Source organism: Pollicipes pollicipes, unplaced genomic scaffold (genome assembly GCF_011947565.3).
Source record: "Pollicipes pollicipes isolate AB1234 unplaced genomic scaffold, Ppol_2.1 Scaffold_7261;HRSCAF=8764_pilon_pilon_pilon, whole genome shotgun sequence".
NCBI classification, from domain to species: Eukaryota; Metazoa; Arthropoda; class Thecostraca; order Pollicipedomorpha; family Pollicipedidae; genus Pollicipes; species Pollicipes pollicipes.
In genome coordinates, this window is record NW_023597054.1 from 6,675,640 (window position 1) to 6,819,818 (window position 144,179).

The window sequence follows — 144,179 nt, forward strand, 5'->3', positions numbered from 1 at the left end:
GTATTTATTGGAAGGGTCGAGGGAGAAAGGGGCAATTCACAATTTGACCAAGCCACAGCAGATTTTAAACCGACTGGAATTGACTAGCCTTTGACAGCAATGGGGCGATCTGAACTGACAGCGCAGCAAACTCCACAGAACCTTTCGCTCGCCCACTCGCCAGGGATGACCTTCAAGTGATTGAGGAATTGATGAAGCCTTGTCATAATTGATGGTGCCATCCACCCGGGTGCAGCCGGCATTTCTTGAACGAACACGCCGTCATTGACACGGATTTCTGTCTTTCAGAAAGCATGAAAGTGGCGGTCGTCCGGCTTTTGATGGTGATTGCAATGCGCCTTCTCCTCCCTGGTGAGTGCAATTCTGCTTAGCGCTGTCGAGCCTTTCTCTGGGGTGACCAGAGACGCAACTTTAGAAACCGCCACATCGGACCCTGCAAGAACCCGCCGGCCTGACTGTAGGCCACACTTGGCGGGCTTTTGCTGACTAAAAATCTCAACAAAAACAAAAGTGGTATGATTTCCTGAGCAGCAGTCAGTAGGGTGATGCAAATAAATACAGCGACATATCGTGTCTTTATTGTTAGGGGCGAGGTGCACTTGAATTCTCTGGTTTCACACACAAACGATAGTTCAGCATCACTATGCATGCTTATTGAGCTCACAAGGAAGCCGTGTGACGTACATTGTCCTAGCGTCGCTCACTGGTCAACACAGCTGTAGATGAAATGCACCACAAGGGTTGAAATCTGGATCTGTTCTGGCAGAGGCGGCTGATAGTCGGGTGCTCTGTCTGAGATGTGGGCCCCCAACTGGCCTACGCTTTAACTTTGCACCAATCGTCGCAAATTGGCTCCCAGTTTGAGATAGAACGTAATGAGCATGATAATGTCGTCCCTGATACGCACACGGACAATGAAGGCGGCTTCTCATGTTTTGTTTGGCTGGCATAGGCCTACGAACGTGCAACCACCACCTCCAGTCACGGCAAATATATGCGAGGCGCCGCTTGAGAAAAGCACAACCTGGTTTGAGTGTGGTTAATTACGAAAATGGAACCTTGTGCTGCACGCTCTTACATTTATAATTGAAAACCTGTTTTGAAAATGCGCATGGCCATGGCGTGCCGGCTTCCAGACTCACCGTCATAATCTGCACAACGCTGTGCCAGCGGTCACTAAAATTATAGTTCTATCGCAGAAAATATTTGCCCCAGTTTGCGAAACAAATATGGGTTGTTTTGACTTAAGATCAAAGTCTTATTTGGATTTCTTAATTCCACGGTCAGATGGTAACTGCCACCGGTAAAACGGCCCACTGAACCATAAATTACCCTGTGCATGGCCTCCCTTTCGATCTCCGCGCTTACGGTTCGGTTGTTTTCCCCAGTTCCGAAAGCCGAACACCATTTTACCGACACAATTGGCCGATTGAACCTGCTAGCAAATCCGTGCACGCGCGTTGTCCGTAATCCACCATGAGTGCGGAAGGCAATAGTTTTAAAGCGCTTGTACCACGTCTGTGTTGTGTTTTGCAGGTGGTCATGATTTAACAATTCGACATTTCAATATATACACTGCGTGCTAAATCCCTATTTGGTCGCGGCGGGCCGGGCTGCCGGATGACATTTTGGAAACAACTGCGACTCCAGTGGTGACCCCCCGTCGGGGAATCAGTTGTGCCGCGGAGATGACAAGGCGTCATGTGCCGTGCACGCCGTGGTGTGTTGTGATGTGCCATAAGGTTTGTGTCTTTGCAGGGATGTCAATTTTTGTAAATTATGGGGGGCCGAACCAACGGCCCGGCAGCCTTTCTCACATTCTCTCAGCGACACAGCCCACTTTGAGATAATGGAATAGAAATGTTTTGATGCTTGCGTGGTTTATAAACATTCTTTAATATAAGCAGCATAACAGTCATTCAGGGGAGATCCAGCGAGCGGGCACTGCACGCACGTGCCTCTTCTGATCGATCAGTGAAAGGGCCAATCTTGAGACCATCCTTGGGCGCCGAAGGCGCTCTTCTGTGGTGATCATGGGAGGCGGCACACACTTTGGTTGTAGGAAATTTTACTGTAATTTGGTTGGGGGTTAACGTGAAGGGCTAAGGTCATCCCCGTACTCCAGAGCTTTTCACTTTAACCTCACAAACCATGGTCTGTCTAATGGCTCTAGGTGTGTGAGGGTTATTGTATCATGTATCCGCTCAGCTGTTACGATTGTATTTTGCGGCGAGAGCATCCACGACATTTCGTTGCGAGGAGAGGGAGAATTTTAGTGTTAGTAGGTGCACAGCTATATGCGAGAAACATGCGTCTCTATGGGGAGGAAAACATCCAACTACAATAACGAATCTAGCTACCAATTTTAGGGGCCAAGCCATCCGGCCAAATCATATACCCTTCTCCAGTTTCCTTTTTGTCTTTGACTTGTTCAGTGCCCACCCATCCCTCCGCGAAGTGTTCTGCTTAGTTAAACTTAAGATTTTCTGTGATATGCGAGTGGAACGCTAAGAACATGGATTCAATTTGGCGTCGTGCCACATGTGTCCACTTAGCTTGCTCCCATGGCATCAAGAGTTACATTGACCAATACTTGTGTAGGATTTGGACTAAAGCAAGCTGCTTCCATTGGATACCTAAAAACGCGCTATAAAAAAATGAAGATGAGTTTACTGTAATTGTGAAGTAGAAAATGCGTGTGCTGTTAGTAGGACTTCCACAACGCCTTATCACTAACACGAGCTCGGGTCAGGGATTGATTGGCCACTGCCCCTTCCGAATGTTTCCCAAAATAAGTCATGACCGGTACGGCGTAGCCATTGTAGCATTGGGAGGTGCACATTGGTATGCGACAATCGTACGTTTCTTTGGAGAGGTAAACATCCGTTACATCAATGACAAAGTGTTTTGGCGCCGTTACACCACGTCAAATTTTACGTGTAGACAACTATCCATTATTTATTGAAGTTGTTTTTATTACTCACTTATTGAATACATTTCATTGTATTACTGCACGTAGACAATCGAATAAAATTGTCTTTATGTGCGGAAAGTTACATGTACACAGTCACGGCGCGGACCTATGACAGGTGGAAGTTAGGCCATGACTAGCAACAAAGACAATTTCTGTGGAACCGTTCAAGCTGATGCGGTAACGGAAGATTGAAGGGAGCATCCCACCTTTCGATTTTCACTCATTTTTACATCTACGTGGCACGATTTAATTAACAATGCAAGTTTTCTCGAAACCCTTTTGAATAGCTCAGAATTCGATCTGAAACAGTCGACCATACGGGAGAAATGTCATTTCATCCATGCTCACCACTGCGAAAGAAATAAAATTAATTTGAATTCCTTTTTCCAGCGGGTGTATTCTGTTGTGCTTGCAGCACGGTAGTGTGTCAACACGTTTGTGTAATAAATGCTACAAAAGCTTCAAACATTTCGTGTAAACAAAAAGATGTGCGAGCTATTACCTATATACCTATTATTCCGTGAATTCAACGAAGCGTTATGCATACGGGCTTTTGCTTACTTCCCTATGGCGCTCACCACAGGGGCTTTTTTCGAAGCACACTGGGTTTGAAAATGGGAGCATCACATGATCCACATGACGCACTGGTTCAAACCTCGACCAACACGCTTCCCGGCCCTTGATCGCTCGGCCAATCACAAACGATCTTTTATTCACAACCATTAGAGATGCGCACGGTGGCTGTTACGACGGTCGTCGTGACTACAGAGAAGAAGCGTGATGTCGTTACAAAGCTTTGACAGCGCAATTACGACTAGAAAATAATTAAGTTGATATTTGCACTATGTCTTGACGCTGTTTCAGCAACCACTACCCAGCGTTATTATTAGACATAAGTATTCCTGGGGTTTTACTGTAGCATGTTCTTTGTTTAATTGTGCCCCTTGGCGGGACGCTCCCTTCCCTTTAAACGAAGTCGTAGATATCTGAGATACTTTGTTGGACAGTTGGTCAACTGAGGTTAAGGTTGCGACTAACGCCGTTGAACTTGGGTCAGAATGACGGCCGGACCGAGGTCAAAACCAACCTGCCCTTTCACCGACAAAATGTGCTGCAAGTAGTAGTTTTTGATGCCCCTTTCAGATTTCTTGATCACAGGGACGTCACAGACATCTTATCTGGGCTTCTTGCAGGTCAGCAGAGGTCATTGGCCTGAAATGACCCATATCAACTTTTTACGGACCGCAGTGCACAGCCGTTCCAAGTGGTGTGACCTGAAAAAGAACGCCAGTCAAATTTACGTAGAACAGGAGCCTAGGGCAGGACGGTTCCATGAGAAGATGTGGTGATGCTTCAGATGCCGATCTGGAGTTTAAATCTGTTTGCTCCAACGGTCAGCGGGTATTTTGACGGACGAAGCCTATCCAAAAGTTAACATATGCAAGTTCAAACATAGGCCTTCCTTCCTTGTGAGTTAAGCGTTTCTGGTTCTCTTGCTTCGTTGATCTCAGGGGTCATATTGACCCCTCCCCCTCCGGGCGCGCCGCAATCAGCCGGCCATCCGTGCGCGTGTTAACTTGTGTGTCCGAAGCGTGCGTAAATGTCCGTGAAATAGATGCATGCCATATTTTGTCAGACATCTCAATTTCATATTGGCTACATATATATATATATATATATATATATATATATATATGTATATATATATAAATCTATATATATATATATGTATATATATATCTCTCTCTCTCTCTCTCACTCTCAGCATTACAAAGAAGCAGGCCAAACTAAAAAGGAGCTTTAACTGAAATGCGTTAATTGCGCATTACTGAATGATAGCATTTTCTGTTGCACACGGCGTTGCACTTCTGCTTTGCTGTCTGAAAGCTTTATTTAAACCCTAATCTGTGAATCTCCTGGAATGGTAAAGGAACGCAGCTTGACATTTTAAAATACAATGACCACAAGATTCCAGATGAAACTCAAACTGTCCTGTATTCTCACCGCAAAACGTGTGGGGCAAGTGTAAAGCGGAGGAGTAAATATTTGTTTAAAGTTCAGGAACGTTATTATCAATGGTTGCATGCATATATCCGGGTTAAGCTGTTCTTGGGTGATTTATAGGTTGCAGGTGATACCTTTTGGAAAAGCTAGTGATGTGGCAGTTAGCAGGCGTTGCCTGTCTACAAACCTGCTGGTTGCAACGCGCAAAATGCTCGCAAAAAAACATTGCCGCGAAGACTCATCAAGCGTTGTTGCCGAAGTCAAACCCTGGTTGAGCTGAGCTCAACTGAAGTTATGCTGACTGACTGAGACTAGACTGGCTGACTGACAGATTATTATGAAGTTATGCATGGCACGGTAAAGGCTCTTTCCGTGGCATTCCGATAAGGGCCCGAGACAGAATTGGCCTGTTAAACCTTTATTATCACCGTGGGATGGTGGGTCGAAGTGATAGCAGTATATCATTTTCAGCACGGAATCCGATTCAAAATCTGTCCAAACAAAAGCTGTGTTTTCTGTTATATGTGTTGTATATCCCATTTAATAGCTGAGCCTATATTCTGAAGTTACGATGCCGCACCAAAACTAGCTTTCTGTTGCCCGATTTTGTTTTCTCATGAGATTATACCACAAAGAAAGTCAGGTTTCAAGTAAACCGACGCTACGTTTGTAGCGTTCCATGGGTAGCAGACACAATGAATCAGTAGCGTTAGTATCACGTTTATACTGCGGAAGTAAGTGTCTGAAGATGTGTTTGGTGGTAATATGTCGTATTTCAAATGGTTTAAACCGCCATTATCCAAAGTTGCCAATCATTTGAGAAAATAATTTTGAGGTTGAGGTGATCATGTTGCTCTGCTGCATCCTCCGTGTCAACACCACTGCGCAGAAATATCGAAGAAAGTAGTCGGTGTGTGACTGTCATTTTTTGCATACGATTTTTGAAAATTTTAACCAAAAACATCGAGGGAGCCAAGCAAATCTTGGATGGGCCAATTCAACATGGGAGCAGGGATGGCCATCACAAAACAGTGCAAAGCGACACCAGCGTGTATTTATATGCTTCTGCCAAGGTGCTTCCCACTTCAGTGAATACATTTCACTCCATATGGCAGCATGCATCCAACTGTGTGGGCATAGCTTCTTGTGCAACACAGACACTGTCTGAGCACATAGATTCTTCTCTGTGCACAGACATGAATAACGTATATTACATAGCCGCGAATACCCATGCGTTTATAATTACACTACATATGTATAACCATTGTATTATGTGTGTATCATTCCCAGGCATATTATACACCTGCTCCGCCACCATCTCTCAAAAATATTGATAAAATAAAACGCTGTTTACTACGAACATGGCAAGTTGCAAAAACCGCGCGATATATGGCTGACCGTTGGAGAAATTATTTCCATAGCTCATCCTTTCATTTAACTTTAATGTGCAGTCTGTTATGATCGTGCGACAATCAGCAAACATTGAGGCTACACTCTGCGTGAAGCGTTGATTGCCACTGCCATACAGTATTGATGGTCCGGGTATCTGGTGTCGCCGTCACCGCCCCTGAAATAAAATGTTGTATTAGCTTAGGGTAACTGTGAAATACCGTGAAAGAAAGTTCACAAAGCCTTCTTGCTTTTAATGTAGTAGCATACATACTCAACACAGAAATGCGGTTCAGCTATCGAATTTTTCGAATCAAGGTGCGGGTTTTCCAGGAGTTTTTCGTCACTGCTCCTAGCTCTCATTCATTGGGTGCGTCATTGGCGCTACTTCTAGAGGCATGCTCTTCGTGCGCTCGACGAGAATGGAATGGTTGGGACGGCATGATCAAGTGGATGTGTGGGTGCGTGACTGAGCATGGCCGTTCGGGGGGCTTAGAGAGAGGGAGAGAGGAGAGAGAGAGAGAGAGGAGAGAGAGAGAGAGAGAGAGAGGAGAGAGAGAGAGAGAGAGAGAGAGAGAGAGAGAGAGAGAGAGAGAGAGAGAGAGGAGAGAGAGAGAGAGAGAGAGAGAGAGAGAGAGAGAGAGAGAGAGAGAGAGAGAGAGAGAGAGAGAGAGAAGATAGGAGAGAGAGAGAGAGAGAGAGAGAGAGAGAGAGAGAGAGAGAGAGAGATAGAGAGAGGAGAGAGGAGAGAGAGAGAGAGAGAGAGAGAGAGAGAGAGAGAGAGAGAGAGAGAGAGAGAGAGAGAGAGAGAGAGAAGAGAAAGAAGAGAGAGAGAGAGAGAGAGAGAAGGAGGATAGAGAGAGAGATGACGGCCACTTGGTACCCCTGGCCTTGTGCCCGAGACCCGCGTTTCTCATGATGACTAACGGCGAGGCCATGGTATCGCATGATGTGGGCCTTCTTTCAGTCTATAGTCAGCTTGTCAGTCAGCCCTGGGAGAGGTCGCAGACAGTGGGACCAAAGGACGGTATCTTCCCACCTGAGCCAGGGACGGCGGGAAGGGAAACAGTACAGCAAGGAGATTGCGTCCACAAAACCCCTACCCAACCTTCTGAAAATTTCACTTTGTCGCTATGGTCTTTCCCTGGGCGCTGACAGGAAATAAATGACCAAAAAGCATGTTCCCCAGCTTGGTGTGGGCTTTCGTCGCCCATGATCTAGACATACATAAATGATTGCCACCGTGTCTGTGTGCTGCAACCAAATACCCTACTCCTTCAAATATCCCACTAAAAGAAGTCTAGACGCTTAGGTCAGGAGATGGGTAGCGCCCACGCATGCTGGGTTCGGCAGTAGATAATGCGATTTCCCAAGTGGGCCTGTGACCCCTGTCTAGTTCCTGTCGCGGTGTGTGTAGTCGCACTGTCCTGCCCAAACCACTGCTCTTTTCTCCTGATAGCTTGTCTTTCGCAAAGGTCCTTCCACATCCGCTCCAGAACGCTACAAAGCGGCCGATGTTCATATTGGCCGTCATTCCGCTCTCTCAAACCGGTACGATACAGCTCTCCATGACTGCCCATCGTCATCCGTGATGTACACTTCCTTCTGGCAGCGGCCATCAAAATCTTCTGCTGGTGACGACGATCCTAAAAACACTGTGCTTGTTCTGCTGACATGCCATAGCAGTGGAAATGCGCCTCAACTGAAAACCAGGTGTTCTCAATGAAGTTAATGTGGCCCGTCATGGTCTTCGCGAACAAGTTACATATCTGCATCCGCTTGCGGCTGCCTCTGGCAGTTATCATGTGCTTGACTTGCATGCAACAGGGGTATTGCCTTAGGTCCAAACGCGCGATCATCCGTACTGAGTTGCAACATAGATCAAAAGCTTATTGGTGTCGGTGGATGAAATAGTTCGGACTCTTCTCCAATGCAGCATCAACGCTATGCGTGTTGTCTGCATTCAGAACTGTCCTGGGACGCCCGGAGTCTCTTATGCTCAGATTGCACACATGACCCCTTCTTGGCGCTTTGTGTCAGTCTTAAAATGTCAGTCCGAGATCATGGGCGACACTTGAACTCGTGCTGAAGCCGTCTTGGGACAGTCACCACTAATTTTGGTGGAATGTATATTTCGCCCAGCCGTCACGTTGCTTAATGGAGAGCTGCACGATACCTAGCGATCAAAATCGTCTCAAACCGTGGCAGCAAAAAATATTTGCGATAGGCAGCTTATCCACGCCAAAAAATGACATGCTCACTCGTTTTGAAAGATCGTTACCGGAAAAAAACTTTTTCACGTGATACAAGTGAGAAACCTACATTTTGTTGTTCGTTGGGGCTTTCGGGCGCGTCGACTGAAATAATCATTTTGCGTCCATAACGATGCTTTTACTTAATTAGTATGGTGTGAAAATGACTTGAAAATTAATATCTTTTAAGAACGAGAAGAGTTGTTTGGCATCAAGAAACGAGGAACCGTCCCCGAGCATACCGCTTATCATCAGGGGCAAAGCCTGCGGGCCAAAGTGACGTCGTCGTTCTCTGACGAGGCACGGACATGATACAGTCACATGGTGGACAGTGAGAACGGCACCACACCGCTGGCATATGGGTCTGTCGGCTCCATGCAACGGATGGCCATGGGTGGCATGCGTATGTCCAATACGCAGCCTGCATAAAGCCACTTCTTCCCACCGCATACTGCGAGAGCATGACGACCACATGCCCAACTCGGTTTTTATCGCCCTGAGCTTATTGCCGCCCATCTGATCCCAACAACGCTGCAATTTGATTCCCAGGAAGGTCTTTACTGCCGGGTAGAAATATTTGGCAGGGATAGGCAAAAACCAGGTATATGGTGCCACCGCTGCTCGCTTAACAGCGGCATCAGCCAACTCGTTACCGACGATACCGACGTGACTGAGGATCCAGCACAGGGCAGCTCTCTTTCCAACCCGATTCAACTGTGTCAGGCGTGATAAAATGTCCTGTATAAGGGGACATGACGGATAAAAAGACTTCAGTGCATAGAGACTGCTCAGTGAATCTCTAAAAATGGCGTGTGAAGATTCTTCACCAACTTCTATGAAACATCGCTCTGGTAATCGCCATTACTTTCGCTGTGAAAATTGACGAGTGGGCCGGTAACGAGAACGATCGAGTGACAGAATCGCTGGCGAAAGCACAGCCCCCGCCATCCGAGGTTTTGGATCCGTCTGTGTACGTCAGAGTGCATCCTTCATAACACACCAGAAGCTCAAGTGCCCTGGATCACATTAGGTGTGGTGTGACGCCTTTTTCCTAATTTCCGTAAGCGAGGTGTCAATGAAGGGTTGATCACTTGCCAAGGAGGAGAACCCAGGTGGCTTACTTGCTTTACACCTCGAAGAGAAATTCCGCCCTCGAGCAATAAGGCTGCCATTCGAAAACCAAAAGTTAAAGCGTGCTGCTGCGGCCCATGACTAAGGGAACTAACGGCAAACCGAGAAAACACTGCAGAATATGTCGGATTAAGTGGGAATGGCCGTAGCTTCAAGGCATAACGTATGCAGAGCATTTTCCTCCTCGTCGAAAGTGGTGGCTCGTGTGCCTTCGTTAAAAGGCTGACGGAAAGTGATGTGCGGAACGCCCCAGCAACAATTCGAATGACAATATGGTGGACGGTATCACGAGCACGCTTGCTGAATTCAGACGCGCATCATACACAAACCATGCATAATCCAGTTTGAAGCGGACGAGTGAACGATATAAAAGCAGAAGCGTGCTTCTATAGACGGCCGCCACGTCGAAGACAACGAGGTTTCAGGTGCACTATATTTGATGACCGCCCATCGCCAACACCGCGCCTCAACTCTTTGTGAACGCTGACGGGGAAGCAACGAAACCTCGGAAATGGACAGACTAGACCTAGAACTAAACAGAGCGGAAACAGACGGAACAGAGACTAAAATTAGCAATACAAAATGAATACGAAAGTAGCAAGGATTGACTAATACTAAATTAAACCCCAAAATAATCGTAAACTAAGTGACTCAACAAACGAGAAGCGAGCACCAAATCAAACTAGAAATGGAAACGGTACACCAACTACACTTCTGTCTGCCCCATATGATGCACGAGACACACACTTTAGTATGTTGATATATTTAAAGCAGCGATCGCGGAACATTTTAAGATGCGCATGATATGTAAGGCGGCGGTCAAAATTCATCCCAAGGTACCTAGCCACGACCTTATTTGGAATAGTGCGACCATATAGACGAATGCTCAGGTCATCACATCGCTGGTGACGACAAAAATGCGTCGCAACGGTCTTGTCGCTTGCAAAACGAAATCCGTTCATGACACCCCATCTTTCAACGCGTTCCACAGCCAGCTGGAGGTGTCGCTCCATCACTGGTGTCCTTGCAGCGCTGGTCCAAATAGTAAAATCGTCAACAAAAAGAGCACGTCCGAACGGCTGGGGGAGCACACCACAAATATAATTTATCATAACTGCGAACAGCGCTATACTTAACACGCCGCCCTGGGGCACCCCGTTTATTTGTTGGTACCTGTCGGAGAGGACGTTGCCGACCCGAACACGAAAATATTGTTTGGCTAAAAACCTTTGTAGAAAAATACCCATATGGCCACGTATACCATATTCAAAAAGCTTTTGAACAATGCCATGGTAACATGTGGTGTCATAGGCGGCTTCAATGTCAAAGAACACTGTCCCCATATGCGCTTTTTGTTGAAAAGCCTTACGAACCGTAGTGTCCAATGCTAAAAGGTGGTCCACCGTACTACAGTGTGTCCTAAACCCGCGCTGCAAGTTGTTAAAAATATCGTTGATCTCCAAAAACCAAGTGAGTCGAATGTTTACCATCCTTTCCATGAGCTTGGAGAGTGATGACGTCAGTGAAATGGGTCGGTAATGCAGAGGGTCCATCCCACTTTCCCGGTTTTAGAGTAGGCACCACAACAGGTTCCCGCCAGGCCGGAGGGAATTTACCACTTGACCGCACCCTGTTGAAGGCCGCCAATAGCACACGACGTGCACACTATGGCAGATTGTGGGGGCATCTCATTGTGGATGTCATCAGGACCTTCCGATACACTACGAAGCCTTGCGATTGCCGACTCCAACTCCACCAAAGTGAAGGGCTCACTGTACGCCTGTGGTTGCCTTGTGAAAATGCCCACCACGATTTTCTCGCATTGTGCTCTTTGCTGCAAGAACTGTGGGCTCGTGTTTGCACCTTCGCTGCGGTGGGAGAGTGCTCGGACGATCTCGTAAGCCACAACCAACGGATGAGTCACCACCTGGCCGTTAACATGTAGCACAGGTAGTGACACAGATGAAAACTGCCCAGAGATGCGTTCGATCCGAGCCCAAGCCTGCGAAGTTGGCATGAATCGGTTGAGCGTGCTTACATACGCACGCCAGGATTCACGTTTCGCTTCTTTTATCGTGCGACGGGCGAAAGCTCTCGCCTTCTTAAAAGCTTGCTAAATTCTCCAGGCTACTTCTGGCGTCAACAGCTCGGAACGCACGTTTGCGAGCGCAAATTGCGTCACGACACTTTTCTGTCCACCACGGCACAGGAGTGCGACAGGGAAATCAAGAAGTGCGCGGGATGTAATCGCTAGCGCAATCTAGAAGTCGGTGAGTAAAATCCTCAATAGAGGGTGCCGCCCTCTCACATCCCGTTTGACACAATATCTCCAGACGAGCCTCAAACTCACTCCAGTCAGCCTTTTATAAAATTCCAACGTCGTGGTCTTACACCCAACGTTCCCCTCATCTGGAATCGAAAACCACACTGGGAAGCGATCGCTGCCCATTGGATCATCTGCCACAGACCATTCGAGGCTCTCCACCAGCTTGGGACTGGAAGGACTCAAGTCAAGCGCGGAAGTCTGACCAGACGGAGGTGTAAAATGAGTAAGAGTCCCTGTGTTTAAAATACACAGTAACAAGTCATGGATAAAATGTTTGCAAATCCTTCCACGGGTGTTCGTGCTATCACAGCCCCGCGCAGTGTGATGAGCATTGAAGTCGCCTAAAAGAAGAAATGGTAAAGGCCACTCATACAGTAAACGTGTCATCTTTTCCAACGGGAAAGCGACGCCGGGTGAGAGACATAAGGAACGCACCGTGATGTAACGGTGATTAAAATGTAGGCGTGCGGCTTCAGCCTGTAGCGTAGACCGCAGGTTAAACCTCCTGGCTGACACGCTGTGGTGGACTGCAAGGAGGGCACCGCCGTGTGCGATACCGTCGGTTAACACATCGTCGCGAAACAGGGCGTATCCCTTCAGCGTGCAGTGGTGACTAGAAGCCTGCTTGGTACCTTGCAGCGCTACAGCTGCAGGACAGTGCTTGCTGACGACAGCCTGGAGGTCGAGAACATTCGCCCTTATTCCTCTACAGTTCCACTGTAAAAAGGCCTGTAAAGGGGGCGTGATAAAAAGGCGGTTGGGGGTCACATACTAAAACTGGACACGTCCTAAAAGAACTAGGCTGCACCAGTTGCAGGAGCAGACGTTTTAGACTGAGAGCCACGGCTCGATTCTGCAGGAACATGCCCCACTCTGGGACGAATCCTGGGTCTCCCTCCGTCAGATGGAGACGGGGAGCCGGTCGGGGCACGCTTCACGCCAGCATACCCAGTCCGGGGTGGCGGCGGGGGAGGGCCCATCGGCAGGCCTCTACAGGGTGTCTGGGGGTCAGCGGGGTCCTCCACTGGCCTCCTGGGCGATGGTGTACCACTGCGAGGGAAGGGCTTCTTGCTCGCACCAGACAATCGATTGGCAGCCTTAGCCCTCTCCAACTCGGCCAAGCGGGCCCGCTTGGCGTCGCGGGCGCGCCTGTCTGCCTCGTGTCGTTCCATCGTTTCCACTGCCCGTCCACACGCATTCGCCAGTGTCGCCGGAGGCGACGGGGGCGGCGGGGTTCCAGACGGCAAGGACGGCCGAGCCCTCGGAACACGGCCGCGCTTGACCACCGTCCATCCCTCCTCCTCCCCCGCTGGCGACCCCGACGACACCTGAGGGGCCGGCGGCACAGCGTTGGTCGAGCAGGACGCAGCTGAAGAACCCGGAGGATCTGACTGGGCGGGAGTCACCCGTCCCGCCGGCACCAGAGACACACCGAAGGATCACAGGAGCGCGATGAATTGGACCGCTGTCATGTGATTGATGCTGGTGGACTGTAGTACAGGGGTTTTGGATTGTTCGGCATACGATACTTTGCGGTGATATGCCTCATACTGTTCACGCGCCTCGCGGAAAGAGATGTTCTTTGAAGTTTTGAGTGACACAATTTCATTTTCCTTCATGAAGGCTGGACAACTTCGATCGAAAGTTGTGTGCGGTACCTGCTCCGTGCCACAGTTCACGCACCAGGGCTTCACATAAGTACACCGGTCTCCCGAATGCTCGTAAGATGCACACTTCCCGCAGACAGCTCCATTGTGGCAGTATGGTTTTGTGTGACCAAAGCGCTGGCAATGAAAACACCGCATCGGATTCGGAACGAAGACTTTGACTTTGACAATGGCGTAGCCGATGCGGATATCAGACGGTAGATCAGGCCGGTTAGATGTCAATATAATGGTGCTTGAGGGCTTTGGTCATCTGACCTCCTGATCGTGATCCTGCGCGCCGCGGTGACCTCAAAGATTCCCAACTCTTCGATGATTTCCTCCTCGCTGACGTCACGAAGGTCATAGCAGTTTATGATGCCTTTTGAGAAATTTTTGGCGTGATGCGGTGTGACTGTGACTGGCACGCTCACGTCTCGTTTTCCACCCTCGGTTCTCGCGGCGTAAACATATTCAGTGGCTGTCATCGCTCGAGTCACATCGGTGCCGTTTGCGAACTCCACCTCGGTCGCGCCATCCCTCAGCTTATCACAGCGGGAGACTTTTCCCAACCTGTCGCGTCCGTTTTGGCGCTGAAACGGTGAAAGCAATACTAGGTTCTTCACATCACTCTGGAAGACAAGAACGCCTGGGGCAGGTGGAACTGACTCCTCGCCGCGCCCTAAGTCCCCCTCTCGGGGGGGGGGGGGTGTTTTTGGAGTTTGTAGATGTCATGCAGTTTAATTGTTAATTTCGGCACCGCAGCTCCCCACCCATCTCGGAGCCCATCTGGGGGACGGCCCATTCACCCAGGTGGTGGTGGTGCCGTCAGGGCTACCCCGGTGCTATACGGGGCGAACGACGCCTCCCACACGGCCAGGTGTAAGCGGGGAGACCCCTCCCCGTCCTGACCGTGGATCAGCGCCTCCACCACTTGACCCCCTAAGCCGCTGCGCGCGGTCAGGCGCCCCAAGCGGAAACCCGCAAGGAGCACCCAACCGCAACGCGAGCGACAAGCCGCTAGACCCATGTGGGACCCCACGGTCCCCCCACGCCCCCGGATATCCTGGTCAAAGTGGTGTGTTGGGACGCGCCGTGACTGACCTGCACGACGCGCCTCTCAGCCACCAGGATCCGATCAACCTGGGGACGTGGGCAAGGGGGCACGGCGACCCCGATAAAATGAGGATGATACGTGGTTATAGGGCCGGATGCGGGAGTGCGGATAATGTGGAGGGAGCGTGCGGGACAAGGAGCAGGAGCTCACGTACCGGCAGGGTCGCTACACCCTGAGAGGAACATCTTGCGCTGTCCACCCGTTACCGGAGCTGGGACCCGAGGGTGCGCTGGTCCCCTACACCAACCGAAGCCGGTGACCCTGCGGGGAACCTACATTTTGCTTGTGAGGGATTCGCTACCGTTTTAACATCAGGTCTATGACTGACCACTGTCCCCAGTGCCTATATTGGCGGTAATACTTATGGTGAGACAATATTTTTGAAAGGTTTAGCAGGCTTTTCCTAAATTGAAATTAAATCAGAAATATTTTCTTACTTTCTAGACTTATAGGCTCAGGGGAACTTTACAAGTGTGCCAGGAATAGGAGTCATTGCGATGTGTGTTCAATGCTTTTGTGATACATCTTCTCAGCATGTCTTGACCATATATTGCTGTGATGGCCACCACCTGTAGCAATTGCGTATTTGCCGTACCCAGGAAAGGCATTGAGGTCGTGGTTTTTCAGCATTCTGAGTTCGTGATTATTATGCTGACAGTTATCAGCTTTTGTTGTACTAAGAATGCTGGTTAAGCGGCGTTACTAAGCAAACTATGGCTGGCGTTGCTGTCAATGCTCGACGTTTCAAGCTCATGCACAAAAGTGATACGAGTCCTTGACTCGTCAGCATCAACACACTTCAAACGTCGAGCAATGACAACGTAGCCATGCTTTCTCGTGAACGTCGTTAAACCAGTAGGCACATACCTCCAGCTGTATTGAAGGTAGATAACTGTGTGCATTATTGCTCCCCTGTCACCAACCGATGATTGATTTCGCCAGGTGATTTTCTCGCATTGAAAACACATGGTTGAATAACTTTAACTACCAAAGCGCATGCACGGAGTGATATCAGCGCTGTGGGCTAGCCCGCTAATCCAAAAGCACACGGACGCACAGACGTCGCAACATCGCCGGCGTCGTCTGAGGAGCCTGTCCGAAAACACACGGACGCCCAGACGTCGCGACATCGCCGGCGTCGTCTGAAGAGCCTGTTCGAAAACACACGGACGCACAGACGTCGCGCCATCGCCGGCGTCGTCTGAAGAGCCTGTCCGAAGCGGTCATCCGGCCGTCTGCAGGCAACGGCCTTGAAAGCTGATTATTGCTGCCATCGGGCGGCCATAAGCGTCAGAATAAAACGCTTCCTGTCACATTAATAATGGTAAACGTCCTAGTGCTAAAACATGGTCCCTTACAAAGCTGTAAGCGGATGCCACAGACAGCGAAGCGCAGAGATGGCGGTATTTCCTTTGCTTACAGACATAGCTGATCATTCCAGAAAAACGTATGTGTCTGGTTTTGAGGCAGCTGTTGGGTGTGACTCTAGCTATCACACATGCAACACGTCTGCGACAGTCACTTAAGCTCCATGATAAGCGGCCGGCTCCTCAAACGGCAGTTCATTTTCGACCAGCTGTTTGATCAACTGCCAGATCGCTTGCGTTCTCATTAGAATGACTAGTTTTTCGACAGGATCTATGCAGTGAAGTGGGAATTGCACGTGCGACGTGGCGAAAAAAGGGTTCTGATGTTTAGTAAATTATATTTGTTGCCAAACGGAAGACAAAATTAGACGCAAGAGCAAGTCTAGTTTCTGCTATTAGTACCTACGCATTCTGGCGCGATCGTTTTTCTTATATTTCACAATAGATACCTAAGATGAGCAGCAGCTCCGTTTGTCCTGTACTGACGGCTTCTCTTACACAAGTGAGAGTACAGTATTTTGGCAATGATAATCCGTCCTGCAATAAGTCTGGCCTCAGCGCGCCAATACCTGTTTGACGATCATTTTCAGGTAAGATACGCCCCAGCTCATTCCGGCGCACCCATGCACCGGAATGGACGGCTCGTCCTTGGCACCTTTGTGCCTGTTGGAAGCCACGCATGGAACCGGCTAGTGACGGATCGTTGATCGGTGTACCAGAGTCAGTCAACTCAGCCAAAGTCGAACACAGGTGTTGGTGAAACGGGTGTCCCATTGGCTCGTGGAAGCTATCTCCTCATCGGAGCGATGCTGATTGCATGGGGTCGGCTGGGTGATAATGCCATGTCATAGTGATGCTGGCAGTGTCTGGACTGATCGTGCCAGCCTGCCGCATATCACGCGAAACCAGATTTTGGATAGCTAAGTCATCATCCAGCCAAATAGCTAAGTAATCATCCGCTGTCAAGACAGGACTGATCGCTGACCAGGGCACCATTGGCGACTGCCATGGAGCGATGAGCCTCCGTAATAATTCCATCATTTCATTCTTTTGTGTGTTCTCGTTCTTTTTGGCAAGGAAGGGAACGCTTTGTAGCTATCGCCGACGCTTGACATGCAGGCTCGGGCATCATGCCTCGCTGCGGGTGTTCTATACCAGCTCGCAGCAGGAGACTGATCAATGGGTTATAGATGACCCGGAAGGGCCTCTGAAGAGCAGTCCCGGCACGAGCCTCCCGTACTCGCGGCTCACTCAGTTAGAGCGCCCTACAACGGACCACTCGGGCAGTACCCTATGTGAATTATCGTGCTTCTGGAGGGTTGGGCGGCGTATCATGACACTTCGGACGTCATGAAATCATCCGTCCAAAACTGTCCGTTCTGGTGGAATCGTTCACCTGCAGTGGTAGGATCAGGGTTTTTGCACAGGTGGTGAAAGAAGACCTGGTCCCGAGGGCAACGCTTTAAAGTCACGCGAACAAATTTCTTAAGGAAAAGAAGAGTATTTGACCGAGCCCTTGGCGCGGAAAGACGGCATGATTGTTATTGCGTGTCACGTGGGGCTACGGTGGACTTGAGAAAGATGTCACGTACTCCAACGTACGGCTTGGGCTATTTTACAAGAAGAGACCACACCTGACCAGGTAAGGAGGCTGTCTGGTGGGACTGGAGCGCAGTCTGCTCCTGGCGGGCCGGTCAGACGACGCCACGGGGGGGGGGGCTGCGCTGGGCGGGGGGGGGGGGGGGGGGGGGGGGGGATTGTGATGAAGTCGTTGGGGCGGGGTCGGCCATAGCGTGATAGAGTCCACTGATCCCGCTCGGACGGGCTGCGCGTTCATAAAACTGCCCAATCGCACTGGGTCTGGACAGAACGAATGGATCCGTTCAGTGGGCCCGCCCAGCACTTTGATAGAGCGTTTGCGGTAGACGGTGACTTTCAGCGTCGGAAGTAGCTGCAGGGTAATATCACCCGTTGGGGTGGACACAATGAATAATAATGGGCTTAGGTGTGAGCTCAGCACACCTGTTTGGTGTCTAATCAATAGCCACTGCTGCTGCCTTCCAGCGCCGAGCATTGTCTTAATGGCCTACGGAACTGCGCTTGCAAGTGTTAGCGCAGTTCATTAGCATATGTGATGGTGCTGAAAGAAGCCGTCCGTACTTCGTGCTGACGAAAACCGGTATCTTATTTGCGTTCATGGTGCATGGCAGTGGTGGTTTGTGTGTACCTTACAGTGTTGTTTTCATCTACGGTGATAAGGTTGAGTTAAGTGAGGTTATTGGTGTGTGAAGCTTAATGTTGAACATCAATTTTCCCCTGTTCCAAGTGCACTAGTGCATTTTGCTAAGAAACGCAAATAGCCTCTTGTTGCGGTCCTTAGAGCAATCATTTTTTTTTGCAAATTTAGCGACATCGGGGAAATACTACTTCGAATTGCTTTTTTGTCTATATCAGAACACCACCCACCAAATAAATTTAAGGGAATGTGTCACCTTTTAAAATGTTGAGGCATGCATCACGCATGACGAAACAAGCCCACTTATAACTATTGGTATGCTTTTAAATAGAAAAGACTACTCTAAGCGACACGGTTTCTCTGTCAAGTACTGTGGCTTCATCTACCCTGCCGGCAATCTCCGTACGCACCTCCGCTCGTTCCCACTGACCAGCCCCGGCTCCCCTCCGGCGCCGGCGTCCTCCGCAGGCCAGGTACGTACATCCATTAGCACCGGGACTCGCCAGAGGCCAGAGGATGCGCATCCTCAGGCACCGGGGCACGTCAGAGGCCAGAGGATGCGCATCCTCAGGCACCGGGGCACGTCAGAGGCCAGAGGATGCGCATCCTCAGGCACCGGGGCACGTCAGAGGCCAGAGGATGCGCATCCTCAGGCACCGGGGCACACGGGGCCCATGCGGGTATCTTCATATCAACGCACAAGTAAACATGCTCCTTGATACGTCATTATTTGATTTCGTCATAGTAGGTTGTACAGCATTGATTTAGAGCCAACTGACGGCCGTGATATCTGGAAATCGTGCTCACGAACACCAGAAACCAACGACTTGACCACCGCATTTTTCTTGACCTTGATTGTCGCATGAATTATGGGATGACAAAATTTCAATGACGTTATTATGAGGTCATGAATGCAAAGATGACCCTGAAATACTGTCCCCGAAATAGTCTTCTCATTTTCGCTGGCGTGTGGCTCAAAATTGGTAGTTTAGGCTTCAAATAGGGCAAGGCTGTAAACTGGAACGAAATGTGTTTAAGATAGCTGTTTCAGCTCAAAACGCCGTAGAAATGTAAAACGCACCTTTCAAAGGGAATGTTCCACATTTGTATGACGTTTTGAATTGAAAGAGCCATCTTGAGAACCTTTTGACGTAGTTCACAGTCATGCCATTTTTGAGACCCAAAACAATCAGGTTCCTGAGCTACACGTCCGCAAAAGTGCGAAAAGCATTATTTGGAGCCTATTTCAAAGTTGCCTTGGCATTAATGACGTCATAGAAACGTCATGCGATCGCGGCCATACTACAGGCCGTTTTCTGTTCATGGTCAAAACAGCTTGGCCGGTGGTACATTGGCGAAAGCGATGATGCGACACATATGACACAATGTGCGGAAGATGCTCGCCTGTTACCAAGGTTTCGCTGCTGAATGTGCGTCGCGAACGTAAGCGTGAGCGCTCTCCGGTTGTGCGGCACTCATCGCGAACCGGTTATTTTCCCCTTTTCTAGGCCACAGGTCAATGTTATAAAAAGGAACGAAATTGCCCCACAAAACATACGGCACCCCAAAAACCGGCACTCTCCTGAAAGTTATGAAAAAGAAGAGGCGACGGCAAATCTGTCTTTTTCCCTTTGCTTGCGTTTTTTTTTACTGACGCATCTGTCACCGGCAGCTCGGTTGGTGCCTTGTGTACCGCTGCACAGAACCTTGCACGGGTTCATGGGTTAGCAAGGCATTATGAAATTAGGGAAGCATGATAATTTTATATATATATATATATATATATATATTTCACTAAATATTTCGCACATATCGTACCACAACATTAAATCTTGAGCAAAAAATTGCGTTTTACCAGGGCAACCTCTTAGCCACTTTACCACGAACCCTCGTTGGACTTTGCTTTGAAGGGAGGTCATGGTGAGATGCGGTGTTATGACTGAAAACCTGTGCGGAAATTGCGAGAAAACCTGCAATTTAAGTCCGCCATGGTCCCAACAGTCACGCGAGCTTTGCAAGTGGGAGATCACACTTATTTGACCAAAGAGTGTGAAGCGGGGGCTTAAAATGTGTATGATCACTGGTGGTGTGTGCCAGTGGCGTGCACTGATCTTGATGTGATGGGGAATGTGCGGGAGAGGTTTGTAGTTCCGAGAGAGAGAGAGAGAGAGAGAGAGAGAGAGAGAGAGAGAGAGAGAGAGAGAGAGAGAGAGAGAGAGAGAGAGAGAGAGAGAGAGAGAGAGAGAGAGAGAGAGAGAGAGAGAGAGAGAGAGAGAGAGAGAGAGAGAGAGAGAGAGGAGAGAGAGAGAGAGAGAGAGAGAGAGAGAGAGAGAGAGAGAGAGAGAGAGAGAGAGAGAGAGAGAGAGAGAGAGAGAGAGAGAGAGAGAGAGAGAGAGAGAGAGAGAGAGAGAGAGAGAGAGAGAGAGAGAGAGAGAGAGAGAGAGAGAGAGAGAGAGAGAGAGAGAGAGAGAGAGAGAGAGAGAGAGAGAGAGAGAGAGAGAGAGAGAGAAGAGAGAGAGAGAGAGAGAGAGAGAGAGGAGAGAGAGAGAGAGGAGAGAGAGAGAGAGAGAGAGAGAGAGAGAGAGAGAGAGAGAGAGAGAGAGAGAGAGAGAGAGAGAGAGAGAGAGAGAGAGAGAGAGAGAGAGAGAGAGAGAGAGAGAGAGAGAGAGAGAGAGAGAGAGAGAGAGAGGAGAGAGAGAGAGAGAGAGAGAGAGAGAGAGAGAGAGAGAGAGAGGGCATTTTCTTGGTATTCGTTAAGTCTACTGACTCCCAATAAAGTGCGATATCGATACCTGCCTCCATCTTTATGTTTGTGTTTGAACGTGACCAAGGCATGCTGCCAAACTAAAAGAAACACTATCACTTAGGTTGCACGAGTGTACAAATGCAAGCTGGTACTTCATTATGATCTTGTCAGCATTTTGAACCTATTGAGATATTACAGCATATAATAATCGATTGCATGTCATTATGTCAGCAATTCATTTTGGCAGTAGGGGTTGGTGCGTGCAGCTCATTAATGGACATGCCCAGTATAGGCTCACATGATTTGGCTTCACAAAATTGTCTTTTCCCAAAGACCTCCGAAAACATAGAGCTGTATTATTGCTGATGCACATTGTACTGTCTACACAAATTTTTTCTGCAGGCGAGCATTGCTCGTGAGTCATCAATCTCATAGTCATCGCAATTTGCGGGAGATGCTGGGTGCTGAGAAAGGTGGAAACGTATTGCTGTTGGTGTCTTGGACAGCACTTAACACGCGCCCGGGTAGCTGGCTAGATACCCTTTACTCTGGTGGGGGGTCAATTTGACCCCCTGAGCTCTCGGGAACTAAGAAAGCTGGAAACACTAAACTTTTAGGGTGTCTTGGTCTATACGTGCACTCACTTAGGTCAAAGTTTTTATGTCATAAGTGATGACCTTCAGATCAAATAAGGCAAAACAAGGTCAAATTTCAGGATGGTCTCCAAAGTGCCCCAGAACCTAGGCAGCTGTTTCTAAGCAAAAGGTCATAAGCCCATTTGAGGTCAATGACCTTGTTTGACATTTTGAAGGCCATGGTGCCCAAAATCATATAAGACTGCTCTGACTTTTGCATTTGAATAAGCGGCAAAGATTGCGCTAGGCAGTATGTTCCTAAAACAAAATGTCGACCCAGGTCATGTTAGGTCAATGACCTGTTCTGACCTCTAAGAAGTCAATGTAAGATGTATAATTCGGATCCTTCTGTCAATAAATTCGAAATGAGCACCACAAACTATCCCATACAGCAAGCCTCAGAGCAATTAGTCAGGTTGATTTTGAACTTGGTCTGATCTTCATACGTGACCTAAGGTCAACGTAATTTACTCATTCAATATTTCTGGTGCCTAAAAAGCATCTCAGAGATGTATGGCTTCGTCAAACACTCCGTTGTTGTATCAGTTTGAACGATTCCCTAGAAGTTGCCTTCTCTGAAAACATGACCTAAGTTTGACCTGCCATAGGTCAGCGACCTTACAAGTTACATCTATTTTTTTATTTCAAACGATTTGCTGTTCAATGTTCTACAGGTATGCAAAATTTTGCGTGGCTGCGCCAGGCCGTTCGGAACCCATTTTGGAAAAACCTTTGGGGGGTGTCAATTTGACCCCCACCCGAGCACGTATCAACAATACTTTTATCACGAGCCTTGTGTATACTGGCGGCTTCATCACTTCCTTGCACTTTGCCCATCCAACCATAACTACAAGCACCTATCATGTCTCCAGCCTTGTGCAAGGTTAGCATGTTTGCAGTGTCATTCCACCACGTGTAAAATTTTCTTGTCATTTTTTAGTAAAGCGGCGTGATGGCTGCATCATGCTGCATGTCTGTGGAAGTGGAAGATGTCTTTGCATCTTTCTCATCTACGTTTTGTGGATTCCCAAAAGAGGCTGAGCAGGCGATGCCACTTATTGGTTGTCTGCTTTACTGAAAGTGATTTGTATATTGCATCATTTGTTTTTGGTCAGTCATATATCAGTCAGATGGAGAGTCCATACAACAGTGTACGCAACCCATCTTTTCATGATGGAATTTATTGTGAAAGCAGCATGGGCTGCAGCACAAAAACCATATCGTTTTACATTATGTCATGCCACAGTACAGCACTGAGGTAGTGCCACGATGAAGCTGCTGAGTCGTGCCACTAGGTAATGTGCCACATCGATTGACTGCTCTATGTCAGGCCTGTGAGACAGCAGCTTGTAATTCATGGATGGCTGGTAACAACTCATTTAACAATGTCAAACGACTATCAACTGCAAGAATGTCATTGCACCACAATAGTTATATGAGGGTCAACTATGAACTGCATACGTAATCTTAACAACAAAAAAAACATTCCTGGTAGCCCGACCTTACCATATTTACCATAGCAATACCAATGCTTTGGCAATCAGTTCATGGTAACGTTACAAATTCATTAATTTTCACATGACACAACATTTCAAGCTACAGACAGTGAAGGAAGTGACTACTGTGCACGTCATATGACACCATTGTCAGGACTCCATCACTGCAGGCAACAATGGGTCGACAATAAAGTATTGACAAAATCATCAACAGCATAGCAACAACAGCAGCAGCGCAGCATATCGTTCTTTGGTATTCATATCTGCCGTAAGAGCTGATGATCGCACCGTTTCGTATGTCGAATAGTCCACCAAAGCTTTTCTTACGGCCAGCACCGAGACAAAAAAAATTCACAAACAAACCACCCACTAATCCGCCACCCGACACAGCCCCCGCGACGAGAATGGCGGGTTGACGTCAGTTTTGATGTGTTGCGAGGTATTCTTAAGGTCTGGCTGCTAGATACTGCCAGGTATTGCTGTCGTCACAAAACCATTCCGTAACGCCATCAAACAATGACGTATTGGGGCGCATTCTTACAAACTTCGAAAGTTTGATACTTAACGTCGTTTTTAAACCTTGAAAGCTTACCAATATTCACAAGTAAGCTTTTCCCAATTTATTTGATGCCTATCGCAATATCTTTAAATGTGGAACATTTCCCTCAAAGCACACCGACTTCCAAAAAAATGTGATATGTTACTACCTGCCTCTACCTTTATATTTGTGTTTGAACGTGACGACGAAATGCTGACCAACTAAGAGAAACACTAGCACTTATGTTGCAGGGGTGTTCAAAGGCAATTTGGTACTACATTATGATCCTGCCAGTATTTTGAACCTCTTGAGGTGTTATATCACGTCATAAATCCATTGCATGCCATTTTATCAGCAATTCATTTTTGCAGTGGGGGGCTGGTATGCGCAGCTCATTAATGCACATGCTCACATGCTCATATGGCTCACGGCTCACATGCAACGGCCTTGAAAAATTATCAGTCCCTAACGATTTAAGAAATTATAACGCTGTCTTATTATTGATGCGCATTCTACCGTCACAACCAATTTTGTATGCAGGCAGGTATTGCTTGTGAGTCATCAATGTCCTAATCACTGCAACTTGTGTGAGATGCTGGGTGCTAAGAAAGGTGTATAAGTACTGCTGCTGGTGTCTTGGACAGCACTCAATAATACTTTTATCATGGGACCTGTGTGCCCTGGCAGCTTGCATGACTGTAGAAGTGGAAGATGTGTTTGCATCTTTCTCACCTACGTTTTGTGGGTTCCCAAAACAGGCTGAGCAAATGATGTCACTTATTGGCTGTCTGCTTTGCTGACGGTGATTTGTATATTGTACCATGTGCTTTTGGTCAGTCATATTTCAGTCAAATGGGAAGTCAATACGAGAGACCACACTTGACCCATCTTTTCATGATGAAATTTATTATGACAGCAGCATGGATTGCAGTACAGAAACCATGTCGTTGTTCATTATGTCATGCCACAGTACAGCACTGACGTAGTGCCACGATGAAGCTGTTGAGTCGTTTCATTACACAATGTACCACATTGGTTGACTACTCTATGTTAGGCCTATGAAACAGCAGATTATAATCATGACTGGTAACAAATGATTTAACAAAAGTAAAGGACTACCACAGTAAAAAGGACATTGCACCACAATGGCTATATCAGGGTTAACTACTAATTCCATATATAATCCTAAGCAGCAAAAACATTTTTGGTAGCCCAACCTTACCATTTGTACCATAGCAATAGCAATGTTTCGGCAATCAATTCATAGCAACGTTGTAAATTTATTCCTTTTCGCATGACACCTTATTGCCAGTTGCAAACAATAAAGAAAGCAGTTACTGTGTGCATCACATGATATCAACGTCAGGACTACAACACCACAGGCAACGATGGGTCGACAATAAAGTATTGGCAAAGCATCATGAACAGCATGGCAGCAGTCTGCAGTCTGCCACAAGAGCTGGCGACCGCTACTTTTCGCATGTAAAACATTCAACCAAAACTTTTATTACGGCCAGCACCAAGACAAAAAATTCACAAACATACCACCCACTAATCCTCCACCCGACACAGACCCCGCGACGAGAATGGCGAGTTGGCGTCAGCTTTCATGTGTTTCGTGGCTTTCTTTAGGTCTGGCTGTCATATGCTGCCAGGTATTGCTGTCGTCGCAAAACCATTCCATGACGCCATCAAACAATGACGTGATGGGGCTCATTCTAACAAACTTTGAAATTTTGCTACTTAGTGTCGTTTTTTAACCTTGAAAGCTTACCAATAGCCATAAGGAGGCTTTTCCCATCATAATTGATACCTACCTCAATATCTTCAGATGTGGAACACTCCCTTTAATATTGAGCTACACAACACCACTAGTGCCTAGTGATGTCAACAAGTACTGCTGTGCATGCGCGAATGAGCCGGCAGCTTAAATGACACCTCTCTTGACCGCACATAACTGCACAATGCACGTCCGTATCTGTTTCGGAACGATCGGTACATGTGTCTTTGTACTTTCGGTAGGATTCGATGCGTTGCAAGGCTGTTGCTATATCAACACATGGATTTATGCCCAGCTTTCGGGTCTGTGCTAAAGACACGTCGGTGGTTGGCGCCCATGGAAGAACTGGCAGGCAACGTGAATGCGTCACACCTCGGACACTTCAGCCACTCGCACGAAGGACATGAACATGCGTGCAGATAGACGCGACACTTGGTGTTCTCTCACAGTGGGAAGCGTTTAATATTTAGCGTGACAACACAGCACAAGGTGTGACGTGGTCCGGGAATGCCTCAGGTCTGCTAGTGCACCGCAACCTTAACAACATCCTTCGAGTTACTAGCGGTGGTTCACTAACTTCGACAAGCAAGCTAGCTGTCGAGACATACGAGAAGACCCAGCGACCGCTCTCAGCGCAGCGTAATGACAGAATGTACCGTGTTTAAGGTAACCTTTGATAGGCGTTGGGTCACCATCATATACAAAACATCCTTAATCCAGCTCAGACTGTATCCGCGAGCGATACAAGAATAAGACTTTCTGTCAGCCCAATGATATGTTTGCACAACACATTTCAGAATGTTAGGGGAATTTAGGGCACCCTCTCCCGACAGTTTTAACATGCTAACGATATGTCAGACGGCTACTGAGCTGAATCCCGAAAAAGGTGCACTCGGCACGAATGGTGTCAGTTGTCTACGTTGGCTTATTTGCATGTTGGGGTGATTCCAATGTTAACCAAATCGGACAGCTTCTGTCTTTGCCGTCTTTGTTGATGCTTCCGCGACAAAGAGGGATCAGCCGATGCATTAGCAGAATCGCAGTGTCAATGCCAGGCAACATGCCAATGCCATCGATCATTATGGTAAAAACCATGCTGGAAACACTTCCACGCCGTATTCCGTCCACCTTCAAAAACGAATCTCAGAGGTTATGGCCGACTCGTACGCGAAAAAATGCCCCGACAAACACTTTGTAATAAGTTCACAGATAGCGTCACGAATTGCACCATTAATACCCTGTTTAGAGAGCTTGACGGAAAGGCCGTGACACTAGGTTGAAACGGAACGCCCTGCACGTGGATGATTTCCCCTAGATGGCGCCGCTATACAAAAGTAGCGCGTATAGCAGTATTGAGTGTTAAAAGGTGGTCCACGGCACAGTGATTCTTTTTCGATTCGCGTTGAGCATTGTTCAGTATGCTCTTCACCTCCATGTGCCATGATATTCTGGACTCTACCATTTTTTATCCTCATTTACAGAACGTGAAGTCAAGAGAGGTGGATCTTTAATCTAGTGGATCTAAGCCCATCATGCCAGAAGAAGCACTACCGTGACTTTCCGCAAACCGCCGGACAATCATCTCTTTTGCATAAGACACCATACAACAGGGCCTACAAAACACGACGAGAGAGGTGTTTCAGCAGCTCGTTGTTGACGTCATCGGAGCCTTCTGTCATGCTCCGTAAAGTAGTTATGGCCTCTTCAAGCCCATTCATAGCGAGTGGCAAATCGTAACTGAACTCTTCTGGCGTGAAAAAAAAATGTAGAGGATGTGTCTCTGCGCGAGACCTGAAGCGTAAAAGCGGTATACTGTTGTTCCCCGCCGACAGCGTTTCGCTATTGGTCGAGCGATTGCATTGGTCGCATCTGTCGTTTGCGCGTCAACTTGTCCACGCATGCGCAACACTGGTGGCAGGGTGGAAAGAAAATGGCCTGACATCCGTGTAATATGTGACCACACCTGCAACGACGGGGTGAGCTGATTAATTTTACCGGCGCATTACTAGCCAGGACACACGTTTTGGTTTCTAGATGGTACGTCTTGCTTCCGGTCTCGCTTTGCGGAAGGCAGTCAGATTTGCCAATGTGTTTCTGCGCTCATACGTCGAGCGCGACCAGCCTTTAGACATTCCTCGGTCGACTATGGGACTGGGGCGCGATGAGGTGCCCCGTTGGTTTTAGGAATGAATCAATTAGGAACGTTTAAAAGTAGAAAAGTGGAGATATCTGCTGATACAGGTTCCTTAGGTTGGCCAGCTCGTAACACAGAGTCCAGCCGGGCATGAAACTTATACCAGTCGACTTTCCTAAGTTTCTGTCACTGAGGTCGCGGCCCAGCAACGGCTTGAGTCACTCGGGAAATGGCCATGGGGTCGTCGGCGACATGCCCAGTAAAACATGTCATAAGGTGTGAACTGGCAAGACTCAGGCCAACGGCTGGAGTACGGCTCGAGGTCATTGGATCATGCGTCCCAGTCCAAGTGTTTAAGAGGCAAAGTGATTTTTGGTGGATGCAAATTTACAGAGCAGTCCACGAGATTTCGCGTGGTCACAACCCCAAACGGTGTGGTGTTCGCTAAAACCGCCCAAAGTCGTATATAGTGGGAGTTCCATCAACAAGCTCCAGCGTTCTGACGCCGGGACACACGATTCCGGGTGGCAGACACCAAATGCAAACTTGGTAAGCCGATGATCCACAACCGGGAGAGTGGTGTCGAGTACCAGGCGATGGGCTCGCGCGTTGTGGTGAATAGTTAGAAGAACACCACTGTGCGCGACTGAGTTCGATGTCTCACCTTTACGGAGCACTGAGCAGTCTTGTACTGCGCAATGTGCATGCGACCATAATTTCGTCTTCGTCAGACAGATCATCGCCGAACAACGCTCGTTTACAAATTGGGGAACGTATGCATAAGTTCTCGCGCCCCCGCAGTTCTGTTGTTTAAAAATCTGCTGTTGGACTAAAACATGGGGAATAGCTTATGCTTCTAGTATTCCTCTACTAGAAGCGCTCCTAGAGGGGGTTGTTAAAAGAGGGAGCAAAGTGGTACTAAGCAAAGCTTGCCAGTAGGCGCACTCAGCGCTTTTGATGCGTTCATGCTACCCAATTGAGCAAGGTCGAATCATTTGCCTGGCCCTAGTGCTGCTGACGGTGAGATAGATCTGGGCGGGCCCCGCTTCTCAGGGCGCCCCGTTGTGCAGGAGGATGTCTGTGGAGAAGTAGTGACCCGGGATGGTAGCGGTGATGGTGGAGGACTCATCACTGGCGGGCGCGAGGCGTCTGGGCGAGGGGGGAGGGGGTTGGAGTCTCCATTTGCTCTAGACGGTGGGGCGACCTCCCCCGTGGGAGGAGACCAGGCGCCTGCACCCGACATCTCATTGACTGGTTTCGTCTTCTACTGCCCTAGAAAGCGCACGCGCTTGGGCTCGCGGGCGCGTCTCTCAACCTCATGGCGTTCCGGGATATCCAGTGCGCTTCTCTTAACCTCTCCCAGTGCTGCCGGTAGTGTAGTTCAGCGAAAACAGCTGTAAAGCAGGCGCTCACCGGCGAGGATCACGAGGTCCGGCCCCGGCGGACTGCGGCCTCTTCAATGGCTCCCGCCCATGCGGAGTGAGGCAGCGACGCAGCCGATGACCAGCTGGTCCGCGCCTCAAGAGAGACCGCCGCCTGCCAACGAGACGGGGGAGGACAATGTCGTCGATGCGTTGGCGGACGTCTGAGACGCCGGCATTACCGTCAGAACAAACGATGTTTAAGTTTAATGAGCGCCCTACGCTCATGCGGTTCAACAAAATTTGGGATGTGCCAGGAGTGTTGACCGCTGGGGCGCACGATTTTTCCGTTACTTACTTCATGTATATATATATATATATATATATATATATATATATCTATATACTCTAATATATATATATATTCTATATACTCTCTCTCTTCTCTCTCTCTCTCTCTCTCTCTCTCTCTCTCTCCTCTTCTCTTCTCTCTTCTCTCTCTCTCTCTCTCTCCTCTTCCTCTCTCTCTCTCTCTCTCTCTCCTCTTCTCTCTCTCTCTCTCTCTCATCTCTTCTCTCTCTCTCTCTCTTCTCTCTCTCTCTCTCTCTCTTCTCTCTCTCTCTCCTCTCTCTCTCCTCTCTCTCTCTCTCCTTTCCCTCTTCTCTCTCTCTCTCTCTTCTCTCTCTCTCTCTCTCTCTCTCTCTCTTCCTCTCTCTCTCTCTCTCCTCTCTCTCTCTCTCTCTTCTCTTCTTCTCTCTCTCTCTCTCTCTCTCTCTCTCTCTCTCTCTCTCTCTCTCTCTCTCTCTCTCTCTCTCTCTCTCTCTCTCTCTCTCTCTCTCTCTCTCTCTCTCTCTCTCTCTCTCTCTCTCTCTCCTCTCCTCTTCTCTCTCTCTCTCCTCTCTTCTCTCCTCTCTTCTTCTCTCTTGTTTCACGAAATGAGATGTTCTTCGCAATTTCCATGACCATGATTTGCTTCTCCATAGCGTATTCTGGGCATTCATAACCGAAACATTTAGATGTCTCGTTTTTGCCACAGTTGTTTTGCTAGAGGGCAACATGGACTATCCGCAGTGCACTGACCACCTGTGTACTCCTTTCGTTTCTAAACTAGGCGCACCCAAATTTGTGCAGACTTTTTCCCACCACATAATTTCACCCAGAGATGATTCACCCAGAAGTCACCCAAAGATGCATGACGTCGTCAATGGTACATGAATTCGACCTCCTTAAGGAGAATGTTCCACATTTGAAAATATTGAGGTAGGCGTCAGTTATGATGGGAAAAGCTTAAGTGTAACTATTGGTAAGCTTTCAAGATTCAAAAAAGACCCTAGGTAGCAAAATTTCAAAGTTTATAAAAATGCACCCCATTAGGTCATCGTTTGATGGCGTCAAAGAATGGTTTTGTGACGACATTTACACCTGGCAGCATCTGGCAGCCAGACCTAAAGAATACCTCAAAACGCACGAAGCTTGACACCAGTCGGCCATTCTCGTTGCGGGCGCTGTGTCGAGTGGGTGATTAATGGGTGGTCTGTGTGTGTATTTTTTGCCTTGTTGCTGCCATGCTGCTACTGATTATTTTGTAAATACTGTATTGTCAACCTATCCTTGCATGCAGCGCTCTAGTCCTGACATTGATGTTATGCAATGTACACGGTGATTTTTTCTTCATTATTTGTAACTGGAAATGCGGTGTCATGCAAAAATTAGTGAATTTGTAACATTGCTATGACTTGGTTGTCAGGGCCTGGTTATTGCCATGGTGAAGATGGCAAGGCTGGGCTACCAATAATTTTTTTCTTGCTTAGGATTATTTATGCAGTTACTAGTTAACCCTGATGTAACCATTGTGGTGCAATAATATTCGTGCTGTTGATAGCCCTTTCGCGTTGTTAAACCAGCTGCTACTAGTCATGCATGAATTATAAGCTGCCGTCCCATGGGATTGACACAGAGTAGTCAATCAGTGTCGTACATTGTGTAATGGCACGACTCAACAGCGTCATTGTGGAACTACCTCAGTGCTGTACTGTGGTGTGACATAATGAACAACGATATGATTTTTGTACCGCAATCCCTGCTGCTTTCATACTAAATTCCGTCATGAAAAGATGGGTCAAGCGTGCACTCATGTATAAACTTCACAACTGACCTATGACTGACCAAAAGCACAGGATGCAATATACAAATCACTATCAGCAAAACAGAAAACCAATAAACGACGCCACTTGCTCAGCCTGTTTTGGGAATCCACAAAACCTCAGTGACAAAGATGCACAGATGCCTTCCACTTCCACAGTCTTGCAACATGTTACAGCCATCAGGCTGCTTTAATAAAACAAATAGCAGGACAATTTTACGTGCGGTGAAATGATGTTGCTAAAATGCGGACCATGCACAAGGCTGGATACGTGAAAAGTGTATGCCGTATGGTTAGATGGGCGAGATGGCAGGAAGTGATAACGCTGGCAGTGCATTCTAGGCTCGTGGTAAAAATAGAATTAAATGCCATCAAAGACACCAACAGCAATACTTCTTACTCGGCACGCAGCACCTCACACAAGTTGCAATGACTAAAACATTTGAGGACTCACAAGCAATGCTTGCCTGCGTACAAAATTGGTGGAGGCAGTAATATGTGTATCAATAATAATACAGCGCTATATTTTCAGACTTCTTTAGGGACAGACAATTTTGCAAAGCCGTTTCATGTGAACTTTTGCAGACGGCCCCTACTGCCAAAATGAATTGCTGATATCATGACATGCAATGAATTAATTACATGCTGTAACACCGCAATAGGTTTAAAATGTTGGCAAGATCATAATGTAGTACCAAATTGTCTTTTTACTCACCTGCAACATAGGTGCTGGTGTTTCTTTTAGTTTGCCGGCACTACCTTCTTATATTTTCAAAAACAAAGATAAAGGTGGAGGCAAGTATCGATATATCACATTTATTGGGAGTCAGTAGGCTTAAAGAATGCCAACACAATGTTCTCTCTGAGGGGCACAAACCCCGTACGCACACTCACCACCACATCAAGATCAGTACAAGCCACCGGTACACACCACCAGAGATCACACCCATTCCAAACCCCTGGTTCACTCTCTTTTGTCAAATAGGTGTGATCTCACACTTGCACAGCCCGCGGGACTATCAAATTGCAGGTTTTCTCGCAATTCCGCGCAGGTTTCGGTTAGACCACCACAGTTCATCGTGGCCTCTTTTCAAGACAATGTCCCAAGGGGGGTTCATGGTAATGCGGCTCAAGAGGTTGTACTTGTAGAGCATAACCTTTTGTTCAAGATTTACATTTGTCGTAGAACATTTGTGAAATATTTAGTAGAATATATAGCTTAAGTTACTGAAATATTTTCCTAATTGTGTAATGCCTTGCCCACCCATAAACCCGTGCAAGGTTCTGTGCTCCAGTACACAAGGCGCCAATCGAGCTGTTTGTAAGAATTACGTTAGTAGAAGAAAAAACCGCCAGCGGGATAAAAAGACAGATTTGTCGTCGCGTCTTTCTATAACATTGGGGAAAGGGTCCTTTTTTTGGGTGTCATACTTTTTTGAAGACAGTGACGTTCTTTTTCATAACACTGACCTACGGCCTAAAAATAAGGAAAAATGACCCGTTGAGACGAGTGTCGAAAAACCCAAAGATGCTCACGTTTACGTTCGCAACACGCATTCAGCAACGAAATATAACTAACCGCAAATCACCCTCCGCGCATTGTATCATACGTGCCGCAGCATAGCTTTCGCGGATGTATCAGCGGTCATGCTGTTTTGACCATAAGCAGAAAACAGCCTGTAGAATGACCGCGGTCGCGGAACATTTCTATGGCGTCGTTAATACCAAAGTGATTTTGAAGTAGACTCCCAATAAACCTTTTCGCACTTTTGCGGGCGTGTAACTCAGGAACCAGAGCGTTTTGGGTCTTAAAAAGGAGATGACCGTGAACTGCATCAACAGGTCCTAAAGATGGCTATTTCAGTCCAAAACCCCATGCAAATGTTGAACATTCGATTTAATGGCCATATTATTTCAAGATCAAGAATAATAATCCCTTTAACTGTTTCGTGTCTGGTGTACGTCAGCCAGAATCGATACATGAACGGACACTGGCTTGGCTTGTTGTTTGTCGCTCCAACGTTCAGTGGGCTTTTAACCAGCTTAATGCGTTAAATGCAAGTTTCGAACACAAAGCGTGTTTTGTGATCCACAACACAGGTATTTGGACAGTTCTATTAGTTATGACGGGAAATGAGGCTCAAAAGAGAAGAACTTAAGGGGGGGGGGGGTTCACTATTAAGGATATTGAAACAAGCATCATATAAGAAAAATGGTTCCAATGGTTCCAATGGTTCACTGCCCTTTGACTAAACAACATATGTCTCTTCATATGTCTCCTCTTATCTTTTGCTAAATGAATCTGGTTCCCTCTATGTCTTGGCTTAATTTTCAGTGCTCCATGTAGATCTACCCTGTGTTCCCTTTCATAATCAAAGCAAATCAAATCAATCAAAAATACTGTTGCTGTTTTGAAGACGCCACCCTGCCGTGAATACTTTATTGACGTCACGCTTATAAAAGTCACGTCCGTCAGTTTGGGATTTTCGTATAATGTGTTATATGCGTGTTTTCCTGACGTCTGTAGGTGATGATGGGGGCTGAAGCCCACCATCTCTCCCAAATGAAAAGAAAATTACACTCCTGTGGCTGAAGCTGAGCATCGTTCCAACCCTGACCGTAAATGATTCGCTCGAGGCGACCGAAAGCGGCCATAAGAAGAGCGCTGGTCGTGACAGTAAATAGCAATCGCGAGAAGAAAACCGTGCAGATATTCAAACGATTCACTATTCATTGTCTTCAGCAAATGCTCAGCCTGATATGGATTGTTTCCTGCCGTTATTCGGCCGAACGTGCCAGGCTAATACTACCGTCTGGCCCGCTCCAACGTCACTCCACCCCCCACGCCGCTCATCTCCATCGCGATGGAGCGACGGCACGGGCGCCGTGGGAGTTGGCAGGCCGCCGGCCGTCAGGCAGCATCTCTCCGTAGCGGCGCGCCGTGCCGCGTCCGGCCCGGCCCTCCAGCCGTGCCGCGCCCCGTCTCTCCGCTGGTCGGAGACGCGCGGCGCGGCGGCAGCGGGGCCCGCGGCATCGGGCGCGGCCGCCCCGGTGGTGCGGCGCAGATCCCGGCTGTCAGGCAGCCTCGGCTCCGCGCCGCCCCTCGGGAAGCGCTGCTCCAATAGATGGCTACGCAGTTTCGACGTCGCCCTAAGACAGTGTGTCGGCTTTTGCGCGGGAGCCGGTAGCCGTCGCGTCTTTGCTTTGTGCAGCCGGCTATGGGCTTCGTTTGGCGCGTGCCATGAACTACGGTGCCCGCGGTCGCCGGGCTGAAGTCCTGCTCACGGTGCATTGAACGTCGTTCTCGGTCATACTGTTTTTGCTCTGGCGACGTTTCTCAAAAGCAAAAAGGCGATGATTGAGTTGCGCTGCCATGACCTTCATAAGTGATCCCAGCACATGTACACAACCAGCAATGATTATGTTCGAACTGGCGAGCTATCGTGCCGTGGTGCAGTGTGCTCGCAAAGCTACAAACCATGCCTCAAAAATGATATCATTGCACGGGGCGGAATTGCGGCAGCAGTGTCATGACCTGCAATGTGTCATGTGAAACAATCGACGACATTGCCGGCTCTCAGTGCATTGCCGGGCGGAACAAAGAGGAGTGTAGAGCTCGTTACCGCACGGCCCAAGCGAGAACGGCGCAAATGGGCGGGCGCTGCTCACCAGCCGGTGAGCTGGGGAGCAGTGCCCTGGCGCCGCAGGCAGTCTTTCGCCTTCGACGGAAAATCAGCTGGCTTAAGGCATGCCAACACTGGTGTTCTGAGTCAGCCCGCAGAGGAAATGCTCAGTGAAATGTATTGCCTATCCGGCTTCGAACTGAGACAGGCTATGTATCAGGATCAAGAGCAAAAGCCGTAACTTTGGTGATACGGTATTTTACCTGGTTTAACAGCCCAAGAATCAATCACGTTCTGGAATTTCATGAAAAACGCAGGATAGATATACCCTCGTCCCGCCTTAGGCCAAGACAGAGTAGTTGTCACCCAACCATGGTTATGCCTGTGTTGTTCTTAATAGAACTTTGCGGCTTTCTCGCCACTTGCCCATCTCCAGGTAAGCTTGGTGTCATGGGTAGAACATTCGACCTTGAACTTGGCGGTGCATGAGCATGTTTAAGTACGCATAATTGATGTTCGGATTTTGTCATAGGACAAATGCTTCCACTTTATTCACCAACGGATGTTTCAGCCAGTTATGATCTGAACCTGAAACTAAGATTGTGATCATGATCACCCAAGTGGTAATGGACGGCCCAGGTCGTTAGCACTCGCCTTCTCGCATTGGCCGCTCAGAGAACTGAAATCCTTGGTGGCAAATAAATTCACATCTCATTTTATTGCTTCATAACATTTAAATAACTTTGATAATGCACGTTTGCACCAGCCACAGTGGTGCACGTTGCTCTGTCTAAATTCCATGGTTCTGTCGCAAGACGTTCACGTCCCGAGTGACCGACCTCAGGTCAAGCTCACCGCCTGACCTCAGGTCGATCTCGCCGCCTGACCATCCCGACGTCAGGTCGCGTCCGCCGCCTGACGGTCCGTTCGTTTCAGGTGGAGCTCCGTGTCTGGGCGTGGCGGAGACGTGGACGGGCGTGCCCCAGCCGCGGATCAGCGAGGCCGACCTTCCCCCAGTCAACGTGGATGTGCAGGCCGGGGGCACCTGCCTTCCTGCCGTGCCCGGCCGCTGCCTCCGGACGGGACAGCCCGGTACGTGCCAGGGTGGGCCATCAAGAACAGGGTACCAGGGACAGCTCACCAGAGTTAGTTCATCAGGGACAGGCCGCGGGAAACCGGTCCCAGGAAATAGGTCACAGGGAACAGGTCGCCAGAAGGAGGCTACTATGAACAGGTTATCGGGACAAGTCACCAGGAACAGGTCATGAGCAACAAGCCGTCGGGGTCAGGTCACCGGGGGACAGGTCACGAGTAACAAGCCGTCGAGAACAGGTCACCGGAGGACAGGTCAATAGAGACCGATCATCAGAGAATGACCGCCGGAAGCAGGTCACCAAGGACAAGTCGCTATGGCTGTTAACCCACGAGTGCTAACATATTCACTTGGAGTCACGGTTTCATCGGGTAGCAAGTGGCGCTGCGGCGCCCTGAAAGCGTGCCGTCCACGTACATGGCGAGAACAAAGATAAACCAGTCAAGTCAGGTGTTCGGGGATTCCCACTCGCTCGGAGCGCGTCAAGATCAGAAGATGCAAGATCTGGGAGCACTTTCGAACCAGCTCGCCCCTTGGTACGCGACAGTGTTTTCAGGTATGTTAATGTGAACTGGAACATCAACGGCGGCGACCAGCGGTGACACACGATAGTCGGCTGTATGATCCATTCCAATGGCGCTACGTTAGCTTCCTGTCAGCCGGCGACATCGAAATAACTCCGCCGCGTCAGGGCACGGAAAATGAGCAAACGTTGGCTGTCTTTTCCTGATGTCGAAGCATCAACGGAGTGATTAAAGAAGCGGGCTTCCGGTGGTTCATTTGTGGTATGAAGTCATGCAATCAGCTCACCCTCCCCGCTTTCCATCCAGGCAAACGGCCACTCTTGGGGAGCGCACGCTGGTCGTGCGCCTGACTTACTGTGAAGCAAAATGCCTCCCTATCGCACAGCGCAGCTCCGTGACAAGTCATTGGGAATAACTTATGATGTGCCAAACCTCGCCATGATGCAAACACATCATGTCAACGTTGTGGAATTGTCTTTGAACCACGCTGAACAACAGCCATTTGCCGCCATGCCGTGTGATCCAGACCGGTCGAGGGGACACGGCATGAGGCTTCGCTCCCGACTGGTTGCCAGTGAGACAACTTTAGACGGCTACAATTGGTGAACACCACACACATGATCACATTTAAGCGCGCCAACGAAATTACATGTTAATTGGAATGTTACAGCAGTCTACACAAAATATGGACACGCTTATAACATGCATCCCGCACGTTTTGGGCAAAAATTGCAAAAGTTTCCAATGAAAACGTGTTGTAATTGAACGGTCAAAGCTCAAATTCTTTTGATTTTCTACGGGTAAAACCAATCTAAATTTTTAATTGGTTTTCCAACGCGGCGACCGACAATGCGGCCACTCCCGAGCTGCGTCTGTCATGAGCTCCGGAGATATTGTCAGAAGAAACGCTATTGATGTGGACGAAAGCAAACAACGCGCACGTCACAGGCGTTCTTTTTGCGCAGATCCCAAGCTTTTCATAGTTACGTTTCTCGCTGCAAGCCTTCGGGCAATATGGGGTTTAGCTGACCTCCCGCCACGACCAACAAGTCATTTAATTCCATGCAGCGATATTAGGTCGCCTACGGGCATCCTATGACCTACCATGATCTTGAATCTTGATGATATCGAACTCAGCCTGCGCGGGGGATAATGGCATGAGTACACGGAGAAGACCAAGTAACTTCCACTCGGGCGATTTTCAAAATTTAACGGACATGACTTTCACCTTCAATCGCCTTTGAAGTCACATGTGTCGCAAGTCGCTCATTTTGAAGGATGACTTTGTTTTCTAGACTGACGTCACCTTCAAGCTTTTCTCTCACGGTAACGGGACATCGATCGACGTTTCAATGGTAATGGGTATTTATTATTTGTATGTCATAACCGAATTCCATTCTCAGAATCGCTTGTCAAAACATTCTGCTACACGCAATGACGAAATCTTATGGTACAGCGCAACAAATGTTTGGTTTTTATGTGTCAAGAGTCAAGTTTTATGTTTAAGACCCAAGTATTTTCAAAGAGCCTGAGCGACACGCTAGATACATCCGACACAGCGGTCGCGCGTTTACATGGCAACAAAACCTGCCAGCTCCTTCACAGGGCATTTTCATGCAAGCCTTGCAATGCCAAGGAGTCACTGAGATTCGTCGCGCAGGGCCTAATTTTGTATGTTATACAATTTAGCCTTCTCTGTGCGGCTAAGCTGCATCTAACACCAACCACGTCGCTCCCATAATATTCCAAACTTTTGTATTCGTCTTGTGGGGAAAGGCATAAGCACAGCTATCTGTCGAATGTTTTCTTATCAAATTTAAAGCTCAGGTTGATAAACGTGAGCGAGATGGTGCGGTACCACAGTTCGTCCTCATCTTCAGCACGACTGCAGACGGTGGGACGAAAATTAACGGCGACAATAGGTAAAGTAGCCAAGCAATCCTCTGATTACAACCGGACGGCCGGAATCTGTAGCCGTGACAGTAGGAAAAACAGCCAACTAGACTGCGCTTCAGTACAGTCCAAGCTTACCCAGACACCCAGGACGCAGACACACGCCTGGTTGCCCAGATTTCTTCCCGGCAACCGTTTCCTGGTTCGTGATCCCGGACCCAGGAAAACAACAGGAACCTGTCTGGTATAGTTCTGGTCGAGGCATGCTGTTAGGGGCGGTAAAACCTGCTGACTTGATCGATAAGGTCGGCGAAGAAAATACATATATCACGCGAAGCTTGGTGCCAAATTTTTTTGGACAGCAAATTTTGGTGGCGGCCAAGACGAAAAATACAGCACACCATGCAAAACATAACGCGAGGTTTCTATACATATACATATTATGCCTCCTTGGTAATAAATTCCGTTACACAACAGCAAGCAGACGTTTCTATAAAAACTCTCTACGGTACTCCACGGTACCCTGGTATCTTTTCTAGGTTTCATTCCAACCCAACGGCAAGAATATCCTATGATTTTTAGTTGGTCGGCCGACTCGGTGGCAGGCCGGCGATAAATCAGCGCGTATCGAATGGTCCGGCCGGTCGGCCGATTGCTGTTTTTAACAGCCGACTCTCAGTGTCCTAAGCTAGGCAGTATGAAGAACTGAAAAAAAAATATGGATATGGGATTCATCTAACCCCAAAGGGCGTGTTTCAATCGTTGCGATGCGACTGACATGAAGTGGGCGGTGACTTTCAATGCAGTCCAAATTTGCAAGTTGCATTCGCATTGTAGTGTTATGAATACCTGCCTGGGGTTTAATTTCTGGCCTTTTTTAATTCGTTGGCTGTGCCGTAATATAGCAGCTTGTCCTCAGCGACGAGAGGTATCGACAGCTCAAGGTCATTCGCGGGATGATCCGATCAAGGTCGAAATTTACCTGTTATTATCCAAACTGCGTTTTTAAGACACCGAAAATACCTGTTAACTCACTGAAGAAGTCACAAGAGACCAGCCGTTTTCCCTGTTTTTCCCTAAGGCATGGATTTGATGTTGAAGTCCGATGGCACTCCTCATGAAGGAGAATAACAGGAGGTGATAATAGCTCTGCAAGACCAATTTATGCCATTTTTGTGCTTGTCCTGATTGAGAATGGTCACCAGTCACATATATTTTTTAATCAGGGATGTTCCTACTTTTTATTCAGTTCAGGCTTCAACTCTCCCCCCTAAGGTGTGAAGAAGTGTGCTAGTCTGGGCGGCATGCATATTTTTGGGTACATCGCATAATTTTCCGTGCTCCCTGACCTATCTTCAAAAAAACCTGCTTGAAATGCAATTATTTCACCAATGCTTTGATATTTATAAGCAATTACTCACAGTTCTACCTTATGTTAACATAAAGATTGGTTGTTGGAAATTATCTGGTACCCAACGATGTAGGCCATAACAAGGTGATGCAAGTGAGCAGTGGAGTGGTGTAGGAAATTTAGGCAATGAGGAGGGTGAGGGGCTACATTTTTCGTTGCCATCTTGCCATCGTTGTTAAAATAGCACGATGTTTTATGGTATTGTGGTCCAACTGCCCTATTAGGGCAATGCAAGGTTGGCATTTGATTGTCTCTGAGGACAGTGCTGGCTATTTCCTGATGATAGCACCTACACTGTAACAGGAAAGCCCTGGATTCATTCATTCTGCAGTGCTTATACATGTGCATATGTTCTTTGCATTTGTGAGCATAGCATTGCATGGATGCAAATATGGTATGTTTCATTACTGTTTTTCTAACATTGAATTGTAAAATTGCCTTGATAGAAGCATTAGCATAATCACTGTATACATTTAAGTACAGGCCGTCAAGGCAGACAGACTACGTTACATGCAGCCTGCATTGGCAGCAGAAATCAATATAGGTTATGTGCTGGTGGCATAATGACTTGAGTGCCAATTTTGTATGCATGATTAGGAGGAGATAGCAGCCCATGGATCATGGCCAATAAAAGAAGTCCAGAGAAAATGGTTTTGTGTTATGGTTGACTTTTTCCAATTTTTAAAAAATTTTCCGGCCAGAAATATTGGCTAAGGGTGGGGGGGGGGAGGGGATCAGCACTGAGGGACCCAGCCTAACATAGATATTGGGCAGTGCCAGATAAATTAATTTGAGCTGACACTCTTGCATGACAGACATCACGGATAACCTCAGATTTGCATGCTACTTGCATTCGAAGGGCAATTTTGGCTTGCTGATGGAATTTCTACAAACGTTTGGATGTTGGTAATGAAGTGTGTCATTCTTCTGAAGCAGCAGATGTTTCCATGAACTGAAATGCAGATTTGTTCACCAGCATATATGAACTGAATAAAAAAGATGAGAGCCAATAATTTTAACCCCTACCCTGATTCGCCAATTTTTGTGACGCACACTGGTGGAGGGGTAAGGGATTCCCTGACGTTTGCAAACTAAGAAAGGTAAGGCCTTTCAAAAAAAACAACCAAACAGTGAACTGTCTTAAGCGAGATCTCGTGATCGATAAGAAGTTTCCTGTCGTTAACTGACCCCACTAGACCGAGCCGAAGGTCAAATTTTCCTGAAAACCAAACATCAGCTTTGCATGCTCATATATACAAAAACGTGCCATGAAGTATGAGTCTAAGGACATGTAGTTTGATCTGTTTGGAGCCCATATTTGTGATGTAGAGTTTCGTTAGTGTAACAGTGTCAACCCTCCACGCGCGGCCCACAGAATCGTCTCTTGCTCTCCGCCGCACCCACCGTCCTTAAGTCGTCTCGCAATACCGTAAAAAGACATCGCTTTTCTGAAACCAGAATTGCTAAGGGCATTTTTTTGTGTCAACATGCCTACAATGGATGGCCCAGAGACTACCAAAGGTTGTAACAAGACTGCACAATATGCCCCTTTGGTATCCCCAGAATAACGTAGGGGGTCGCATCACCCCTTTCCACTCCTGTCAGGTAGGGGGAGGGGGTAACTTGTTCAGAAAGAGCTATCTGCCTGATAAAAAGTTATTGGCAAATTTGGATACAGTTGTTGGGGCACGGCGAAAGGCGCCCGCCAGTCAAAACATGTCGCGCCAGGCTTGGAGCATGCCTAAGGTGGATACTTTGATGACGGTTCAGATGGGGCTCAAGGCGCAAACAGAGGCCCCATATTTGACGTCATTTCCAGCCCCGCTTGGTACTGGTTCGGAATCTGCCATGCATTCTGTCACCCTGGCTATCAAGGTGATTCGCTGTTTTTTTTTTGCGGTCGAGGAAAGCAAATCCAACCGTAGATCGAGTTAAACGTGAGGCTTCGGCAAGTCGCCAGGGTGGAAGAAAACTATTGTTGTAATTGAGCTATATCAGTAGTCTAGGACAGGTGCGTCTGCTTTCCTAGCACCAGCACTTATCCTGACAGATGTTCAGGGTCAGTGTATGACTGAACGTTTCGGTTATGTGCAAGATATTGAAAATTGCAGTAATGAAAGAGACTTCCGACGATAACTGATGACGCTACTGGGTATGGATTTAATGGCCAGTTTGTCATCTGGTATCCCATCACTCTACTGACGACAATTTTTCCTCCAAAAATTTGATCAGCGACAAAAAGTACACTTTTATTATCCCTGCTAACAGCATCCAGGATCAAGTCTCATGTTGAGCCGAAAGATCCAGCAATAACGAGGATTCAGCCCCATATTAAGTCGGAAGATCCAGCAAGAGATCAAGATCAAGCCAGACAATAAGCCAGAATATCCAGCAAGAACAAAGATCCAGTCTGATACCAAGCCATGAGAACCAGCAAGAGTCAATCTCTAGTATGGAGTTATGCCAATGTAAACATAAAAAATCACATTTTTCTTCATAATCCCTTATTTTTGGGGTTCAGCAAGGCGTCACCGAAAGGCACAATCTTTTAAGATAGTTTGAGAGATTGTGCAGAAAAATATTGCTATACCTTTTCACTTTTGTGTCAGAGTTGTGGGGGTAGAGCAGATCCAGCAATACGAAAATCCGTCCCTGGTTTCCTTAAAGTTAATGCAAATGAACTGAAGCAATGAACATTAAACATTTCAAAAAGCTTTCTAACTTTCAACTATTTGATGTAATCCTGCCACAGTGAGATCTTACAAATGGGTGTTACACTTTGCGGAATAAAAAACATTGAGAATGAGGTTGTGTGAGTTTGGTCTTTTCATTTTCTACAGCATGCATTCGCTCGGTTGGGGTGGGGTCAATTTGACCCCCCTGAAATGTCAGGAACTAAAAAATCTAGAGACACCAAATTTACAGGGCGTATTGATCTGTACATGCATTCACGTAGGCAAAAGTTTCGTGTTCCTAGGTTATAACCTTCGGGTCAAAAAGGTCCAACAAGGTCAAGTTCCAGGTTGGTCCCCAAAGCGCCCGCAGAACCTAGATTACCGTTTCTAAGCAAAAGGTCACATGTTTATTCAAGGTCAGTGACCTTCTCTGACCTCTTGAAGGTCAAGGTGACCAAGATCATACTAGATTGATTTGGGTTTTGCATTTGACTAAGCGACAAAGATTACGCTAAGCAGTATGTTCCTTAGACAAAATGTTGACCTGGCTCATTTTAGGTCAATGACCTATTCGGACCTCTAAGAAGTCCATGGATGATGTATAATGCGGTTCCTGACATCAATAAATTCGAAATAAGCACCAGAACCTATCCCATACAGCAAGTCCTAGAGTAACAAAACAGGTTGGTTTTGACCTTGTTGTGGTCTTCATACCTGACCTTAGGTCAATTTAATATGCTCATTCATCTGCTATGTTGCCTAAGAGAGCATCTCAGAGATGTATCGCTTCGTCTAACACTTCGTTGTCGGATCAGATTGAAGGATTCCCTAGAAATTGCCCTCGCTGAAACCATGGCCTGACTTTGACCTGCCATAGGTCAGCGACCTTACAAGGTACATCTACATTTTGATGCCAAACGATCCGCTATCTACAGTTATGCAAAATTTGGCGCGGCTGCGCAGCGCCGTTCGGGAACCATTCTGGAAAAACCTTCGGGGGGATGGCAATATGACCCTCCACCCGAGCGCGTGTTAAACATCCACTTTTGACACTTTTTACATAACTTTTCCTCCAAGGCTCGTTGTGAAATGTTTGCAGGCATGAAAAATTCCTGTTTACCACAATTGCTTTCGATTCACCGAAATTATCGCTGCCTTGCCTCACATTACGTCTTCCAGCATGCTCCTGTCACCCGCTGTCATGGAAACTCCTTCCCATCCCAATGAGCCCTCGGGAGCCGCAAGCACAGGCGACTGCAAGTTTCCGTGACAGCATCTTAGCAACGGGATCAGAGAGCAAGTGCTATATCACACAGAATAAAGGCGGTATCTGACCCATCTTGAACGGATCTATTACGCCATTTTTTTTGCTAATATCCGTCCTGCTAAGTTAATATAAACTGAGTGGCACCGAACCGAACCAAACCATAGACTCCATTACATGACTTTGGTCGACTGGCATTTGTCTAAGCATCCTTTTGGAAACGACTAGTTTGGAGACAATTATGTTCATGGAAAACTGTAATTAAATCAATTTTTCAGGAAGCTTCAACTATCATGAGCTACAAGAAAATGAGCTTGTCATTGTTTTACATTTGCTCTGAGGCTGTGCAGGTTCTTAGGACATTGGATGGAGGACCAATTATCAGCTGCAGGACCTACATTAGCAAGAGCAACCTGGCTGCGTCAGTGTCTGATTTCTAACGTGTATTTCATCTACATATCTCATCTAATGTACGGTCGTGGGTTCTGACCCCATTTTGTCTCAGTATTAACAACAAGGGCACCATTTGATAGGGACTTGCAAGTTTGAAAAGCTAAAAGCACATGGATCCTGTGTCTCCCATACTGGTTGTCACTGCTGCTTCGGAGAGACCGAGACAAGGTATTGTTTTCACGGATAGAATAACCGTTAGAGCTGTAGTCACCTGGTGTGATAGTCAACGTTTTTGCCAGATAACCCGTCGACTGCTGCTATGGAGCTCTGAGACGGACTGAGAAGGTCTGCTAATGTCTGGCCTTAGCCACGTATGCGTCACAACCCGAATTCTCTTTTTGACTATGTTGGGATTCGAACCTGAACCATCTTGTTTGGGAGATCAGTGCTCTACCAATTGAGCCAAACCAGAGGGGAACCGCCCCACGTTAGAACCGCCCCACGTATTTAGCGTATTGACCGGTCGACAGGCGTGACATGAAACGATTTGTTACTGTCGTTATATTGCATGCAGTGCTAAAAGAAGGTGCTAGAATCCTTTTGAATATGCTAATATGAATATTGCATGGCTTTGACACTACATTCCATTATTCGGGAACATGTTAGGAAGTGCAAGGCTTAGAGCAAAATACCAGTGATTGCGCAAAAATGATGAAGACCGCCAACGCTTCCAGCATGTTGTTTCTAGGTGCTTGTAGAACCATGCTATCGATATATATATATATATATATATATATATATATATATATATATATATATATATATAGGGCTACAGGAATGTGATTGTGAAAAAACAGAGGGATCAGGAGGGGGGGGGGGGCGCAGAAAGAAAGCCAATGACGGAGCCTGCTCCCGAAACTCAATTAGAACAATTTTCTCCCAATATTTGACTTATTTTTTTCATTGTTGGAGGCAGGGGCAGTTTCCCGAAATTGGTTTGGGGACTGAACCCTAAAAATGATGATAAACGACAATTATGTGTACAGCTTATAAATAGCAATAGCAATAAGAAGCTACGTCCCCCGTTAGGCGGCACCATCCCCCAACTGAAAAGGACACTACGTCACGGTAGGGCTAGCTTTGGTAATCATGCCTATTCTGATAATTGTAAATGACTGGTCTCAACTATCATTCAGTGTCTGGTGGACTCCTTATGATTATCCATTTCAACAGCTCTTCTGGAGCAAAACCCAAACAGACGGTGGCGATTTTGAGACAAGCCTCTACCATTGACACCTGACAGTGATTATTCTGAGAGAAGCATGAACCATGGATGCCTGATAGCTTTTGCTTGATGGGAGTTCGTTTGCAAAGCTGCACGCAGGACATGCGGCTCCTCCTGTGCCGGGCATTCGACAGTCTGAGTGTTGGAAACAGTGAAGTCCCAGTGAGCGGCTCACCGTCGTTGGAATCAGGCACCGGCGCGGCACGCTTTGTTGACACACGCCCGGGTGAGAATGGGGATAAATGGAACCCCCAAAGGTTTTTTCGAAATGGTTTCCAAACGGCGTGGCGCAGCGGCGCTAAATTTTGATAGCTTTGGACAATGGCATGGCGGATTCTTTAGTATTAAAAATGTATATGTACTTTATAAGGTCGCTGACCTACGACCTGTCAAATTCAGGCCATACATTCTGCGAAGTCAATTTTTAGGAAATCGTTCAGTCTGATGCAACAACGGTGTGTTAGACGAGACCATACACATCTGAGACACTTTCTTAGGCAGCGAAACACTTTGATGGACAAACTGCATTTACCTAAGTTCAGTTTTGAAGGTCAGAACAAGGTCAAAGTCAATCTTTTTTAGTTCTCTAGAGCTTGCTGTATGGGGTGGTTTCTGGTGCTCATTTCGAATTTACTGATAACAGGAACCGCATAATATATCTTCCATTCCTCTTCCAAAGGTAAGAATTGGTCACTGACCTAAAGTGACCGGTTCAACACTTGGTTTACAGGAATACTGCGTAGCGTAATCTTTGTCGCTTACTTAAATGCCAAACTCAAAGCACTCTTGTGCGATTTTGGTCGCCATGACCTTTAAAAGGGCAAACAAGGTCACTGGCCTTTAGTAATCATGTGACCTTTTGCCTAGAACAGGTGTCTAGGTTCTGAGGGCTCTTTGGTGACCAACACAGAGATTCAGCCTGTTTGACCTTAACTGACCTGAAAACCACAGCCTAGGAACTCAAACGTTGATCTGAGTGAGTTCAGTTACAGGCCAACACACCCTGTAAATTTGGTGTTAAGCTCTGTTAGTTCCAGACAGCTCAGGGGGTCAAATTGACCCCCCCCCCCCCACACACACACACTTAAACCAATGGCATCCAAACAGCCACTCAGGGGCATGTTAAGATGCAGAACATTATAATGGTGCAATGAGGGCTAGCGCGACAAGTATTTCACCCCTTGCTCTATGTTATTACGAGTTCGTGGTACGTGATCAGTAGGCCCTAGGTCCTTTTACCTGGGACATGTGATGTGTTGTACTTGAACATATCCTAACAGGATAGCGGACGAATGCTTTGGGGGTTATGATGTGTACGCTGCCCAAATACCACTTAAAAAGACGCGATCTTGTTCTACGAGCGGCGCATAAATCATGCTTGTTGCGAAACACTTGACAAGGTCGTCAGGTGACGAAAGGTTCCAGCGCGGAAAATACGAAATTATCAATCAATTTTGCTTCGTTACGTGAGCATTTATTTGCTATCTGTGCATCTCTGTAATAGGGTATCCAGGGCCAGATTCCTGGTTGGTGGGTCTAGATTGGGGAGCGACTACTTCCAAAGCGCGGACTGTAAAGGCTCAGATTTTTAAAAAGAAATATGAAAAGCTATGAAACCTCATTCCACACCACCTAGTTATAGGCACAGGCCATGCACGTAGCTGTGCATGTAACAGCGCAACAGTTGCTAAATTAAGGTGCCGTAATCTGTGACACCAAAATGTGTGTGCAATCTGATCGCAAGACCGTGGAGAGTGACGCTTTGTGAATACACTTATCCCTGCAAATTTGACGGGCTCATCGGCTTGCAGCCCGCTGCTTCAGTTACCTGTGTACTAACACCTGTGTCCTGATCACCGGGACTTTCGGCATCGTCAACAAATGATACTTAAGTGTAAATGAAACTTCCGAACGGAAATGTGTCATACTCTTTGCTGCATTGCATTTCATTCATCTTGGTTTGTATGACTTATCGTATTTTGAGTAATGCCGCAATGATGCCTGATAATTTGGCTCCAGGTGAAAGTTGTGGCTATTTCAAACTTTGCCAGTGACAAATAAGATACCGTTTTCCCCCTTGTCCAGCGTGCTAGCAATAGAAGGCGGACAAACGTTGGCTGGTAGCACCGTCTGACGGCAGCCGCAGTGCGTAGCCGCGGGCGGGAGCTGCGATATGCCGTCAGCTGTGACCAGAGGGGCACGAGAGGAGGCCGAGGCACGGCCGACCGCCCGTTAGTGCATCGCCTCGGCTGCACGGATATCGGACAGAATGCTTTGCATCGTCGTAATGTTCGGTTCGGTAATCATGTCAGGCATTTTAGGCCAACCCAGTTTCCGCTGTTCTCACAATCCACGTTTTATGCAGCTAGAACACATTGTGTACCTGCCATACAACCTTCCTTATTTGTGGAGCACGTAAATCGACATCGAGGTAGACGCCGTGCATGTTTACTGGAGAAAACTGGCCCCTTTTCTTGACTAAGCATTTGCGAGTGTGCAAGGGCAATGAAAGCTCTCTAGGGCTGAGCTGGTCGTAGTGCACCTCGTCGACTGAATTTTCAGAATCCGGTCCAGTGCAGTCCGGCCAGTCCAGATCTAATCCACGCGCCAGTCCGCCTTTTTCCAGATTTGTCAATCCAATCCGGCCCGGCCCGCCCACCAGAAAAAAACATATCAAATCAATCCGCGCCAATCCGCCTTCATATTGAGAACTTTTGGAAACGTTAACTACAGCATTGGTTTATCTTAAGGTCTTAAAGTTACGAAATTTGTTGATTTCCATCGCAGAAAACCGTGCAATTAGTTGCCATACCAAGTGGCTGGTAACATACTCAGCACAGCATGTTGCCTGTAAAGAATGCAATTTTGCGTGAATATAGGAACAAACAAGGTTCATTGCACTGTTTATCATATCAGAAATATTTTGGTTCTAATTCACAAGCACCAGCACGCCGCGGGGACCAAAATCGATTCTGGTTTCAATGAGCTGAAACCATGAGCACATTATATAACATTTTCAAATCCCAGGCTACGTGTAACACATGCCGCTTGACAGCTTTAGCGGTATCCAATTCATAAGAGCAGGACGACGTTCATCTAGTATGCCTTCTTAACAACGAGAACGACCATCGCACAGCAAATAGGATACTTCGGGCGTGTATCTATACTCGGGATACACCAACCAATGAAACAGCCCCAACTGCAGCCATTGTCTCCTGGTACATTACTGGCTGCGTTGACGTCATAATTCACGCATGCGACTGTCCATTGCCGGCGGTATCTGCTCTCTATCCAGAGGAGGTATTGCGTCATTTTGAAATGCTTTTTACTAAAAGCCAGATGCTACCAAAGCTTCCTGCGTTGCTCATGCTGGAGAAATGCGAAAGCCATTTTTGTTTGTAATTGTGCATCGCAAAGCTGCCAGAAGTGACATTTGCGCAGTTAACAAAACTGTGTCCATGTATGTTGACAACAGTGGGTAACTTCGTGTTCGTAGTTTTGTTTTCAACGTTCTAAGAGGGCTACCAGGAATATTTTGTTAGACGATGCAGCGTATTAGTCAAACGTGTAACGTCTCTCGTGCGCTGTGGGTACATTAGAGACAAGTATGAAACTCTCCCATGTTTACAAAACGTGGTTCCAGAGTTAGGTACGTGTCGCCTATGACGTGGTTGGAGAGTTAGGCACGTGTCGCCTATAACGTATTTCGAGAGTTAGGCACGTGTCGCCTATAACCCGACATCCGCCGCAACTGCTGATGCGTTGACATCTTAGATGCATACTAGGTACGTGCCCAAGGCTCTGGTGACAGCACAAGTCATTCAAAATCTTACTAAATCTTCATTTAAGGCATGAATGGATATCCTTGGGTGGCATGTTCATCCACCTTAATTTCCCGACTATGTGTCAAGTGTGTTGGACTATCTAAATCAATGCAGGAGAATCACAGATATACAAGCGCATGAGGTGGTGTCCTATTTGCGCATAGCGTGTACAAGTAGGAGTGGAAAAAATAACTCAAAGTGATCATTTCGTACCCAGTGCCACAGCGCTTTGCTGCGTGAAAAGAGTGCCTAACTCACTTTTGGGCAGAAGTCACCTGCGGTCCCTGGCTGAAGGGGACTACATGTTCATTCTTTGACGCAGGTTAATTGGTGAGGTGAGTGGGTAGACAAATAATTGTGAGGATACAACAACCTTTGGTGAGCCAGGCACTCGGAAATGAATCTGTTGAAGCAGCATACTGAAGTCGAAGCTGGTGTTAAACTCATAACGTTGGCTGACTGACTAGGTAAAGAGGAACTTTAGCGTTACCATATAGCTTACTAACTTTCTCACACAGGAGCTAACATTTCAAAACTTTATGGTGTGCTTTCTACTAGCAACTTATGCACCTGCCCTGTTTTGAACTTTGAAATGCACTATCATCCGTTTGTGTTATATGGAGTTGCTGACATCAGAAGTAACGGAAGCCAAGATGTGACAAGAGAGGGTTCTAGATTTTGATGTATTTCAGCTACCTGGGAAGGAATGGAGCTCTAGTTTTCCTTAGCAGCATATCTGAGTGTCACTCACTCATATCAATCTGTCGGTGATATCTGTTTGCCAGAAAATTTGTTTATGAAAGATGTGGCGAAGTTATGCTGTATGTGGCTTGTTTTTGCATTGCTTGGAATTGAAAGCATGGGTTTTTTTATTGATATAGTGGTTGTTTTATGAGTTGATGTCTTTATTGAGCATTTAAAATACCATTTAGTGATGAATTCAAGCTCATGGTTTTTCCAATTCGCTCAATCCTTGTGAGCTGGCAAATCTGAAAATCCGTTCCGGTTGCAATCCATGTTTTAGTTGAAATGTTAATTCGGTGCAATTTGGGCCCCACATTGGTCCACAATCCGTGAATTAATTCAATCTGTGAGGTGGTCTAGCTGGCTCACAGCCTTCTTTGTTAATATTTTGCACTCAACATCCATAGCAATCATTTCAAATTCTCAGAAAGCGGAGGCTCACGCCCCCCCCCCCATCCCCCGCTGGACCACTAATCCCGCTGGCCCCGGTCACGTGGGGGACACTCGCTGCAGACACACGGTGTCCGGAGCGTAATCCGCGCAGTCGTTCGCCCCGGGCGCCGCGTGGGAGCCATCGGCCTTGGAAGCACTCCCCACGCGTCGTGTGCGCCAGCTCGGCTCCCATGACGGCTGCATTTCTCTCGCTCGCCGCGAGCCTCGTGTCTGTTTGCCTGGGTGCTTTATTGCTGCTGTACGAGCCGCGAGCTAGGTTGTATTCCACCGCTGTGCCTCGGGCCGCCTGTGGAATATGCAAGGGCGCTGTACTGGGCACACTCGGCGCTGCTGGACAAGCAGTCATGCGCTGGACGAGGCTTCCAAGACCGTGGCGATGGTGGCCTCCGCTGCAGTCTGTGGTGCCTGCACACTAATGGAGTTCGGTGTTGACGTGGTGGAGGGCGGTGATTGCTGGCGCATGTTGCCATGTTGAGGCCGCTGGGAAAGGTATAGAGTTACGCCCTACCGCAGGGTGAGCGTGGTAGCTATTACGAGCTTTAGAGACGGCATGATCTTTGACTGCAGGGGTCCAGAGAATCGCTGGGATTTAGTTTTTTTGGTCACAGACTTTTCGCCCTGAGATCGAAGTATCAAAATTGACGTGCTTAAAAGAAAGTGTACACATCAGGTCGCCAGGTCGCTGACATTGCATGGCTATTTTGACTAAATCTTGCCCACTTTACGGGCAAAGCGAATAGTGTAAATTGTGAGCACATGAATCAAAGACGCATCAAGTAAAAGCAACAAAGATTAATTCTGGACCCCGCCATCTCAGGGAGGAACAACAACCCTAAAGCTCAACAGGACTACAGCGAGAGGTCCACTACACTGGATACCGGTGCAATCCTGACACGAACAAACGCTGTCAGGAGGCTTAGCCCATCGGCAACGTTCCCGCCCTCCGCTGGGTCGACCCCTTTCCCTCCGCCGGGCCTACCCTCTCCCTTCGCTGGGCCGGTCCCCGCCCGCTGCCGGGTCGATCCCTTCCCTCCGGCGGGTCAGCTCCTTTCCTTCTGCCGGGCCGACCCCTTCCCTCCGGTGGGTCTGCTCCTTCCCTGAACTTTGGTCGGCCCCCGTCCGCTGCTGCGTCGACCCCTTTCCTCCGGCGGGTCGACCCTTTCCTTCTGCGGGGCCGACTCCTTTCCTCCGGCGGGTCGGCCCGCCTCCCATCCGCCGAGTCGTGTGCCGTGGTCGGGCCGGCGCCGGCAGTTCCATCAGCCGGAGCGGGCCGTTGCGGCGACAGAATGAGATCGGTGCCGGCGCGGCCGGCCGTTTGACTCGGCCGGCGTCGTCACCGACAGACGGTCGACGAGCCGCCACGCGCCCCTGCGTCGGACACCATGCTCAAGACGTGGATCGCCCGGACGCACCCGGACGCCATGGCGGGTGTTCTCGAGACGCCGCGGCCGTTTTCACGTTCGTTGTGGCCCTGAGACCATCTCACTGGTGCCACTGTTCTGTTAGTCCGTGCCGCTCTCAAGCAAGCGCGGAGGGCTCGTTGCCGGCAACGTTGCGCCCGCCTGTGCAGGAGCGCCAACCAATTGTATAGATGCATGCCCCCGGCATACCGATGGGTGCGGCTTGGCAATCGTGAGCGCCCTACGCGCATGCATAAGAACGCACGCAAAAACAAAACGAACGAAAAGCGTTAAAAAAGTCTGCGCTGAACGGAAGACTGAACCTTGACCTTTCCAACGTCTTGGCCTGGCTGTGCCTAGAGTAAAATGAACACAGTAAGACCACCATGTGCTGGGCAAGAACGCCACGTTGGATCTTCAGAGACTTCAGACCTCTATCCCGCATGATCAGAGCATTTGCGTTAGACTTCTGCCGACATATTCATCCTGACGCACATTTACTTAGAAAGCAGACGCTGATGTAATCATGACGCACAATGTGCCACACATGGTCAGCCAATGGCTGTCATGACAGGATGCGTGCCTACGATCCCTTAGATATCTCCGACGAGCAGCTGATATTCGGGGGTCGCTCGCAGAACGCCAGTCCGAACACTAATGAGCCCTGCTCTGTCGGCAGGTGTGGGTTCGTCGCAAGGATTACCACATCCTGACAGGTGGCAAGGTCAACTACATCACGGACAAGCGGTTCCAGGGCCTGTTCGATCCCGACACAGCCGACTGGACTCTCCAGATCAAATGTGTCACCACCAGCGACAACGGAACCTACGAGTGCCAGGTACTGACGCTAGAGAACCCACGAGTGCCAGGTGCAGACGCCAGAGAACCCACGAGTACCAGGTACGGACGCCACAGAGCCCACGAGTGCCAGGTACGGGCGTCACAGAACCCACGAGCGCCAGGTACGGACGCCACAGAGCCCACGAGTGCCAGGTACGGGCGTCACAGAACCCACGAGCGCCAGGTACGGACGCCAAAGAGCGTACTAGCACCAGGTGCGAACGCCAGGCACCTGCCGTTCCAAGTGTGCTGCATGAAAGCACGCCGAACTGAACCGCTGTGTAATCGTCCGTCCATGCTTGAACAGAGTTAGTAAGGTTGAAGCACCGATTGCCAAATCAGAGTAACTGTGTTCTTGCTGCTTGAAGGAATGCAGTTATTTTGGAAGGAACGTTTACATCGATGTCTATTGTGGCGCCCTGTTGGTGGGGCAAAAATACGTTTCGTTAACAAATCCATCACGTTCTATCCGACGTAGTGCAAATAGTTGGTGTGCGCTTTCTTTTAAGCATCCTTTTTACTCTAAATAAAGCATCAGTAGCCAACAGCCTGGGGTATACTTAATTAACAGTCGTAAAATGAGATGCTTTGCATCGCAGTCGGTAGCTTGCCCACGATCATAAATGTCCCTAGTTGTATGCTTGTGCGTACGTCGCGCGATGTGCGCTTCCGTCAGCCTCTGGTAAGTAATTCTCCGACCCGAGCGTTGCTTTAAATGACGTACCTTAGCAGTTCTGCCCCACGCCCTGGTGAAAGACCGCGTCTGCCAGTGCGGACCAGCTTCAGAGGGCGGGGCTCTCAAATCGCCGCGGGGCAGCCGAGGCGCCACGTGGTCCGCCTCTGGCCCGCCCGCCCGTCCATCATGCTGGAGCGTCGGGCGGGCAGCCCGGCAGCGCGCCGCCGCCCGAGCCGCCGCGCATCGATTTCCGCCGTTTTTCCGCCTCGGGCGGTTCGCTGCCTGTCGGTTATGTACGAGTCTGGGGACACACCGACGCCTGCCGGTTATGGACGGCCTTGAGGACGGACCACCGGCTGACAGTTTTGTGCGGATGACTGCCGACTGACAGTTATCTGTGTATGACCACCGACTGACAGTTGTATGCGGATGGACCGCCGACTGACAGTTTTTTGCGGATGGAATACTGGCTGACAGTTAAGTGTGGATGGAACAACGGCCGACAGTTTTGTGCGGATGGGACGCTGACTGACAGTTATCTGTGGATGACCACCGACTGACAGTTGTATGCGGATGGACCGTCGACTGACAGTTTTGTGCGGATGGAATATTGGCTGACAGTTAAGTGTGGATGGAACAACGGCCGACAGTTTTGTGCGGATGGGACGCTGACTGACAGTTATCTGTGGATGACCACCGACTGACAGTTGTATGCGGATGGACTGCGGACTGACTGTTTTATGCGGATGGACCGCCGACTGACAGTTTTGTGCGGATGGGACGCTGACTGACATACAGATGAACCAGCGGTTGGACTGACGGACTGACAATTATGCACAGACAGACCAAAGTGTAACGGTCATGTACGGATAGAACACCGACCGGACGGTTGTACACGGATGGACCACTGACCGGACGGTTGTACACGGATGGACCACCGACCGGACGGTTGTGCACAGTTGGAACACCGACCGGACGGTTGTGCACGGATGGATCACCGACTGGACATTTGTACACGATGGAACACCGACCGGACGGTTGTGCACGGATAGACCACCGACTGGACATTTGTACACGGATGGAACACCGACCAGATGGTTGTGCACGGATGGAAAACCGACCGGTGATCATCTACGGCGGATCGCAGCTTGGGCCTCCGAAGCGTCATCTGTGACCCTGCGAACAGATGGCTGGAGTCTGTCTAGCGGTCTCTGCATGGCTATTCAAACTCAAACACTATATTGCTGTGCTTTAATTGTTTTGTATTTGCTGTTCAGATGTTCTTTATGGCAACACTGTTGTTCTACTTTTTAAGAAGGCTTTGATGTTTGTGCTGATGGTTTTCTGTAAAGCATTTTCATCGAGCTCGGGAATAGGGGTATTTTGTTTTAACACAATAGCGTTCGTCAATGGCAGCGTTTATTTGCTTGCATTCGTAAGATAGGATGATCGGTTTTTAGAATTGAACGGAAGTGGAGATGGCAATTGGGATATGAGAAGCTTTCCATTACTTGTGCGGGTTTTTAACATGGCGATTCTCACCACGGGCATTTGGCACGTAAAATCTAAATCATGCAAAAAGCTTCATGAATTACATACTGCAGAAAATGTACTTTTTTGCCGTCATGAAGTCAGTATGAAGGCCGGGTGCCCGTGAGATTGTCGCGAGACATGCCCATGAGAACGCGGGCGGCCCCTAACTCATGTATTTCGTAGCACTGTGGACCGTTTGGGATTCCACAAGCGAGTATTTTCCGAACGCTAGCAACTGCCAAGGCCCGTGAGGATGTTTCTAGAGCTGAAAATTACCACCGAGCAACCAAATCCAGCTAAAAAAACAAACAGCGACAGCTGCTTCTCGAGGCGCCGCTGGAAAACGAGAGGCATCACAACGAATTCTGACGGCAAGGAAGTAAGTTCCGAAGGTGCAATATGGCACCCAGCCCACCCCAAAATAAGAAATAACCCAAAAACTGCAACAAAACAGACACAAGGACACACGTCAAATGGAAAGCATGTACCGTCAAGGATGAAGAGATCTACTCTACCTGCCACGAGAACCATAAGCAAGAAATCATTGGATAATGTGTTGGACCTGGCGGAGAGTGTCCAACTGAGTGCAAGTGAGGCCAGACAGCAAGTTGCCTGTGGTCTTCTGATGTGGCCCGCCACCTGTCTCAGAGGTGTAACGCATTCCTCTATGCCGAGCAAGGCCAATGTTGATGGCAACGCTTACCGAAGGACATTCATAACAGGCGCGCCCATTCTTTTTTGGATGAGAACTATCATAGCATGGGAATGCTATTCTGGTCAGACGTATCAAGCGCTCAGTTTCTAAGACAATGTATGAGTTGCTGAAAGACGTCAGAGTGCAGAATGTGCTGCCTGACATCGATTCCCCACCCCCTGATGTGCCACAGCTTCGTCCCATTAAGGACGTCAGCAATTTTTAATGATAAAATAAGCTTACTTTTAACTATTGGTGTATTTTAAGAAGGAACTTTTGCTTTTGCTGCATAAAAGACTGCGCTAGACAGCAAAACGTCTCTATTTAACATGTTCCTCAATGCGTCATTGTTGATTGAGTCATGGAACGTTTGTATGGCGTTGATGTGCAGCTAAATTAGCTGAGTGAAATTGCCGCCCTAACATGTAGTAGTTAAATCTACGTGAGGTGGCCATGACAGTCCTGCACGTGCGTGCGGAGCAAACCTTCGTTGCGTGTTCGTGTTTCGGCCCTTTCTCGTGGTGTTCTTTTTCAATCGTTGCATTCACTTGTATTCACATTCTCGGTTTAGGCGTTTTTCTTAATACACGGTCGGTTGGGATCACTTTACTCCCCTCCCTCCCCCGACGTTTTTTCAAGAATGATTTCCGAATGGCGTGGCGTAGCCGCGTTAAACTTGTACACTATTGGCAATTCAATAGCAGACGTTTTGGTATCATATCAGATGTGCCTTGTAAGGTTGCTGACCCATGGAAGGTCAAATTCAAGCCCCGCATTACTGCGTTGTGGGTAGCGATACTGTGACGTCATCATGGAACTAAGTCATATGGCACCACCGCTGCGGCGGGGTAAAAACGCTGTTCTTTGCGGGCTGGTTTAAGCATGAATATTTCCATAAACCAATTGTTTCGACCTAGCACATTTAATAAAGCATTTTGAGCTGAGAAATGACGTTGGGTTGTACCAGAGCTGCAAAATTATTGCTGAAATGCGCCTCTGGCCTGCCCCCGACAGACAGATCGGGTAACCCATTCACAAGTCATTTATCCCGAGGATCTAGCCGGAAGTGCTTAGAAACAGCCTGCGTAAGGAAGTACGACATACAAAAACAGCAACATAGGTTGCGGATGAGATACGGCGGGTCGGACGGGCTCGCAGCACCCTGGGACGCGCATTGAGAAGTTGGAATGCACATCCTGTAGGTTTAGGGGGATCGTTTTTAGGTTGGATGCGGCGTTGGCCTGCCTTCATAGTGTAGTGAGTAGTGACCCTGGGAGGCTTAGATACACCGCGTGCCATTTCAGTTTCAGTTCAAGATAGCAGATTTTCCTGCAAAAACGGCCGGTTTCTGGCAAGTTTTGCAACTTCTGCCAGTCAAAGAATCGCGGCCCATGTCTCAGCTCCGAAATAATCAGATAAAATATATTCTGGGGTGGTCGAGATATTATTGTTTGCGCGCCATTTTTAGCTAATCCATCCATTATAGGCCCGCAAGTTAACCAACACCTAGGGAGGTCATAGCGCAGCAACAGCAAAATTCTTGGCACCTGCTCTCCCGGCATTACCCTATTTTCACATTTCACTCCATATAGGAACTGCAATGCGAATATATTGACAATCTTCGCGCATTAACGAATTTACTGTAAACGTTACATGTGATATTTATTCATTTGCATATAAATCTCCTACAAAAACGCAATACATATGAATTTTCGCGCGCATTGGCCACGACAAATGTGGCGCGGGCGCTGGAACAAGAAAACGTGGTTCAGTAGGATTTATTTTTGAATTCAGATCCTAGTGTTGCGTTGTCTTAAAGAAGTTCGGGATGCAAAATTGCGAGATCAGTTAGCCTAACATTACAATGGAGATATAGAACAGAATTGGTATTCAGTTCATTGGCGAAATCTGCGTTTTTAATCATGTGATTAGTGCCTAACAACCTTTTCGTAGTATCAACCGAAAGTCATACCGCGGACTACCAAACTTAGGTCCCATGATGACATCACGTCTGTGTAGCCATTTACGCTAGTAGCCTTGGTGATCAACGTCAGGTCGAGGCCACCAGAAAATGTCATTTCTAGGGATAATTCATTCAGATGCGACAACAAAGTGTTGGATGAAGCCGTACACCTCTGAGATAGTTTTCTACTTTTAAATTCAATTTTTAAATAAAATTTGAATACTAGTATAATATTTCATAATACTGTATATAATGTTCAATTATAAATTTTGGATATAAGTATTTTAACACAATACGAAAATAATTCTTCATAATGCAATATAATTTCCATGTTTTTGTTGCTAATAAAAGTATTGCAATTTTCTAAATAAAACAATTGGAATGCATTTTATTGGCCTATGGTAAGGTATAAAGGCATAACAAGGTCAAAACTAACCTATTCTTTACTGGAAAACGTGCTTTGTAAGTTAGCTTCTGGTGCTCATTTTGAAGTTATTGCTAACACGGACCACACAAACCATGGTCCGTGGGCGTCATAAAGGTCAAAGCAGGTCAATGACTTAAAATGAGCCAGCTTAACATGTTGTTTTTAGGGACATGCCACCTACGTGGTATGAGAGTCTTATTCAGATAACAACATATAAATAATCTCGCAGGTTTCTCGCCACCTTCACCTTCTAATACAAAAAAGTCACCCTTTCAGGTCACCTAAAGTTACCTGAAAACTAATGAAGGTTTGCTTATAACAGCTATCCAGGTTTAGGGCGATTGCAGGAAGAGTTCTGGGTACGCTTTCGACACCAATCTGGAATGAAACCTTGATTGATCTTACTTTATCCCAAGACCATATCCTAAGAACATCATTGTTCACATGTGGGCCAATGTACCCTGTGAATTAGGTGTATATTTGCTTTCAGGTGGGTTTCAGATCGCACGGGGTCAACTTGCTCCCCTCCTTCCGAGCGAAGGGTATTCAACCGGCCAACCGGGCGCGTGTTAAGTTATTCGATTACACGTCTTATTTCGGTAATAACTAGCAGCCATGTCCAACTTCTTTTATAACGTAGCACAAAACGTGGTTCGAGATTGAACATCCGACCATCTTATTTTCTTGCTCACTTCATCCTGCATCCTCGCGAGGCCCGGCAGTCCAGGGTAGGGTGCGTGCGCCAGCGACCAGTTTGCCGAGAGGCCCCCTGTAGAGCCCGATCGGGCGCCAGACGCATACCTAGCAGAGGGGACCCTATGCGGGCTAAAGCCCGGCGGTTGGTCCCCCAAGAGCATATAGTCCTGCCCCACCGCAACCCATTCTCCGTCATCCCATATCCCTGAAATAATCATTACTGGTTGAAATGACTCTAATCCAAAAAACTAAATAACCAAATCGTGACTGAAATTTACATACCGTGCTCAACATTAATTGGGGGCCAATTGACGTCCATGATATCTAAAAATCGTGCTCATGAACGTCAGATCAGAACGGCTCAGCGGTTTGATTTGCCATGACACTGAACACCGCAAAGTCTATGGGATGACAGGATTTGAACGACGTTTCTATTGTGACGTGCATGCCTGGATGATCTTGAAATAACCTACACGAAATAGTCCGCGCATCTTCGCGGTAAAGGACGTGGTGAGAGCTCTGGGTGCGTCGAGAAAACGTCTACGGTCTCGCAGCAATGGCACCAAGGCTTGTAAGCTTTGGGTCTCCACCAGGTATGGCTTCCGTCATTAACATGTGTTGTGACGAACCCCACCGACGTAAAAACTGCAAGCACGCCGGCGTTAAGACTTAACTTTTTTGTTGTCTCCTGCGATGTAATTACGTTGAAAGTAACGAAAGCAGCGAGTGCTAGGGTACTCCAAGAACGGAGCTAATCGTAAGATAGGACTGCGTACACGAAATTTCAAGAGATGGAGCATGAAGGACGTCCATCTCGTAGATAATGACGGTAAGCACGATGGCTGCCTGCTTGAAAATGTGAATGGTAAGATCACACCCGGTCATCTAAGCACACATTCCGTCGCATAAATAATACGGTGTCATATGTGGCAGAAATTTTGCTTATCACGGCCCGTTGCCCAGGTGCCCTTCCCCCAGGTATAAAAAGACGTGGTATTTGTGTATGTCGCATCACGCCAGTCAAATTTTACTGGGGATGCTTTTGGCCCGGTATGCATCGCCACGGTATAGCCACGTGATGATGTCACGTGATTCGACGTGATGATGTCACATCACGTCGAAACATGGTGGAGCGCTACATCCACACGAACAGGATCGCCTTGAATGGTGTTCTCTGATGAACTTGGTGATGATGATGATGATGATGAATGGTGAACTCGCGACCAACTGCCGATTGCTTCTGTAACATAAGTATTTGATTCAATGGCCAATAAAATGGCGTAAGGTTGTGTGCTGTGGCATAGTGTTGTTACTCATAGCGTTGAACATTTCACATACACCTCTGTTTTACCAACATCGGATCGAAAAAGTAGATCTCACCCATTGGCCGTGTCACGATGACTTTGCTGATCTGGCATTGGCCAGGAACATTGTTAACGCATTGTTCGTGATGTCTGTTGTTTGTGGTTACCGACTTCCTAATTATTTACTCGGCACGAGTCATCACAGCCCTCCAGCTTGGCGGCCTGTGTTTCGTTCAGCCATAAGTGTAGTAACGTGTAGTGGGTGTTAGGATGAGCGAGCTGGAACTAATGGTTATTCAGATATCTTGTTACAGTGTCCGCACAAATTCAGAGGATTTGCGTTACTTCCATGCATTAGTTTGTCATTGCTTTTTTGCCTAACCTTGTTGACTTGCGGCTATGAGCAGAGTTTGAAATGAGTTTTGACAATATAAACAACGTCTGCTTGATAGCACCGTTTAGCCCCTATTAAACCTTCCTCCTCCTCCTATTATGCCTCCTATTATACGTTATACCTATTATACCTATTATACCTTCAATACATACCGACATTATATTGTCCTTGGCATAAGAGATCCGAACTCCTAATTTCCAAAAGCGAGAGGCTCGAGGGCTGTTCTGCGTGTACCAAATTAAAAAAGAGCATATGTCTTTCTCTGCTTCTATCCGCTTTTTTTCTGGGTAGATAGCACAGACGGATGCTCGGGTTGACGTGAAATTTGCATGTACGCTGTGTTTAACCTTCGTGAAGATCTACAATATAAAAGCGCATGCATCTCACTCCGGTGTCTGGATCAAAGTGAGTGAGATGAAGCTATATTTTATCAAATGTCAAACGTTGTTTAACCATGGCTTGGGCCAGGGCGTCGAGAGCATGATGCAAAGCTCAAGTAACGATGAATGCAGCGTCTCCCACACGTAGAGACTGCAAAGCGATACAAGCATTGGAAAATTAAACAAACTTATCGGGATTCATCGTGCATCACTGTGGTGCAAATTAAAACTGTGGGGCTGGAGGCAGTGATACGCGGACGCCGGCGGCGCGACACTTAGCGCAGCGAAGTAATCGTAGACCACAACAATATATATATATATATATATATATATATATATATATATATAAATATATATATATATATATATGTATATATATATATATATGTGTGTGTGTATGTGTTGTGTGTGTGCGTGTGTGTGGGTGTGGGTGTGGGTGTGTGCGTATGTGTGTGTGTATTTATACATTCCATGTCGTCGGTATGTGCAACACCGCCGCACGGGCAATGTGTCCGCGGGACTCATAAGCGTTACGGGAGCGAGACGCGAGTCAACGTTACGTCGTTGGTGGTAGCGCTTCCGGCGCCAATGGCGTCGGTAGTGTGGCGAAACAAACAGCAACCGCTTTTGCATGTTGGAGGTTTATATAAATATCTTCGGAATCTTCCCTGAAACTTGATATTGGCGACTACCAATAACGTTAACGGGAGGACACTTGATAGCAAAGCGAAGAAGAAAAGTCATTTGACCAAACCGAAGCCATTTCACAAATGGGATCGGCTACGCATGCTTCAAATTACATATGCGCTTTAAAGCTACGTTTTATGCATGCCCGTAACAATTTTGGTTACTGAGATAATTCAGTAGTTTATTGACAAAATATGTGTCTTATCTCCAGCTAAGTCAGCAAACTTACGATAAACTTTGGGCTGTGGAAACCGGAAACTCCTTCATGGGGGCAGCGCTAGTGCCGCGGGGGCTCGTAAAAACTCGGTTAGAGTCCTGAGGGAGCCTGATGTTATCGCTGGGGCCCTGACGGAAACCAGTGTCATCGCTAGGGCCTTGACGGAAACCAGTGTCATCGCTGGGTCTCTGAAGGAACCCAGTGTCAGCGCTGGGTCACACGAACGCACTGCTCGTACAGCACCAGTCATCCCACTCACTCCTGAAAATGGTGTCAAGCTCACCAGCAAACCACCTGGATCAGCATCAGGCTCAGCAAAGGAAGCATCTTCAGACAGTCTGGACGAGATAGACATCTTACATCGTCGGCAGAGCTGGGCACTGGTTCCATCGTGACAGCAGGTAACATGTAGGAAGCGACGTTGAGGTTTCAACACTCGCAACTCCCATAAGTTTTAACGAGCACTCTCAAGACGGGAGAACCAACCGATTGCGCCCGCGCCCGCCACCGTTGCGCGACGTTGGCAGCGGACTCCCGCAGATGACGCAGGTCTGTTCAGAGGCGCTCCGCGGGGTGTGGGTCTGCCGGCGACCCCAGACGTGGTGTCACCAGGCGGCCAATACCGCGCACCAGCTCGGCCGTCACATCGGGGTCACATCCGGCACCGGTACTGTCTACAGCGATAGGCAGCCGGACAAAGGCATGCGCCATTGACTTTGTATCCGACGACATCTGAAATTTGAGAGCGATTTGACGAATTACAATGAAAATCGTCTTGTCATGGGCTGCTGGTGAAAATCGCTTGATTTTGTGGTTGTAGATGATGCAAAGGAGATTCCGAAATTACAGTGCGCTGGTACGTTAAAGGGGCTGTTCCACATTTCTATTGGGTTGGTAACAGAGATAATCATTTTCAAGACCATTCTCTGAAGTTCATAGCAATTCCTTTTTAAGACTTAAAATTCTCTTGTATCTGAGCTTGTGTAGACTATTTCGCACCCCCCCCCCCCTCTTTTTGAGCTCGCACTTATATGCATGACGTCACAGAAACGTCGCAAGAATTCCGCCCCTCAATGGCCATATTGTGTTTAAGGTCGAGAAATGTATGACTATTAGCTTATGCGCTACTGTAGTACGACAGCACAAATTAAAGTTTCGTGGGTACTCGTGATGTTTCTGTTTCCTCGTTATGTTTCTCGTGACAATTGGCTTTCAGCCAGCTTAACGCATAAATGCAAGTTTTGAACATCAGCCACGTTGTGTTACACATAACGCATGAATCTTGGCCGTGCTGTCGGTTATGACGAAAATGAGGCTGGGAATCAAATAGATTAGGAAAGGCATCTTGTCCGAGAATGGGAATGAGCATAAACGGTATAAAACCATGGAAAACTATGCAAACATATCACGAGAAACAGCCACAACACGCGCACATAACATATTCAGATTACTGCACACGCATCAATCAACAGGTCACCTCTCTCTCCAGTTGAAGAACTTTGAGTACGCCAGCCCGTCAGTCACAGTGGTAATGCTGACATCGACAGTCTGACAGCGACCCTTACATCATCAAAACGTTCTGTGACGTAAGCAAACAATGACATATTGAGAACCATATTTGATAAATAGTTAAAGGGAATTTTTCGAGTTAACAGCATACCAATGACTACAAGCTGGCTTTTCTCGTCATGCGTGATGCTTACCTCAATATTTCCAAAGGTTCAACATTCCCCTAAATGCTTCCACCCCTAAAGAGCTGTGCTGCGGTCCTGGCTAACCACTTCTTAATCAGTTTTATTTACACGAGCGTCCAGCCCCGAAGAGCTGTGCTGCAGTCCCGGCTAATCACATCTTAATGATATATATTTGCTCGAGCGTCCCAGCCCTCAAGAGCTGTGCTGCGGTCCCGGCTAATCACATCTTAATCAGTTTTATTTACACGAGCGTCCCAGCCCTGAAGATCTGTGCTGCGGTCCCGGCTAATCACATCTTAATCAGTTTTATTTACACGAGTGTCCCAGCCCTGTGGATTTTTTAAATTAAATTTATTATAGTCAAACCCCAGGAATACTGACGTCTAGCAACGCCACTGGGAAGTGCCAGTGCAGCATCATCAAGACATAATAAGGATATGAATTTTAATCAGCTTGCAGTCCAAATTATGCTGTCAAGGCTTTGTAACAGCACTACGCTTCTTCCCTGCAGTTGCGACCGTCGTCGTCATGATGGCGACAGAATCTGCTGGAGGGCCGCTGTCATCTATTTCTGAATGACGTCAGCACAAACGAATGTTCGTAATTGGCATAGCCAGCGGCTAATGGCAGTTACCGAGAAGCGTATTGGTTGAAGTTTGAACCAGTGCGTCACTTAAAACCATGTGATACTCCGTTTCTTAAAACAAAGGTGCGCTTCGAATAGAGTCACCGTAGTTAACGCCTTAGAGGAGAAATCAAAGTCATAGTAAGCGTTTCGTGGAATTTGCGGGATAATGGCTTCATGTTCGCATATATTTCTGTCTAAATAGAATGTTTCAAGCTTTCGTAACATTCATTACCCAAACATTTTGACAACTTAGTGTGCTAGAAACATTACGGAGCACGCACGTTGGAAAAGCAAGGCAAATCCAGTGCATTACTTTCATAGTCGTGAGCGGGTTATCCAGAGATCTCCGCCGCCGGAGCAGCAACTACAAATAAGCCTGAGCTGTTCAGACCGATTCCGGGGAAACTGGAATTGCTGATAAAATCGTACGCATCTGATCTAACAATAAGTGAAAAGTACAAAAGTGGCCCACTCCCTTTGAAGTGAAGGCCCTCAATGCGGGCGCTGCCCGTTAAGCTAGTGTCGAAACCTTTGCTGTGCTGTGTTTCAGGTGTCGTCCGGCTCCGGCTACGTGTCCCGGTTTGTGCGTTTGCACGTCTTCCAGCCGGTGGCGACAATACCGAGCGGACCCGAGTATCACGTACAGCAGGGCTCCACCATACAGCTGGTCTGTGTGGTGGACAAGGTGAGTGCAGCACCACCATACAGCTCGTCTGCTTGGTGGACAAGGTGAGCGATGCACCACCATACAGCTGGTCTGCGTGGTGGACGGGGTGAGCGAAGCACCACCATACAGCTGGTGTGCGCGGCGGACAAGGTGAGCGAGGCACCACCATACAGCTGGTCTGCGTGGTGGACGGGTGAGTGAAGCACCACCATACAGCTGGCGTGCGTGGTGGACAAGGTGAGCAAGGCACCACTCTACAGCTGGTGTGCATGGCGTACAAGGTGAGCGAGGCACCACCATACCGCTGGTCTGTGTGGCGGACAGGGTGAGTGAAGCACCACCATACAGCTGGTATGCACGATGGACAAGGCGAGCGAGGCACCACCATACAGCTGATGTGCGTGGTGAGCAAGGTGAGTGAAGCACCACCATACAGCTGGTCTGAGTGGTGGACAGGATGAGTGAAGCACCACCATACCGCTGGTTTGAATGGTGGACAGCGTGAGTAAAGCACCACCATACAGCTGGTCTGCGTGGTGGATAGGGTGAGTGAGGCGCCACATACAGCTGGTCTGAGTGGTTGACAAGGTCGGTGAGGCACCACCATACAGCTGGTCTGTGTGGTAGACTGGACTAGTGGAGCAATGCCATACAACTGTTCTGCGTGGTGGACAAGGGGAGGAGACGCCACCATAGAGCTGGTCTGTTTGTCAAAGTCTGAGAGAAAGACACCGCAGTTGAACACCATATTCGATAGGCGGTTAGACAGTGTAACAGTGAAGCAATGCACCACCACCTGGCGTGAGTGGTGGAAAAGTTAATTGTGGGCTGTGTAGTGGGCTTGCTGAAGTACACGCGATCCATGAGGTAATCTTCGGTGCCATGTTCCGTCTTGATATAGTTATCACCCCTTAGCTTTACGCATTCGAGCCAAGTGCCGCGGAATGTTGTTGCCAGGAACGTTTTGGTACAGTGTGTTTGTTCCATATCTTTCTGACAATTGCGTTTCTCACAAGCGCTAGAATGTTTAAAGCCGTCAGAAGTGAGCGGTGTGTTGACGTCAGCCCGTATGTGGCAGGGCTCAGCTTAGGCTATTGACGTTTCGCTGGAACGTTCGATTTGCTTCCCTTTGGTTTTTAAATGACTGAGTTGTGGGAGTCAATTAAGATCGGCCTTGACTCTCTCTTGTTTATCTCGTGAATGTACTTAGAAACACGTGCCTTGTCAGGACAAGGCGACTTTTTAATTCTGCTTCGGAATACAGTATGCATGAGCTTGCGCTCTGCATATCTGATTTGCCGTACATGATGGAAAATCACGCTCCTCATGCAAACATCCTGCACATTTTATGCGTACTGTTGATGATCAGAAATTGCCGTTTCCATCTGACCTTCTAAGGCTGTCAAATGCTGGTGAAAATCATGTTATTGCAATGCATTCTTTCTTGCAGCGCGCTATGTTAAATGCAGCCGGGAGGCCACGTGACCATGTAGCGCACACTTTGCAGGATGACTCAGTCGCTATATGAGAGAATCTTATGATCTGCATATCCATGCAACTGAGATGTAGCCCATCGACAATGCACATGTTCCGTTACACCGTTTTGCCCCACGCTCCATTCCGTGCTCGATCTGGAATTGCTTGGGCGGACAACAGCACCATCACCGGCCCAATCTGGGCCGCATCGCTTCCTTCGACCGGGGCTGAGCGCATTAACGAGCCATTCCGCCGGCGCAGCTGCAAATCCGGCGCACCGCCGCAACAACAGCACCAGCCGTCGACCACCTCGTCCGACAGCCGCCGACTTGGCCGCCCACGCCTGAAGCCGATTAAGTTAGGTTAACGACTCGCTCCACCCGATCGCATTTTCATGCAGAGAGCTCCACAGGAGCGCGTCGGCCAGGCCGGTGCGGTCTGAGCAGGCCCGCACCGGCGGTCTGAGCAGGCCGGTGCGGGCCTGCTCAGAAGTTGTCTGGCCAAATCGACGCAACAATGATGAGCCAAGTGGAACGGGGGCGTCGCAGCGCGGGAACGGGGCGCGCCTGGGCGCCCGCAGGTGCCCTGCGCCCGCGCTCTGGACCGCTGTTCGGTATGGATCGCACGCGGACCAGGGGCGGGCAGATGACGGAGCACCGCGGCTCGCTTGATGTCGTGCCACTCTGCCGCTCTCATCACTCAGCCCGCGCGAACCGTGCCGGCAAGGTGGCGGCCGTCGCGCTGACGTCACACTCGCCGACGTCACCGCTCAGTGGCGTCATACGCCGCCCACCATGGTGATGTCACGATATAATGACCATACGCGGTGGATGTTTCGGATGGCGTGCAGCGCTCAGAGAGTTCAGACGGTCGCACTTTTAGACACTGGAACAGGTTTTAGCTAGTTTCGTACATGCAAGATCAAACGCCTTTTAGTGATTAGTCTAGGTTGATCGATAGTGCCCTCGATGTCTGTTGTCAAGCGTTGTAACAGTATCAGCGTTCTTAAAACTCGTGCGTGCTGTAGATTACGTTGTGCCGCTGGAATGGAATAAGGACGTGCGTTTCCGGCGGTACTTTCGGGCACATTCGACTGGAATGAACGATTGCAGAAAATGATGGCCGTCTTGAGTATGTTTCAGACAACTGTAATCGCCGTTCCATGGTATTCTTGGTTGTTTGACATCTATGTATGTGACAGCAAAGGAACACTGATGCGTACCGCGTCTCCATTTTTACACGTTGTGTCCATCCCCGCTAAGCTTCCTGATCCTGAAAGCGGTTTGTCTGGCCTGTATAATAAATCATGGCAATTTGTCCTCTAGACTGTTGGTGCAGATTCCACGTGAAGAAATCCTGGTCTCGTACAGGCACTCAGCAACGAGGGCTAATTAATCGAAAACACGGCCATGTTTGGCACGACCGACAACAATGAAGTGTTATTCTGCATGTAACTCGAAGAGCTATTACGAGTTACGCTGTCTCCTGGGACACGTTGGCATAACACGTGCCGCGTGTCACCTTCAACAGAATGTTTAGGAAAAACAAACAGCTTACAGGGCGCTAGAACTGAGATACGAGACAGCCCAGGGGGTGACGTCAGCTCGTGCTTTCCTCAAATGTTTCAAACCCACATATTGTGAATTGGACGCCCCAGGTGACTTTTCGGCGACAACTGGAGCCAGCTGTTGGCCATCCGTGGAACGGAACACAGACATGGATAGGGGCAACGTCTGAGACCGCCTCACATGGGGCTCTGTCTTGTGAAATGTCTTCCTTATCTAGCGGCTTCCTGGGAAAGCATTTCTTTTGTTATACTGGTACGAGGTTCCGCGCTTGATAATATGATCATAAGCAATCTCGATAGGCAGAATACCACCTGTTACAAGCACGCTTCCTTTCCAGAGCCCCACACCGCCTAACTTCGTGTTCTGGTACCACGGCGACGTAATGATTAACTACGACAAGCACCGAGGCGGCATCAGCGTGGATACCGAGTCCAAGGAGAAGACGTTCAGCAGGCTCACCATCACGGACGCCACGCTGGAGGACTCGGGCAACTACAGCTGCAAGCCCTCCAACACGGACCCCGCCTCCGTGCACGTGTACGTCTCACAAGGTGAGCACAGCTGACACCTATGCTCGCCTCTGCACACGTGTGCGTCTCACAAGATGAGCACAGCTAACGCCTATCCTCCCATTCATGCTCATATGTGCCTTACAAGGTGAGCCAGGTAACATCTATTCTCGCCTTCGTGCTCTATGTTTATCCGTATTTGCTTAAGGAGAGCAAATAAGGATACCACGCCGCGCACGTAAGCGTCTCACAAGGCGAGGATAGTATATTAGCAATACTTCCATGGAAGCATGTGTCTCCCAAGGTCAGCTCAGTTAACACCGGGAGCGGTTTTGCAGCGGTGTACGAACAAGCTGTTAAAAATGCTGCGGTTGCGCGGGAGCATGTGCTGTGGGGAGATGCAACAGGATAGGCGCCAAGTATTCATACGAAGTTTGTGACATGCACTGGCGGCTGTGGCTTTGCATTTAAAACGTCATTTGAACAAACAGCCTGATCCTTGCTATTCTTGGAGCTGGCAACAATTTTATCCTGCAACAGACCATCGGCAACAGCTCCGAACTCTCCGTCGTGACGACCACCGGACATAACACGCAAATATCGTTCCTGTTATACAATCACTACCGGAGAGTGCCTGGCGCCACCTCCGTTTCAGTCGGCACCGGTCGGATGGAAGGTCTGCTTTTCCCGTCCAGTCGGTAGCATATTTCCTGTCCAGCCAATGGTATGGTTCCGTCCTTGTCCAGCCAATCGAATGGTTCCGTCCTTGTCCAGCCAATCGAATGGTTCCGTCCTCGTCCAGCCAGTGGAATGTTCTCTTTCCTGTCCAGCCAGGGAATGGTCTCTTCCCGTCCAGCCAGGGAATGGTCTCTTTCCCATCCAGCCAGTGCGCCGAGCGGTCTCTTTCCTGTTCAGGCATTGGACTAGCCTGTCTCCCGTCCAGCGGGTGCAACTGATGTCCCCTAGTGTTGCCAGTACTGTGCTGTCTTCCCTGTACACCAAGCACGCAACAGTTGACAGGTGCCTGTGTTCCGAGAAAGGAAAGCCCCCAGCGCACGCTCTTCGCTGCCCAGGGCACTTCCAAGCGGGATCCCCGGGCGGCTGTGCTCGACGTCGTATTCAGTGGTGTTCTGTTCTGGCCCTACCAGACCCAACTCTCCAACTAATCTGCTTAGCCAAGTTTTCGCCGGCACTTTGTCCACCCTCATACATCGTCCGAGCCGTCCCGGCAAGTTGTCGCCAGTCTTGGACAGCCGGTCGGTGGTTTCCGAGCGAATTATCGCGGATGCTTTTACGGCTGTCGGGCGAGGGGCGCGGTCGACGGTGCAGTTGACTGTTGGCCGGCGGACAGCGCTGTGCGGGGCACCTCCCTCCGGCCGGCGGACAGCGCTGTGCGGGGCACCTCCCTCCGGCCGGCGGACAGCGTTGTGCGGGGCACCTCCCTCCGGCCGGCGGACAGCGTTGTGCGGGGCACCTCCCTCCGGCCGGCGGACAGCGTTGTGCGGGGCACCTCCCTCCGGCCGGCGGACAGCGTTGTGCGGGGCACCTCCCTCCGGCCGGCGGACAGCGTTGTGCGGGGCACCTCCCTCCGGCCGGCGGACAGCGTTGTGCGGGGCACCTCCCTCCGGAAGGATGGGCGCACGGCTGCGGACGTAGTTAGGTCTGTGCGGGGACAGGAGCGGGTTTTCATGTGCAGTTGGGTCGGTGCACTCCAGCTTTGAGAGGAAAGGGGACGAAGCCCGGATAGAAACACGTTTTTAGCGTAATTTGTGCGTAGGTTTAGCCTTTTCCGCCGCCCAAGCCTCCTCCCTACTAACTTTGCAAAACGTCGCCTCAGTGCAGAGGAAAAGTTCCGCTGTCGACGTAAGCATCGTTTTACACCACGGCGTCAAATATCGATATCATATGCCGTGTCCGTTGTATTGCGGTTTGGACCACCAGATGGCATCACCTACGGGCCCGCACCTGTGGTTCCCAGTAGTAGTGGGCGTGGAGAGTTCCTCGGGGAGTCAGGAATAGGCTGTCGGGTCCGCTGAACCTGAGCGGCGACGATTATGAGGCAGGCCCAGGTGCCGTGGCACCCCGGCTGACGCTCTGGGGTAGCAGACCATGGCTGGTGACTAACGCTGGTGCTTCTGAGCGCAACAGTCTATCGCACCGTTTCCTGCCTTTAGAGAACGGCTGGTGACTAACGCTGGTGCTTCTGAACGCAACAGTCTATCGCACCGTTTCCTGCCTTTAGAGAATGGCTGGTGACTAACGCTGGTGATTTTGAGCGCAACAGTCTATCGCACCGTTTCCTGTCTTTTCCCGGAAGCGAGGGCTGGGCTATACCGTAAGGGGAAACAGGGAGTGTTGATTTTTTATGAGACCACCTGGGCGACATCGTCGATAAATAACAACCCACCTGTGGCTACCAGGATGACTGCCCATAACCTAACAATTGGAGATTGTGTATCTTGAGAGCCACTGGGTGGTTCGACCTGCTGCTATCATCAGCATAGAAGGAAATGAAGAAGCCGCGTCACATTCAGTGCCACCGACTGATGAAGCTCCAGCATCACCACTAGTTCTCCGCAGCCGGAGAATGATGGTTGCACCGACCCAGTCAAGTATAGTCTCGGTGCCTGGGGTCGCTGAAAGCCTGTCCGGAAAACTTGGACCACGGCATGGTCGACGCTCACTGGTCTTTGCCCTTAACGTTTGTCTTCCACATTGATTTATTTGCAGCAGGGGACAAGATATCTGTATTCAATCACCCTTGCCCTTCATGTTAATTTATGTCCAACGAGGCATGAGATGGTCTTAAATATCACAAAGATCTTTCATTTTGGTGTATTTATCACAGGAGACAAGATGGCCGCCATCCAGAGGAAAACCAGCGGCGGTGCGAGCCTTCTCCGAAACGCCCGGTGCTGGCTGCTCTGTCTGGCAGCCTCAGTTATCCGCGCCTACCCCTTCTCCGTCACCAGGTGACACGCCTGAGGTCAGTCACGAACAAGTTGGTGTCATATTCGTCGTCAATCAGCCATAATTGGCGATGATTTTGATCAAAATGTCGATGAGTTAAGTAACTGAGTCTCGAGATAGCTAACAGTACGAAAAGCATTTTGCTCGTAGCAATGGTAAAAGACAAATTATAAGGAGCATTTTAGCCTACTGACTCAACAAATGTTTTATTTTGCTGGGTTTTCATTATCGTTACGAACGAAACGGCATTCATAGCCATGCTTGCATTATGTCGAGGCTGAGAGGATTTCATTTTTTAGAATTAGACCAATGTTATCACTCTTTCACCGTACAATGAGCAAAAAACGACGTAGAGTAGCATAGGACAGACAAAGAAAATGTCAAACGAACAATAGCAGCAGCAACGTAGCGCAACGTTACGTGGAAAAGTAAAGGCAAATTTGGAGAATAAAAATTGCGTCCGAAATGACATTTCAAATTCCATGCAACATATCTTTATAAAAAGTAAGATTGTCGGTTCAAGGACCGCCAGTCTGTTAAGGCAGCTTTACTTTAAACTTGGTGGCACAATATCCCCCACCGCTTATTAAGGAGTTGGCTTCCAATTAACAAGAGCCGAGAACAGCCGGAAGGATGCCTGACCCAGTGCCATCGCGGATCCAAGGAGGCCATAGAAGCCCCGGAGTTTGGGCAGTAAGATAGACTGCCACTCACAAGCGGGTGGCAAGACGCTAGTGTGGTCGTCTATGAGGTCGTGTATGAGCGTCACCCAGTATTATACAATGGTGGAGAAAACAAAGTGAACCAGATTGCGGTGAACCAGGTTCTGCTGTAGTCCGATTTCTAGCTGTATCAGAAGATCACGCCTTGTGTCAAGCTTGTTTTGCTTGCTTCCAGGGTGGCAGACCAAGAGCGGAGTGGACTGCGCCAGGACCGAGAACAGGTGCATCGTCAGCAGATCAGGACAGCTGGTGGCCCAGTATTACTGGCTGGGGATTGACAGTGGGCTCTACGTTGGTGTGCGGCACAACGACCGGTCTGGAGAACCAAATAGTGATCTTCCTGGCACTGACCCTGTTGGTGTGATTGACTCTGACCTGTCGGGAATGATCTCATTAGTCAAATGGCTCGTTCTCATCTGCGGGGTGATGGACATTTGAAGCAGTTTGTTCTGACCTCCCAAGCAGCGGTGCTGTAGCGTGGCACACCCCGAGTGCCCAAACAGTGGTCTCAGTTGAGTGGGTCACTGAGACCGCCTCAGCAGCGGACTCGTCGAGGGACTGCGGACGCCGTGGCTCAGTGACCGGCAGAGGCGTGATTGCGTTGGGGCCATCGACTGAGCCCGTGTCCGGCGCTCCTGGCTGGACAACATTGTGCCGGCTGTGCGGCAAAGGCATCTCGGCGTCTCCCAGCTGGGCTGGTCTGTTTCAGTGCCATTGCTGGCACTCGCTCTGATGTTCGATGTTGTCCAGATGTTGCTCGAATCTGGCGATGCTGGCGCCATGCCTCTCGGGGTTAAAGTGGCGTCGCTCGGTGGAACGGAGATTGGACACATGTGTGCGTCGTATGCCCACATTCGCGCCCATCGCACTTGGCTGGGACGCTGGCGTCCAGTGTAACCTGTTCTCAATGTTTATAGTGTGCAACCAAGGAATACTCTAATGATTTCGGTTGGGGTAGGGAGGAATCACCTTGGTTTTTATGGAAGTCCTGAGGTATGGGACATGCCGTGGTCTGGGTTCGCGTGCTGAACGTACCTGCATGTCCTGCTTGTTTTGTGGGCGATGCTCCAGTTCATGTTTCTGCACATGTCGTCACGGCTTCGCTATGGTGATCGGAAGGATCGCCAATCGACGGCGCCCCAGTCAGTGATGATGTGCGGCATTGGTCAAGCGTCGCTTCGAGTGAACTGGTGGACATCATAACTGCCTGCTCGAACGAGTATGTGTCTTGAAATGGAATACAAGAATGAATTCAAATGAATTTTGAGTAAACACACATAACGCATGACGATCAGTTGAATGTGCTATGTGCTGTGGATACTATAGGCTGCGAGTAATGTACTGAGGGGCATCTCAGAGGCGGTGGCACCCGTGCGCAGTCGCACTGTGCCTCGTTGGCGAGTCACCCACGCCACCTGTGGTCGGCTCACGGCGTGACCGCGCCCGGCGCTGTGCGAACAGGCACCAGCTCGGCTCCAGATATCAGTGTTGTATCCACGTTTTATCCACCGAGCTCGCCGTGGTGTTTGTCGTGGCCTCGTCCGTGCCTGAGCTTTGGGACGGAGAGATTGAGAGTTATATGAGAGGCGTCCGGAGCAGTTGTTCGAGGCTAACGACCTGACAGCTTTCGACGACACCGATCTGTTGTGCGCGTCGGGGTCGTTAGCTGCACCCGTATCGGACTCCCGCAGTGCCGGCGGCCTAGCGAGCGGCGTCTGGCGCTCATCTCCGCCCCTTTGGTCGCGATAGCCAGCAAGGCAGCAGCTCTCCGTGGCCGGTCAGACCTCTCCAGGGCTGGGGAGGCCCAGCTGGAGAGACCCCAGGTCCCTGTGACCCCCAGCGAGGGGCGGCCGACGATCAGGAGGTCTCTCCAGGGCTGGGGAGGCCCAGCTGGAGAGACCCCAGCTTCCTGTGACCCCCAGCGAGGGGCGGACAACGGTGAGGAGGTCTCTCCAGGACTCGGAAGGGCCAGCTGGAGAGACCCCAGCTCCCTGTGACCCCCAGCGAGGGGCGGACAACGGTGAGGAGGTCTCTCCAGGGCTCGGGAGGGCCAGCTGGAGAGACCCCAGGTCCTTGTGACCCCCAGCGAGGGGCGGGCGACGATGAGGAGGTCTTTCCAGGACTCGGAAGGGCCAGCCGCCTGAGCCCTCTGAGTGCCCCAGCAGGGGGCGACCGACGGTGGCCAGCAGCACCGAACTGTACACCCAAGGACCACGTGACGACCCGTGGTCCCACTACCTCCGACGAAATCATCGGCCTGAACAGTGACCATTCCGCACGCGCGTAAGCTTTTGGTGTGGTAAGATTGGCCACCCTTGTGCTGCATGTAAAGCAAGCAAATCGCTCCGGTGCCGGTCGAGTGCCGGCCGAGATGGCCGGCGGCCTCACTGCTGCGCAGCTGACGACGAGTGCACACAGAAGAGGCGTGGTCCTCGGGTGGGGCGACGGCCGGTGAGGCAGAGGAGGAAGTGGACGCGTGCTCGATGCTCCGACCAGTGGCGGCCCTCGAGGCAGCCATTAGTGGCGGGCGGGCAGTGGCTGTCAACGAGGGCGTGCGGCTGCACAGCCGGCCAGCGCTGATGCAGCTGGACGCCCCGGGTGGCGTTGTGGGTCTGCTGTGAGAGCGTTGTCCGACATCCGCGGCCAAGCGAACCCGCCAGCCATGATCGCATGTCCGCATCGTTTTAACACGCATACACAACGGATAAATGCTAACTGTGTTCGACCAAGCATCTACCCTGGCGCAATATCGACACCAGATGGCCCATCTGCACTTGATGAAATTCAAAGGTGTTGTGCCACGTTCTTGTGGCGGCGACTGACTATCAAGCTTGGTTGGCCGGTCACTTGAAGTATGGCAGTACGTCCACTGCTGGAGCCAATTCAGCAGACCATCAGTGCGGTGCTGCAGGACTTGGCCGGGCTGCGAGGCCACCGGGATGTCGTCGATGAGCTGCAGATGCCGGCGCGTCTGGGAACGTCAGCGGTTCCCCGTCCGCCGAGCCCGTCCGCATGCTGGGACTCATGGGCCGCAAGCCCGCAACGGCGTAGCAGGTATGCCAGCGGGGTCGAGTGCTCTGCACTGTACATCACTGCCAGTCAGCTGGACGGGAGATGGCACCGAAATCAGTTCACTTCACTTGCAGGGGTGACGCGAAGCTGACGGTGGTTAGCTGGGCAGAAGCTGGCTCTGAGATGAGCTGACCTGATTGGCAGGGGTGACGCGAAGCTGAAAGCTGTCTGGATGGGGGATGCATCGGCGCGCCGTCTTTCGGCCGCGTGCGTACATGTTCTGTCCTGTGGCGTGCCTGGCGCCGAACAGTGGTTCCTGCCTTGCTTGCGTGGCGGGACCGGTGCAGGGTCGATAGTGATTGTGTGGCGCTGTCAGGGGGTCAGTGGCTAACTGCGCTTATTATCATTACACCACAATTTTAAGAAATACACTCGATATGGTTATCCGTCATTCCCGGCCCAGACTGGGACCGTCATACCGGTCTCAGATTGAGTCTTCTGACCCAGACTGGTGCATCTCATGGGAAAGTGTGTTTTATCCTAATACTATACGCCATGTCTCTGCGCAATTTGTTTTGGTTTTTAATATTGGCTTTTTAACTGTTTCTACTTGTGCGCACATGCATTTCTGGTGACAACACAAACTATGTTCCTCAGAACGTTAATGATAAAGCACCTCATTATGATCACTCACGCAATTACCGCAATCATAACATTTCCTGTAGTCATTTTAATACAATAAGAGTGTGCTTCCATTGTCCGGTAAATATCTCACAAGGACAATATATACATATATATATATATATATATATATATATATATATATATATATATATATACACATATATATATATATATATGTATATATATATATATATATGTGTGTGTGTGTGTGTGTGTGTGTGTGTGTGTGTGTGTGTGTGTGTGTGTGTGTGTGTGTGTGTGTGTGTGTGTGTGTGTGTGTGTGTGTGTGTGTGTGTGTGTGTGTGTGTGTGTTTTGCATTGCACACGATCGGGTCAAACCACAACAAATGGGCTATTTTCAGCTCCCGCCAACTTGCATAGTCGTAGTGCAGGTCGTATGTGACTAAAAACACTAGGCCACCCTCCCTCCCACTGCAGCCACCTACAGCACAAGACACACGCCTGCTGAGAAGAAGTCAAGCTTGTCGAATTATGTTACGAATACAGTTAGTTCTGAACTGACGCTTTGAAGTGCTAGATAGGCCTCGAGTGAGGGGTTTCGTTTTGCTCCTCCTGCACTGCGCAATACATCAATTGTGTCTTCCCATCGTTGTTTTTCACACGAAGCAGGTTCAGATGGTGTGACTGCCTCGTGTCTCAGACCACGCGCTCACGATTGTGCATTAGCGCCGAGCGTACCACGACAGACTCTCCAGTGATCAGTACGCTGTGCAGCAGGCGGAGAACAAAGTAAGACATCAACTTTTGCGTGGGCAGCCAGCCTAATCGAGTATATTCGATACATAATCATATTTTCGTCGACCTGGGATGACCTAGGCAGCGAAGTTGAAAATCTGCAGCTTTGAGATTTTCGAACGACTTGCACTGTAATACATTTGGACACAATAATGTGCATGGAACAGAACCGGGGCATCGATGACCCACGGTTGGAGGAAGTGCGTGCTTAGCACTGGGAATGCCTATTAAAATGCCAATGCATTTGTTCATCACCTGTTCTATGTAACGGCTCAAGATGTGGGTCCACTATGATTCCGAGATTTTGCACAACTTCTGAACATTGCAATACCTAATCCATCAACACCATGAACGGATGCTCCCGGATTTGGTTGAGCTGTCGACGGTGTCACACAATAACATCTCGATTTTGGCGGTATTTACCACAATCACATCCTGCAAAGACCACGTGCACGTTGCGTCCAGACTGACTCTAGTAACTGCTACACCTCGGTTCATCTGATCCGAGGGCCTGTAATTGCCAACTGAGCATGTCCGTGAGGTTAGCGATTTATTCCGCGATTTATTCAGCGACGACTTGCGATTCCTCTGAAAAAGGTGTGGAGGTCAATCATGTCATGAAAACACCAAAAATGACCCTTATTTTGCAATATCATGTGACCTTCGAGGTCAAAAGCTGGGTTAAAAGACGGGGAATTCTATATCACTGAAAAATTGCTGGCCGATTTTCAACTTGTAAATGTTAGAATATTCACCACTGAAAGAGTCAGCATCCGTCCGCCTGTCCGTCGCAGCGTCCGTCAAAAAGTCCTGACCTTTCAAGATCACCCTTCAAGGTCAAACGTGGGCTCAAAGGACAAGGAACTCTATATCACTCAAAAATTACCGGCCGATTTAAAAACTATAACCATCAAAATACTCACAATCGCAAGACCTAGCGTCCGCAAAAAGTCTTAACATCTCAAGGTCACCCGTCCAGGTCAAACGCGGGCTCAAAGGACGGGGAACTCAATATCACCCAAAAATTACCGGCCGATTTTAAACTTGCAGATGCCAGAATATTCACCACAGAAAGAACTAGCGTTCGTCAGAAAGTCCTGACATTTCAAGGTCGCACTTAGATGTCGGACACGGGCTCAAAGGATGGGGAACTTGATATCACCCAAAAATTACCAGCCGATTTGAAAAGTATAAGCATCAAAATATTCACAAGCGCAAGAGATGGCGTTCATAAAAAATTCCTGACACCACAAGGTCACCCTTCGAGGCCAAACGCAACTTCAAAGGACGGGAACTCGATATCACCCAAAAATTACCGGCCGATTTTCAACTTGTAGATGCCAGAATATTCACCGCAGAAAGAGCTAGCGTCCATCAGAAAGTTCTGGCCTCTCAAGGTCACCCTTCAAGGTCAAATACGGGCTCAAGGGGCGGGGAACTCGATATCGCATCAAAAGTACAGGCCGATTTTCAGCTTGCGAATGCCAGAATATTTAACACAAGGAACTGACGTCAGTCAGAAAGTCCTGAACCTTCAACGTCATCCTTCAAGGTTAAACGCGGACACAAAGGACTGGGGACTCGATATAATCAAATAATTAGGGGCCGATTTAAAACAAAAAAACTTATTAGCACAACCTATTAACAAGCGCAAGAGGACATTTGGGTGATATGGAGTTCCCCGTCCTATCAGCCGCGTCTGACCTTGAATAATAACCTTGAGAGGTCAGGTTTTGTTGGCGGACGCTAGTTCTATCTGTGGTGAACATTCTGAAATTTGCAAGTTGAAATTTGGCCGGTAACTTTTGCATGATATAGAGTTCCCGTCCTTTTAGTCCGCGTTTGACCTTGACGGGTTACCTTAAGATGTCAGGACTTTCTGACGGATGCTAGTTCTCTCTGTGGTGAATGTTTTGACATTTGCAAGTTGAAAATCGGGTGGCAACTTTTGAGTGATATAGAGTTCTCCCTATTTTGAAACCGCGTTTGACCGTGAAGAATGACCTTGAGAGGTCAGGACTTCTTAATGGGCGCTAGTTCTTTCTGTGGAGAATACTGTGATGTTCGTAAGTTGACGGCAGCGGTCCAGCAGTCAGACCATTGTTGCAGAATGTGGTAGTGGTTCAGCTAACAGACGGGTTAGCCCATTGCTGCAGAGTTTGGCAGTGGTCCAACAGGTGCCGCGGTACATTGCTGATCCACAAAGATGGGGACTTGCTGGTCCAAGGGAAGGAGTTGTGTACATGATTTGATGCAGGGGTGACCGGGCCGTCCGCTGAGAGGGTGTTTTCTAGCGAGAAACATCTGAGCGAAGCGTGTGGTGCCGGTCGGACACTATCCATTGCGCCGATGTGGCGGTGGCGCGCGTGGCTCCCCAGAGACGGGCACGGCCGGTGTCGGGCCGGCATCAAGACCACGCTTCACGTTGGCTCCTGATAGCAGGTGCGCCCTTTTACTAGGGTAATGCTTTAGCTAAAGCTGACTAGCATCGGCTCGTTCCAGTGGATACGACTGACCGCAATCGCGATCCAGTGTGGCATTTAGTCATGAAAGTGTGTCAATTTTGGTCTGGGGGAGCCTTATGATGAGCCGCATTATGATCACTTCTTTCCATCATGCCCTCCCCCCCCCCCCAACACTAATTTCCTTCACAGTCATCAGATTACCAGTAACAGGGAAAAAAGATTTCAGACGCATCTTGATTTCCGTCAAAAGAGATTACGTACTTTGATATCAAGCAGTGAAGAAGATAAGCATCTAAAATCTGACAAACTAAAAAAATTGCAACACAGCTTTGAACCCAGTGCTTCAACCAGCGAGGACGCTTGTATTCTCAAGTTTTAGGCGGCGAATTAACTACTGAAACGAAGTAAACCTCAAAATATAGAACGCGCGCGAAAATGAGTGTAACAGAAGGGTGACATGGGATGGAAAGGATGCTTTCTATGCGTAACGTCACACTCAGGGGTGGCTGCAAGCATTGCTAAAATATTTAAACGCAAATTGGAACCTTAACATGCGCCCTGGTGGCCGGCTAGACACCCTTCGCTCGAGTGGAGGGGGTTAATTAACCCCCGCCCCCTGAGATCTCGGGAACTAAGAAAGCTAGAGAGACCAAATTTACTGGGTGTGTTCGCCTGTCCGTGAACTCACTTAGGTCAAACGTTTCAGGTTCCTAGGTTATGGTCACCTTCGGGTCAAAAAAGTTAAACAAGGTCAAGTTCCAGGTTGGTCTCTAAAATGCCCCCAGAACCTAGATAACCGTTTCCCAGCAAAACTTCACATTTTCTATCAAGGTCAGTGACCTTGTTAGTCCTTTTGAAGGTAAAGGTGACCAAAATCATACAAGATTGCTTTGAGTTCTGCACTTGACTAAGCGACAAAGATTACGCTAGGCAGTATGTTCCTAAAACAAAATGTTGACCTGGGTCATTTCAGATCAATGACCTATTCTGACCTCTAAGAAGTCCATGGAAGATGTGTTATGCAGTTCCTGCTGTCAATAAACTCGAAATGAGCATCAGGAACTATCCCATACAGCATGCCCTAGGGTAACAAATCAGGATGGTTTTGACCTTGGTGTGACCTTCATATCTGACCTAAGGTCAATTTAATTTGCCTATTAAACTGTTGTGCTGCCTAAGAGGGCATATTAGAGATGCATCGCTTCGTTCAACGCTCCTTTGTTGGATCAGGTTGCAGGATTCCCTAGAAATTGCCTTCGCTGAAACCATGGCCATACTTTGACCTGCCATAGGTTCGCGACCTTACAAGGTACATCTACATGTTTGATGCCAAACGATCCGCTATTCAATTTTCCACAGCCATGCAAAGTGTGGCGGAGCTATACCTCGCCGTTCGGAAACCACTCTGGAAAAACCTTTGGGGAGGTCAATTTGAACCCCCATCCCAGCGCGTGGGAAGGTTTTAGGCCGGATGCCAGTGGCTTACTGTTATGTTAAGGATCACGCCGCGTTTCATATCGCATCTCTGGCTCAGTAGCGGGTCGAACAGGCATTACGTTTTTGGGATGATACGATGCGCCCAGCGTAACCAGCGCACCCAGGAGGCGGGAGGTTTAAGAAGTGTCCAAATACGTGTTACCTAATTAATGAACACCTTAAAGGCCTCAAACAACACCAAAATACATAAAGACATCAGGTCAACAAAGAGCCGCGAGGGCCCATCGAGGTTGGCCTAGCTCGAGTACTGCGCACATCCCCGAAACTGATCCAACAGCAAGCAGTGACGGAGCAGAGCAGCCGGATGAAAAGCGAACAACAATGGGATCACTACCTTACAACACGGTAGTACCTCACTTGTCGCAGAAGATAGAGGGAACTTGTGGAAGATGTGACATCAGGACGGTTTTAAGACGCAGCCAACACTCTGGAGATCACTCACCAAAGTCAGGCCACCGGTACCTGAAGTGCATGCGGAAAACTGCATACACGGTACCAGAAACTATATGCTGCGAATGTATATGAAAAAGTCACAAGTCCTACCAAAGAAAAACAGGTCGCCTTCTTTCGAACAGACTGAAAGAGCACAGAAGGGTAACCATCCGAGGTGAGATTCTGTAAAGTTTGGTGTAGCAAGGCATGCATGGTGAGAAGGGTAACCGTCCGAGGTGAGATTCTGTGAAGTCTGGTGTAGTAAGTCATGCATGGTGAGAAGGGTAACCGTCCGAGGTGAGATTCTGTGAAGTCTGGTGTAGTAAGGCATGCATGGTCAGAAGTCGATCACCGGCCACCATGGGATTAGATCACCTTCATCGGCAGAACACGTGACATTAATTACCCTATTTGAGTAAGCCATGCGTAGATATCAGCCCAAGATGGCTTCCAATTATACGGGAAAATCTCCAAATACCCAGGAGATGAATATCACCACATTCAAACATTATCCTCACCCGATGGCTCATTGATGGGGTTCCGAAGTCGTCAACGGAAGACCCCGGTTCAAATCCCACAAATTTCAAGTAGAAACTCTTGTTGTAACACGAGACGTGTGTAACTACATAGCAGCATGACGAACATCCTCAAGGGCTGTTCAGGACTTATCCTCACCTGGTAATCGCTCGATAATTCACTGGCCCAGACGTTGTGCAGTTACGAACTGACGAGCCGGCGACGACAGTTCGAACAATTGTTCACGCTAACGGAAGCATGAATTCAAGTTATATCAGGCACGTATGTACAACGCCATGGATCCGAGTATCTGAGTGCAAGCAGTTCGTTCGACGCAGCTCAAACTCCCGTAGCTTAGTCAGCACAGCGTTGAATATTGGCCAATGGGTGTCGAAAGGCGACTGGGTCGTGTTCTTCACTCCCGCTTAGCACAGTGTCCCGTCATGCATCCCACAGCCCGAGACTGTGGCGGCCACACGGGGCCAGCTGCCGCCGACCTGCGCCGTCAGGTCACGATCGGGCGGCCCCTACGCACCGCTGGCCCGCAACACACTGGGCTGCACTGCGGCTAACGTGTGTCCCCCAGCGTGGCAGACGTGGGAGTTCTCGGCTCAAAAGCGGCGCTCGTGCGGCAAGACTGGGACCGTCGGCCGATGACCAGCGAACAGAGTCGGGCTGAAATAGGGGCGGCGTGGCGTGGCATAAATTACATGGCAAGTTGAAATTTTTCGGCAAACAGTTTTCGTTAAGCTCAAAGTGCACTAGCGCAGGGACACCGTCGGGATTTCAACATTGAAGTCTTTTCAGGAAACATCTATTGCTTGTCAGATAAACAAGCAATGAGTGGCTATTGTGCCCAGTTATAACTACAGCTTCTTATGCATTAGAAGGTTACAAACCTGTCCGTATGAAACAAAGACGTCATATAAAAGGGAATTACACCATTCGCATAAAAAATGGGGCGCCATGCATGTCGTCGAATGTCTTTTTATGGAACCTGAGCTGCTATAGAGGTCTTACTAGCGCTCAGGACCCATGGCTCTACCTGGATTCGAGCCCGCGCCCTGCATGTGAAAGTTCGACGTGCTAACCATTGGGCCATTACACGTGGTAGGAACTTCCCCGTCGCCGACCCCGTCCGTCGGTGTAATCGGTTAGTAACAGCATTGCCGTGAGTTAGGCTTGTCAGATGTGGAAGGTCCGTAACATGGTGGGTCTGGCCACCAGACCCGCTATGCCAGACTCGGGCGTGTCAATACATCGTGTTGAATGTCACGCTGCTGACGAGTGGGTGACCATGTCCGAAATGGGGCATTCGTGGGACACTATTGTCTCTGTCATATTTTGTATATAGAAGGGCATTCAACGCATGTCACGTTTATGGAACTCCACGGCCATATCAACGCTGATGGGCCATGGCGCGACCGGGATTCGAACCCCGGCTCCCACTTGTAAGTCTCGCATGTTTATTACTCGGCCAATACGCCTATTTTTTTTCTTAAAAGTCGCAACACTGCATCCTTTCACAGTATTTCCTAACAGTACAGTTGTATTTGATTAACGCAAGAAAACCCTTCAGCTCCTGCTTTTTTCGACAGCAGGAATTCAAAAGCTGTTATGCTGCGTCATCGATCTTTGAAAAGCCCCGTGGGTTCGATGTGGGTCTAATGGCACTCTTGAAAGGAATTGACAGGAGGTGGAAATGGTATTAAACTGCCAACTTATGCAATGTTTGCTGATGTCCTGATTGCTAATGATTACTAGTCACATAGGTCTACAAATCAGGGGTATGCCTAGTTTCCTATTCACTTCAGGGCCCCAACCGTCCCCGAAGATTGTGAACAAGTGTGTTCTAAGAGATAACCATGTTTCGGGGTAGACTTTAAAATTTGCACATGCCCAGCTTAAAATACAATTATTTCAACGTTTTGTAAGCATCTAAACAATTATTCACAGTCCAACATTTTGCTTATATGAGCCCTGGTTGCTGGAAATTCATAAGATATATTTGTGAAAAGGGAAGGGTGGGGCGGTGCAGCAAATGTAGACAATGCGGGGGGTATAAGTTCTAATGTCCGTCCCCTTTTACCAAAAGTTTTTTCTATTGAAATAGCGGGGGACTTCGTGGTATTGTGGCCAGCTGTTCTCTTTGAGTTCAGTGGAAGATTGGCATTCGGTTGTCTCAAGGCAATGTTGGTTATCTAGCAACAGCAGCACGCCTGTAACGGGAAAGCTCTGGAAGTCATGCATTATACAGTACTCATGCATATGCATACTTTCTTTGCATTTGTTAGTATGGCATTGCATGGATACAAATGTGGTATATTTCATTACTGTTTTTGCTAACATTGAAGTGTAAATTTGTCCTAAAGGAACCCCTGGTATAAGCCCTGCATACATTTAAGTACAGATTGTGAGGGCAAGCAGCGTTCTTTATATGCAGTTTTCACTGATAGTAGAAATCAATATAATTTGCTCGGTGGTGCCATGACAGAAGTGCCAAAACAGCCCAGATTAGGGGTAGCTAGCCATGCGTCATGGTCAATACAGCCCAGAAGAGATGTTTTGTGTTAAAATTAGTATTTTCTCACATCTTTTTATAATCTTCCAACTAAAAGTACTGGGGGGGGGGGGGGGGGGGAGCCAGCAACTAGGCAGCCGAACCCAACATGGAAGTTGTGTAGGACTCTAGTCATTAATTTTAATTGGCACTCCTGCATTGCACATGGTAAGTATCACAGGTAACCTCAGATATGTATGATGCTTAGCATGCAAAAGGAAATTTTGGCTTTCTGATTGAATTTCTGCTAATGTTTAGATGTTGGTGGTCATGTCGGTAGCCATGTCACTGTGTTGTACCAGCTATTTTTTATCATCTGAAATGTATATTTTTACACCAGTATATGTAGTATGAATACAAAAGGATGATGGCCAACAATGCTCACCTTTACCCTGATTTGCCAGTTTTCATAACGCAGACTCAACTAATACATGGGGAGGGGGGGGAGGGAGCGATCTGCCGCCGTTTGCAAACTAAGAAAGGCAGAGGTTTACCGAAAAAACATGAACCTCATGAATTTCTTAATAAACCTTTTTGTTGTTTAGTTTTGAGTACAACGGTATGTAGTTTTATCTCTTTTGAGCCAATATTTATCCTGCAGGGCTCTCTTAATGTAACAGTACGCGGTCTGCAGAATTGTCGCTTGCCGCCCGACGCCCCCACCGGCCTTGGATCATCTTGCGGTGCTGGTAAAAAAAAAACATCGCTACTCTGAAACCAGAAGTGTTAGGCACACGTTTTTAGTGTAAACACAAGCGCAATCGATGCCTCAGAGGCTACCAAAGATTTAAGTGAGACAGCACAATGTGTCGGACTGGCGTCCTCATAAAGTCTGAAGGGGGTCGCATCGCCCCCCCCCCCCCCTCCTGTCAGGGCGAGTACATTGGTCAGAAAAAGCTAGCTGCCTGGCGTGAAGCTCGTAACAAGTTTCGATTAAATTTATTTAAAGCGGCTCGGCGAAAGGCACCCGTCAGGCAACACATGTCGAGCTAGGCTTGGTGCATGCCTAAGGTATAGTGCATAATTTGATGACGATTGAGATGAGGCTCGAAGCGCACACATGATTTTCATAAGAAGGCATGGTTCCGAGGAGGCCCGCACTTTGAATGTTATGCCCAGTGCTGCCTGCCACCAGCGTACATTTTACCATGTATTCTGGTGCCCCGGCTAGCGAGGTCCTTTGTCGTTCTTTTCGCGGTCGAAGAAAGCAAAACCGACCGTAGTTCGAGTTTGAACGTGACGCCCCGGCCATTCCGAGGATGGAAGCCCGTTGTTGTGATTGATCTATCCCATAGTTTAGGGCAAGTGCACCTGCTTTCCTAGCACCAGCAGCTATCCTGGCGTTAGCTGAAGGACATGATATAATTAAGCGTTTTGTTTGGGTGCATGACATTTTAAATTCCTGTGATGAAAGAGGCTTTCGGTGGCAGGGTCATTCCTGATGACGCTACTGGGCATGGATTTCATTTTTATTTTATGTCATGTGATTTTGCATTACGCTGCTGGCGACCATTTTGTCTCCAGAAATTTGGTCGGCGACGGAAGTACACTTCTGCCACCCTTAAGTGGCTGACGCCATTGCGGTCGGCCAATGGAACTTGTGTTGGATCGGTGTCCGGTATTATAAAAAGTTAATGCATGGTTGGCCAGACATATTACCTGCTCTAAAAGCGGCTTCGCTTTTACTTTATATTGTATCTATATTTATATTTTATTTGGCGAGGCACGGGAGCATGGGCGGATCCCCGTGCGTCGGCTATTCCAAAGGGACATTTTTGATATTCGATATGTAATAACTAGCGTAAAATGTATGTTGAATAGCTAAAAATATGACTCCTTTGACTTGTTACATTATGCCAAATTCTGCTTTGCTCTACATGCGGTCAGGCGGGGGGGGGGGGGAGGGAGGCAAATTGATCCCATTTGCCCGAGGTTTTTCGTGAGTTGTTTCTGAACAGCACAGCGTAGCCGGGCCAAATTTTTCGAATAGCGAGTCGTTGGTACCAAAAATTAGATGAAACCTGTAACGTCGCTGACCTGTGGTAAATCAAAGTCAGGCCACGGATTCAGCGTAGTTAATTTCTAGGGAATCGTTCATTCTGATCCAACAGCAGAGTGTCACACGAAGCCATACACCTCTGGGATACTTATGCTCTATTGGGCAACACAACAATTGAATGGGCAAATTTCATTAATATAGGGTCAGGTATGGACGTCAGACCAAGGTCAAAACCAACTTGTTTTGTTACTTAAGGGCTTGCTGTATTGGATGGTTTCTAATGCCCATTTCAAATTTGCTGATAACAGAAATAGCATCATGTATCTCCCATGGACTTCTTTAAGGTCAGAATAGGTCACTGACCTAAAATGATTCAGGTCAACATTTTGTTTCTAAGATCATACTGCCCAGCGTAATCTTTGTCGCTTATTCAAATGTAAAGCTCCAAGCAGTCTTGTATTATTTTATTCACCATGATCTTCAAAAGGTCAAACAGGGTCCTAGACCTTAAATGAGCACGTGGCTTTTTGCTTAGAACAAGTATCTAGGGATTTGCGGCACTTTGATGACCAACCTTGACTTTGACCTGATTTGACCTTCTTGTATCCGAAGGTCATGGCCTGGGAACCTTAAACTGTGACCTAGGTGGATTTACGCACAGGCCAGGACACCCTGTGAATTTCGTATATCTAGCTCCCTTGGCTCCTGAGATCTCAGGGGGGTCAAATTGCCCCCCCCCCGCGCGAAGGGGATCGGGACCGATCACCCGGGCGCGTGTTAATTTATGGGAGTCTGAGCAGATTTCCGTACGTCGGTTATTTCCAAGGGCATTTGCAATGAATGCTTGGAGAGGTGAAAATAATGTTGGAAAAGTCATTACACTACAGGCTTGATACCGTCAAGTAGGATTTGCCTTTTGTGATTTTTTGGCCAGCCTCGTTCCATGTATGCGGTCTGCAATTTTTCCGTAAAAGAATCATGTCATATTTGGTATTTCATATTCAAGTGGACTGGTATCATTTATCAGAAAACGGTACATATTTAGCCATCAAAGGGAGTGTTCCACATTTATATGGAAATTTGAACTGAAATGGCCATCTTGAGGACCTTTCGGTGCTGTTCATAATCCTGTCCTTAAAACCTAAGCCTCTCTAGTTTCTAAGTTCCTCGCCCGCGGAAATGGTAAAAGCTATTCCGGGCCAGTATTTTAAAGTTATCTTGGCATTTATAACGTCGTGATAACGCCATTCAAATCTTGCCATTCTATAAGCATCACAGCGAACAATACCAACAAAAATATACTTGTTCAGGTGTTCATACCTGGCGTTCATGAGCTCGATTTTCACATACAATGGTCATCAAATGGCTTTCATTCGATGCTGTGCAAGGTACGATGACATAATCAAACTATGGCACATTGAGGAGCATATTTACTACACAGAGAATCGTGCTGTCTCGAGCAGACCTTTCCACGTAAAAAGTATACCAATAGTTATAAGTGAGTTTGTTTCATCATATCTGATATTTTCGTCCGTATCTTCAAATGTGGATCATTCCCTTCAACCCACGTTTAAACCAGCAGCATGCTCTCTCACGTGGCATGCATGCGTTTAGCATGAACTACACTGCATCTGATCCCAGCTGAGAAGATGCAGTCATGCAAAACACCCAGGGAATGCTGGGGAGATGGGTTTGTTCTATAATGTCATTCTACTACGGTAGGCAACGATTACCGAAGATCCAGGGCGGTGTTCATTACCGAGCATCTAGCTGAAGAGTAGAAAGTAGAATATATACGCAATGCGTCACTTTGATTAAAAAAAGGCCATAAGCAACTAACCTATCATTAATATCTCTTTTTCCAGGACGCATACCAGGCAAGAACCCTGTCGAGTTTAAGCCTAGACCTCGACAGCCCTCTATGCTCTGTTTGTATGAGCGTTTTATGGGCACCGGATGCCCACCAAAAACTGGCGACGTCAAGATAAAAGTTTTACACATAATGCACACTTCAGGGGGCTAAAATTTAAATTCAAGGTGGCTCGCTGGTTGGATTAAATTATCATTCGGATTGTAGATGGCAGTCAGCTGATGCGAACCATAGAGAAATGTCCTGTTACAGATGGAACATATCTGGCAAGACGTGCCTCGTGCTGCCCAGGCTCAGCCCAGTTAAGTGGCTGTTAGGAAACATTTTACATCGAATATGCGCTACACCTTCACAAGCTGAACATGCTGATATCCTCCGATCCTTAGGGAGCGCGACTGCGTGGCTCCCATGGCCAATGTCCGATTACCATTTTAAGCTAATGACGAGCACGAAATAAGCCATCGTATCAACCTTGTCAAGCAAAGTTATATTTGGACCGGCAATGTTTAATTAAGGAATCATTTTTGACCACAACAAAAAATGTTGATACGTAGTGATCACTCACTTCGTGCTCAGTCACGTGATCAGACAATACGAGCAGGTCGCATTGAAGCGTTTTCGGCATACCCATTAGACAAAACACCACAAATATTTTAGAAAGTGTCCTTCACCAAGGGTGCGTGATAGACACAAGTTGGGCAAAACAACTGCTTTCATATATAGGTGCTGGAACTGTTATGTTTTGGTCGTTCACGAACGAGTCACTGAAGTGTTATGATCCAGGCTAGCCGTGGTTAGACCACGGGATAAGCAAGGGTTGCCCCAGAAGATATGGTCGCTCTCTGTCAGAGTTATCTTGTGTTAGCTGACCACCAGCTGTACTTCAAAGTGTCCGATTTGACTCGTCGAGAATGATAGGTGCATACTCACTACAAAAAAATAGGTTCAAACCCACAGGTTCTGAAAACCGATAGATGTTATCAAGTTCTACTTTCTTGTCGCTTTTAACCCCAAAGACAATAGCAGCAAAACAAAGGTGTGACTAGTGCACTGCCCACCCATGCGGTTAATGCCGGAGCCCAACTTTTGCGGGAATAGTACAACGCAAAAGGAAACATCCAGCAAAAAAGCACTTGCCCTCGTACATACGATGCAGCTTTCTACACAGAACCTTCAAAGAGATTTGATGGTGAGCTCAAACCTATCGAAAGCAATTTGGCCGAATGTTTTGTAATGCTGGCTTTGCCTTAGCTAAGTAGAGCTTGCCATGAAAACACTTACCTCTCCGTGTTATATAGTTCTAGTTCACTGAATTGCGTGGCTGTGCGTTGAAGGAAAGTAGTTAACAACCGAATTTCCACCCAGATCTACGGTTTCCCTAATAACATTTTGCATTAAAATCTTAGATCCAAAGTGTCAACGACTGCATCCTTTTCAACGTGTTTAACTGCCTAGGAGGTTTATTGGACTTTGTCACGCCTTCCCAAATGAGAACACTGCATGACTAATGTCCTCGGCAGGCATGCTTACATTACAAGCGTGATGTGTCATAACCGATCTGTCTACGTCGTGAGCTACCTTCCCAAACACCACGACTGCCGTCACCACCGCCGCTTACCACCACCATTCACTGTCCCACTGGAAGACATAATATGCAAATACGTCACACAAAGCAACGTTACGAGGAACGATTTACGCATTTTAGTGTTGCGGTAATATATCAGCCACAGAAACATATCGGGCATGCACTTTTCACTATGAAGTTTCAGTGCGGTTTAAGATCATTCACACATTCAACCCATAGCACTCAACTTTTCATTAATCCCACTTACTGGTGACATAGTAACCTAATCACCGGTTGGTTCTCGCGCGCACCCGCCCGTGCGATACGGGCGTGCGTACCAACACGCCCGTGCAGACTGCAGTCTTGCTAGGCGTGCAGGCTGCCGTTCTGCTAGGCGCGCAGGCTGCCGTTCTGCTGGAGCCGTGCCAGCAGATCCGCTTCTAGCGGCGGCCTGCGACGGGGGACAGGCGGCTCTGTCTCATGGACCACCTCAGCTGGGTCTTCACTCGCTTGAGGACAGGAGAGATTTTCTTTTCATTTTCAGTCGTTGATTTGATGGTGAGCAGCAGCTGGCGGGTGGTGACGGGCAAGTTGAACCCAGTGACACCGAAGGAAGGAATGTAAATACGCATTAATGACCTTAGGAATATCGGAAACAAGACAAGGATGATAACTGCAACTTGCAGCAGCAGGAGGCTTTGTTCCGCTTTCTTGTCAGTGACGTCGCTTCCCTGTATACTGGTGTGGCTAGGTAACCCAAGGGATGCTACATAGTACTGTTCAGCTAGATAGCACAGGCTTCAATGTACGTTGCTATGATTGGTTGAAGTGAATTATGCAGAGCGGCGAGAGCCTGTATCGAGGAAATGACAGCGTTTGTGCATATGACACCGTGCCGAATGTTATCTCGCTAGATGTGAAAAGCTGGCAAAATTGCTGGCAGGCCACGCTGTGCTGCGATCTGGCAGTCGAGTTAATTTCCGGCCATTTTGGTGTTCAAAAGTAGGCTCTATGCCGCCATTGCGTCGGGACCCGTCGGTAAAGATATAAGCGTGAAAAGATAAGGTTTCAAGCAGCTTGTATCTAATTAACGGAAGCTTTCGGGAAAACCGCTACCCATTCCTCAGACTTCGTGATAGAATATTATTGCACACAAATTCCGACACGCATTAAGAAGGTTAAGAAAGCCCCCAAAGTCATGAACAGTTAAGCATTTTCATCCCCCAAAGGTAAAAAAGTAAACTAGATGACGGAGTTGACATTTCAGTCGCAGACAAAAAAAGCCAACCCTGGATAAAACGCACACAATGTGCTTGCAGTTTCATACATTTTCAACGCAATTTTTTCGCTGAATTCTACCACGTCACATGACGTCTTACTGTCACCACGCATGCCTGTTTAATATGTGCATGCTGCTTCGACAGTGGTGCATCGATACAATAGTGCCACATAATACATATCGAGATATCAAGACAAGGTGTGTAATCGCAGCAACAGCGACAACAAAACAAGGGTTGTTTCGGATCGCATACATACGGACCGCAATACATCCCTTGTTTTGGTGTCGCGATAGGAAGTATGTGCCGCTATTGATCGATGCGAAAAGGTGGAACAGCTATATTGTGAAACGGGTGTGTGCGGTGACAGTTGCCATGTGATATGGTAGACTTCAGCGAAAGCACTGCATCGAAGATGTATGGAATCGTGAGCCCATTGTATGTGTTTGTCATGAGTTTGCGTTACTTGTCTGTGGTGGATATGTAAAACTGGTCATTTCTTGTTTGCTTTAGACAGATGGTTATGTTGAATTGCGTGCGATTTCCTAGGCCGTTTTATGTTTTTTTGATAGTTGTCTCTGAATCTGCTTTTAACATCATTTTCCTGACATAGGCTGAGGAAGGAATAGCGACCATCCAGAAATTTCTCATTTAATAAAAACATACTAATGTTATCTGGCTTACGTTTATTCCGTCCAAGCTCAGTAATTTTCCAGATCTGTATGCGTTAGATGGAATGTTCTTGTTGGAACACACTGAATAGTGCATAGGCTTGGTTTGACGGCATGCTTTTTTGTGCCTCAACAGAACAATTGTATTTGGTAGAGCGTCGTGCTAAGAGCACTGACTGGGGGCTGGGTTACAGGTAATGTACGCAAAGCTGCCGATGTGCACCGTGGCGGGTATGTGGAATCCGAGAAGCTGCATCTTCTTTGCCGGTGTGATAGGGAGGGGTGGTTTGAGCCAAGTCGTAGGGGTCCCTGTTTAAATGTCAATATGAGCATGAATATGAATGTGAAGCTGCCTTAACAAACGCCAGTGATTATATTCAGGCGACGGCCGCAGCGTTGTCTGAGGTGGGCGCATTGATCACTGGAGTTTACACTGACTGTTTAGTGTATTCAAAGCTGGAAGCAAGGGAAATTCTTTAAGAACTGAGGTTGAAACGTGTCGTAGGCTCACCAGGTCGGCGGCGTATACAGACTATTGAATATAGGGACATAGAGACTTGTAAATAATCTTACTGAAGACATCTTCAATCATTACGAGGAAAAGCCTCCGTCGTGGAACGCTAGCATGAGAGAGGTCGTGGTGCTGCGCCGTTGAATCAGAATGGGTATTTCCATGGCGCGCATAGAATGCTCAATCATTTAAAAGTCTAACAAAGATAGCATGTTCTCCGCGAACAGGAACGCATGCAACTTACGGAGAGCTGTTTTATATCTCTTTTCGCGAACGGCTTTTAAATCGACGAACAGTGCCACCGCGGTCGACTTGTTTTAAATCCCAAGCTGAATGGAATCGTTAATGCGAATCCGGCTGTCAGCCATGGAGTGGCCGCGACGGAAGCCGGTCCAAAAAGTTAAAATAAAGTAACCCACCTCTAAGGACACCTAACACGAACAGTGACAATTCGTTCCAGTAATTTGGAAGAGCAGCTAAAAGGAGAGTTGGGAAGATAGCTTGAAGGGCCAAAGGAAGGTGTACAAAGCCCAAGCATAGGGACAAGCACAGGGACAAGAGTGCTAGAGAGCCGGGTGGAAGGGTGGAACGGACCCGTTGGAGCACTTATTGAAAGAAAAGAGAAGCTTTCTCAGTTGGAGCAATCTTACTGGTCTGGTCCCACTGCACTGTTCCCACACTAGCTGCTCCATCTCATACGTTCCATCTCGTAGGACAAAAGACCCAAACGTCATCTTCGCGTTCTAGTGGTAACATCACACGCAAACCTCGTGAGTGCCGTCGGTACCCATCAGCGTTCTGGTGATAGCATCGCACGCAAACTTCGTGAGTGCCGTTGGTGCCCATCAGCGTTCTGGTGGTAACATCACACGCAAACCTCGTGAGTGCCGTTGGTAACCATCAGTGTTCTGGTGACAGCATCACACGCAAACCTCGTGAGCGCCGTTGGTACCCATCAGCGTTCTGGTGATAGCATCACACGCAAACCTCGTGAGTGCCGTTGGTACCCATCAGCGTTCTGGTGATAGCATCACACGCAAACCTCGTGAGTGCCGTTGGTACCCATCAGGACGCAGTGCTTCGGGCGGAGATTAGCAAACTTGGCAAATCCGCTTTCCTTTGCTTTTGCTTTCGATGCTTTCGATGCTTTCCTTTTCCTTATACGGTTAATAAATATCCTGCAGATATCCTAGAATAAGTCGCATTTTGTCTTCTCACCTTATCACCATTCTCATATCCCACAGCTACATAGCCTTTATTTCCTAGACGTATCCTACTAATTGCATCTGATTCGCAAAATTAGATATCTTTTGGGTTTCCTCCTAAGATATTTTTCTCTCCTTTGAGCAGGCAGACATCTTTAGTTAAACTATGTGTTCCTCTTTGAGTTTAAGGCTACGACGTACCATGCACTGTGTCGTTCCGAAAAAAACGGGCAGTTCTCTGGATCGTAAATGGGGACAACGTGAGGATCCGTAGGCCTCCCTGAGGATTATCAGTCCTTTTGGAGTTTTCCTTTCAGCTCATTCATCACGCGCTCGCATCTGAAACAGCCGACGAAACAATGTTAAAAATTTAGTAATGAGCCTTAAAGTCATGCACCACAAATCTGTTTTTGGTTCCACGTTTTATGGTTTTGTATGGTAAGCTAGTCTCAACTTGCTCGTGCCATGAGAAACTGCGATTATTTGCGTTAAGTGCTCCACTTGCTATCTGCATGTTTCATCACTTTGTCAGTGTGATACTTGGATGCGCGCGAGCTACACATCTTTGTCAGTGTGATACTTGGATGCGCGCGAGCTACACATCTTTGTCAGTGTGATACTTGGATGCGCGCGAGCTACACATCTTTGTCAGTGTGATGCTTGGATGCGCGCGAGCTACACATCTTTGTCAGTGTGATACTTGGATGCGCGCGAGCTACACATCTTTGTCAGTGTGATGCTTGGATGCGCGCGAGCTACACATCTTTGTCAGTGTGATACTTGGATGCGCGCGAGCTACACATCTTTGTCAGTGTGATGCTTGGATGCGCGCGAGCTACACATCTTTGTCAGTGTGATACTTGGATGCGCGCGAGCTACATATCTTTCAATTTGTTTTCCTTTCCCAGCTTTCGTCTTTTCACAGGGGCGACATCAGGAGTGCGGGTATCCACGCCGAAAGGTTGTATCGGTTTGCGTGATATTGGCTGTACCGGTTTGCGTTATATTGGCCTGGTTGTTTTCTTCAACTTCGCTGCTCGTTTGGTCTGTCTCTTTGATGAAACTAAGCCTTCTACAGCGAACCGAAGCATGTGCGTTGCGAAAAGGCATTCGGGAAAGATAGATATATACGTGAAATACTTGTGCACTTCTTGTTGCAAAACATACTTGTGCTTATACTTTTTGCACAATGTACACAACCTAAGACCTCTACATAAGTACCCGACATCTTAGTGCGTGGACGTATGCAGCTGTTTACTTCTCACAGTCATTGTAGACCCAATGAAAAGTTTTCGAAAAGTGAAGATGAATGACAATGTGATAAGTCATACAGCATTAAAAAATATAGGTACTTGTCCCTAGGCACTGGCTTTTTCGAGCCCCTTCAAAACGACTCAAACATTTTCTTCTATATCCGAGTCGTGGTAGTCGGAGCCCGTTAAGCTTTGCCCCTGTGTGTGAGAGCTAGATAATTCGCATTCCGGTTCCGCAATAGGTTCCGCGTTATTGTCGCCAGGAGGGCTTCCAGCATGCTCGGTAAGCTTGCTGCGATAGTTGCAACACAGAAGTGTGAAGACCGCTATCCGTGATCCTGGATGCGATTGACCGGTCCTTTTGATCCGGTCCTTACGCCTCACCGTGCTCTCGTTTTAAGCTTTCCAATGCATTGGCACAACTGTCGTTGCTTGAGCGTTTCATTGTTGCAGGGAAAAGTCGCGTTTGACGCCATCTGTCGCAGTTGTCACACTGTTTGCTGATGCACCCACGCGCTCCATCCACACAAGTACTGGCCTAAGGGCCTTTCAGTGGGCGTTTGTCTGAATTCTCAGTCATGCCACATGGGCAAAAGACAACGCTACCCTCGCGTTACGCATGCACCTGCCCTCCCGCACCATTGACACCGGCTCCGGCAGTCCACATGGGGGAGGAGGGCAGCCTGTCGCAGCGCACCACGCGCCCAGTCTTTAAGCGTTACCCATGGTTTGATCGTGCATGGATCATGTCTTTCTGAGCGGATGATCGCCTTTTTATGTTTGACGTCTGGGTGCAGGTATTATACATACATACAGGTATTCTGGACAGCCTTCTGATCATTTTCATGAATATGTTTGCCAAGTTATCTTCAAGCAAGTAGAAAAATCGTCACCGAACGTAGCCTTGCTTGCAACCACACAACTCAAAATCGTGGGAGGATGTCACTCCGAAACGGTGCAACTGAGAGGTTTAAAAATGTTACAGGCGACTTCAGTTCTGATGACAATGCATGACATTCCATTAAGTCAAAATCCAATGGATGAGGGTATAGGGAGCATGTCGCTTTACCGTGGAATGCATCAAATGCTGTCTTTTGTCATGGCAAGTGCTTCGCCATTTAGACAAGTGAAACATGATTTGCAGAGTACTTCTTTCTTATCGGGAGGAAACAAATTATGTTGGTATAGAATGGCTTTCTTGTAGGAAGATGGCGCGCAACCTTTTTCGAGAGAAACTTTATCAACCCAAAATTAAGGCAATGTTGGAAAAGCTAAAGCCAATGAAGTGCGGTTTGTGTCAATTTATAATTCGCTCAGATGGAGAGAATTAGAAATCCCATAAGAGGCTTTTGGAAATCTAGTGCCTTACCAGGCACGAATAAGCAATGTTTGCATTGTCCGCCCTTGAAAAATGGCAGCTGCCAAACATATTTGCGAAAATACCTTCGCACAATGTGATGTTCGACGTAACACGCCTCCTTAACTTCAGCCTGACAACGGCAACGTGCCTCTTGCCTTGTTGGTTGGTTGGCTGGTTGATGCACACGCACCAAGCGCTGGAGCTCTCGGATCGTCACATCGCCGTGCATTGAAGAGCATTTTACTTACATTGTACATGGTACTTGGTAGTAAATCGATTACCTTAATTCCTTGAAAGCACTGACCTGTTTGCTCTTGAAGGCGTTTTTTACTGGAAGATGAACAAAGATCAGAATAATTGGGACGAGAGTTGTCGGCGTGCACCATAATTAATTGGGCAGAGAGAGAAGACAAAAGAACAGGGGAAAAGAAGACGAAATGCCTATTATATCTGTGACACTGCCGGCACTGGTCTGACGGTTCAAATCTTCATACCAATTTGGCACCATTTATTGGCACATCATTCAACCAACATGACTCCCCTGCATGACAGCGCTGATGTCAAACTGGCAGCATCTTAGCTTTGAGCCGCAATTCCAGCGCCGGCAGTGGCGGGTGAAGGATAGGTATCTCCTCTCTTTTTCTCTTTTTACTTTTCCTTCTTAAGCACCCTCCCCCTCCTCCCCCCTCCCTCATAGCCCTCGGCTCTTCTTCTGGTCTACGCTAATCTACCAGCCCTTAAAGTCCCACACAGGAAACAGATCAGTGACATTAGGGCTTAACGCCATCTAGCTTCACTCAAGTAACAAGCTCTGCTGCATATGCGCTTTGAGCTCCGACATTGAAAAGGCACAAGGGCACATGAGCCGGGGTGGGCACTTTTGAAAACATGAGGTATCGGTCAGATGTTCGTTGTTCATGCCAGCCTGGTAAGTGACCTTTACAATGTCCGGTTCAAGCTACTCACATTGCGCTGGGTTGTCAGCACATATACTATGTTATTCTGGCTTTACAACGTTGAACGATAAAGTATGAACTACAGGAGGTTGCCCTCTCCAGTCCTTTCAAAGGTCACCTCTCGCATAGTACAATCGCCCGTGCAAATGGTGCTGGTGAGCTTCATATGTAGATGCGGGTGCTCCTCCGAGACCGCTCGTCTGGACGGGGGCTGTATGGAGCGGAGCATGTCCCAGCGCGTCCCTGGACGGGGGCTGTATGGAACGGAGCATGTCACAGCGTGTCCCTGGACGGGGGCTGTATGGAGCGGAGCATGTCACGGCATGTCCCTGGACGGGGACTCTATGGAGCGGAGCATGTCACAGCGTGTCCCTGGACGGGGACTGTATGGAGCGGAGCATGTCACGGCATGTCCCTGGACGGGGGCTGTATGGAGCGGAGCATGTCACAGCGTGTCCCTGGATGGGGGCTGTATGGAGCGGGGCATGTCACGGCATGTCCCTGGACGGGGGCTGTATGGAGCGGAGCATGTCACAGCGTGTCCCTGGATGGGGGCTGTATGGAGCGGGGCATGTCACGGCGTGTCCCTGGACCGAGGTTGTACAGCGCGGATCATGTCACGGTGTGTCCCTGGACCGAGGTTGTACGGAGCAGATCATGTCACGGTGTGTCCCTGGACCGAGGTTGTACAGCGCGGATCATGTCACGGTGTGTCCCTGGACCGAGGTTGTACGGAGCAGATCATGTCATGGTGTGTCCCTGGACCGAGGTTGTACAGAGCAGATCATGTCACGGCGTGTCCCTGGACCGAGGTTGTACAGAGCAGATCATGTCACGGCGCGCTCCCATGAACGCCAACACGCACGTCCGGCTTAATGGAACATTTATCTTCCCGATGGGTTGCCATATCTTACAGCAAGCTGTCACTGAGAGACTTCACTGTACTCAGAATGTGGGGCAATGGCTGTCGGTGCACCTCAGTCTTATAGGGGGGGGGGGGGGGGAGACAAAAATTGCATGGCGTCTCAACGACTTTTACGTGTTGTAAGCCCGTTTGCATTTATTTCGATGCGTTATCGCACGGTTAATGCGCAACTTCAACGAAAAAAGCGGATGGTCTTCGAGCTTCCCGGCCAAACTGTTGTTTTTTTTTCATATGATCCCAAGAACAGTTTGCACACCACACACCCACGTTGCCTTCAAACTCGCCACCACAGGTCCCTACGTCCGCCACTGTCATTTGAAGCGGCCGCCAGAACCGATAAACACTAGTGCCGGACCCGGCGATCTGGTGTGGCGGGACAGGACGGGCGTCTGCCGGCCCAGCTTTGGCGCTCGGCCGGGGCCGGCCAGTCGCGCGCCGGCCTGCCGCTGACGGAGCATCGCGCGCGCACGGTGAGCCCGCGCCACCGACGGCAGCGTGCCTGCCGAGTGGGCGCATCCATCACGGCGAGCCGCGTGCCGGCCAACTGGCCCGGCCAGCAGGTGCCAGCGCGTTGCCGCAGCTGTCTCTGGCAAACCACGATTGGTCGCGCGGCGAACGAGCGTGTCTCTCGTCCGTGTTGTTCAGTGAGCACTGTTTGGACAACTCGGTGGTTTGTCCACTCAGAATGCTGTGCTCTTCAGACTCCCACTAGCCTGGTGCCTTTTCGGAAGGGACATTTTCGGCTCTACTTTTAGTGGCCATCAATAATACTGTTTTTACGGTTTCTGCACGAAGCTCTTCTGGTCGTGCTCTTTGTTTACTGGTAATCTATGAGATATGGACACACTGTCATATATTTTTTGTTCACGCCAGTTCGGCTTATCAAATGTCGAGTTGCAGCTATTCTGATACGTTTTACTGTGGGCACATATGTCACGCTATTCTCGCCGGCCGTTGTTTCACGGAACCTTTTGGCTTGTTTAAACGAGAAACGCAATATTCAGGGTGACTAGCAGCGACATTGAACACCATGACCCGACTCACAGTGTGACGTAAACATCCTGTCGAAAGCCTGTGGCTTTTCGCTGTTGAAATGTTATCCTACGACGCCGAACGGTGGGTTTGATTGGTGGTGTATACAGAACCCAGTCCACAAAGTCTAACGGTGGGTTTGATTGGTGGTATATACAGAACCCAGTCCACAAAGTCTAACGGTGGGTTTGATTGGTGGTATATACAGAACCCAGTCCACAAAGTCTTAACCTTGGATCTGTCGTCTGTGAAATATTTAAGGGATTGCTCCACATTTGAACATATTGAAGCAAGCATAAGATATAATGAAGTAAAATCACATGTGAAATGGCATACTTTTAAGTGGAAAAGACTGCTCTAGACAGCGAAATTTTTCTTTTTAGTAAATACGCTCCTCAATGCGTCATTGACTAATTGCGTTATGACAGGTATGTACAACGGCACTCACTTGAAGTTCTTCCCCCCACCCCGAGAGTTGGCCCGCGGCGTCGCTGGATGTGTGCTGACCCGAATGTCGTTCAGCTGCAGCTCGAGTTCCGACCGTTTCCTGATGCTGAGTGTCGTGTGCGTTTGACATGCTGGGGTGATACGCTCTTCTCAAGTTATCAGATCACAAGTCTTAATTCACTAATAAGTAAACAAATTTATAACCTCTTGCGTTATGTAACACAAAACGTAATTCATGTTCAAGTACTACATTGGTTGCATAGCGTTGGTTGGGGGCCAACTGAAGACCGCTATGTCTGGAAATCCTGCTCACAAACACAAGATGTGAACGACTCGACAATCATATTTCTACCCACCTTGAGCGCCGCATGGTCAGTGAAATGTCATAACTTGGATGACTTTATTATGTTGTCATGGGCGCTTAAGTAGCCTTAAAATAGTTGTCAAAAACAGTCTGCTGAACTTCGCGTTAATGTACCTCAGAGACTGGAGGGCTCGGGTAATAAAAATGGCGGCACTATGAACCGCACCGAATTATCTTCAAGATGGCTTTTCCAGGTCAAACACCCTTTCATATGCGAAACACTCCCTTCAATCCCCTGAGCTTTTATAAAAACCTGACGGGCCTGTTCATGGTTCATTTGCAGCAAGACGCGCGCCTCACACAATCAAACAGGTAATTTGATGAGTGGAGGGGGGGGGGGGAGGGGTAGATCTGGGAGTCATGTCACACGTATGACCTGGCGCCAGTGAGGGGTCTGGGAGGCATGCCACAGGTATAACTTGGTGTCTATGGGGAGGTCTGGGAGTCATGCCACGCGCACAACCTGGCATCAGTGGGGGGGGGGGGGGGGGGCTGGGAGTCATGTCACACGTATGACCTGGCGTCAGAAGGGGTCCTGGGAGTCATGCCACACGTATGACCTGGCGTCAGTAGGGGGCCTGGCGGTCATGACACACGTATGACCTGGTATCAGTTGGGGGGGGGGGGGGGGCTGGGGGTCATACAGACAGTCATATCATCAATGTGTGCCTTGTGGTTATGAACCGTACGACCCGTTATCAGAGAAAAATTGCAACATGTTGCATAAGGTCCCTTATATACATTACGTAACGGTGTCAGAGCAGCGAGTCCCGCATGGCGTATATTGCGGTTACCACACGGGCGAATCAACGTCCTGACACAACATACACACACAACTGATGAAGGGAACACGATTCTTGTACAATTAAGCCCCGTTTATAGATGCGTTTCTGTCGGTTTTCTGCAGCAGATACTGCAGTTGCTCGACGGCTGCGGGCTATAAACCTTGGAGATGACGTCAAGTCAAATTATGTGGCGCCATTTCACCCTCGGCGCCATCAACGTCAGCCCGGCTTTGACCACCTACAGTGTGTCTTTGACCACCTACAGTGTGTCTTTGACCACCTACAGTGTGTCTTTGACCACTTACAGTGTGTCTGCGGCAGAGTGCTGCAGACGGCCTGGAAGACTCCGACTGCTCCGTGGCGGACAACGAAAATCTCAATAACGGTCTGACGTGAGCTGGGAGGGCCAAGCATTTCTTAACTTTTCGCTAGACTCTTGAGCGAAAACTGGTTTGCCGCGCTTTCAAGGGCACATCCTATTATCTCCCGCATTGGCGTGAGGTATGGTGCCAACGCGGCAGAGTATGCATACGGGCAGCTTTAATAGTCGCGCGAGCTGCATACGTTCAATGCCGTCAGTGACCACCAGCACTCTGAAAGCCTGGCGGCGTCCGGTCGGGGGAGGATTGTTACCTTGGTGCGAGTCTCAAGAAGCTGCAGAGCGAAATATATTGAGTATGTTTTTTAGGCTGCATTTCTATAGCATGAGCCGGCTCCGGTGTTAATGGGCCCGGCTGGCCTGCGGTTGTGACGGGGCGCGGGCCAGCTCAGCTGCCAGACGGCCGCCCACGACAAGCAATTATGTAGCGGCTTTGATCCCGGTGCTACCAGACTGGCGCTGCCCTGTCCCCTGCCACAATCGGCGCTTCATATTGCGGCGCCCATGATCACACATGCCACATAAGTCGCAAAATAACGACAAAATTGTTTATAACGAAAGCGCTCACTTCCTTTGACCTTTTCATGACTCATCAGGCACTCATCAACCACGTTTGTAACCTAGCATGCATGCATTTTGTAAGGTGTTTGGGATGAGCTGACCATGTCGTTCGTTCGCATCACACGACACTTCACAACATCGTCAACTGTTTTCCTTAATCGAAACGTCTAGACTTATCTTGGAGACTGCTTAATCGTCCTAGAAAGGTCACGGATATAGAGCCTCCAAACTTCTCAGAAGCCTCAGTCGTGTGGAGGTGGTGTCGATTAATTGCAAACAGTTACTGGCCATTGTTGACGTTCGAGGGAGTGTGGTAGAGCAGAGTCGTCGCTAAAGCACATCGACAGCCCCTTCATCCCCTTTGAGCTGGGTATGTGTGAGTGTCGATCAGCTGTATCCTGTACTCCAAGCTTATGCTTCTGACTGAGCCAGAGGTTTTTCGCAAGATATCTCCTCGTAGATCGCTCATGGTATGAGATCCTTTTAAAAGGTGGAGATGAAATGTCAGAGAACTGCCTGAACTATCCTGAATGCCAAAAATGTTCTAAAAAAATCATGGAGGGTGCGTTAGCCTAGTTAAAATGAATGTTGCGGTGACAATACGACAATGAACAATTGCAGAAGTAATTTACTTCTGCTACTGTTTCAATAAAGACATGTTGCAGAAATATCAACCCAACTATGTCTTCATTCTCCTGGTTTTTCTCCGAAGAATAAGGCTAATGCTAATGTCTTATCTATGTGAATAATGTTCTTCGCTAATGCACGGAAAAACATGAGTAGTTGTGATAGATTTAGGTAAATATCATCATATATCATCATATCCCTGGTTTATAATCATTTTTGAAGTAAGGTTAGATGAGGTGATTGACCTGATCTGACACCGATTAACCTTTTGCTCACAAGAATATGTGGGTTAAAGCTGGTTCCATCAGGAGGTTTGAGGGCATTTCTGATATCAAACTCATGTTTGATCTTATTTTACCTTTTTTACCCGAAAGTCACGATCCAGAGGCACTAAAATTTCGCACTGAGCTCACGTGGCGCCCTATGTACGCTGAGAGTTTGGGGTAACAGTTTTTGTTGATTTAGTTTAGTTTTCGATATACCAGTGCAGTCGAACTTACCCTGCCATCCCCACCTGAACGCATCGTATTAAACACAACGTCAGGGTGCGTGTTAACATAAGCTTGACTATATCCGATGTTACGCGGGCGCTAGCATTATTTCTCACTTAAAAGGAATGTTCCAGATTTGAAGATATTGAGGCACGCATCAGATATGAGGGGAAAAGCTTATTTCCAACTATTGGTAAGCCTTCGAGGCTCAAAAGCGACGTTAAGTAGTAAAATTTAAAAGTTTGTAAAAATACGCCCCATTATGTCATTGTTTGATGACGTCATGAAATAGTTCTGTGACGACAGCAACGCCGGGCAGCATCTGGCAGCCAGACCTAAAGAATGCTTCGAAACACATGAGCAAAGTAAAGGAATCACTAGCACTATGTTGCAGGGGTGTACAAAGGCAAGCTGGTACTTCATTAGGATCTTGCCGACATTTTGAGCCTATTGAGGTATTACAGCATACAATAAATCCATTGCGTGCCTTATATCAGCAACTCATTTTGGCATTAGGGACAGCTCATTAACACGCGCCCGGGTGGCCGGCTAGATATCCTTCGCTCGGGTGAGGGGGGGAGGTCAATTTGACCCCCCTATGATCTCGGGAACTAAGGAACTAGAAACACCAAATGTACAGCGTGCCTTGACCTGTACGTAAACTCACTTAGGTCAAAGTTTGAGCTTCCTAGGTCATGACCTTTAGGTCATGCCTTGCCTTGCCAATACCACGAAACATGAAAGCTGTTGCCAACTGGCCATTCTCGTCGCGGAGGCTGCGTCGGGTGGCGGATTTGTGGCTGGTTTGTTTGTGAATTTTTGGTCTTGGTGCTGGCCGTAAGAAAAGCTTTGGTGGACTGTTTGACATACGCAACTCAACGATCGAGAGCTTTTATGGCAGAATATCAATATCAAAGCACGACATACTGTGCTGCTGCTGTCGCTGCTGTGCTCTTGCTGATATTGTCAATACTTTATTGTCGCCCATTGTCGCCTGCAGTGCTGTAGTCCTGACATTGATATCATGTGATATGCATAGTAGTTACTTTCTTTATTGTTCGTATCTGGAAATGCGCTGTCATGCGAGAGTTAATAAAGTTGTAACGTTGCTATGAATTGATTGTCAAAGCATTGCTATTGTTGTGGTAAAGATGGTAAGGCTAGGCTAGGACTTTTATGTTCTTGCTTGGAATTATTTGTGTAATTAATGGTTAACCCTGATATAACTATTGTGGTGCAATGGCATTCATGCTGTTGTTAGTCCTTTGGCATTGTTAAATCAGTTGTTACCAGTCATTTATAAACTATAAGCTGCTGTCTCATAGGCTTGACAGAGTAGTCTACCAATGTGGTACATTGTGTAATTGCACTGGTCAACAGCTGTGGCACCATCTCAGTGATGTACTGTGGCCTGACGTAATGAACAATGTATCCTCTCTTGCATTGACTCTCCATCTGACATATGATTGAGCAAAACACACAATATAAGATACAAGTCATTTTCAGCAAATTAGACAACCAATAAGTGGCATCACTTGCTCAGCCTGGTTTGGGAATCCACAAAAGGTAGGTGAGAAAGATGCAAACACATATTTCACTTCCACAGTCATGCAACATGATGCATCCATCAGGCTGCTTTATTAAAAAATAATAGGAAAATTTGAAATGTGGTGAAATGACATTGCAAAAATGCTGACCTTGCACAAGGCTAGAAGCATGACAGGTGCATGTAGTTATGGCTGGATGGGCAAAATGCAAGGAAGTCATAAAGCTGCCAGCGTGCACAAGGCTCATGATAAAATATCATAAAGCGCTATCCAAGGCGCCAACAGCAATGCGTTTCCACCTTTATCAGCACCCAGCATCTTACGCAAGTTGCACTGACTGTGACATTGATGACTCACGAGCAATGGTCGCCTGCATACAAAATTTGTAAAGGCAGAACAATGTGCATCAGTAACGATACAGCTCTATATTTTCCTAATTATTTAGGGAAGGACGATTTTGCAAAGCTATATAATGTGAGCCTGTCCTGAGCATGTGCATTAACACGGGCCCGGGTGGGGGTCCATTGACCGCCCCCCCCCCCCCGAACGTTTTTCCAGAATGGTTTCCGAACGGCCCGGCGTAGCCGTGCCAAATTTTGCGTAGCTGTAGACAGTCAAATAGCGGATCGTTTGACGTAAAAAATGGATGTATTTTGTAAGGTCGCTAACCTGTGGCAGGTCAAAGTCAGGCCATGATTTCAGCGAGGGCAATTTCTAGGGAATCGTCCAATCTGATACAACAGCGGAGTGTTTGTCAAGGCCATACATCTCTGAAATGCTTTTTTAGGCACCTCAAACATTTAATGAGCAAATTACGTTGACCCAAGGTCAGGTATTAAGGTCAGACCAAGGTCACAACCAATCTGATTTATTACTCTAGGGCTTGCTGTATGGGATAGTTTGTGGTGCTTATTTCGAATTTATTGACAGCAGAACCGCATCATAATCTCCCATTAACTCCTTAGAAATCAGAAAAGTTCATTGACCTAAGTTGACCCGTGTCGACATTTTGTTTTAGGAACATACTGCCTAGCGACATATTTGTCGTTGATTCAAATGCAAAACTCAGAGCAGTCTTGTATGATTTTGGTCACCATGACATTCAAAAGGTCAAACAAGGTCACTGACCTCAAATGAGCTTTTGACATTTTGCTTAGAAACAGTTGTCTAGGTTCTGGGGGCACTTTCGAGACCAACCTGGAATTTGACTTTGTTTGACTTTATTTTACCAGAAGGTTATAACCTAGGAAGCTCAAACATTGCCCTAAGTGAGTTCACGTACAGGTCAAGACACCCTGTACATTTGGTGTTTCTAGCTTTCTTAGTTCCTGAGATCTCAGGGGGGTTCAAATTGACCCCCCACCCCATCCGCACCCGAGCGAAGGGTATCTAGCCGACCACCCGGGCGCGTGTAAATGAGCTGCACGCACCAGCCCCTATTGCCAAAATGAATTGCTGATATAATATATATATATATATATATATATATATATATATATATATATATGTATATATCATAAGCCATATATAATAATAAGATAAATGTAATATATATATATATATATATATATATAACAATAAGATATATAAAAATATATAATAAGCTGATATGCATCGCAGATCAAAGTGAAGTACCGGCTTCCCTTTGAACATCCCTGCAACATAGTGCTAGTGATTATCTTAGTTTGCCAGCGTTCCTTTGTCATGTCCAAACACAGGCATAAAGGTGGAGGCAGGTATCAATGTACCACAGTTTATTGGAAGTCAGTAGACTTAAATAATACCAAAACAATGTTCTCTCAGAGATAGGAATCTCGCACGCACACTCCCCATCAAACCAGGATCAATACAAGTCACTTGCACGCACCACCAGTGATCACACACATTTCGAGCCTCGAGTCACACTTTTTTGTCAATTGTGCAAGTGTGATCTCACACTTGCACAGCTCGCAGAACTATCAAATTGCAGGTTTTCTCGCAATCTCCGCATAGATTTTCAGTCATAACACCGCATTTCACCATGACCTCCCTTCAAAACAAAGTCCCAACGGGAGTTCATGGTAATGCGGCTCACGAAGTTCCTTCAAGAACAAAAAACTAGGGGAAAAAGACGGAGGACTAGCAGGGGAAAAAAGACAGTCCTGCCGCCTGCGTCCTCTTTTAGATAGCTTTCGGGAGAGTGTCCGTTTTTAGGGTGCCGTGCTTTTTCAGAGAGTGGCGTTCTTTTTTATAACCTTGACCTGTGGCCTAAAAGTAAGGAAAGTGACTCGTTCACGACGAGTGCCACACAACGCGAAAGTGCTCACGCTTGCGTTCGGGACACGCATTCAGCAGCGAAATCTTGCTAACAGCCAATCATCTTCCGCACCGCATCATCATACGTGCCGCATCATCGCTTTTGCGAATGTACCAGCGGCCATACCGCTTTGACTATAAGCAGAAAACAGCCTGTAGTATAACCACGATCGCATGACGTTTCTATGACGTCATTAATGGTGAGGCAACTTTGAAATAGGCTTCAAATAAACATTTTCGCAATTTGTGGGCGTGTAACTCAGGAACCAGGTCGTTTTAGGTCTTAAAAGGGAAATAACCGTGAACTGCATCAAAAGGTCCTGAAAATGGCTATTTCATTTCAAAACGCCATACAAATGTGGAACATTCCCTTTAACTTATCTTGCCAGCCCAGCAACGGCGCCGTGCGTTTTCGACTTCACCGCAGTCTGTACGCGATATCGTGTGGATAGTATTGTGTAGGAGCGGGTACTGCTCCTGCCTGTGATATCGCCAGAATCACTGGTTCGATTTGGTCTTGGAAAACGGTCTTTGATTAATGGTAAGCCAAGCTACATTTGCAGAACTCCTGTACTTCGAGTAAAGATATTACAGGGGGGTTGGATCTTGAAGGTTAAGACGGTGAATAAGGTCTTAAAGCTCGGAGATCCCGAATAAAAAAGAAAGCCCGTCGGTCATGTGGGGGCCGCTGGCCTGCTCCGGGGCTGCCGATTGTCTTGCTGTTCCGGGCACCGCTTAGACCGAGTGATTGTTGGCCGACAAGCTGACTGGCCTTATTCTGGGTCCTTGACTGATCTGGACTAGACATACCACTTTTCCATAACTTCAGCTCTGGTCTACCCCGCCCCGGCCAGCTGGAGACCTAGCCGGTCCGTGGTGTACATCGCGTGCGACAATAATACAAACAGCTGAACTATGGGCTTTTTTAGGACCAGATCACTCCTTCAACCCTACGATGGCAGTTTCCAACTACAACTAAGAAGGCATATGGTGAAATTCGAGTTGAACCCCGAACCAAAATGTACCATAATCTTACCCCTGTACCTCTTTTCAGCTTCTTTGTACCTCCTGTACCACCCATACGTCCTCTAAAACTGACTGCATCAGCTAAAGGCTTTGCATGGGTAATAGGTCAAGATATGCGGAATATTTTGAAATTGTGGTAAATCTTCTCAGTTCATTGCAATGTAAACAAGCATAAATAGTAGAGAGTACAGGGGAAGTGAAGACATTTTTGTACGACACTACCGCAAAAAATAAACTATAAAACCAGTTTGTACCTGCATTCTATTGCAGACAGGGTTTCAGCATTGCAGGCTCGGGATCGATGACTTGATCCTCTCAAAAGGTCCACATCCGAGTTCAGGTTCCTAGATCACGTCCCATAATATGCACTTTCTTAAGCTGTGTCGTCGACTTGATTCCACCACTTGGAGAAAATTGACTAGTGAAATTAAAACACTGCTTGCACTAGATGACATAAGGGACATTGAAGACAATCCCGCATGAGCTCTCACCCTCTGTAATAAAAGCATGTCATTTTTACCCCATGCTCTCCGTAAAGTCAGCCCCAGAATTTACCTCGCACAATTTCCCGCAGATAATAATGCAAATGCTCAGTATGCATGGTTTTATGTTCGCCGCGCTCCTCACACAAAGCTTGGTACGTGATCCCCGATTCCATCTCTCCAAATGAGTCGGGGATTTTTGTACGAAATTGTACGAAACAGTTCATCGTGCAATTTCACCGACGGCGTTCTTGGCAGACAGGACTGCGACCGCGCTCTGACGTCGCGCCACACGTCACTTTGACTCCGTCTCTGTCCAGCGGCCAGGAGGCCTGTCTTTGACGGATGGGCGGAGCAATGCGCCCACCCCGGGGCTCGTACCCAGTACCAACGTATGAGAAGCCAGCTATCCACCCTTCCGTCAAACCACGTGGTGCGCGGACTTCATGGCGTCGTGATGCTCGCGCTGTAACACCGCCCCTGCACCCACATTTCAATGGAATTGGACGCACGGACTTAACACAGGTGGTCCAGAGCCTTCCATGCATCCAAGGGCACTCTGTATCAACTACTGTTTCATCTTTAGCCCAAGCTCACCATGAACTCCTTATCACTGAAGCGGGAACCTTCGTCCGCTGGCGTGCACAGCCACCGATCTTTTGTGGCTCCGCGACAGGGCATGTTGTTGTTTTCATAGTAAGATGATAGTATCCAGTGACAACCAAGTGTAATTTGGCTGCTCCAGGGCTCGTAGTTATGCTTTTGGTTTGGTTGTTAGCATGTGGAATAGATTTTATTTCACTGTTTACCTTCCACGCCCTTTTGTCTGTTGTTTTTCAGTGCTTATACAGTTTATCAGATTGCATTGTCCAACAACGCAATATATTGACCATATTGTGCGACTTTGAAGACTTCACGTCAGTTTAATGCTTTCAACATGAGAATTCCAAAGTTTTAAACTAGAATGACAAGTGTTAGCTAATAAAACATGAGGGAAGGTAAAAAGTGGGTCACAATAACGATGCCAGCTGTTACCATGCTGGATGATAACTGACACCTTTAGCAACTGATATGATTGACACGGGTAACGCACAACGGCTTAGGACACTATGATATCGAATAAAAATATAATTTTAAAATTACAAGTACTTACAGAAGGCAAACAACTTTTTAATGGTCATTTCACTGTTTTACAGAGTCCCAGAACGTGACGAGTACTAATCTGGCTACACCATTGCTAGTAACTCGATTGGGATAATACAGCATACTCGTTAAACTTTTGGAATCGTGGCAATTCCCTGCTTGTCTTGTATGGTAGCCGGCTCTTCACGGATTCATAGAAGGATATGTTCGTCGTATATAGCACTGCACATACAAGGGCCAGATTATTATATTGTACGGGTATGAGCAACTGCGGCTATACTCACCGGCAGCTGAAAGCCATACCTATCCGGTGAGGGACTAAGGGAGGCAATAAACTTTTATATTCCGGGCCATAATGCATGCACAAGTTTGAGTAGCTAAAGAGAGAATTTCTAGAGTACGGAGCTGCCCCAGATCCTCCATCGCTAACCCGTTCCCCATTGCCAGAAATATGTGCCGCTGTCTATGCTTACCATTAACCATGCTCTCCTCCAGGACGATCGGCACCATGCCATTTCTGTCATGTTACGGACAAGGGTAACAAAACAGTTTTTCCAGAGGGGGCTATCATTACCTCTCTAGAGGCATCATTCACTATTAACACCGTTGCAGAAACGAGCTATTGCAAAATGGCAACGAAAACTTTCGCTGGAAAAAAATCTGAGGAAAGCATATTTGAAGAGACTTTTCTGCATTTGCATCGAGGTTTTGAGCAGAGGAAGTCATTTACATGATTATTCCCTGAAGTTCACAGCTATCGCCTTTTAATTCTTCAAACCATCTTGTTTCTGAGGTAAGCAAACGCAAACTCGTGTGAAGCTTTTTTGCGTCACCTGATTGGAAGTCACCCAAAAAAGTTTTACGTCACAAAACAACCACTTTGATTTTTGAATAGTTTCGAAATTTGAGCGTTAGCAAACGGATGCATTAGTCCGCTTGTTTAAATGCGTAGCCCGTAAAAACCCGTCGGGTCTGACGTAAAGCTCGGTCAAAAACCACGACTTCTATCCAGGCTAGATGTAGGGCGATGGCAGTTTAATAGTGGCGTCAGCGTCACCCGCTGCCGCGCCAGTCGCCATCCACCCCCTGCGGGCGCTGACGAGCTTTCAGTGGCCAGCCCCTACCCTAGCATACGATTGGCTGCTGCCCAACGGGCTCTAGGGCAACATATAGTCGCCGCTTGGTCGCTCCGCCTCCAGTAATGTGGGGTTAGGCGTTTGGCCCTGACTGGAGTATCAGTGTGCTCCTTTAATTTGGTACGAATACACCCCTGCGCGGGACGTCGCCTCCACACTGGTCTGCCGCACGACGACACACTGGCCTGCCGCACGACGACACAACGGCCTGCAACAACATTTACTGCATGGCATCTGTGAGCAAACGATCTTACCCAAATGTTACACGCTCGATGACAAATACTTTTCGGTAGGGCTATTGTAGTTTCTGGGTATAATCTTTTTGCGCTCTTTCCCAGACAGAATTTGAATCATAGACCTAAAAACGGTGAGCAAAGCTTTGAGCAAAGTTCCGCGGAGCAACAACCACGGGCATTACCAAAGTATATAAAATTCCAAGTGATTGAAATGAGCTCCTTGTGCAACACCGCAGAAAGTACAAGGCGAAGAGGCATCGGACTATTCGTTTCAAGAAATTGTGGTCGAGATGCAACGCACGGTTTGGTCTTGTAGCTAAATCACTGACGTGTTACGCCCAACCTCGTTACACCCAAAGTGTGCATGCTTGTAGATTCTCCTTGATTCTCTTGTCTTGAGCAATAATTATGTCTTTGTTCATGCTCGCATTCGTATTTCAACTGATGATGCGGTTTTGAAATGTCCTATACACTCGTTAGCAGGATGTATGGTAATGCCACTTGTATCTTAAATGCATGGTATCAGACACGGTATTGGGTACAGCAGGGGCAATAGGCTTTTTAACATAAACATCTTCTACCTGTCGCCGAAGAACATGATGCATCCATATGTGTGTTAAGCATTTGAAAAGACGGGGAAATTCTTTCTAAATAGGTTTTCAAGTTACCATTAGCTTCTATGAATCGGCTAAAGAATCGACCGCCTGCGTTGCATAGACGTCTCTTCGACATGCCCATTCGTCCTACTGGAGTTTCGGACGACAGCAAGCCTGGTATTCGCCATAACTATTCCTGAAGAGATCCGATTTCCTTTCCAAGAAATCCAAGATCAAAAACCCCTTTTCCATCGGCGATTTACAGTCCCGGTGGAGAGAGAAGTCGTCCTGGCTGAAATATTTGGTCATACTGGATTGTTCGCCCCTTTCGAGCTCTTCAGTGCCAAGGACACCCTTGCCCCTTCAGCTGTGCCGCAACAACCCGCAGCCACTTCATAATATCGCACAGACGATTGAGAATCTGGGGACTTGACAACAGATTCAGGATCAAGCGCAACATTTTTGTGTGGGAGACCAATGGGATGTTGTGTGTGCATCTGAAATTCGTACGTAGTGCAATGCCAGGCAAAATCTTTGCATTGCATTTACCAAAGACCACAAAATTTTCCCATGGGTCAGGTCAGATCGGCTATTTCTCACATGCAGCCAACAGACCAGCGAGTGGGGAATTGTAGGAGGACGGTAACCGACCTCACCTGTGCCGAACATTAAAGTGAAGCCAGTAAGTCACCGCACTGCTTGAAATAGAGCAAAGGCGAAGTTTCGCAAAACCAGTAAAGAGAAGGGCCTGAGCCCGGCGACCATAACTCAAACTACTCTATTTCAGTGCGTTATCCAATTTCTATATGGTTTAGTTCACTTCTGTTTCTAAGCTGCGGGTAGACTAACAACAAAGTGTGTTGTGTGTGTGTGTGGGGGGGGGGGGGGGGTTCTGAAACTTGTCCCACTGAATACAAAACTGCATCCCTGAAACGGAATGTAGTAACAAGCTTGGCCAATGCCTTGTGGCCGTTTGTTTCTGACAGCGCTATGATGTCACTTTACAGAATGTAACGTCATCCGCAGTCCCTCCGTCCACAACAGCTGATAATTTAAGACCCCGGAACAGAAAACGAGCTAAGACGTTGCAAGCATCAGAAGGGGTTTCATCAAAACGCTCTAGGTGTAAGGGTGCAATACGTGTGTTTCCTGTGGAAGCTTGTTTCAGCGGCGCAGACTGTTTCCCATAATACGGCGGCGTGTTTCAGCGATGCCGACTGTTTCCCATAACACGACGGCATGTTTCAGCGGTGCAGACTGTTTCCCGTAACACGATGGCGTATTTCAGCGATGCAGACTGTTTCCCGTAACACGGCGGCGTGTTTCAGCGGTGCAGACTGTTTCCCATAACACGACGGCGTGTTTGAGCGGTGCAGACTGCTTCCTGAAACACGGCGGTGTATTTCAGCTGGGCAGTGAGCAGCTAGGACCGAGACGGCATTATGGCGGACGGCAACGTGATTGTTAGGCAGGCAGTCAAGGAAGATTGTGCCCAGATCATGTCTCTGATCAAGGTAAGGCTAACAAGCCTTTTTCACCGACTTGCATCGCAATTACATGGATAACGATCTGTGGCCGAGAATAAGAATGTCTTGTGACGGGCGGACATTGACATTTAAGTGTACTTGGGCAACGTACTGGGAAAGATTGTACTTGGGCAACGTACTGGGAAAGATTGTACTTGGGCAACGTACTGGGATAGATTGTACTTGGGCAACGTACTGGGATAGATTGTACTTGGGCAACGTACTGGGATAGATTGTACTTGGGCAACGTACTGGGATAGATTGTACTTGGGCAACGTACTGGGATAGATTCTCGACACTGCTTTTGAAAAAGACTCGCACCACTTGATGTGGGCCAGCAGCCCGACAAACGTTATTCGGACTGATGTGCTACTTCTCCTGGCGCTACCTAACCACCCGTCACACCCGTCCTCGGCAGCTGACACCCCACATCCATCCTCGGCAGCTGACACCTTACATCCATCCTCGGCAGCTGACACCTCACATCCATCCTCGGCAGCTGACACCTCACATCCATCCTCGGCAGCTGACACCTCACACCCGTCCCCGGCAGCTGACACCCCACATCCATCCTCGGCAGCTGGCACCTTACAGCCATCCTCGGCAGCTGACACCTCACATCCATCCTCGGCAGCTGACACCTCACATGCGTCCCAGGCAGCTGGCACCTCACAGCCATCCTCGGCAGCTGACACCTCACATCCATCCTCGGCAGCTGACACCTCACATCCATCCTCGGCAGCTGACACCTGACAGCCGGGCTCCCACTGCCAGGAGCTGGCCGAGTACGAAAAGATGCCAGAGGCGGTGGAGATGACGACGGAGCGTCTGGAGGCGGACGGGTTCCCGGCCGCCGGGTCGCCGGCCTTCAATTGTCACGTGCTGGATGGGGGCGGTGCGCTGCTCGGCATGGCGCTGCACGTCTTCACCTACTCGACCTGGCAGGGCCGCTCCGTGTACCTGGAGGACCTGTACGTGACGCCGGCCAGGCGCGGCCGCGGCCTCGGCCGGCGTCTGATCGGCGGCGTCGCCCAGTGGGCCGTGAGCGCCGGCTGCGTCCGGCTCAATTTTTCCGTGCTCGGCTGGAACGCTCTGGCCAAGGAGTTCTACCGGCACATCGGGGCGGTCAACCTCTCGGAAACGGAGCAGTGGGAGAGCTACCGGATCAGCGGCCCCGCGCTGGCCCGGCTGGCCGAGGCGGGCTGCGGACACCGGTAGTCGGCCGACGGGGTCGAGCCGAGACGAAAGCGACCCCGGGTAGGTCCTGGCATCCTGCCCGGCCGCCAGCTGCTGACGGTGCGGACAGAGCCACCTCTCGCAGCTCTCCTGCTGGAAGAAGGTTGTAGTGACAATTTGAATTGCCCAACATGTCTTGTGAGACCTGATTTGCGGGGCTGTTTTAGAGAATAGACGCTCAACTCGTCGGAAGTCGTAGTTTGGAGCTCATGTCCCCGCGGACGGAAATACATAGCGTACAGGCAATGCCGAGGTATCGCGTTACGTCGGCGTCCGTGAAACCTCTCGAAGCTGTAGCTTATCTGCTCATCACTGCGACGTTCGATTTGTCGTGTAACGCACCCACTCTGACCAGTGGTAGCCTCGGGTTGAGATGATGACTGTTTATGTGTTAGCTGTACATGCATCTGCAAATTCCTAATTTAACACGCGCCCGGCCGGCCGGCTGGATGCCCTTCGCCCGGGTAAGGGTTAATTTGACCCCTGAGATCTCGGGAACTAAGGGAGCTAAAAACACTAAATTCACAGGGTGTGTTGACCTGCGCATGAACTCACTTTGGTCAAAGTTTGAAGATCCTAGGTCATCACCTTCGGGTCAAACAAAATAAAACAAGGTCAAATTCCAGGCTGGTCTACAAAGTGCCTCAGAACGTAGATAATTGTTTCTAAGCAAAATTTTAAATTCTTATTTAAGGTCCCTTAAGGTCCTTTAAGGACCTTGTTTGACCTTTTAAAGGTCATGGTGCCCAAAATCACACAAGACTGCTTTGACTTTTACATTGGAATAAGCGACAAAGATTACGCTAGGCGGTATGTTCCTAAAAACAAAATGTTCACCTGGGTCATGTTAGAACAGTGGCCTGTCCTGACCTCTAATAAAATGTAGAATGTGGCTCTTGCTATCAATAAATTGAAAATGAGCACCAGAAACTATCCCATACAGCAAGCCCTACAGTAATAAAGCAGGCTGGTTCTGAACTTAATCTGACCTTCATACCAGATCTTAGTTCAATGTAAGTTGCTTATTCAATAGTTGTATTGCCTAACAAAGCATCTAAGAGATGTATGGCTTCGTCGAGCACACCGTTGTTGCATCAGATTGAACAATCCCCTTGAAATTGGCTTTGCTTAAACTATAGCCTGACTTTGACCTGCCATAGGTCAGCTACCCTACAATGTACATTTCGATTTATGACATCAAACGATCAGCCATTTAATTTTCTACAGCTATACAAAATTTGACGGAGTTATGTCACACCGTTCGGAAAACATTCTGGAAAAGCCTTTGGGGGTCAGTTTGACCCCCACCCGAGTGCGTGTTAAGTGAAACAAATTACATACACTTTTGCATGACATCTATAAATCTACCATCACATAATCAAATTGAGTTCAGCACTGCCAGTTACCACACTTACACATTCAAATCTGTGATAATGCACGCTTTGTAACGCAAGCAAGCGTTACGGAGCCCTGCGCTCGCCCCGATTTGGCGTTGATTATAGGCAGGTCGGCATTCCCGGCTGCTGATAGTTGTGGGCCGATCATACATTATGTTTCGCATTCGTGACCATTTCTTAACCCCCAACCCTGGTAATTCCTGGCGAAACAATTCCCGAGTTTACAGCTCTCACGCCTGGTTACGCTGTCTAAAGCTTTAGTTTCCGGACAAGTAAGCTACGATTGGTCCGTAATTGAGTTGGATGTGGGAAACACGCACGGCTTACTGCTACCATGAGAGGAGCCAAACGCTCTATAGCTATAAGATTATAAAACATTAAGAGACTTTGGCGTCGTCTGTCATGACACCCGACTTAAGACGTTACGCTGTCCGCTGTCGTACTACGCTGTCCTAAAACGTTACGCTGTAAAAAGTTTTCCACATCTGGCTCACTCATCACTCCTAATCCTCTTTTTATTGGGGTCGCCGTGTCCCCTCGCCCGCGTCCCCGGGTTGATAGGATCCTGGTGGCTGAGGGGCGCGTCGTGCGGGTCAGTCACGAATGTCGCTCACTCACGTTCCAACATTCCACTTTGGCCAGGATATCCGGGGGGGGGGGGGGCGTGGACCTCGTGGGGCCCCATACGGGTCCAGCGGCTTGTCGCTCGCGCTGCGGCTGGGTGCTCCGTGCGGGTCTCTGCTTGGGGTGCCTGGCCGTGCTCAGCGGCTTAGGGGTCAGGCGGTGACGCTGAACCACGGTCAGAACGGGGCGAGTCCTCCTCGGTTACACTTGGCCGTGTCAGAGGCGTCGTTCGCCCGTTATAGCACCGGGGTAGTCCTGGCGGCGACCACTTCCGGAGGGAGTGTTGGACTGTCCCCGAGTCGGGCTCCGTGGTGGTTGGGGAGCCCCGCTGCCGAATGCTTCGAAAAACTTGCATGGGTTTTCCTTCAACCAACCCCATCGGAAACACCTTAGCTCAAACGGCTCGGCTGACGACGATGGACAACCGTCCCTCTGTTTCGGCGGAGGGACGAAGCAATCCTTTTGGGATCAGTGAAATGCCGCTGCCACGGACTGATTCCCCTTCCGCCCCGTTGCAGCAGACTAGATGTGGGAGAGTGAGAGTACTGGGGACTACTGGGCAGGCCGCTCAGTCTTGCCCAAGGATTTTCGTGCTTGCCAGCAATGAAAAAGAATTGCATAGTCTGTCGCCCGTTCAGCGGCGTGGCGGATGTGATCGGCTTGACAAGGTGACGCGCCGTGATAAGCTTAGGAATGGAGCGATCGACGAGGATTTTTTCTTTTTTAATGAAGCGGAAGCGGAAAACGCAATGAAAGCAACATTATCCACATGTGCGGTCAGAGATAAGGATGGAAGGAGATACATCACTCTGTCCATCACGGTGACGGCTCACAAAACCGATCTGTTCTCGTGGGAACGTTAACTGTTTTGACCTGGAGGGTGTCAGCGAGGAGGATATCGTGAATGCTCTGTCTGGTCTCGGTGTCGTGGAAGTTCGTCGGATCAGGGTCAGAAGAGGGGAGCACCTGGTCCCGACGAACAGTGCTATCCTTACTTTAAACCGTATGGATTTTCCTTCAGAAATAGTCGTCGGTCACGTAGAAAGGAAAGTTCGTCTATACATTCTCAACCCTATGCGCTGTTTTCGATGTCTTCGCTTTGGCCCATACAAAACCCTACTGCAGGAACGAACCGTCTTGTGGGAAATGTGCTGGGACTGACCTCACTAGCGAGAACTGCAACGCTGCGCCACCGAAATGTGTGATTTGCGACAAAGCCAGATCCCGCACACGACATTTGACCATGCTTGTCCGGTGTACTCTAAAAAAAGAGATTATCACCATCGAGTGCTCCCGATGTATCTCTTTCCGGGAGGCACGGGAGATTTACGATAGCTCACTTCCCAAAGTGCCTCACATAAGTGCAGTGACTCCTTCCCACTCAAGTGTGGTTCATCGTGAAATCATTTCGGACCGTATGAAGCTGGCACAGTCTATAGACTTCTCCGGTCATTTGGGTTGACTTGCAGACCGGCGGCGGGTTCGGATGCTTCATTTGTGTCCGCGGCACCCGCCGCACCGCCGATAGCTGCGCCGCAGCGGGCCCCCGTGCCACCGACCTCCCCGGTCGGAGAGACGCTGGAGGGAGAGGGGTGGACTCTGGTTAATCGGGGTCGGGATGGGCACCCCTCCCGACCAAACCAGACACGTGCTGGAAAAGAAGCGCCGACCACGGCGTCTCTCTCAACAACTACGAGCCGAGCTTCACCTGGCGAGACAGTGATGGGGGCCTTGCGGCGCGGTGAGGTGGAGAGGAGAGCCCGCGAGGCCAGGTGTCTGATCGAGCAGGCGAGGATGGCCAGGCGGTCCGCAGGGGCTACCGATTCATCGACCCCAGCGGGGGACGGCGAGCAGTCTCCTCCCTTGGGGTCTTCCGGGGCGTCCGTGCCGGCGGTGGCTGGCGGTGCGGGGTTCCCTCTGGGGTGGCTGGTGGGTGTCGTCCTCTTCAGGATGGAGCGCTTCCACGCCTTGGAGGCGTGTTGTGCCGCCGCTTGTTCCGTCCCGAATGGGTCCCCGCCGCGTCCTCCATCTTCCGCTGCACCTGCTCAGTCCCTGGCACCTTCCGGCGACCCCGCCGTCGTCTCCGAGGCGGACGGATCCTCCTACCGCCACGGGCCATCCCGCTAAGCGCGGGTTGCCGTGGGGGCTGGCCGACGGATACAGAAAGTCTGCGGGCGCGGTTCAAGTTTCAGTCAGGCCCGAATGACGGTCGTTCGCCTTCTACAGACGGGAGGCTGCGCCGAAGTGGAGGTGTACACCCCCGGGTACACTTCAGGGAGTTCGGCCCTTCGTCTGGTGCAGAGAACCACTTCTAGTCGGCTTAGTCCCTTTTACGACCTGTAACAGCTTTACGTTGCCTTTTCACGCAGCCCATGTTTCCCTTAGTTTCGTAAGTTTCAAGCTTAATATTTTAACCAGGTTTTTACATGTCCTTCTATAATGGAATTGTACAGGCTAACGAGCCAATACCCAGGATTTACACGCTGTACTTATAACCGTTGTCCGGTTGCTGCCTGCCCCCAGGAGATAAAGTTTGCACCAGATTCTTGCTGCACCATCAAAGAATACTCAGTACGTAAAAAGGATGTGCTGGCAGACACTGTGGCGCACGGTGGTGTGTTGTTGGCGGTATAGCACAGTGTGTCTGCGTAGCAGCTGAGGCTACAAACCTCTCTCCAAGCTATCGCTGCACGCCTACATTTCAGTCATCGTCTTGTAGCCCTGTGTTCCCTGTATTTGCCACCGAGGCTCAGTTTTCCATTGGCATAGCTCAGACAGCTGATGGCCGAGCTCCCTCCCACTTTGATATCTTGGGAGATTTCAACGCGAGCCGTACCGTTTGAGGTGGTGATGAGGGCAACGTGCGGGGACGTACTTTAGAACAATTGATTCACGAGGAGTGGCTCTGTGTTTTGAATACGGGATCTCGGACACATTTTACGTTACCGTCAGGTCAGACGTCGGTTTTGGACCTGAGCCTGGTGAGCCCGCAGCTCACGCAACTTTTTGCGTGAGCTGTAACCGACGAGCCCTTGGGAAGCGGCCATTTCCCAGCGGGGTTGTAGTACCGCGACAGGGTGGTCCTCGGCCCTCGACCACGACGGCGGAATCTTTAAAAAAGCAGATTGGAGTGAGTTTGAGTCTCAGCTAACGGTGAAAAGTAGCGCACAGTCCGCAGATGGTGCAAACTACTCGATCAAACACTTCACGTCCGCGCTTTTACGCGCAGCGAACGTAAGCATTCCAAAGACCTCTGGGGCTCCTCGTCGCACCCCGGTGCCGTGGTGGACCGGCTAGTGCCAAGCTGTTATCTGGGCACGCAGACCTTTGCCTTCCGGGCCTTTGACCGTCGCGCCACAACCGAGAATTTCATTTCATTTGGGAAGGCTAGAGTTTTGGCCCGGCGTATAATCCGGAAGGCAAAGCGCGTTTCTTGGTAAGAGTACGCGGGACGTCTAAATCGTTTCACTCCTGTGTCGCAAGTATGGTCACAGATTAAGCATATCTCCGGTCAGTTTTCCGCGGTTCCTCCACCGGTCCTTGAGGTTGGTGGGCGGGACATTTCACACCCCGCTGACGTCGCCAACGAGATCGGTCGTGCGCTTGCGGAACGGTGTGGAGACGGTAACGTTGATCCCCAGTTCCTGCGCAAGACGTGTCATGCGGCCAGTCCAGTGGGCTTTTCCACCTCTGTGCAGCTTGCCTACAACGAGCCATTCACAATGGTTGAGCTGTGGGCTGCTGATGGCAGGTTTCGGAGCGTATAAGAGGGTCCTCACGAGATACATAACGACATGATCCGACAGCTACCCATCTGCGTACTGGACGTTTCTTCAACCACTTTTAATCGTCTTTGGGGACGAGGCGAATTTCCGAACATTTGGCGAAAAGCTGTTGTGGTTCCCCTATTAAAGCCAGGTAAAAGCGGCAAAGATACGCTTCACTACAGACCCATCTCTCTTACATATTCACAGTGCAAGCTGATGGAGAGGCTCGTCAATGGTCGCCTTTCGTGGTCTTCAGAGAAACATGCCATTCTGACTGATTCTCAGTGTGGTTTTAGGAAACCCTGTAGCACGCTAGACCATCTTCTTACCTTGGACACTGTTGTCCGTGCTGATTTTAACCGGCGCCGCCATGTGGGAGCTGTCTTCTTTGACAGAGAGGGCGCTTACGATACCACATGACGGCATGGTATACTTATGACAGCTTACGATACCACATGACGGCATGACGGTATCCTTATGACGGCTTACGATACCACATGACGGCATGGTATCCTTATGACGGCTTTTAAGCCCGGTATTCGTCGTAGCATGAGCTGTTTTTTCTCACAGAATTTCTTAGCAGAGCGTTTTTTTCCGCGTCCGTGTTGGTTATCAGCTCTCTGATCGTTTTTACAACGGAACGGTGTGTCCCAAGGTGGCGTTTTAAGTGTCGCGCTTTTTGCGCTCATGATCAATGACGTCGGGAAAGCATTGCCTCAGTTCATTGGTCGCTCGCTTTTCGTCGACGATCTTACAATCTGGTGCAGCTCTTCTCCAACCTCAGCGATAGAGCGTCAGTTGAAACTAGCTGTAATACGTCTGGGGAGAAAGGCAACGCTCAAAAGTTTTCGTTTCTCTGCATTAAAAACAATGGGTATGCACTTTTGTCGCCGTCGTGCTCGCTGCCAGGATGTAGCGATTCGACTGTATGGCGAAACGGTCCCATTTGAGCCCGTGGTCCGTTTCCTGGGCGTGCAATTTGATCGCCGTCTAACTTACAAACACCATATAAAAGCTTTGCGACCCTAGCGTTTTAAAACCATGAATGCCCTGAGGTGCATTACACGCACGTCATATGGTGCGGACAGGAAAACGCTCCTGCTCTTTCACCGTTCTCCTATCAGATTCGAGCTCGATTATGCTTCTTTTTTATGACGGGGCTTCTAAGCCAGTAAAGCCTTCCTTGAACACGATACATGATACCGCCTCACGCATCACGACAGACGTATTCAGGACCTCTCCGACAGCAAACCCCCTTGTTGAGGCCCGTGAGCCCCGTTTGCCCACAAGGAGAAAGATACTGGACATGAGATACACGTGTAAGATGGCATGATTTCCTGATCATCCAACATACAAGCGAGTCTTTTCGCGCAGAAAAATACGCATGTTTTTGACTGGGAAAGCTTATCAGGTCGCACCCGTCGGTGTGAGAATATTCGTACTTTTATAGGAATGTGGCATTCGCACACGGCATGTGAATCGTTGGGAAATTCCTCGGAAACTCTACCTACCAGCGGTGGATGTCTCACTTTCCCATCTCAACAAGAGTAGGACGTTCCTCGGACGATTTCCGGATTAGGTCTTTGAAGATGATCGCGTCATACCCCGAACACAGAAGACCTACACGGACGGATCGAAAGCGAGTGCCGGTGTTGGATGCACTTTTATGCAAGGTTCTGTCACACGGCCTTTTGCTTTGCCTGGTCACGCATCGGTGTTCACGCCCGAGCCAATAGCCATTCTCGAAGCACTTCATTTCATAGAAGTTGACAGTGATGATTAACATTTAGTTTTATCGGACTCTCTTAGAAGCCTTATGGCACTGCAGGATTTGGATTCATCACCTCCCATCGCTCAGAACATTTTAATTCTTCTTACTACACCGTCCCGATCCGCGAAGCAGGTGGTATTCTGCTGGATACCGAGCATGTTGGCACATCAGGTAACGAAGTAATTAATTTCGCAACAAGGCGTGCCACACACGCAACTGGCATCCTTACTATGACCGTCTCCGCCAACGACCTACATGGAATAGTATCCGCATTCATGTTGAAGCAGTGACAAGCAAATTGAGATGCGCATGCTGCCAATAAACAGAGAGATAAAGCACCCGGTTGGGCGTTGAGCGCTCGTAAGGTGTGGCGGGATGAAGTGACGCTATGCTGCCTGAGAATAGGACACACATACGCAACTCAGCGATGCCTGTTATAAGGGGAAGATCAACCGCGATGTCCTCGCTGCGGGGATCATTACACCGAACGACATGTCTTGATGGATTGTGCCCACCTCGCCTCGGAACGCATGCGCCATTTTGGATCAGGGTCCATCGTCAAACGCTCCATGGTATGATGGGAGACGACTGGAGCGTAGTAAATAACGGTCATATTTTTAGTTGTCTTGAAGACATACAACCCCATGCCATATATCGGATGCAACCTTTTTCTCCGTGCCTTTTTCGCGATCTGTTAGATAAAAAGCAAGTTATGGACGCCATATTACCATGGAAGTCGATGCGTCCCAAAGCCCGACTCATCATCATATGCAAGCTTTCGGCTGAAAGAGCAAGCCACGAGGCCTGCAGTGTACGCAACTGGATACTGGCGGTCAAGGACCAGACGTACAGCTCCTCACAGCCCATCCCCGAGACACTAATATCTCTAAACCTCAAACTCTGGCGTAATGAGCATCTGTGATTTTCTGCCAACTCCCGGCGCTACGCAAACGCTAGACTCCCACCAACAGCAATTATCGGCTATACGCTCTCGTCACCGGCAGCTGTGGACTCTCGTCACCGGTAGCTATGGACTTTCACCACCGGCAGCTAGGGGCTCTTGCCGCCGGCAGCTATAGACTCTCGTCACCGGCAGCTATACGGCAGCTACATCGTCCCCAGTCTCCAGCGGGCGCAGATACTACAGCGCGCCACTCATCACCATTTCTAGGTACACAGTCTCTCGGGCCGGCTCCCTTTTCATCTTATCGTCGGGAGAGTGACCTGAGACCGAGGGAGCGCCAACAGCGTGCGCAGTCTCCTTCTGTAATGAGTTCTGCACATATTTCCCGGCAACGCTGTTCCCTGCCGTAATGAATCCTCAGGTCATGGCGGCTCCAGGGCGGTCTTTGTCTCCTCTGTGGGGCACGCCGGCGGGAACGGTAAGCGGATTCCCGTCAGCCGGAATGCTGATGGCGACTGTGGCGCCGATCGGGATTTGGAACAACCCACCCGCTGGCCATCGGCTCGCGTCCTGGATTGGGGACGGAGAGAAACAAGAGTGGAAGCTGTAAGGCCATGTTGAAAGCGACACTCATGAAAAGAATCGGTGCAGGCTGACGATCAAGCAAACGGGGAGCAGCCTGTTATTGTCCGTGTTACGACAGGAAAATGCCAGGTACATACGAGTTGTCGGAGAAGAGCCGCAATGAAACACACACCACACGGACCAGTCGGAGAATTCTCCACATTTATTCAAAATTCTCGGATCGGTTCATTTTACGGCACACCACCAATTTACTCGCACGTTACCGGGCCTAATATTCGGGCTTCAGAACTGGAGAAGCTTGACACCGTTGGTTCTGAGCCTCATTGTAGCGCCAAATTTTGAAGTTCACTCGCTGGCGTGCACCACCCACTGGCCACCATGCTCAGCCATAACTGCGCTGCGACAATTGTCATCCGCCTGCCTCTTCTCTTATGCTCAAACTATAACATTGCCGCTGGTGGCCAGTGGTTTGAAGCAGTCACTGCCCGCAAACGCAAAAAGAGAAACACCCTTCCGGAGTTTGCTTTAACAGAAACGCATACTGTCGTTGGGTCAAGACATCCCCAGTGTACTCAATGCAGGGAATGGCCGTTCGCATCTCGTAGTGTCTTTTTGCGGACCTTGCACCGAAGTCTTAAGCCTGCCACGCAGATCTTCTACAAAAACCTGTCTGATGCCGCGGCAGCACAGTTTGACTCGACCGGGCTAATTCGTCGTAGCGTGCCCTTACAACGACACATGCACTAGCCCAGTGTAATAATCTTTCATTTATTTAAGTTTCGAAGTCGAATACAGCGCTCAGCACACCCGCCGATGGCTCGCGTCGGGCATTTTAGCAAGCCTCATCCGCAAAAGCAATTTAGTATGGGCCTAAAATTCAGTTGCCATGACAACCGCCTATCGCGTCACTGGCGATCTTGGCGACTAAAACCGGGCGCACCAATTAAGACGCGCCACCGGCCGCGCTCCGTCGCGACGGCCGTGCCCTGCTGCCGCCGACAGATGTCTCTGACGGCGGGCCGACAGGTGGCTCTATCGGCGGCGGCTCTGCTCCCCGCCGGCAGCCGTGTGGTGCCAGGCCAGGCCCAGCCGCCCGCCGCAGTTTCACACTCGCACCGGTCGGGACGAGGCGCCGCACTCAGCGCACTACTCTCCCAGACACTCCGCACCACACTCGCAACTCGCTAAAACAAGGCAGCGCCGCACGCGCCTTGTACAGCGCCCGAGGCGTATAAAAAGGTGGTCTGACGGGGCCACCAGGGAGCCCGCCCCGCAGTTCGCGGGCCGGCCGCAGCCCGCTGGTGAGTGCCGATCACAGGAATGACTGCTGGGATACTAGACGGACACGGACAGACAAGGGAGAGAAGTCCAGTCTGGGAGAGCGGCGGCCGCCACGGACAGACAGGGGAGATAAGTCGAGACAGGAGAGCGGCGGCCACCATGCGGAGCCACGACAGACCGCCGACCAACGAGCCAGGAAACACGAGTCGGTACGACCTGTCTACAAAACAACACAACTACAACTGTGAAGAGAGGCTGCAGCAAAACATAGAGCACGAGCAGCAACAGCGGCAGCCGCGTACGTTCGTATGTACACAATATACACGAGACATTCGCTCTTCGTCGGCCGGCGGCGGCGCGCGGCCTTGCAGCTTCGCCACGCGCACGCAATGCCACTCACGCGCACCCCAACCTCGCGTCCACCCGCAACACACCGCTCCACATCCACGCCACGCATAAATACGGTACAAAACACAACAGGGCGCGGCATCGCGCTCGCACGCCGACACGCGCACGCGGACGTACCGGCCGCCTCCCGCGCCGTCAGATGCACTAGGTCAATGTCGCCTACGCGCGCCGCCCTAGCGTCAGTGGTTCGGATTAGGCACTAAAGGCATGGGGTGGACACCGGCCGGACCTGCAACACAGACAGAGACGACGTCTCAGCACGCGCCCGGCTGCCGTCCGGCGCGGCGACACACAGATCCGCCGGGCGAGCGAGCACGCCGCGCCCCCGCGGCCCATTGCACAGTCTGGCTAGTGACTGGCCGCCCGGCCAGGGCGCCGGCGGCCGCCGCGGCGCCGCCGGCGGCGGAGCGCGGGAGCGGCGCGTCAGGGCGCACCGCCGCCGCCGCGCGGCCACGTACCGTACGTCTGCGCCGCGTGCTGCTGGTGGGGAATGTAGTAGGGCTGCGGCCCCAGCGACATGGGCATTGACGTCACGGTCGACGTCATCGGCCCGGAGAACGACTGGCCCTGCATCATGGCGAAGTGGGCCGCTTGCATCTGCTGGCCGGCGGACACCAGGTACATGCTGCTGGGCGGGTAGGGGCCGCCTGCGCCGGCGCCGGCCGCGCCGCCGCCGCCGCCGGCCACCTGGTACATGAGGCCGGGCGCGCCGGCGCCCGGCGCCGGACCGGGCGTGGGCGGCTGCGCCGGCACCGGGCCCTGCGGCACCATGCCGTAGTGGACCTGGTGCGGCCCCGGCGGGGGCGGGCCGCCCTGCTGGCCGTCGTACGGCTGCGGCTGTGGCGGCGGCTGCTGCTGCTGCTGGTACATGGGCGCGTGCGCCGGCAGCATGCGTACGATCATCTGCGGCTGCCGGACAGACGGCCAGAGTTAGTGCTGGAGCCGCGCTCAGGACGCTACGACACGACAGACCAGCACACGGCACTGCCAACTGGACAACACCGCAATAATCCAGTGCCAATCTGTCACACCAGAGCTCCCAAGTGCTGTTGTCATTCATGACGCAACCAAATGCCCACGAAACATGGTCGGTCACAATCGTTCAGCCCACACCAGTCCACGTCACAACAACCCACGCAGCAGGTGTCCACCACGCCGTGCAGCCTCGCCATGCGAAAGTACCCTCCTTACGTGTCACCAACCGGCCCGGCCCGGCCCGGCCCGCCCTCTCCACGGATCCCCGCGGCGCGCGGCGCGGGGGCCGGCTCACCTGGCCGGGGTAGTGCTGCGCGGCGGGCGGCAGGAGGCCACTCTGCGGCAGCTGTAGCGGCAGGTGCGGCGCGCCCGGGTGCCCGGCCATCGGCGACGGCGCCATCAGCGGCTGGCCGGTCACGGCCGCCACCTGCATCGGCGTCGCCTCGGCCCGGTGCTGCAGCCCACTGAGCTGCGGGTACTCGCCTGCGCGCCACACACGGCACGTCGTCAGCGCCGCTGCACGCTGACGGACGCACTTTCTGACACGTCACGGCTAGGCTCGTAAATCGGTACGTCCCTCAACGAACGGAACACTTCAACATCTGTGTCGAGCACACGGAAAAAAGAGGCAATGTAACACAGCAGTACTGCTCAGCACACAGCAAACGCAGTGAGTGGTTTGCTTCCAGCCAGCGCGGTGCACTCGGGCCGTGACCGATGCCGTGTCAGTGGCGCACCTCGCTGCTTCTGTAGCCGCGGAGGCTGCTGCTGTGGCATGGAGAACGGCTGGCCGCCGGGCATGATGTAATTGATGCTCGGGTAGCCAGTGGGCGCCAGCAGCGAGGGAAACTGGCTGGGCGCCAACGCCATCTGAGGTGTGGGTGCACGTGGAGGCGTCGGCGCCGGCTGAGGGGCATACACGTGAGGCACGTCACCAACATGATACTGCCACGTGCGTCTGGAGACAACTCCACACATTGACACCACGCTGGCCACACATTGCAGAAATTGTACATTTCCGGGAGCACCCTAGCATCAGTGACACAACAGCATCCTATCAACCCACCTATAGCCGCACCAGAACTGTAATACATTGTTAAATTGTTCCCTGAATACCTTCGTCAATGAATCATCTCCGGCTTCGAGACATGTGTTGTCAACGCCCGCACTAATTGCCGCCACATAATACAGATGACAGCGTGCCCAACCATTAGCGCTGAGACATTCCGATGCATGGCCGCACTGGCCGGGGCGAGCCCGCACCACAAGACCGTGCGGGCCTCGCTCACCGAGTACCCCACCGGGGGCATGGAGGCCGGCTGAGACGGCGTGAACGACTTGGCATTGGGGTTGAGCTTGGACTTGTTCAGCGATCCGGCCAGCTTGTCCACCGCGTCGCCTGACTTGCCGTCGGGCGTCTGCGCTGGTGAGGCGGCCGGCGGAGGCTCCGGCTTGGCTTGACCAGCCACCGGCGGCGGCGTCGGATGCGTCGACTGCCCGGCCGCCTCCTCCTTGCGGGGCGGCCCATCCGAGAGCACGAAGTTCTGCCGAAAGTCCTTCAAGCCGGCGATGGCGCTCTTGCCGCCCTGCGGCGGCCGCTGGCGAGTGTCGCCGCGCCGGCCCGGCTCCGAGGCCGGGGGAGCCGGCGCCGGCGGAGGCCGCTCTTCAGGCGTCCTCTGGCCAGCCCGTTCCGCAGCCGGCTCAACCGCCGCCGCCGCCGGCGATTTACTAGTGCCGCGCGCCGGCGGCGACGGCGAGGGCGCGGCCGGCGCCTGCGGCCCGTCGCGGCCCTCTCGGTCAGCGCGCCCGTCTCGTTCGGCGCGGCTGTCCCGGTCAGCGCGCCCGTCTCGCTCGGCGCGGCTGTCGCGGTCGGCGCGCTCGTCGCCGTTGAGGCGGCCGTGGTGCGGCGGCGGCTGCAGGTGGCCGGGCGGCGAGGCGCGCGCGTGCTGCGGCCGTCCGCCGGCGCCGCCCGGCCGACCGTGGTGCGGCGGCGGGCCGCGCGAGCCCAGGCAGCCGCCGCCTGCGGGGCCGGCAGCGCCGCCGCGCGGCCGCCCGGACGGCGGCGGCCCGCGCGGCCCCGGCCGCGGCCCGGCGCCGGCCGGCGGCTCGCGGCTCGACTGGCGCCGCGCCGGCGGCACGTACCGCTCGGTGCGACCCGAGTCGCCGCCGCCGCCGCCGCCGCCGCCGCCTGGCCGCACCACGGCCGCGAACGCCGCCTCCTCGTCGCCGTTCTCGGCGTCGGCGCGGTGCCGAGACGTAGTGGAGCGCTCGATCTCGTCGGCGATGCGCGAGGCGTGCGCCTCCTGGTCGCGTGAAGTGTGTTCCAGCGGAGTGGTGTAGCCGGCCAGCGTTTGGTCGAACGTCGACTTCACGCCATACATCTTCTCGTTCATGCGGAACATGTCCCGAGCGTCCCAGCCGTTCTGCGGAACAGATGCGGCCCTTTGCACTAGCTGCTGGCAAGTGGAGGACAAGCACTGGTTTGTGCCACATGAAATTCTGCACGAGACGATGCTCCTCGGAGAAGTGGTTTAGCTTTACGCGATTGAGCGTTGTCAGTAGAACACCCAGTAGCGCATTAAGACGTCTACTTCATCGACGCTCTCATGGGTACAAGTAGTTACACATGTTCTGCACAAGCTCCCCTACAAATCTTAACGGTCCTATCAGAAGGACTTCATCGCGCAAACATCCCCTTCAGAACGAATGCAACGGTAAGCCACATCACTCGGCACAGCACTAATATGCCGTGTTGGCCTCTATCGCAGCCCAATACCCGCGGTCTGAGGCAGGGGCCCGGCGGCCGGCTGGGGTCCCAGGCGCCGCCCACTGACCGAGTTCTCCAGCGAGACGAGTTCGGCGGGCGCGTCATCCTCCACCCAGGGCTGCAGCTCCTTGGGCCCCAGGCCACCGTTCGTCTTGCCCTGGATGGCCGCGTCCGTCTGGAAGCCGGCTGTGAACATCACACCGGGCGTGTCAGTCGTCCGTCGCTCGCTAACCTACGCTGCCAAACCAAGCTAATGCATCCCAAGATGACAACGATGATGCAGGCGATCACTTCAGAAACGTATTTAATGGACATGCTTTGAAGGGTGGCCCAGCGGAAAGCCGGCTTTGCTAACTTGATGTTAACCATGTACAAAAGATCAAGCCTCAATAATCCTCATTCCATGACAGTTCATAACCCCGTCACCACCGCTCATGGGATGCAATGGTGCATGCGCGCGCATCACACAGAAATCTGGCTTCGGAAAAGGGCATATTCTCTCCCAAACGTTTTCAACACGCACTCTTAGCTGCATAGTCCAGATCCACGTTGCACATGGACATCATGACAATCTGATCGGGTTTGAAGATGAGCCGGTCCTTGACTTCTTTCGGATCGATCTGCTTCGGATGCGCCTCGTTGACCAGATTGACCATTCCTAGCACCGCGTCATTGTCACTGGAGAGCGACTCGAGCACGCCCTCGAACCGCTGGTGGGCCGTTGTCAGCACCTGTAACGACCGAGGCACGGCCGGCGTCAGGTGGACGTGCCGACCGCGACGACACCCGGCCATCGCTACACGCCCGGCCCGGCAGCAGACGTCGTAGGGGGTAGCCTGCGTGACGATGTTCTTACGGTCGATTGACATTACATGTGTCGGAACAATCCCCAAGACCTCGATGTACACCCAACAGACGTCACAGAAATATGAAAGATCAACGTAAAGCGTATAAAATACCGGACGTTTTCACTCAAGTCATAGCGTTTGTAGCCCTCACGGAACGAGGATACTCAGCGGTTCCTGGCTTTGTTCTGGGCATAATGGTCACTTTTGGTAGCCGGATTCACCAACATTTTAAAGTACACTGTGGATGATTGAAGAGATATACCATCGCCGTTGTCCCCTATCGAGGGCAAGTTGTTCGCTTCCCGCCTTCACCAACTAAAAGAATATGAAAAAACCGTAACCGTGCATATCATACATCACTGGGCTGTACGCTGCCCGCATTAACGTAGCGTTAGATGATGTGATTCTGTAAAATGCATTTTAAAGCCAGTTCGCACCCGTTCAAGCCGAGTGAGTGGAATCTAAAAGTCACTGAGCATTACACCCAGCATTGTGTAAACGTCTGAACGCAACGCTCTTGCAATGTATGACAGATTTCCACGACCAGTACACAATGCTACACGGAGAGCACTGCTTCAAGGTGTTAAACGCTTGTCCACTGTTAGCTTCTGCTGTTCTGTGCTGGTCGTCGCGTGTCACTTCACTCAGGTGCGTGTCAGGTTCACTCAGGTGCGGCTATTGCATAATGTTTTTTTTTTCAATGAACGCCGTGGGACAAGGCTCCGTTGGAGCCCGCAACAAGAAGCAGAGCGTGAACGCAAAATTACAGTGCGTTGCTTTGGATCCGTCCACGCTGGAGCCAACACCATAACTCAGCTACGAGTTAAATGACGAACAAAAGGCTAGTTCTCAGGCTCCTAGCATACACACGAACAAATGGTGCATAATTATGTGTAACTGCTCAGGAGTTGGCCCTATACACAGCGGTGCTTCATACCTGGTAAGAATTGTGCGTTATTGGGGCTTTACGACGTACTCAGCTGCTCTGGCTATATGGCGTCGCCTGTCTCTCACCCTGGCAGGAAGGGCGGGCACCGCGGGGAATCGAGCCCCGTGCCTCTGGTTTCCCAGACGCGCAGTGGTTGACGCAGACACGTTAACCAATACACTACAGGCACGCCCTTGGTATGAATTGACGGACACAGAGATTGTGAGGCACTGATAGATATATAGAGGCTATGTGTGCAGCATCTATACCATAGATAAATCGCTCTTAATGTGGCGTGGCTTGGCGAGGCACGATGTCTCCACACTCTCATCTGCGGGCCATTTTTTCACAAGCCTACCCAGAGGCCGTAATTCATCACGAGACATAGGGTTTTTACACCTGTGTTCTCGAAGCACACCCACGGCAGCAGGTTGAGCAGGTGATTTTGTGTAACAAAAGCCGCGCTACGATACATCATGACACTGGCATGCACTCGGGCTATAACAAAGGTACTCCAACCCTCTGACTTCAATAAGTGAGGGGCAAGGACGAGACGGTCACATCAGCACACCCGGTGGGAGGATTCAAATCACTAGTTTCTGCAAATGCCGACAGGGCCGCCGCCATCAGTGCTCTTTGTGACTCTTGCCGCCTGCGCTAAAGGCTAGGGGGGGGGGGGGGGGGCGGGTCCTGGGGACGCTACGCAATACCCTGCGGCGGAGATTGCAGAAATGGCACGCCGGCCAGCAGTAATTGAGAACACCTGCGAGGGTCAAAATGGCGGGAAGGGGTCACGTGGTGCTCCGAAAGAAGACATTATTTGTTGGATCCCGTTGCTGGCACTGCCGGTGTCAGCTTCACCGATCGTGCCAATTGCATTGTCGTCACCGTGGAGGCGTTTCACCTTAACTATCGCGTTACCAATAGCCGAAATCCTGTTTTATGATTGGTCGGGCACCCATGATGGATTCGTGACGCGGAGGGTGTGACGTCACACTTGTCGACGACTGGGCTCGCAAAACGTTTTAACACCTCGGTAGTCGGCGGGGCGTCCATGAACATGGCGGCGCGCAGCGCAGGCGACATCATGTGACATGCGTTTTGTCTTTTTTAGTTAGTGTGCGGGCTACTAGGGATTTAGCGGGACATTATTTTTTTAAGCTTGCGACTTGATAGGTGACTGCTTCTAAGCTCACAAACTCATTTTTCTCCCCAAATTTGATGGGCACAGATGCGCGGCTAATGTACCGCTTTCCCGAAGCCAGTAGCTGGTATGAAACAGCCTAGCATTCGAGTGGGCAGGGCTTGTGTTTGTCTATCAATAACACAGAAGCTGAAATGAAACGCGACCCGTATTCAAGCTTCACTCGAGCGCAGCACGTCAAACGCATCCATCTTGCAACACTATACGCGCATACTGCGCACGAAATAGTATTGCATTGTGAGGACGCTACATAGAAGCGTGCGAGCATGCGTACGTCTTGCGCTTGCGGAACATAACCTGTCAAAATGGCCGGGGTATTGACTCTTAAGCTGCCACATTTCCAGTTCAGGGTGCGGATTGAAGCTACCATTCGCTCAGAAAGGACTCTAATGCGGACATATCCAACAACCTGCAAGAGCATTGGCCAATGACGGCCGTCGGCGCCCGCCGCTCAGACGTGACGTCATGACTGCGCCAATGACGGCCGCCGGTCAGACATGACGTCACGCCGGCTCCGGCAGGGTCGATCCGCCGTACTTGGCAAGGTCGGCCCGTCGAGTGCAACGCACCCCGCCCGCCGGCCAGTACCTATTTTGGTGGCCTTGTGCGGTGCAATGTTTAGTGCTTGAGCTCGGACACAAAGCGGGCCGCGTCGCAGCTGGTCAGTGGGCCTGAACTCTGTGCGGTCACAAAGGGCGCATGCCGCGCCAGGGCGGGTGCGCAAAGATGATTGCTATCTAGCGCCATCTACCAAAAGTAAAACAGATGGCGCTGGCAACCAAAGGGCCGCGAAATTCTGACATTTGGATTTGTTAACGAAGTGTACAACACCATGGAGGTGCGACACAATTCATCTGCAACTTTGGGAGACGAACATTCCCAATAACTTCAGCATCCTGCCCGCCTGTAATAGCGCCATCGGTATGTATGCTTTTTAAACACACTGATATCGCGTGGCCTGTTAACATTGGAAGTAGTAAATTCCCTTACAATAAGCCGCTTTATCAAGCTAGATACAAATTGACCATGCAACCTGGGACAACGATTTTTGCGTGCTGCATGACCGAAATACGACACAGCAAACGGCACAACGGAGAAATGTCCGCCATCCCAGAAGCAAATGTAATGATTCCAGCTGATAATCGGTCGTAATACCGACGCTTAATTAGTCAGGTCAATGCGGATACGCTTAGCTTTCCAAAATTGGGTGGACATACTTACTGCAGTGACCACACTCCGCAACTCAGCAGGTCCACAATGTCAATGCCTCAGCCCCATTGGCTGCACACATCTCCGGCAGCTCCCGGGAGCGGTCGGCTACGGCCGACAGACCCACATGACGCCCGGCACACCTACACCGCGTGTGACTTTGGTGGCCACCGCCGACGCGGTCACTTCCGACCCCACCCTCCTCCCCCCACCCGCTCGCCACCGGCGAAGAAAGCGCCGCACGGCAGGGGGTGGGCGGCGGGTGGGAGGGGGCCAATGCCAGTGGGGGCAGAGGTGTTGGCGCAGGCAGGCACTCATGCTTTTGCACGGATGAGCCCGACCTGTAACAGAACTCCCAACAGGCGTCCGCCACGGGGAGAATGAGGTGCGGGCTTCCATAATGGCATCATTGTCTTTTGTTGGCATATTTTTCTGCATGCGTTTTAGGAGGTGATGGGCCGCCATATGAAATGAGACACAAAAATCAAGTCTTTGTTGCAGGTCTCACGTTCGCCACACCACGTCCTCACGTCCCATGCCTGGATAAGCCGTAGTTGTGACGAAGGACGCGTGGAACCGCGTGTCTCCCATTTATGGCGCCTCTGCGCAGACACCTCAGTGGACGAACGGCACACGTGACGGCATCACATTTTGACACCAACGCCACTTTGGGCACGTGGACTGAAACGGCCCTCTGCGCTGACACCTCAGTGGACGAACGGCACACGTGACGGCATCACATTTTGACACCAACACCACTTTGGGCAAGTGGACTGAAACGGCCCTCTGCGCAGACACCTCGGTGGACGAACGGCACACGTGACGGCACCACATTTTGACACCAACACCACTTTGGGCAAGTGGACTGAAACGGCCCTCTGCGCAGACACCTCAGTGGACGAACGGCACACGTGACGGCACCACATTTTGACACCAACGCCACTTTGGGCAAGTGGACTGAAACGGCCCTCTGCGCTGCCGCAGTTTGCTGGCTACCAAGCGGCGTGTATACTGCGTACATCCCATGCGTGAGTGAACTGACAATCCCGCTGGCCGTGACAATGTGGATGTGTTGGCCGGGGTCCGGCAGCCGCAGCAGCCAGCTCCACTCACCTGCACGGTGCAGCCCAGTACCGAGGTGAGCACGTGCGCGTACTTGGGGTCGGCGTACACGCCAGACGCCTCCAGCGGCGGCCGGTGTGGGCCGGAGCGCGACTCCTTGGTCCGGTACCTGGGGGGAGGGAGGACGACGGTGGCCGGTCACATCGGGCCCGATCTGGTCGGGTCGGGTCGCGGCGCCACCCTCGCCACATTCCAGGCGGGGGAGAGAGGGGGGGGGGGGAGTCGCCGATCGCCGGCCAGGGGGGGGGGGGGGCAGAGGTAACCCGCGCGGGCCTGTCGGACGCTGACGAGTGGTGGGGAGAGCCGGCCGCGGTGCGGCGGGGCGCCGGCAGCCGGCCGCGCGACAGCGGCTGAGCGGCCACCAGGCGCACCAAGCCGATCCCTCACACGGCCGGGCAGGGCCGGCCAGCCGACCCGGTCACCGCGCTGCACGGCAGCCGGACGCCGCAGCCAGCGCTCACTGTCAGCGACGCCACCGTAACGGTTGGCTTCCTTCCGCATGGCTCCAAGCCTCTCACTGAGTGGCCTCCGTAGCTCAACTAGCCTTGCTCATGCACCTTGTCACGTCACTGTCTATACATAACCTGTATTCTCTTATCATAGCGGCTTTATTTGGTGCAAATACACCTCCGTTAAAGGGAGTGGTCCACATTTATACGGGATTTTTAACTGAAATGTCCATCTTTAAAAATTGTATATGCAGTTCACAGTCATGCCCTTCTGAAAACCTAAAACCCTCTAGTTCCTGAGCTACACATACGTCCGCGAAAATGGACAGTATTCGGGGAGGGTATTTCAGTCATCTTAGCATTCATGTCTTCATAATAACGCCATTCTAATCCTACCATAGCACAATCCGTGCGGCGATCAAGGCCGATAAAAACATAGAGCGTCGAGTCATTCATGGCTGACGTTCGTGAATACCATTTCTACAAAAGGTCATCCAATGGCTCGCAATCAATGTTGTGCAGGGTACGATGACGTAATCAAACAACGACGCATCGAGACGCAGATTCAGTAAACAAAGAAATTGAGGTGTCTAGAGCAGTTTTTTCTACTTAAAAGTATACCAATAGTTGTAAGTGCCCCTATTTCATCATATCTCATGTTTGATTCAATATCTTCAAATGTGAAATATTCTCTTTATTACACGTCCTGGCGGTAAGCTATTTAGGACGCAGTCTGTAGGAGTATGATGGGTGGGGGCGTAACTTGACCCTTAAGATGTAGAAAACTAACAGAGCTGGGGCCACTAAATTTACAGGGTAGGTACGACCATAGATAAACTTGGAATACAAACTCGGTAGCAAGGTCGAAAGTTTTTTCCGCCGGACTTACTCACGCAACCAGCCTGAATCTAGACGCTTTTTCCAAGCAAACTTCAGTCAGAACCATTCCACGTCAGTAAACTATTTGACCAATAGAAAGTCAAAATGACAAAATACCGCAAGACAATTTTGGTGATTAAATTTAAAAGCAGCGTCCAAAACTATTCTCGATGGCAAGCTCTTCAACGCAAAGGATTGGCCACGGCCTTTTTAGGTTCGTAATCTTACCCGGTCTTTGCAGTCAGTATAATAAATGTTACCTTTATGCCATCAAGTAATTTGAGATGCGCGTCAGAAACTATCCCACAAACAACTCACCAGACATTTTTTTATTTTTTCCCTGACCTGACCTTCTGGCTCTTATGAATGCACAAACGTGAATCTGAGCAAATGTGAATCGGACCTTCTGACCTATATGAATAAACCAAGGTCAATATGCTATAACCTTAGCTTCCGTCATTGAATTGCCTTCTTCAACCTTGTTATAAAAATACTAATATAAAATGAACTTATAAATCAAAACTTACTTGTAATCTTGTCCCAAACCCTTTAAGACTTCGCTTAAAATCCGTTGTTATATCAGCTTGACGGATTTCTTAACCATAACTTTTGCTGACAATCATCAGCCGACTTTGACCCAATTCAGGTTACTGTCCATAAGAATATTTCATTTTTTACACCACAGGATCGGCTATTGTTATTCAAGTGTCTACAGTATACTTCAGCGTCCTTATGCCAACCGCTCGAAAGTTATATGCAAAAACACAGAGGGTGTGATGTGGCAATGTAATAGTTTGGTTTAGGGTAAGTAGTTTCTTTCAAATCAATTTAATTGTATATGAGCAGTTTGGTTTAATGTAAATGTAAAGCACGCGCAACTTTGGCCCTCATCCGATGCGTGTCAAGTCTTCTAAAACGAAAGATAATGATGGTATGTGATTGTATAACTGAAATGGAAATAAGAATGCATTCATGTTACACAACAAGGCATATGTCCTCGACCCAAAAGCAATTCTCAACTATATGCGTAGGCAAATTGTGAGGTAAAACGACCAGCAGATGAGGTTTGCCATCATTACATGGGCAAGCTCGAAACATGACACTTGATTTAGACTCGATTTTGGTTAACGTAAGCCACCCTGGTATAATTCATATACCCCAGCAATCGCCTTGAAATATGCACAAAAAAAGGTAAGATATCCTGTCAGGCCTGACGCATATTACACTGGGGAATGATCGCCATAGCATTTCGTAACACTGCTCGATTAAGTCCCAAACTGTCTTGTACAGCCAACACAGAAGAAACTTTTGCAAATGTGGGGATACATTTGCAATGTTAGATTTTTTGTGTTCTTCGTGTAACTATTCAAACAGCTTAATTTCAACCATTTGAAAGCCACGAACAAAACTGTCGGGCCTGAAAGTACACCCCCCAGTCCACAAGACACGGTTAAAATGATATGTTGTGCAGACTTGCGTCCATTTTGTTTCAGTGCACCGTGTGACGTACTCGTCAAAATTAGATCTGGAAAGGTGGCGGCAGTTTTAGCACAACCTGAGAGCAACGGCGTACGCAGGAACTATGCCCAATACTGATACCTGGGTCAACCGATGCTCTACGGATGTGTCAGGGAGGGGGTGAGGCAAATCGATGTCGCAGGACGGGCGAGCCACGGGAACTTAAAGACATCCGGGATATATATATATATATATATATATATATATATATATATATATACTCTGAACCTTCTTCTTCAGGTGTGCGTATGTTCTCAGGAACTGCAAGCTCGCTAACACGCATTCTAATGAAAACCTAGCACCCAACCCGTTTTCTCATCAAATATGGAGGCATGATCAAACTTACGAGTAAATTACGCTTTATATGCTTCCGGTCACTGCTTAAGCTTCATCTGACTGTTTCCTTTTGTCACAAAATCGATGACTTTTGCAACATATTACAGTAGCGCTGTGCGCTGTGATTACCAACAATAAATGGCAGCCTTATCTATGCGCCCTCCTTCGACCACCCGCCTGTTTGCATACAGCTGATCATAAAGCCTCTACGGCATTATTTGTACCCGAGCAAATTCTTAAGATGGGCAATGAGTCTGACCACCACTTACCAACAGTTTCAGACATGTACACTGGCTGTTTAAAGACAGCCGACGATCGAAACGCTGGGTGCGGGCCTCGCTCATCTCCGCAGGCTGAGAATCAAGTGCGTCGCATCCAGCGCTTGAGTTCACGACAGACGAAACAAACCGATAAACAAGATAAACTGGCGGACACAAACAGGCGGGCCCGGCGGTGTTGGCGTGGCCGGCGCCGGGGGACGGCGGCCGCCGCCGGATGGCAGCTGGGGGGCCGGCGCCTCAATGAGACCGGCCTTGTCCCAGCCGCGGGCGGACATCGATCCCGCGTGGACACTGGCCGGGCCGGTCGATACGGCTGTTCCGTCCGGAACGCGCCGTTGGGATGCGGCGCCTCCGCAAACGGTCCGTCTCCCGCCCGACGCGGGGCTCCGCAGCACACGGCAGATGCTCGCTACCGTCCTCTGACACGGGTAACGGCCCGCAGACGGTCCGCCGCGTCCCGTCCGATCAGCTGGACAGCAGTGACCTCACAGCCCGCGCCTCCCGAACTAAACACCGGGCAATAGGGGTCACACTGGCTGCGGACGGGACATGTCTCCCGGCAGACGCTGGTCTCATCACTGATCGCCGGCGTCTCGTCCCAGACACGAACCGTACTCCACACACGCCACTAACGCCCATCATCGATCACACCGCCTAGCTCCGATCGGACCGCACCGCTGCAGACAGGCCGGCGGACGACAGCACAGACCCGCCGGCCGCTGCAGACAGGCCGGTGGGCGACAGCACAGAACCGCCAGCCGCTGCAGACAGGCCGGCGGAACCGACCGCCATGCACGCCACTTCATCACTTAGGATTGTGGAGATATACAGCAAAGCGGTATACAGATATACGCGCCGACTGCTGGGCACACGGCGCATTCCGGCCATGGAACTCGCCGCCGATCTCCTACCGTCAAATCAGGTCGCAGCCTTTCTGGCCGGCCGGCGTTGCACCCCACAGGTGGGGCTTTGGATGTCAGAGCCTGTTCGGTCCCATGCGACAGTTTACACAAATCCGCTGACTAAGGGCCACCGAGCGTGGTGTAAGCTGACTGCTCAGCGCGGCACGGCGTGCTCCCTGCAGCTCCGCACGACCACAACACGGAAAACGCACGGATATATATACGGATAAATATACGGACAAATACACCTCCCTAAGACTTGAAGACACAACACATTCGCGGCGGGTACATACCACATACAGCAGTTTCCCTTAGCACGTCGTTCGGCACAAAAATAGTGAAGGCCAAAAATAGCCGCTTATGGGCCCGGCCGATAGCGTTGGCAGTCCCAGTACGGTGAAAGATGGTTGAACTAGATGCAATCTTTAACCACTGCGCGTCTGGCAAACAAGGGGCATGAGGTTTGGTTCCCCGCGGTGCCCGCTGCCCCTCCAGCCAGGGTGATAGGCAGGCGACCCCATATAGCCTCAGCACATCGCCGTATCCAGCAGTGCGCATGGCCTCAAACGTTTGGGCAAGCTAGGTTTGGAAGAAAACTGAAATTGTCAAACCTTGATAAATGACCGCCGACAACAGACGTGCAATGTCCGATGCATTGTATTTACCAGCCACGACGTCTTGCGCAATATGTATGATCGTATGCACGACCCGGACGCCAACGACCAACACAGCACGCTACATTGCATTGCTACTTGCTGCATTTTCGCAAAACTGCATATTTATATGTTAATTTGTATTACGGCAAGTGACCGCAGCAATAATGTTTTTCTTTTTTCCCTCGTAAGCGGCTGATGCGATCCGTTCCGCACGCACAATATAAGTGGCCCGTCCCTTTCGCCGGTGAAGCACTGGCGGGGTCCCTACCGTCGCACATTCGTAACGCCATAAGGCGTAAGAGGACTGGAACTTGGACGCTGAAGGAAGACAACAACGGGGCGAAAAGGACGCAGATATACAGAGATACGGGAAGGCGTGGAGATAAGATTTTGAGCGACGATAAGAAGTTGATAGTCGATACCAGACCAGCCTGCCCCAAAATGAGCAAGAGGTTAAAGTATCAAAACACATAAACGCAACACGAGATGACATAGAACTCATTGATTTCTCCGATCACCAAAATGATACCGGCGTTGCGTTTGACGGCGGGGAGAAAACCTTCCCCACCCATAGTTCTGAAAGTTAGCTGTTGAAGACGTGTAGGATGGCAGATGGGCAAAAATCGCAAGAGTTGGAAGCCCTACCACAGCACCCACTTAACTTGCTTGCTCACAACTCTTCCTCTGTCTTGATGCCATGGACCCTCCGCCATTAAAGCCATGGCACATATCCCGATAACGAACGTCAAATTCGTGCTCCGGCGAACAGATGGCCGCCGAGTTGGCCCGGCATGCTGGGCCCCAGGCCGCGACCTACTGGTGAGGTGCGGACCACCACCGGTCGCGGACCGACAAGAATGTGCGGCCCCGCCCGGCAGCACCCGCCGCCGCCGCTGCCCACACCTGCCCCGGTCCGTGGCAACACAGCGAGGGGCCGCCGCCCGGACCGGTCCAGGTCTGGCTGGCCCATCAGCACCATCGGCTGCCGGCGGCCGCGCGCAGCGGTTTGGACCACGCCGCCACTGGCCACTGACCTGGCGTTGTTGTTGGAGTTGGACATTGCGGCGCTTCGAGTCTTCTTCGGTCGATTTCCTTGGCCACCAGAATTCATTGTGCTGACAGTTCAATACTCCGCTTGTTTCAAGCAGGACCTGCAGATAGACATTTCAAATTCAAAACGGCGATATCCACACAATTTTTTAGCCAAGTCAAAAGTGAAGTGTGATGCAGCGGTAAACCAAAACAGGAGGATCTCGACTGTTCCCCTGTCTGCTACACAAGTCGTTTTAACATGGTTTTTGTTCAATATAATGAACTGATACTCAGGACTACTTATGAGCGTGGCCGTGTAAAACTTATCCAGCTCACGTGTCCGTGCGCGGTAAAACTTCTAGTCGTAAAAAACTCAAAGTCGTAAATCGCCGGAAGTCCAGTTCGCAGTTCGACAACACAACACCACCGGAGACGCCCCACAAGCGGTCCGAAGACGCTCGGCAATGCAGAATGTCTGTCGCATATCCGGCCCCGGAAGATGTGCAAACTGACCACACGACTGGCAAGCACACGAGCGGAGATCAGCAGCCCAACAACCGTGCACCGGGCACGAGTCGAAACGACCGCAGCAGGCGCGTATCGGGCACCAGCACTCCCAAATGCCCGTGTCGCTGACGCAGCGCCCTGCTCACCGCCGGCGGGACACGGAGCGTCGCGACCACACCGGTGCCGTCCCGCCCGTACATAGCCGGCGTCCGGGCGCCGCCGGACCTGGTGCTTCCCCTCCCCCACGCCCGCGGGCTGATACGGCCCCTTCCCGCGGCAGGAGACAGGCACCCTGTTTATCGTGTTCGGTGCCCGGCGGCGTCGGACAGCGGCGGCACGCCACGCGAGCGCGCCAGGAGCACCAGACGGCTCGGAGTCAGCCTCGACGACGGCCAGCGCTCGGGGCAGACTCGACGACGGGCCGGAACGGTCCCAATCTCGGGGTAGCACGCTAGGCTCGGGCAGCGCCCCCCCCAGGAAAACATACCCGGAATGTGACAGCCATTCTGTCTTCCGGCGCACGTTTTTCCTCCCCTGCCACCACCGCACTGTCCAACATGAGAGCATGGGTATACGTTCAACCGAGTCAAAAGCGTCCCTCCCCACAGCCCAGGAGAAGCGCAGGTTGCAGGAGCGAAGCAGTTGCCATCATCCTAACGTGCGCCCGGGTGGCCGGCTAGATACCCTTCGCTCGGGTGGGGGGGGGGGGGCAATTTGACCCCCTCCCTGAGATCTCGGGAACTAAGAAAGCTAGAGACACCAAATTTACGAGGTGTGTTGATCTGTGCATGACGACACTTAAGTCAAGCTTTCAAATTCCTAGGTTATGACCTTCGGATCAAAAAAAGGTTAAACAAGGTCAAGTTCAAAGATGGTCTTTAAAATGCCCCCAGAACCTAGACAACCGTTTCTAAGCAAAAGGTCACATGCTCATTCAAGGTCAGCGACCTTGATTGACCTTTTGAAGGTCAAGGTGACCAAAATCATTCAAGATTGATTTGAGTTTTGCATTTGGCTAAGCAACAAAGATTACGCTAGGCAGTATGCTCCCAAAACGAAATGTTGACCTGGGTCATTTTAGGTCAATGACCTATTCTTACCTCTAAGAAGTCCATGTAAGATGTATAATGCGGTTCCTGCTATCAATAAATTCGAAATGAGCACCAGAAACTATCACATGCAGCAAGCCCCAGAGTAACAAAACAAATTGGTTTTGACCTTGGTGTGACCTTCATATCTGACCTTAGGTCAATGTAATTTGCTCATTCCACTGTTGTCTTGCCTGCGAAAGCATCTTACAGGCGTATGGCTTCGTCTAACACTCCGTTCTTGGATCAGATTGAAGGATTCCCTAGAAATTGTCTTCGCTGAAACCGTGTCCTGACTTTGACCTGCCATGGGTCAGCGACTTCACAAGGTACATCTACATTTTTGATGCCAAACGATCCGCTATTCAACTGTCTACAGCCATCAAAATTTGGCGCGGCTACGCCGCGCCGTTCGGAAACCACTCCAGAAAAACCTCTGGGGGGTCAATTTGACCCCCTACCCGAGCGCGTGTTAAGGCAAAGCACAGCACAAACGGTCACAATGTTCTACCCGTAAAATGGAAACAAAGCTAGCGTCCATCCGCTTTTGCTAATACCCCGCCAGAACCCGGGAGTTTTTATCGCGTTGTGCAGCGCCGCGGGGGCAAAAACCCGGCGCGGCTTCGACCGGCTTCGACAAGCGTCAGTTAGACGACCGCATACAACCGAGACACCAACAGCAGCCGCCGCGCTGCGCCCCATCGCAGAACGTGTAACATTACTAGTCGGACTACTTGGGTCGCAACGCATGCACAACTTCGGGAGTACATGCCCCAACGAATATTCGGAATGGATCGATAAAATCATTGTCACATGCAATGCAATGTCTGAAAGCATTTACCTGAATCATTCTCACAGGTTACAATATAAATGGCAAAAAACGTCCCTTCCTACAGAAGTTTGGCAGAAGTCATAGGTGCACTCAGGGTGGGTAAGAGTACTTATACACTTCTGCAGCACAAACACAGGCAGAATGCCTTTTAGATACATCAGTCAATGCCATCATTAGCAATGGAAACAAGAGTGACCATAACAACCAATGCATGTGATGCGTCAAGCTCAATACTGTGACCTGGCTAAGTAATTTTTACAACTGGCTGTAACAATGATGGACACATTCTCATGCAAAAACAGGGGTGCATAGATGCCTGGGAATGCAATGCATGCCATCAAATGCAACAAATCTACTGTAAAAATAATATACTCATTAACATTTGGCATGAGCCAACCTATATTTATTCCATTGTCCATTCCTACTTGGCATTATTATTCTGAAAATTTGACACAACCAAAGATCAAGTTCACAGAAGTTCATGTAAAAATTATGAATGTAAGTGACACAACATTACGAGTTGTGTCACTAACCTAACCTAACCTAACCTAACCTAACCTAACCTAACCTAACCTAACCTAACCTAACCTAACCTAACCTAACCTAACCTAACCTAACCTAACCTAACCTAACCTAACCTAACCTAACCTAACCTAACCTAACCTAACCTAACCTAACCTAACCATGTAAAAATTATGAATGTAAGTGACACAACATTACGAGTTGTTAGGTACATTCACACCGAATATCATACATATAGATAAGATGGTAGTAATAGCCTTATTCATCATAGAAAAATTAGCAGAGCAGAGACAGATGTGTTGATATTCCAGCAACATGCCTTTATCAAAACAAAAATCAACAGAATACCTAATGATATCTCTAAATATCTACTATCCACTGATATTGAAGAACATCTACTGATATATCTTTCAGTAAAAACATGTTGCAGAAGTACCAAAGCATCTGTCTCTCAATCCCACTGGTTTTCATGTGAGGAATAAGGCTGTTACTTCTGCCTTATCTGAGTGAAACAACATTCCACATACAGCTTTTTCCAAAATTGCCTTCAATGCAAGTTAAAAGCATGCTAGTCAAACTAGCTTATACATGACAGCAATACTGTGGAACCTGATTATTCCAATAAATACTAAGCACTTCAGTCTTGTTGTACAACTGACAGCAATATATGCAAAATTGTTGGCATTTCAAACAGCATGCATACACCACTGCTGTAGCTAACAAATCATGGTAGAGCTGACAATGATAAAGCTATGGCTTCTATACCATTGTAGTTAAACTAGCATATATCAAGAAGCCCCATTTGGCCGGGAGTGACAGCCAATTTGGTGGGCAGTGCAGCAGCTGCATTTGTCACTGAGCAGCATAAAACAACACAGCATCTGTCCTGGAATTGCTACATTGTGTATGTGGGGACGTGTAGATGACCACAGCATGACCACAGTAACAATGATGACTGAGGCCTAAGGGCATCTCAATGGCCAGGGTCATTTCACTCCCAGACCTTGGTGAAAATACTACACATATGGGCAACACAAGAATGAAACAATGTGACAAGCTGCACAGTTAAAACTTAAACAGGTCAACTTTTTGAAAATAACACACATAAATGCACCAGCATTCATTGCATGCAGACTAACAGATAGTCTACGAAATACACAATGACAGGTGGATGTGAGTCATCTCCTCTTCACTCACATGATGCAAACTGTCTGAGCAGGAGACTGTTGGAGCAGGAGGCTGTCAGGGCAGGAGAATGTCAAGGCAGGAGACTGTCAGAGCAGGAAATTGTTGGAGGAGGAGACTGTCAGAGCAGTCCATCAAAGCAGAAGACTGCCAAAGAAGAAGACTGTCAGACCAAAAGACTGTCAAAGCAGGAGCCTGTCAGTGCAGCAGGCCATTAGAGCAGGAGACTGTCAGAGCAGATGCCTGTCAGAGCAGCAGACCATCAGAGCAGGAGAATGCCAGAACAGGAGACTCAGTGGTGATGATGATGATGATTTGGGGATTTAGGGCGCATCGACTGCTCTGCATCGACTGCATCGACTCAGTGGTCAACACAACAATTTATCAAAATGTCAGATACAGAGAGTGAATGACATAGTGACCTTGCTACCTAGTTATCACTAATGGGCATCTGCCTGGTATTTTTGCCATCAAGCAGTTAGAGCACAAGAGCCACTATCATTCTTTGAAAACACAGCTGATTACACCTCCTTAGAAAAAGACTGCCTAAAGACTGTATGTATCATGCCATACTAGAAACAAACTCTTTGAATTCATTATAGTTTTTCTTTGCTCAAAAATACCAGGACTATCTAACTCATGTGGGCCAACCAAGTGAGTTTTTTTATTAACATGGCAGTCCAGAACATCAAAACTGAGCAGGATGGCACTGCCAATTATCAGATGACAATTTGCCTCATATTGGTAAAGCATCTTCTTTTGAAATGAAAGGAAATTATCTGCTAATATGTAATTTGTGATTGCTAGTTAAGAAAAATGCTTTTCATGCAGTGTGCTGCGCAATTCAGCACAATATAATTATTGCATGAACAATCACATAC

General features: G+C 49.4%; 3 protein-coding genes across 4 annotated transcripts in view; 2 read left to right on the top strand and 1 right to left on the bottom strand.

The window, feature by feature from the left end:
- Positions 1-286: 286 nt before the first annotated feature.
- Positions 287-73,140, top strand: LOC119112172 (lachesin). The gene is made up of 7 exons (XM_037236238.1): positions 287-351; positions 35,832-35,987; positions 52,534-52,692; positions 64,538-64,672; positions 68,036-68,249; positions 71,056-71,193; positions 72,075-73,140. Exons 2-6 carry the CDS (start codon positions 35,922-35,924, stop codon positions 71,181-71,183), a joined length of 702 nt encoding a protein of 233 aa, XP_037092133.1. The 5' UTR covers positions 287-351; positions 35,832-35,921; the 3' UTR covers positions 71,184-71,193; positions 72,075-73,140.
- Positions 73,141-97,843: 24,703 nt separating this feature from the next.
- Positions 97,844-113,543, top strand: LOC119112760 (thialysine N-epsilon-acetyltransferase). 2 transcript variants are annotated; one of them, XM_037237041.1, is made up of 3 exons: positions 97,844-97,882; positions 111,968-112,073; positions 112,860-113,536. In XM_037237041.1, exons 2-3 carry the CDS (start codon positions 112,002-112,004, stop codon positions 113,301-113,303), a joined length of 516 nt encoding a protein of 171 aa, XP_037092936.1. In that variant the 5' UTR covers positions 97,844-97,882; positions 111,968-112,001; the 3' UTR covers positions 113,304-113,536. The 2 variants fall into 2 exon arrangements, with proteins under 2 accessions (XP_037092936.1, XP_037092937.1); XM_037237042.1 differs by lacking the exon at positions 97,844-97,882 and having other exon boundaries at positions 112,010-112,073; positions 112,828-113,543.
- Positions 113,544-123,123: 9,580 nt separating this feature from the next.
- LOC119112773 (ataxin-2-like protein) overlaps positions 123,124-144,179 on the bottom strand; it is a 22,567-nt gene continuing 1,511 nt past the window's right edge. Inside the window, exons 2-11 of the mRNA XM_037237054.1 lie at positions 139,167-139,283; positions 133,103-133,220; positions 128,324-128,531; positions 127,868-127,986; positions 127,217-127,456; positions 126,323-126,733; positions 125,771-125,939; positions 125,329-125,516; positions 124,517-124,967; positions 123,124-124,287 (exon numbers count right to left, since the gene is read on the bottom strand). Coding sequence (XP_037092949.1) covers positions 124,238-124,287; positions 124,517-124,967; positions 125,329-125,516; positions 125,771-125,939; positions 126,323-126,733; positions 127,217-127,456; positions 127,868-127,986; positions 128,324-128,531; positions 133,103-133,220; positions 139,167-139,243 — 2,031 coding nt within the window. The 5' untranslated portion in view covers positions 139,244-139,283 and the 3' untranslated portion in view covers positions 123,124-124,237. The remainder of the gene's footprint in view (positions 124,288-124,516; positions 124,968-125,328; positions 125,517-125,770; positions 125,940-126,322; positions 126,734-127,216; positions 127,457-127,867; positions 127,987-128,323; positions 128,532-133,102; positions 133,221-139,166; positions 139,284-144,179) is intronic.

What these genes read in the sequence shown, in the direction of transcription:
- LOC119112172 (XM_037236238.1), top strand. Translation starts at nt 35,922, where the DNA reads ATGTGCAGGCCGGGGGCACCTGCCTTCCTGCCGTGCCCGGCCGCTGCC. An exon ending in ACGGAACCTACGAGTGCCAG is followed by an intron (nt 52,693 to 64,537) that starts GTACTGACGCTA and finishes GCTGTGTTTCAG; the next exon opens with GTGTCGTCCGGCTCCGGCTA. An exon ending in GCACGTGTACGTCTCACAAG is followed by an intron (nt 68,250 to 71,055) that starts GTGAGCACAGCT and finishes TATTTATCACAG; the next exon opens with GAGACAAGATGGCCGCCATC.
- LOC119112760 (XM_037237041.1), top strand. Translation starts at nt 112,002, where the DNA reads ATGGCGGACGGCAACGTGATTGTTAGGCAGGCAGTCAAGGAAGATTGT. An exon ending in AGATCATGTCTCTGATCAAG is followed by an intron (nt 112,074 to 112,859) that starts GTAAGGCTAACA and finishes TCCCACTGCCAG; the next exon opens with GAGCTGGCCGAGTACGAAAA.